The sequence below is a fragment of the Lissotriton helveticus genome, chromosome 7 (assembly GCF_964261635.1).
Source record: "Lissotriton helveticus chromosome 7, aLisHel1.1, whole genome shotgun sequence".
Classification (NCBI taxonomy): domain Eukaryota; kingdom Metazoa; phylum Chordata; class Amphibia; order Caudata; family Salamandridae; genus Lissotriton; species Lissotriton helveticus.
The window spans coordinates 1688845836-1688990014 of NC_136068.1; positions in this window are offsets into that span (position 1 = coordinate 1688845836).

Here is a 144179-nt window from a genome sequence, read left to right on the forward strand (position 1 = left end):
CCCTTACCATGGGAGAGGAAGTCCATGCTGGAGAAAGAATCTTATTTTTATTTTCAAAAAGTAAATCATGTTTCCAAACTTTCTTCTTGAAAATCAAAACAGAAAACAGTTTGAATCAGGATTCCATTCTGCTTGTGGAGCCCTGCACTAAACTGCACGAGTCATTGACAGGAATCACAATAAAGGTGGTTCCTGCCAGTGCTTTATAAATGACCACCCACTTAGTTGTCATTTATACATGTGGTGGGCGGAATCTCTGTCAGGGCAACAGAGGAGTTTACTCCCTTGCCTTGGTGGAGAAACAGGCCAGCTGAATTCTAAATTGACCTTTTAATCTCTAAAATCTTCAGCGGGTCACTGTAGAAGTTGGTGGTCAAGATGTTCTCAAGGAGGTCAGATAACCCCCAGACGAGGTCCTTCTGAAGTCATTTTTGATGGAAAAAAGCTTAGAGCAGCAGAAAACAGAATTTCACACCCAAAGTAGGTTGCTCATCGGCTTGAAACGTTTGCCACTGAAGAGTTCTATGTACATACTAAATCACTTTTTTGCAGCCTGGATTCCTCCAGCGGTGCAAGTTTGCAGGCTGCAGCTGAAGATAATTCCGCAATGAACTACAAAGTCGGAGTTTGTTTCTGAAAAACAAAAATACTAATGATGCGCACAGCTGCAGTTTGGAGACCTTTCTGAGGAAGTGGTAGTGGAGGTATTAGGTTTAACCCATGTACTAGCCAGTGATTGGGGAAATTCTCTTACCCAAACCAAAATATTTTATCACACCTCCTTTTGCAGTACTTCTTCTTTGACTTAATACTAAATTATACTGGAGCCTCTGTTTCAAATTGGCAAAACCCTGCCTTCAACTCCCAAGCCACTTCTCTATTTAGCTGAACCCTCCTCCCACTCAAAGGGTAAAACAGGGGGGTTTCTTTTTTATTGTTCATGACTCGAGCCTTGTTGTCTGGAAGGGTCCTATGAATGAATTAGAGGAGCCTTCCTTGTCATCTCAAAGTCAAAAGAGATAGTAGTTCTAAAGCTGTCTTTGGTTCTGTGAACTTGTCCTGCCCCCCTCCCAAATAGCTAATCCCTGCTAAGTGGCAAGCAGTTAACAACGACTGGCACTTCCTGGACTCAGAGGCAGGCTATATTCTTCAGAACTAGGCTGTTTAACTCTCCCAACCAATGATGTATATCCCTGTCTGAAAGTTTGATGAGTGACAGTTCTGGTTCAGGAAGCCTAAAGTGCATTTTTATTAATTCACTTTTCTGCTCAAGCTATCAATAATCTGATTTCGCAATAAAATCAAATGTTTTTTAAAACAGGAAGGAAATAACTTTGAAGCATTTTCTGGCCCTTTCCAGAGGAGAGAAAGGAAAAGTAAGATTGTAATCCCATCTAAACTTACTTAGACAAGCTTCTAGTCTGGCCTATGCAATAGTTTTTCTGTGAGGGCTCACTATCCCATTATATAGTCTTATCTATTGTTCTATATTAGCATCCTGCCATTATATAAAGTAGCTGTGTCTTATATAGCAAAGTAATTTTCCCTGCCATGTGTCACTGAAGTACATTTAAACTATGGCTCAGCCAGACCACAGTTGTGCTCCCGAAAGACATATATTCTGGTCATGTATGTGTGTATAGTAAATACATAATGCAGCCACATATGGCATTTCACTTTACACAACATAGGGGAACTTTAGGGACCATTTATGATGCAGTTAAGTGGAAGGTAAATAGGCAAAATATGGAGTTCTAAAGTACAGCACATTATTTTAAGGGGAACACTTTACTATTGTTTACCATTGATACTGTGCACCTAATGCCTAACACCAGCATAAAATGGTGCAGAAATAGTAAAGAAAAGTGTGGGATGACCATGCAGGAAAGGCAGATATGCTACATATTTCAAACACAAAACAGACTCCAGTCTGTGATATAATCCTTAACTATCGTGTGAAAGTGCTCAGACCTGAAATTGCTGTGAGTTTATATTCATACACAACTTCGTAAATATAACATTTGTCCATGCATCCAGATTCCAACCATGTTGATCATCCACATGCGCTTGTCATCATTTAGGGGCTGTAGGACCACCTGCTCTATGGCTGGTGCTGCACACACAAGACAGTAGTGCACTCTCTTGTTAATAAAGTGTTGTACTTTAAATTGCATTATGGTATAGCAATCTATTGGGTTGTTTGCTAGTTGCTCCATTCATAATGGTCGATAGCGCTGCTATTTTTGTAAGGCCTCTATACATTTGTGACGTGTAGGTTGGGTTCTGCCTGGTGTAGTTTGAAGTCATTGTGCCGTCTTCATACTGTATTGCTTGTTTTGGCTTCTTGATCCATGGTGCTATCGTAAACGTTTCACCATGGTATTTGAAATTTGGGTCGGGTCGGTGTCTGTGTCAGCCAACCCAAGAATATTCAAAGTAGTCCATTAGATGAATGTGTTTGTCTTGTTGATAGGATGGACTTTCTATAGATAAGTTGTAGTGGTTAACTACCTCTATTACTAGGACAGAGGCAAATGCCTAATTTTAAAGGCAAAATGTCTGCTTGTTGGATTTTCTGCACTTAGGGGCTGATTACGATGCCAACCGACCGATTACTATGTTCGCGGTCAGTTTGTAAACTGCACAGTCTTTCCAAATCGGTTCCAACAGGCCCTCAGAGAATCTGTGTCGGTCGGACCCACATCATACAGCGCTACGGACTGTGTTTCCGACCGAGCGATTATGATGTTGGCTTCCAACACTCTTTCCGAGTCGGCCTGTCCGTCATAAAAACGCTGTCAGAAAGTGACTTTGGGGCCCCAAGCAGTGTTCCCTTCATCCTGAAGCCTCTGGTTGTTGGCCTAGAGGGTACCTAAGCGACTCCCTGGCAAACCCTGTACTTTGTGGCAGGCACCATTGGGTGCCTTCGACAGGGTGCAGAGTTTTCTGCACACCCCCATTTCCCCATAGGAGCCTGTGTTGGTGGGTGGAACACAGGCTCCAATAGGAGTCAATAGGAATCCAAACAAACAGTGTTTGGTTGCATCGTAATTGATTGGAAGGAACCACCAACCGTGAGTCAGTCGGTCCTGATTCTGAGTCAGTGTCAAGAGGAGGATACTCCAACCAACATCATAATGAGGTCCTCCGTGCAGATTTGTGGTAGGGTCTCCGAAAGCTTTGGTTAAAATGGTAGTAAGAACCTTTTATGGCTGAGTGTGGGTATGGTTTAAGGCTATGACTTGTTCAAAATCAATATTATTTTATGTAGGGAGTAGTTGAATGTTTTAATTTTAAAGAGATGTATTAGTTCATAGCAAGTGCTACTTAATTATGGTACTTGTTTTCTATTTAATAATCGCATATATGCTCTTGCTGGTAATTTCAGCCTTTATTATCTGGTTTTCATTGTGGGTGTTGTAATATGGTGCTGGTGGCTTCTTTTCTGTTGGGGAAAAAAGGTGTTTTGTTTGTATTTTAAATGTAATTTTGTTGGTGGGTAGATGTGGCTGTGGGAAGTTAGGATTTTGCTAGTTTTTTCTGGTAACTTGTTATTTAGAAATATTTTGGATTACTTCATTTTTGTGCACTTTTTAAAAGTAATGTTACTGCTGCAGATTTTTTGGTAGATTAATAGTTTGTCCATGGTGTAGTGATTTATCTGTAGTATCTGCAATATAATAGATCAATCAATCAATCAATAGGACATTTATTCAGCGCATGGCTACCTCCAACGGAGTTGTCCTGCTGCTGACAGCGGATTCGGCTGTAAGAGAAAGGGAGGGGGACCACGGTAGGCAGAACAGCCAGGCTTTCAATGTTTTCCCTAATGCTTGTTCTAACTATATAGGTGGTCAGGCATGGAGTTATAGAGACATGTAGGTCTCCCTGAGAAAGCTTGGCCGCCAATCCTGGCTTTAGAGAAACAAGGAATCCAGAGTAATTCTTGATGATTCGATCTCAAATTCTAGCCTGGCGATATTTCTGGAGTCTCTGTTTCAGGTATCCCAGGCCCTTGTCTCTTGTGGCTATATAGGCAATGGACAGCACCTTGAACTCTATCCTCCTTTTGACACACAGCCAGTAGAGGCCCGTAGGTGAGGGGAAATGCTGTGGCAGAATGGCACTTTCCTACTGTGTCTGGCTGCAGCGCTTTGAATAATTTCCAGTCTTTTGAATAGATAAGCTGGAAGACCCATGTAAAGGCTATTGGCATAGTCTAGGTGAGACATGACCAGTCTTCCTGCAGTCCATGGGCAGGAGATGGAGAAATCACTGCAAGGCTTTCAGTTTCCAGAAGCAGGATGAGGAAACTTGGCATATCTGGGCCTTGCTGGATAGGTTTGTGTGAAATTTGAAACTGAAATTCAAGGCTGAATCTGCTGGGATTGGTGGAGGGTTTAGCTTTGACAGCCACCAGAGTTTGGAACGCAGAGGAGAGGATTGATGGAAAAACAATACCTCTGATTTATTGTTATTCAGTTTCAAGAAGCTATCCGTCATCCAAGTTGAGATGTTGAACAGACAATGCTTGAAGTTGTCAAAAGCTGTCTCAGAGTGTTTTCTAAATGAGAGCACCAGCTGAGTGTCATCCGCATCAGAAACAACTTTCACACCCCATTGCTCGACTAGCGATGCAAGGAGTGTAAGATAGACGTTTATTTATTTATTTTTTAAACTTATAAAGCGCGCAAATGCCCTGGGGTGTCTCGGCGCTGCGGATGGAGCCAGTGTGGTAGACAGCTTACTGATTAAACAGCCAGGTCTTTTTTTTTCTTCTGAAGGCCATTAGAGTTTGAGAGGCTCTGATCTCCAGCAGGAGGGAATTCCATAGTTTTGTGACCGTGACAACAAAACGTCGGTCGCCCCAAGAGACAGTTTTGGTACGCGGCACTGACAAGAGAAATCCCTTGGAGGAACGGAGTGGACTGTTGGGAGTGTGGATGGCTAGACATTTCGTTAGAAACTGGGGACCTAGTTTTCGGGAAGCATTACAGGCAATACAGAGTGCTTTCAATTTGATACGATTCCTCACCAGGAGCCAGTGGTATCGTTTAATCACATGGGCGATGGGCATGAACTTAGAAGTTCCAGACAGCATCCTGGCTGCTGCATTCTGCACAGATTGTAGTTTTTGGATGACCCTTCTCTGAGCGTTAGAGAAGAGTCCGTTGCAGAAATCCAGGGATGACATCACCCATGCACCAACCAGGGACCTGCCTGCATTGAGAGGGAGATACGGCAGTATCTTTTTAATCATTCGAATTTTAAAGAAAGAGGCTGAGAGAATTGTGTTGGCATGTTACGCAAAAGGTCAGTTTGTTGTTGAATGCTATACCTAAGTTTCTGACCTTAGAGACTGGGTTAGGTGGAGGACCGAGAGCCGCTGGCCACCAGGAGCTGGACCAAGTGGGAGACAGATTACCAAAGATCATAACCTCCGTTTTGTCGGAGTTGAGTATAAGGCAATTGCTGGCCATCCGGCTACTGATGGCCAGCATGCCCTTTTGGAAGTTTTCCGCCACCATCTCTCCGTTGTCCTTTATGGTGATCACCAGCTGTGTATCATCTGCGTATAATGTTAGGCCCATCCCATGTGCCTTGATGATTCTGGCTAAGTCCGACACGTAGATTTTAAAAAGCGTCGGACCTAAGGATGAGCCATGAGGAACACCACACGGAAGTGTCATTTGGGCGGAGTGGAAGTTGCCCAATGTTACAGTCTAGGTCCGATTAGAGAGGAACGAGGACAGCAGATCTCTTGCTTTGTACTGGATGCCCATCGCAGTGACACGGTCGATTAGAGTATTGTGATCGACCGTATCAAATGCCACAGAGAGGTCCAGCAGAATAAGAACTGCTGTCCCTCCCTGGTCAAGAATCACTCTTATTTCCTCTGATGGTTTAATTAGTGTGGTTTGAGTGCTGTGATTTTTCCGAAACCCAAATTGGGTGTCATCTAGCCGATGGTGGTCTTCTATGAATTTAGAAATTTGAAGATTCATAACTTTTTCAACCACTTTGGCCGGGTAAGGTAGACTGGCAATGGGCCAGTAGTTTTTGGTATCCTCCGGATCCAGATGGGATTTTTTCAAAGGAGGTTTTAGTATGGTGTTTATCCAGACAGTGGGATATTTCCCAGAGGAAAATGGGGCATTACAAATTTCCGTTAGTACAGGGGCTATTATTTATATAATAGGTACAAGAACAGCTGGTGTACAGTGGTCATTAGCTGAGCCGGATTTAATAGTAGTCATGATATTCATAATTTGTTACCGTGACTTTTTGAAATTGTGCTAAGACCTGAGCAGGGGGCTCTGTAACTACACAGTGAGCAGAAGAATTTCCTTGAACAGAGAAATTGGCGTAGATATTATTTACTTTGTCATAGAAGTAGTCTGCTAAAAAGTTACATAATGTTTGTGTGGGTGCGGGAACAGCTACTGACACTTGATGTGTTAGCTTGGTGACTACTTGGTAAAGTTGTTTGTCTGCGCTGTGAAATATGTGCTTTTTTCTTTAATGATCATTAGTTTATATTTCGCTAATTCACTCTTGTACAGAAGTTTTTGTTCGTTGGCATAAGATTTATGCCAGTGTCTTTCTTGATTTCTGCACTTTTGTTTTTGTTCTCTGAGAGCGGAGGTGAACCAGGGGGCCGATGGGAGGCTTCGATTTTTGGATAACGTTTTAGTTGGCACTAGCTTGTTGATAGCATTATGGAGCCAAATGTTGTAGGCTGTAGAAGCTATAGCTGGGTCGTCCGGCACCTCAGGTTGCGTGGAGGACAGATTTGTCTTGAGCTGATGGTTATCTAGGTTTTTCCAAATTTTAAATGCAAGCATTTTATTCGCTGATATCTTGATGGATGAATGGTTGTCAAGAAGTATATTAAATATAACTGCATGGTGGTTGGACCAGACGAGAGGAAGAATTTCTTTTATGAATATGTTTTTGGAGTTTGCAAAGAGGCCATCTATTGTGTGGCCAGCAACATCAGTGCTGTCTGAGACTAGCTGAGATAGGCTTACTCATTCTAGATCTGCCAGTAGGGTCTTGGTGTCCTTATCATTTATGTTTTCAAGGTGAAAGTTGAAATAGCCTAGAATGGTGAATGTGCATTCAACTGCTATGGACTCCAACATATCACTGAGAGTGATCAGAAATTCTGTCCCAGATCCCGGGGGTCTGTAAAGAAGAATAACTTTTCAAATTTGGGAGGGGGGGTCAGTAAAATGGAAAAGTATAATACTTCGCAATTTTTCAGGGGAGCATGAAGTATCTTGGTATTAAATTTGCTTCGCAAAATGATTGCTGATCCGCCCCCTTTTTTGTCTACTCTGTCCTGTCTGACAATGTTATAGCCCTCGGGTGTGGCTACTAGCAGGTCTGGTTCGGATGCCAGGTTTTGGTGATGAACAGGAGATCTATTTTATGGTCAGAAATTATGTCTGCAATCTCCTCTTTGTGTTTGCCTAATGAACGGGCATTAATAAGGGCAGCTACTATGTTGAGACCCATTTTATTATTGAGACTTTGATTGATATTAAAATCAGATTTTGAGTCTGTGATAGGTTTAAAGTGGCAATGAGTACAACTTTGTGTTTGTAGTTTGAAAGGGTCTTCTAGTTTAAGCTGAGTACAGGAACTGTTGATTGTGGGGCGCAGTTGTAGGATTTCTGTGCCTGAGTAGGATTTCATCGGGGCTAGGGGGTATGGCCTTGGGCACGGTCCAGGCGTGCACGGGCGCAGACGGGCTTGCCTTTTGCGCACCTATGGCGTGCCGCCGCCGTGCCCGCTGTGCGCGTCCGCTGCACGTGCACGCTCTCTGTGCCCTAAGTAGTGGGGATGGCACCAGAGACTGAAGCGCTAACTCCGGCATCCGCCGGAAGTAGTGCAAATATCCCAACACAGCCCTCCGAACAATCGTCATGAGCCATGTCGGACCGGGGCCAAGGGAGAGTTTGCCTGCAATGAGGTAGGTGGCACAAGCAAATTACAGAGCAACGTGCATTTTTTAAAATCAGATAATGCTGTGATATGATAAAAACCTTTGAAGCATAAGAGCAGTAGGACTCAGAGCCAAACCCCGGGGTACCCCACACACGAGGGGTTTAGATGAGGAAACATGGGGGCGGAGAAGTATTTGCTGAGACTAACCATTTAGAAATAATCTGAACCAAGCCAGTGTGGTTCCCGTCACTCCCAGATGCTCAAGTCTCTCCAACAGAACCTAAAGCGATACCGTACCGAATGCTGCAGATAAATCCAGCAGCACAAGCATTGCGGAGCTGCCCTGGTCTAAGGCTTCATGTAACATTTCAGCTACTTCAAAAAGAGCTGTCTCTGTTCTATAACCTGATCTAAAACCAGATTGGGAGCCGTGGAGGCAGTTGTTAGACTCCAGGAAGTTAGATAATCGCTTCTGGACTTCCTTTCAAGAATTTTGACGTGTGCTTGCAAAAGGGAGAGAGGCCTAAAATTTGGGAGCTCTGCTGGATCCGCGTCTTCTTTTTTAAGAATTGGCCATTTTCCAGGGGGTTGGATAAGTGCCTGTTATCAGAGAGGAGTTCCAAATAGAGTTCAGTTGCAGATTGAGCCAGGGAGCCAGCAATTTGAAGAACTTAGGCGGGCATGGATCGCTGGGCGAGCCAGATTTACATTTGTTTAATTCTAGCAGGGTTGCTTCGGGCAAAATGGGCGAAATTCAGACCAAAGACCAGGAATGGTCAAGAATGGGTTTTAGCATAGTTGATGACCCCGCCGAGGAGAAAGAGGAGTGAATAACTTGTACTTTCTCCTGAAAGAAGACAGATAAGTCCCCACAGAGGGTAGCTGGAGGAGCAATGGTACTGTCAAGAGCCTTTGGTTTGATAAAGCCTTGAAATAAATTAAAGACTTCTTTAAGATAAAGGAATTGGAGGGTTTTGTTAGTTATTAGTTATTTTATATTTTTATTTAATAATTTATAAGCTGGTTTAAATACATGTTTTAGTTACTTTAGAAGGCAGTTGTTTGTATTCTTCCACCTGTGTTTTCAGACTGGTGCTGGCAAATGTGGATGAGTATTGTTTCCTTGTAGCTTTTATTGCTTTTGGTGTAGTAAGTATTCACATTTTATGTGCCTTATCTTTTGTTAGTTTAATTTAAAATAATAAGTTTAATGGTTACTTTTCATTACGGTTTGGTTTTATTAGTTAGAGTTCATTTTAATTGAATTTTTTTCCTGTTATTGCCTTTTATGGTAAATACCTATTAGTGTTTTCTTTTATAACTTTAGACTTATATTTTTTGTCTTGTGTTATTTTTGATTGTATTATTTATGTGCATATGTACAAATATTTTTGTTTAATGTTTATATTTCAGTAATAGTAAATGTAATTTTGGATCTTTTGATCTACTGAGGTACATATTGTTTTTTGGGGAGTGTTTTAATTTTATTTTTGTGATATGAAATTGTTATAATGTTATTAGAATATTGATATTTTTGAGTTTATTTACCCACCGAGGCCATCCCACCCGCCGGACGTACGACGCCGCCACCCTCACCCCACTCAATACCGGCCGACTCCCCGACTGCCACTGAGCTGCCCCAGGACACACCCACGGACCCTTCACCTGCCAATCCTGCAAGTTCTGCTGCATCAGGACCTACACTGCACCCGCAGATGCCAAGCAGAGCACCAACTTCAACCACCTGAAGTGCATCCTGCTCAACACCCGCTCCGTTCACAGACACGCCGTGGAACTATGGAACCTACTCGACACTACAACACCAGACGTCGCCTTCGTCACGGAAACCTGGATGAACGCCTCATCAGCGCCCGACATCGCCATAGCCATCCCGGACGGATACAAGATCATCCGAAGGGACAGCATCAACCAAATAGGAGGAGGCATCGCCATCGTCCACAAGAACACCATCCGCATCATGACCAGCTCCGACGACACCCTCACAGCCGCCGAACATCTTCACTTCCAGATACACACCGACCCCAAGACCACACTCAGAGGCACACTCATTTACAGACCCCCAGGACCCCGCACACAATTCAGCGAAGACATTGCTGACTTTGTCAGCCCACACGCCCTCCCCTTCGATGACTATATCCTCCTAGGGGACCTCAACTTCCACCTGGAGAACAACAATGACAACAACACCACCACCCTGCTGGACAACCTCTCCAATCTCGGACTCAAACAACTGGTAAACACCCCCACCCACTATGCCGGACACACGCTCGACCCAATCTTCTCCTCCAGCAAGCACATCTCCTTCAACCACTCCACGGGACTCCACTGGACAGACCACAGCTGCGTCCACTTCAGCTTCAAAAAGGGCACGGCCCACCACCACCAGCAACAGGTTCCCCGCAGAAGTTGGAACAAGATTACCACCGACAAGATCACCTCATCACTGAACCAGAACCCTCCTGCCAGATCAACGGACCCCAATCAAGCAGCCAACAACCTCGCACAGTGGATCTCCAACTGCGCTGATGACCTCACACCCCTGAAAAACAATCCCAGCAAGCCAGGAAGCAAAAAAGCCTCTTGGTTCAACGACGACCTCAAGATCTCCAAGAAGAACTGCCGCACCCTCGAGAAAGCCTGGCGAAAAAACCCGACCACAGACAACATGATCGCCCTCAAGCACGCCACCCGCAAACACCACAAGCTGATTCGCACCACCAAGAAATCTGCATTCAAGGATCGACTAGACAACAATGCCCACAACAGCAAGGGCCTCTTCAGCATCATCAAAGAGCTGACCAACCCCAGCGCCGGCAACAACGACATCACTCCCTCACAAGAACTCTGCGACTCTCTCGCCTCGTTCTTCCACAGAAAGATCGCAGACATACACAACAGCTTCGGCGACCCGACCACACCCCCAACCACAGCTCCGAAGCCCCCCACCACCCTCCGCGCCTGGACCCCGACCAGCACCGAAGACACCAACGGTTCCCTCGACCCCTCACAGTCCAGCTTCCGAGCCAACCACAGCACAGAGACCGCCCTCATCGCAGCCACAGACGACATCCGGACCCTGCTCGACAACGGGGAAACAACAGCCCTCATCCTCCTGGACCTCTCCGCAGCGTTCGACACTGTCTGCCACCGCACCCTAGTACAACGCCTTAGCATCATCGGAATACAAGATAAGGCATTGGAGTGGATCACCTCGTTCCTCGCCGGAAGAACCCAGAGAGTCCGCCTCCCCCGTTCAGATCAGAGGCCACCGAAGTCATCTGCGGCGTACCACAAGGTTCATCACTCAGCCCCACCCTCTTCAACGTCTACATGAGCCCCCTTGCAGCCATCGCTCGCCAACACAACCTCAACATCATCTCCTACGCCGACGACACCCAGTTGATCCTCTCCCTCACCAAAGACCCAACCACCGCCAGAAACAACCTACACGAAGGGATGAAAGAAGTAGCAGAGTGGATGAAGAACAGCCACCTAAAACTTAACTCAGACAAGACAGAAGTCCTCATCCTGAGATCATCCGCCACTGGTTGGGACGACTCCTGGTGGCCTCCGGCCCTAGGCATCGCACCCAAACCAACAGATCATGCACGCAACCTGGGCTTCATCCTTGACTCCTCCCTCTCGATGACCAGACAAGTCAACGCCGTCTCATCATCATGTTTTAACATCCTACGCATGCTCCGAAAGATTTTCCGATGCATCCCCACCGAAATCAGGAAAACGGTCACCCAGGCACTCGTCACCAGCCGGCTAGACTACGGAAACACCCTCTACACCGGAACGACAGCCAAACTGCAAAAAAGACTCCAACGCATTCAGAACGCCTCCGCACAACTCATCCTGGACATACCTCGACACAACCACATTTCCGGACACCTGAGAGACCTGCACTGGCTCCCCGTCAGCAAGAGAATCACGTTCCGTCTCCTCACCCACGCACACAAGGCCCTCCATGACTAAGGACCTAGCTACCTTAACAACTGCCTGACCTTCTACACCCCCACCCGCCAACTGCGATCATCCAACCAAGCCCTCGCCGCGATTCCCCGCATCCGAAAAGCCACCATGGGAGGAAGATCCTTCTCCTACCTGGGGGCCAACACCTTGAATTCCCTCCCCACCCACCTCCGTCGTACCCAGGACCACCTCTCCTTCAGGAAGAAACTCAAGACCTGGTTGTTCCATCAATAGCGGACCCCCCCTCTCCTAAGCACCTTGAGACCCTCTGGGTGAGTAGCGCGCTATACTAATTTCTGATTGGATTGGATTGGATTGGATTGGATTGTGTAAGGGCAAGGGCACACACCACTGATGTGTGTAGTGGTATAGAATGTTTCTGTGTCTGTTTGCACTCACAAACAGACGGACGGCATGAGCATGCGTCTGCATCCACTCACAAAGAAATAACTAATTATTTGTAAGAAACAAAATATCATGTGTCTGAATTAATGTAAATATGTAACAGGAAATGGTGTTATTTTGACGTTTTTAAATGACACTAGAACAAACTATTTCTTTCATTTGATCAAGTACTTTATTTATACCTTTTTTTCAACTTTTTGTTAGAATTCTTTGTTGCACATTTGTAACAGAAAAAGACAATAAAGCCTATGTACAGAAAATGCTTATGTGCATTTAATAAACCAAACAAAAAATTGTGTTCTGACTGCACAATCTAAATCAACATTCTTGTGAAAAAATCATTAGTGTAAAAAATCGTCAATAAAACATCCTAATATCTTAGACGTCTGTTGCATCCAAGACCCAAATCAATTTCACAAATAGATATTGTTTCATAAATATCCTACAATATTGTGTGAATCAACATTTCAATTGCGAAAACATAGGAAAACACGGGGAAAGCATTAATGTCAAATACATGAGATTTTTCTTCCATATATAGACAAAAAAATTCATTCATAATTCCTCCATGTTCATGTCACAAATCATAGTGAAGCCAACGCGTTTCGAGTCTCTGATATCTGATATGCGGACTCTCATCAGGTCTCTTGAATTTAGGCAGCAATGTGGGTTTCTGAAATTAGGATGAATGAAATCACATATTTTAAAAGACTGAATAACTAGTGCTCTCTTTTTGGCTCATAGCTTCCTCTTAAAATCTGCAAACTGATTAGAGTACCTGGACAGTGGTGTATTTTTTGTCCGTTCAATGCTTCCTTATCTGTGTAGGAAAAGTAGCCATGTTTTAAAATGATTTGTTACTGCCATTGTGATGTGTTAAGAGGACAAGGCTACATCATCCGACTTTAGTGTGCCTAACTTTTTCTTCAGCTGAAGCTGCTGAAAAGAGAAACTCTGTGTCTTTTTATGAATTCGAATACCGGCTCTGTATAGAGAGTGACAGGCCGTTAGTCAAATGAATTCAGAACACTTTCACTAACTGGAGTGGTTGAAAAAGCTTTTAGCACTGTGGTCTTCTGTCCATATTCTGTGCCATAGCAGGATGGGTTCAATTTTCACAAGGTCGAGATATACGGAAGACCCAATTCGTCATGGCAGACAAAAGAAGAGGTACTAGCTTGAACAGATACAAGATATCATAAAAATACATTTTCCACTACTTGGATTGGCTGAGCAGCAGCAAAACCCCACACTCCTTCCCTGTATATTACCGTTGAGGAACATTTGGCCCTATAAATTTGGATAGGCTCTGATGGGGGCTTCCTACCTATTTTTTGGGAAAAGGAGGAAAGGGAAGCTGTTGTCTTTGCAAAGGCCATCCTTTTTGTTTGTATTGCTTCTGCCCATGAGTCGCTTTGATTGAACATAATACCAAGATAGGGGAAGATTTTGGTTATAGTTAACTTCTGCCTGCCCACAAACATGTTCCTTGGCCTATTTCTTCTCCCACCACAATTCATAATTGTGAGAGCGAGGGCTTGATAAACAGGCGTGGAGGCTCCAATATGGGTTTGGAAATGGGTGTATTGATAGTAGCGGGAAGTGGAAAGGGTTGGGGAGTTAGAGTTTCTTCTTCTTCTGACGTTTCCTGGGATGAGCCGGAGGAACTGGAGGCCTGCAAAGATGTTTTCTTGCACCCTGGTTCTTCTGGGCCGGGTTGGTTTTTCCGGAGGCTCATAGAAGGATATAAGCAAACAACATAGGGGAACCGTCAGAATAGAGTTCTTTACAAGTATACTGATGTTTCCTTCACCACACTGTTGTGATTTAACAGGGATAACCAAGATGCAGGATGGTACTGACTCGTTCTACCAGGAAACAGGGACGTGAGGGTAATGAACTTAAGTGCCTAGGGAAGGGAGAATCGGGTACCGTCACTAGTACATTCTCAAAGCATTCTGGAAAAACTATCGGGCTCCACCTAATGCCCCGTTGTGCTCTGCCCTCCCACTATGTCCGCTTCCGCCCCCTCCCTATGTGTCCCTGAGCCAGTTACACTCACTGGCCCAGCCGTAACTCTCCTCCGAGTTACGTCCGCCTTCCAGCCTCCTCCGGACACCACCAATCTTCCGACCAGCTTTCCTCTCCGTCTTCCGGTTCTCCAGCGACCTTCCAGTCGGGTCCCGCGTCTTCTTCCTCGGGTCCCGCGTCTTCTCTCTCAGGTCCCGCGTCTTCTCTCTCGGGTCCCGCGTCTTCTCTCTCGGGTCCCGCGTCTTCTCTCTTCCTCGCCTCCTCAGCATCTGCTCTCCTCTCTATGACCTGTCCCTGCGGGATTCTCATTGGCTCGCCTCTCACCCTTCCGGGGTATGGGGGTTGGATTTCCGGGTCACACAGGTGATCGGCAGTTCCCTGTGGAAATACGGAAGAGGTACAAGGGCGTTGTAGTCTCTTGAAGCTGGGTTGACACCATGGGCGTACCTGCATGTTCCGGGTGAGTGCGGGGTCTTCCTCACAATAATATATGTCTTTGACTTGTTAATTGAGAGACATAAGTTCTCTATAAATTCTGTAAAACTATCGAAGGCTGATTTAAGTTCTAGACATCAGTACAGCATCATCCGCATATAGAAGTGCAGGTACTGATCGGCCACCTGCTATGGGGAAATCCTGGTTATTGTCAAGGAGTGTTCGTTCCAACCCATTGATATATAAATTAAAAAGAAAACGGGCCAGTACGAAGCCTTGCCTTACACCCCTTTTGATGGGGAAGTAGTCTGTGCGCTCGCCTCCTATGTCAAAGCGCACAGTAGCTGATGCCCCACTGTACAAATACTGTAAAAAACATATAATGTGGGAATCCACTCCTAAGGCCTCCAGTATCTCCCATAATCTATCATGTTTCACCGAGTTAATGGCCACTGTGAGATCCGCAAAGGCCAGAACAGGGAGCCCTTCTTTACTCTAACGTATTTCCCCACCAGTAGTGCGAGGGTTAATCTCTGCTCAATTGTTCCCAATCCCTCACGGAAGCCGTACTGTATATCTGAAAGGACCTGTCTATCTTCTGCCCATGACTGAAGGCTCTCTAGAAGAACTCTACCAGCAACTTTTACCAATGAGTCCACCAGAGATATTGGCCGGTAGCATCCGGGGTTGTTACAATCCCCTTTTTTAAATATTGGGACTATTATAGATTCCCCCCAGGTCTGGGTTAATATAGGCCTACAGAGATTAATGTTTGATTTAAATAAATCCACAGGAACTCCATCGGGGCCCGGAGCATTACCTCTCTTACTCGCTGCGATAGCTCTCCCCACCTCCTCCAATGTTAACTTTAGGTCTGACTTTTCCCGCTTCTCATTTGAGATAACCATGCAAGTTTCATTACTGAGGTCCAGCTCAGCATAAATCTTTGAGAATTGGCTAACGTAGGATTCCTCAGGTATGGCAGATTCTATAGAGGGGTTCCCCGCTGGTTGTATAAATTGAGTTTTCACTGCTAGCCAAAATGCAGCACTATTTTTCTGTAATGCCGCATCGTGGAGGGATTCCCAAGCTTCCTCTCTCAGGGCACATTTTCTCTTGCTGAGTGCACACCTATAGTCCTGTCTAGCTTCTTAATGTTATCGATGATTATGGGTGCCTGTGTACCTCGCTCTTAAGGGTGATATACACACGCATACAGCACTTATCAAACCAGCCCTGGTCTTGGAGTTATTCTGATGTTGTACGGATAATGACTCCGTTATCCCAGCTTTTAGTGTCCGAAACTAGGTTAATAAGCTATTGGGTAACGCTGACTCACTCAAGCATGTGTCAATGGAGGTTTTATACTTGGTTACTAGTTGTTTCATGACTGCTTCAGGATCTACCTTAGACCATCGTAAGGAGTACCCATTCATTTTCTGTGGGGACAGCTGTCCTTTGTGGCCTATGTACTGGAAGGCCAATCGTTAAACTAAGGGGAAAATTATCACTCATGGAATTATCCCCTACAATGAAGGCGTATATCCTCGATGCATGATTAGATGATGCAAGGATACAATCTATGGTAGATGATAAGCCTCTCTTGTTAAATGTAGGAGGTATAGCACTTGGGTTGGGCAATAGATCATTTACAAAGCCCAACTCATTAGTGACCTTGAGGTTACTAAGCAATTCCCCTGACCTTGTGTGGCAAAAATGTGTGTTGCATAAACCTTCTTCGTCACTAAAACCACAGATTCAATTCCCCATAAATATCATGCTATCTTTAACACCATCAGAGCTGGCCTTTATGAGGTCCCTAGCAATATTTTTTTCAACATTTTCCAACTCATCTGGTGGCCTGTTATTAGAGAAATTATTCAAAACAATGCAATGGGTCAGCCTTGTGTATAATTTGATCACTTGATAATATCTGTCCCCACCCTAATTCTGTTTTGGCTAATGATAATTTATTCGATTTATATATACATAGACCTCCCATTGCTCTCCCCAGCAGCCCCTTTACTGCGGACGCGTGTAATGCTTTGAATCCATTAATATGTATTGGATCTATCACCCACGTTTTCTGCAAACAAAATATGTCAAAATCTAAAATCAAATCACACCACATTTGATTATTCACCATGTTGCACAACCCTGCGATGTTCCAAGATATAATCTTGCACAAAGTGCGGTCATAACTTGACACAGGTCCCCCTCGTTCTGACATTGTAGGGGTAGATGTTAAGTCTCCCTTGGGGAGTGTTATGTTCGTTTGGGGGTCGCACAAACCAGTTATTGGGGGTGGACTACTTGTTCGATTGACTTCCTGAGGCTGTTCCGGCTCTAATGTAATGGGTAAAGTATTAGACCGTAATTCCTCTATGTCTATGATGCTACCTTTGAGGGGAGTTGGGAGTCTTTTGTCATCTGTTGTACAATTCACTCCAGTCTGAGACATCGTGCGTCGTGGAACAATGCTATAGGGAACATATCTCTCTAGCTCTGATAGAAGGGATGTGTTTATACAGCTAACAAGGCAGTTCTCAGAAATTGGATACATTGTACGAAAGTAGTGGTTTATAATGCGTTTTTCTTGACTACCATCAACTGTGTACAAGGTATTCACATTTACGCAAAAAAACACGCATTTGACAGGAAGAGAAACATTGACGGTATTCTGCCTTTGTCCTTGATGTATTTGGAAGCTGAAAAATCAACATGCGGGGTACATCTCAGACAAGACTGCATTTGTAGGGGCGGTTTCATTGTGTGCGCGGCCCTTAATACACCAGCTGTCTCAGTTATCATTACGCAACCAGATGCAGACAGCACGCTCCATTGGAAAATGTGTTTGAGAGTTCACCATGGTGCCCTACTAGAGGCAGGAGTGGCCAACTGATCTATTTTGTATACAAAACTCGGGAGGGAATGAGCTTGGTATAGGGCTCTGTTTGAGACCTGGCTATGCGCATTGTCAGAAAGGATAGGCTTAGAAGCTGGTTTTATGAGGTGATGGCTGTTGGTGTGGTTGTAGTGGATGTGAGGGGTGAGCTGTTGTTTGTGAATGTGCAGTACTCAGAACACGAGCTGTTGTCTAAAACTGAACAAAAGAGGAGTCAGTGCAAAAGAATCTAAAGAGAGAAGGGATGGAATCTGAAGGTTCCCATCTGCAATTAACAGAAAAGAATATAACATTAACACAAGGAAGTACACAAAAAAGGTATGAATTAAAAACAAGGACAAGTGTGGGTGGATGAGGTGTGATCTTTCTGTCCAGAACCCCATTTTTCACTTGACAAAGCTGTGATACACCTGACACTAATTGTATTTATAGACAGTAATGACTTCCTGCTAACACTGCCAGCCTTGATTGTACCAGCTTACACCAGACATCCAAAATTATGATCTTGTAAAAATGAAACTCTATCTTTATTATTTTGTCAGTTCGAATATAATATAAAGGGGATTAATATGTTGCCGGTCATAAACGTGTAACAGTTAATCATATATCATCGCTCTAGTTTCTTAGAAAAGTCAAATGCTATGTAATATCATCTCCTTTATTCATGATGCCGCATGCTTCAGAAAATAGGGCAAAATTAATTTAGTATATCCCCAGGCTGCAAAACGGTACAATGGACGGAAAGGAGACACATGAGAGCATTTTAGAATTTAAAGGACAGATAAGGGCTTAGGGATTTTTGACCCGAGGAAAACTCTATCTCTGTCGCTTCATGCTTTCCCAAGTGTCACTCAAATGGAAAATCCCGGAATCCATGTCCTCCAGCTCTGGATGTATGCAATCACACTGCTGTCAAGGGGGGCGCTAGCTCCCGAGTCAATGGTTAACTTTGTGACGATGATTTCTATTGGTCCGTAGCATCTGAGGTAAATCTGAATAATTATATGGTGTGCAATTGCAACATGGATATCATCTGTGTGCACCAGAAAATGCCTTAAATAGTTCAAGGAACATATCTTGAAATGTAACATTCAATGGGTGCAAGACAAATATTGAGAATTGACCTCAAGTGGCATTGGGTAGATGTGTGGTTTGTGTTTTATGCACTTATGCTGTGGAAAATCGGTGCTGCATCACAAGCTTTCCTCCAGCATAGTGGCATATTTTTTTCAACATCATATAGAAGGCAGTAAGTGTTGCTTCATCTTCTAGCAACATTAGAGGACGTGGCATCCCACAACCCTTGACATCTTTAGTGTGGCAAGGGCAGTTTTGTTGCTTGAAAACTCAGACTGCAGCATATTAAACAAGCATTGGCATAGCCAATAGAGCTTGCCTTTGGTACCTTATAAGTGTTTAGCAATGCAACAGTTGATGTTGTTGCATGGATATCTTGCTGCATCACTAAATACTTATATGGTCCCAAAAGCGAGACCTATTGGCTATTCCAATGCTTGTTTATACTGGGGGGCGTGGCATGAAAAAGTTTGAAGATGACTGCTGTAAACTAACAGCAATGTATCTCGCAAGAAACATCTAAAGAGCAAAACCCAAATCTGCCTCTTCAACAGTAAATTGTTTTATTTTTGTTCAGACTAGCTGAGTAACTTGGAGCTAAAAGATCGCAAGCCTGCTATTAAAAACCAATGTCGTGTTAAAAACTCTGCTCGCAAGCAAAATACAGAGCCCTACAGAAAATAAAAAGTGTAAAGGGTTTGCCTGCATTACGAGACAATTTCATTTTATAATAATACTACAAGGCCATTGTTAGACTTGGGCCTTAGGGCAGGTTCACCCCTAATCTTTTTGCCTTTATTTGTGACCCTGTGTAGTGATTTTTGGGTCTTGGCGCACTTTTTCCCTGTGTCCCAGAGTGAAAGTGCGTGCGTGTAGTATGGCTGGCCTGCCCTCCCATAGGAATGCATGGGGAATGTGTGTGCCCTGGTAGTTCCTGATGTGTGGGGAGTGCAGGCTCGAGTTTAGTATGTATGAACTCGTGAGAATGAATGCTGCGCAATGGTATGTGCGGCTTGTATGTGTCTAGAAGGGAAGTGCTACTTCTGGACATTGATGTATGTGTGCAGTGAGGATAGTGGAGCGTGATTGGCTGGAGCTGGCTGGCATGCCAGGCTCCAGGAAGTCTGGATGGGTCTGCCCGGTGGTGAGTGTGAGATCAGCATGAGTGATGTGTGGGAGGAGTAGATCTGTGTCCTGGATGGGCTGGGTTTTCCCCACACAATGCTGGCTCCGCCCCCCTGTGGTTTGTCTAATGACCCTAGCCTCCCCAGTGAATGAAAGGGGTGGTTGGGCCATCAAGGGTACTCCCAAGCCAGCTGCAACTGGTTTCCCCCCACCCTGCACCTCCTAACAAAGGAATTCTCTGTATAAATATGGGGCTGTGTCCCCACAGAAATTGTTCTACTTGTGGATCCTTGCCAGAGGGGGCTGTTGCTGCTGCTGGGGCCAGGAGGACCGCCACTTGGCTTGTCTCCCTGCCTGGAGACCCAGTGTGCTGGCTCTGGCCCTGCCTTGCCCCCCTGTCTGCCTCCAGACCTTGCTGGAAGCTTTGCTGTGCTGGGGGAGCGCTCTCCCCTGTCCCCAGCGCTGGGAGCGCTTCGTTTTGCTTTTAGCGCTGATGAGCGCTTTATTTTCCCCCTAAGCGCTGGGTGCGCTTTATTTTGATTCTAGCGCTTTGGAGCGCTTTGCCAGGCCGAGCGAGTGCCTACCTCGCTTTCTATTTTTATTTGAGGCCGGTGCCCACCCGGCATTGCCCCGTTTCATTGAATTTTAGCGGCTGCCCACGCCGCATTTGCCCGGGGAATCACCGCCGCAGCCCGGAGGAAGCAGCACCCGCCTTCAGGCCCAGGCCGCGCTGGGATTGGCCCAGCCGGCCGAGCCCCTTCCGCGTCATCGCGGGGGAGGCGGAGATCGCCGGAAAGCAGGAAGCGGCCATCGCCTGTCCCCGAGGCTCCCCGAGTGGAGAGAGGAGCCCCGGGAGAAAGAGAAGAGCAGCGCAAGAGGAGCCGGCAGTGTCTGCCCCCGCAGCACCAGCGAAGTACCGGTGAGTGCGGGGACAGGGTCCTTTGTTCTTCGAGCGGCCCCGATTGGCAGCGGGCCGCTCCAACGCTGCTGCATTTCTTGGTGGAGCCCTGAGAGGCTCCTGGGGGCAAGTGGTGTGCTGAGCCCAGCGAGGCTCCAACGACCGGCCTGATTGTCCTTGAGCCCTGAGAGGCTCCTTGGCCACATTTGTTCATTGAGAGCCCGGCGAGGCTCATTGCCACAGTTAAGCCACGAGCCCAGCGAGGCTCCTCGCCCACATCGTAGTTAGAGCCCTGAGAGAGGCTCTGGGGGCATTTTAATTGTTTTAGAGCGCAGAAGCTCTACATTGCCCATTTGCTTTGCGAGCCACAGAGGCTCTAGGGGGACACAGGCAGTTAGTTGGTTGTAGCCCCGAGGCTCCCACGCTGTGTCTCCCCACCTGTGTTCTTGAGCCCTCCTGGCTCCAACGTTTGCCTACCTGCTATTCACAACTGTCCAGCACTTAGTGGACAGTTGCTACGTTTAGGCTTTTGTGTCTGTGCTGCCTGCGCAGACCTCCCTGACACTGAGACTCAGGGCATTCCGCCCCTTTCGAGGCCAGTTGGCCTGAGGGACATTTTGAGTGTTGTGCTACATGCACCCTGCGCATTGTGATTTCTTTGCTATATGATTCTTGCGCAAAAGTTCTAACCTGCACCTCTGAATGTGTTTTAATGTTACATGTGCAATTCTTGTTTATTATTACCTTTGCTAAAAGTGACCTGCTTAGGTAATTCTTTATGTGTTTATCCCCTTTGCTAAAAGTGACCTGCTTAGAGGATTGGTTGTGTCATTACCTTTGCTAAAAGTGACCTGCTTAGGTAATGCCTTGTTCTTTTATTTCCCTTTGCTAAAAGTGACCTGCTGAGAGGAATGTTGATGTTTAATTGCCTTTGCTAAATGTTACTTGCCTAGGTGATTATTTTAGGTTTCCTTCCCCCTGCGTGATTTCCCTACAGAGACTAGGGTGGCGTAGGAGGTGATAGGTTTTCCTTCCATAGGTCCTGATGATAAGGTCCTAGCTCCCTGCGTGATTTCCCTACAGAGACTAGGGTGGCGTAGTAGGTGATAGGTTTTCCTTCCATAGGTCCTAGCTCCCTGCGTGATTTCCCTACAGAGACTAGGGTGGCGTAGGAGGTATTTTCCCTTTACCAGTAGTTACTGGTTGTATGCTACATTTACTATTTCTGTGTTACAGTCATTGTATGTTGATGTGCTAAAGTGTTATACCTACAAGTATTATTTCTAACAAGTGCATACCCCTGACAGTGGTCCAGGTGGCCCTGTCCTGTACATAATCCCTTGTAAATCTTGCCCGTGCCTGTTGGCACATTGTAAAGTGTGTGTGTTATCTAATGTGTTTTTATTATTATAATACAAAGGCTATTTTTGATATAACCTTGTGTGGAGTTTCCTTTGTGGTGGGCCTTTGGTTGTTGTCGCTGGGGTGCGCGCGCAAACGCTTTACACATCGCCTCTGAGATTAGCCTTGCTGCTCGCGCCACGTTACCTAGAGGGTGAGCGGGGGTTATCTTGGTGTGTGACTCCCTAGCCCTGACCTTAGAAATGGTGATCCCTGACTGACCTCGACGCGAGTCTTGGCCGGCCAGGGTCCCGTTTCTAACATTGGTGGCAGCGGTGGGATTGGACTTGCGTTTGCGTTGTACCACAGTGGCGACAGGCCACACTTCAAAACTCTGCAATTTTAGATAACCACATTTTTGGGATTATTGTTTTTTAGGGAAGTTCAGTTTTGCTTCTCCTGAAAGGTGTCATTTGTATTTTGTCCAGTACCTTGTTCCCCGCCCTGCTCCCAGAGTTTGGTACCTGTGTCGCTAGTGGTCAGGTTGAGATAATCAGGGGTGGTAGAAACTGCCTTACCGGTCCGAGGGGAGGGTGTGTGTGAATGAGTGGTGTGTTACACTGGACAGTGGAGTGCAAGTTCTGAGATAGGAATCTTGCTGAATTTTGTTGATTGTATACTCCTGTTTAGCTCAGACCCCCAGGTTCCCTGTGTGATCTCATCTCTAGAACGTCTGCCAAAATGGAGCCTGTTTTTGATCTCAGTGATCTAGTTTGGTACAGTATGCAGGAGTTGGAAAGGTTCTGTAGAGAGAGACACATAGGGGTGGATGAGTCAGATACTGAGAACCAACTTAGGAACCACCTGGTCCAATGGTATAAGGATCAAAGGGATCTTGAGCGCAGCGAGGAAAGGGCCCAGGCCACACGCCATGAGGGTGGTGAGTCTGTGGGGAGCCCTGAAGATTCTGATGAAGAATGTGAGTTGGATGATGACAGTGGTTGGGCCCCAGCAGATGGTGAGGACCCCATAGATAGGGAGTCCCTTGCTAGGCCCAGTGTCAGTACCAGCGCCCCATCCCTTGTCCTGTCCCCAGAAGAGTGGGAAGATAGGGAGAAAGAAAGGGAGCATCAGTTAGCGATGGAACAGCTCATGTTAGAGCATGCCCAGGCTATGGCGCAGCTAGAGATCGAAAGACTCTTAGCGCAGGAGAGGATAGAGGTGGAGAGAAGGGCCATCATCCGTGAGAGAGCAGCCCTAGAGGATAGACTCTTCCCTGCGCACAGTTGTAATTGTCTGGATTCCCCAGGGAGGGTGGAGTCCAGTGGTGGCAGCTTTTTAAATGTCAGTGTAGACAGTCCCACTCCCAGTTCCCCGAGTATGGTTCCTGTTTCCCCAGAGGAGGAGAATAGGTTGAGGTTTAGGAACCTTAAGAAACCATCTCACCAGAAGTGGGGGTATTTTGTGGATGACTGTTCGGATGCAATGTGGGGTTGGCTGACGGCTAACTCGGACAATGAGGTGGACGGTGTGGTGAATATGTTCCTCAAAGAGCAGTTGCTCAGTGTTGTTTGTCCAGAGTTGCGCCAGCACCTGCTGAAGTTGAAGTGTTTTTGTCCTTGGGACCTTGCAGAGGAAGCAGAACGCTGGGACAGTGCGAGAGGTTCTTTTGAGTCACTAGTGAGTGATTCCAACAATAGTGGGTCAGGTGTCTTCCAGCCCAGTGTGGTGGAGGAGGGTGAGAGTAGCCCAGCTAGGTCCTTGGTTAGTGAGAAGGGTGTAGGGGCTGACTGCCTGTCTCAGTGGAGCGGGAGTGAGTGTGTGACCGAGAGTCCCCAGACGCCCGAAGCCCTGTCACAGAGCCTGGATGGTTTCTTTAGGGAACACCAGGAAAGGAACCTAGACTTGCCTGTTAGTTCACTTGAGGGAGATCTCCTAGTGTGTAGAGAACCTGGAGCATCTGTAAGCGGAGCTTCTATGGTCCTAGAAGCTGGCAGTACCGCTCCAGGAGGGAGAGTACAGAAGTCCTGGAGTGCCAGGCATTGGTTCCACCAAAGGTTCTAGACCGGAGGTTGGATGGCCAGGTTCAGGATCAGCCTGACCTGAAGGGTGGGACTACTGTTATCAGTGTCCTGACCAGTTCTTTCTCCAGAGGTACCGCCCCGGTTGGGAGGGAGCAGGACTCTGGAAGGGGGTGCAGAGGGTGGGAGAGCCCACCTCTGACCCCGGTACCACCTGAGGGGTTAAACCCTAGGTTGGGAGAATGTTGTTTAGAGGGGACCCCTCGCAGGAGGAGGAGGAACCCTAGGAGAAGAGGTAAGGGGAGGAGAGCCTTCCCTGAGACTCCTGGTCCGCCTGAGGTTGTAGACCCTAGGCTGGAGAACCAGTGGAAGTCTAGCCCTGTCTTACAGACAGGAAGAGTGGAGCATGGCTATTATGTGCCAGGGGTTACTACCCCCCACTTTGTGAGTATACAGGATCCAGTGGTACCTGGATGGCCTAGGGCCTGGTCCTGGCCGAGGGCAGCTGGAGAGTATCAGTGGGGTACCCCAGTTAGTCCCTATAGTAGTTTTAGAAGGAACCCTAGGGGTTCACCGTGGCGTAAAACAGGAGGGTGTCCCTGCAGTTGTGGGCCCGCGTCCTTGTTTTATCGCCCCAAGCAGGGAAGCCCATCACGGTGGTGATCGGTCTGCCCTGCGTTTTGGCTGGAAGGGGGTCGTGTTAGACTTGGGCCTTAGGGCAGGTTCACCCCTAATCTTTTTGCCTTTATTTGTGACCCTGTGTAGTGATTTTTGGGTCTTGGCGCACTTTTTCCCTGTGTCCCAGAGTGAAAGTGCGTGCGTGTAGTATGGCTGGCCTGCCCTCCCATAGGAATGCATGGGGAATGTGTGTGCCCTGGTAGTTCCTGATGTGTGGGGAGTGCAGGCTCGAGTTTAGTATGTATGAACTCGTGAGAATGAATGCTGCGCAATGGTATGTGCGGCTTGTATGTGTCTAGAAGGGAAGTGCTACTTCTGGACATTGATGTATGTGTGCAGTGAGGATAGTGGAGCGTGATTGGCTGGAGCTGGCTGGCATGCCAGGCTCCAGGAAGTCTGGATGGGTCTGCCCGGTGGTGAGTGTGAGATCAGCATGAGTGATGTGTGGGAGGAGTAGATCTGTGTCCTGGATGGGCTGGGTTTTCCCCACACAATGCTGGCTCCGCCCCCCTGTGGTTTGTCTAATGACCCTAGCCTCCCCAGTGAATGAAAGGGGTGGTTGGGCCATCAAGGGTACTCCCAAGCCAGCTGCAACTGGTTTCCCCCCACCCTGCACCTCCTAACAAAGGAATTCTCTGTATAAATATGGGGCTGTGTCCCCACAGAAATTGTTCTACTTGTGGATCCTTGCCAGAGGGGGCTGTTGCTGCTGCTGGGGCCAGGAGGACCGCCACTTGGCTTGTCTCCCTGCCTGGAGACCCAGTGTGCTGGCTCTGGCCCTGCCTTGCCCCCCTGTCTGCCTCCAGACCTTGCTGGAAGCTTTGCTGTGCTGGGGGAGCGCTCTCCCCTGTCCCCAGCGCTGGGAGCGCTTCGTTTTGCTTTTAGCGCTGATGAGCGCTTTATTTTCCCCCTAAGCGCTGGGTGCGCTTTATTTTGATTCTAGCGCTTTGGAGCGCTTTGCCAGGCCGAGCGAGTGCCTACCTCGCTTTCTATTTTTATTTGAGGCCGGTGCCCACCCGGCATTGCCCCGTTTCATTGAATTTTAGCGGCTGCCCACGCCGCATTTGCCCGGGGAATCACCGCCGCAGCCCGGAGGAAGCAGCACCCGCCTTCAGGCCCAGGCCGCGCTGGGATTGGCCCAGCCGGCCGAGCCCCTTCCGCGTCATCGCGGGGGAGGCGGAGATCGCCGGAAAGCAGGAAGCGGCCATCGCCTGTCCCCGAGGCTCCCCGAGTGGAGAGAGGAGCCCCGGGAGAAAGAGAAGAGCAGCGCAAGAGGAGCCGGCAGTGTCTGCCCCCGCAGCACCAGCGAAGTACCGGTGAGTGCGGGGACAGGGTCCTTTGTTCTTCGAGCGGCCCCGATTGGCAGCGGGCCGCTCCAACGCTGCTGCATTTCTTGGTGGAGCCCTGAGAGGCTCCTGGGGGCAAGTGGTGTGCTGAGCCCAGCGAGGCTCCAACGACCGGCCTGATTGTCCTTGAGCCCTGAGAGGCTCCTTGGCCACATTTGTTCATTGAGAGCCCGGCGAGGCTCATTGCCACAGTTAAGCCACGAGCCCAGCGAGGCTCCTCGCCCACATCGTAGTTAGAGCCCTGAGAGAGGCTCTGGGGGCATTTTAATTGTTTTAGAGCGCAGAAGCTCTACATTGCCCATTTGCTTTGCGAGCCACAGAGGCTCTAGGGGGACACAGGCAGTTAGTTGGTTGTAGCCCCGAGGCTCCCACGCTGTGTCTCCCCACCTGTGTTCTTGAGCCCTCCTGGCTCCAACGTTTGCCTACCTGCTATTCACAACTGTCCAGCACTTAGTGGACAGTTGCTACGTTTAGGCTTTTGTGTCTGTGCTGCCTGCGCAGACCTCCCTGACACTGAGACTCAGGGCATTCCGCCCCTTTCGAGGCCAGTTGGCCTGAGGGACATTTTGAGTGTTGTGCTACATGCACCCTGCGCATTGTGATTTCTTTGCTATATGATTCTTGCGCAAAAGTTCTAACCTGCACCTCTGAATGTGTTTTAATGTTACATGTGCAATTCTTGTTTATTATTACCTTTGCTAAAAGTGACCTGCTTAGGTAATTCTTTATGTGTTTATCCCCTTTGCTAAAAGTGACCTGCTTAGAGGATTGGTTGTGTCATTACCTTTGCTAAAAGTGACCTGCTTAGGTAATGCCTTGTTCTTTTATTTCCCTTTGCTAAAAGTGACCTGCTGAGAGGAATGTTGATGTTTAATTGCCTTTGCTAAATGTTACTTGCCTAGGTGATTATTTTAGGTTTCCTTCCCCCTGCGTGATTTCCCTACAGAGACTAGGGTGGCGTAGGAGGTGATAGGTTTTCCTTCCATAGGTCCTGATGATAAGGTCCTAGCTCCCTGCGTGATTTCCCTACAGAGACTAGGGTGGCGTAGTAGGTGATAGGTTTTCCTTCCATAGGTCCTAGCTCCCTGCGTGATTTCCCTACAGAGACTAGGGTGGCGTAGGAGGTATTTTCCCTTTACCAGTAGTTACTGGTTGTATGCTACATTTACTATTTCTGTGTTACAGTCATTGTATGTTGATGTGCTAAAGTGTTATACCTACAAGTATTATTTCTAACAAGTGCATACCCCTGACAGTGGTCCAGGTGGCCCTGTCCTGTACATAATCCCTTGTAAATCTTGCCCGTGCCTGTTGGCACATTGTAAAGTGTGTGTGTTATCTAATGTGTTTTTATTATTATAATACAAAGGCTATTTTTGATATAACCTTGTGTGGAGTTTCCTTTGTGGTGGGCCTTTGGTTGTTGTCGCTGGGGTGCGCGCGCAAACGCTTTACACATCGCCTCTGAGATTAGCCTTGCTGCTCGCGCCACGTTACCTAGAGGGTGAGCGGGGGTTATCTTGGTGTGTGACTCCCTAGCCCTGACCTTAGAAATGGTGATCCCTGACTGACCTCGACGCGAGTCTTGGCCGGCCAGGGTCCCGTTTCTAACAGCCATGGATACGGTTGAATCTAGCGAATCCGCTTTCAGGAACTTTCGCACTGCCATTACTGTTATCCTCCGGGGATCAGTTGACAGGTACCGCAGGCTTCTATTGAGCTCACACGTCAGGCTCCCAGCCTTCAGGAAGGAGGGACAAAATCAGGGTGTGACTGTCAAGTATTATTTGAAACCACTCCATACCGAAAGAATACGCGGCAGTCATCTTTAAAAAGACCGAATATACAGGCCACGGAAAGGCGCCAGAAAATTAAATATCACGCAGCATTGTTACTCCTCGCAAAATAATGAACATTTGGTATACGTGTTGCTCGTTTACAAAATGTGTATAACATATCAATGTCTTAAAATTAGCAACAGTGTACCAATATTTAATTAAAACTAGGATCATGCTCGTACAATTTGTGCATAGAAGCAATCCGGCACTCAATAGCATTTTAGATGCTTTCATTTTGAAAAATCGTATTACCACTCGCCTTGACATAACAATCAGCAGGCACAGCAAGAAGGTCGGCCCGATCTTGTCTTCTTTTGCTTTCTATTGCTGGCCTTGCTGGTTGGCAAGGTCAACGGACAAAGGCAGGCTCCGGAGCTGCGTATTTTTTCGCTACCGATGTCCGATATACTTTTGTACTCAAAAGGAAGGGGGAGAAAGAGGGAAAAGATGGCTAAGCTCACCCTCCAAAAGTTATGTAGACCTGCCAATCCCTGAATCTAGGGATCAAGAACCTAGCCCTTGGATGACCGGTATTCACAACACTCGCTGGAGCTGGAATAGTTAAGTGTCAGAAAGAAGAAGTTTTCTTTCTTGAGTCCCTTCACTCACTAGGGTTTCCCCACAGTGACATGCTTCATCATTGGGGCCATCCCAGTCCTCTACTGACTGAGGCATGCTACGACTTGCGGAATTACGTAGGAGCACTGAAGTGATGGACTATGTGTAGTGCAGTCAGTGGAGTGAAGTGTAGTGGGTTTAGAAGTGAGTTAAAACTACGTATCTAGTGGGCGACGATTATTTATTCTTGCTCCTAGTAGGTATGATTAAAAACGGGGTACAACACTAGGGGTCCTAATTACAATGAGTTAAATGTACCTAGTAATTTGAGTCAACATGTTTAGAGCGTTCCTCAAGCTCTTCGTCAGGACTACCCAGGGACCAGCCCTGTGTTTGCCACTCCTGGTTGTGCTTAAGTGAGGTAAAATCTAAATAATTAAATGCTGCAACAGTAAAGCATGCGTTCGTATATACGTATATTGATAGTCACGTAGTATATTAATGGGGACCTAGCTTTGCCCTATGGTTGCGTAGAGTTGTTCGTATCTCTTGAATTTGCTCATAAGATACGCTGGCTTAGTCACTTACACTGAAAACCCTGGAGGTCATAGTAGTCTACTTTTGTGACAGCTCCTACTGCCTGCTGCATATTGTCTGCAACACTGGGAACAATGAACTGCAGAAAGTTTTATAAAGCAGCAAAAGGAACATTTGAAATTGTGCACAGAGTTCCGTGCAAACTATTATTCAGTAGATTGGGGAAACAACGTGCAGTTACTTATACCCATCCGTACAGATAGAAGTGTGGAGACTGTTCTGCACACAGGATGTCAATCAGAGCAGCAAACAGAAACAAGACGGCCAGAAACCAACGAAACGAGACGAGAAGAGGAGGAGGCAGAAGGGAGAGGGGGAGAGGCGGGGGCCTGCCCCTGTTTCCCTTGCGGGAGCGAGCAGAAGGAACGATCGGTTTAAAAGTTAATTACAAACAGATGGTTTCAAAGCTCGCTCTCGCAAGTAAACCCAAAACGTGTACGCATTGCCGTTGAAAGCAATGAAAAGCATGTACGTTTTTGGCGGAAAAGGTAATTCGATTCCTAAATGTCTCCTCCTATCAGCGCATGCACGCTGCGTAGGTGAGACCTAAAAAGTGACTCCTACAGGGTACAAGAATCAGCTACTAAAGCAGAGGAAAACGGAACACGGTCTTATTTTTGAAAGATTAGTAGTATTTAAATCAGTGTGGTTGCTAAAGAATGCCTCTGGGTTGCCAGCAGCAACACAACTGTAGTGGTTGTTGCTTCTCGCTAACACTAAACGACAGTCAGCAATTATCAAATGCATGTTCGGCAATTTCTTCTACTATGTGCCAAGTCAGCCCAGATTGCACCTCTCATGCACAGTTGTGGGACTACATTTAGTTTAATACGTTTTTGAGCATTCTGGCGTGAGGAACCAAACGCGCCCCTTGTGAAAAAGCTCCAACTAGAGCTGCTTTCTTTTTTCAATTTTTGCTGATTTATATAGTGCGAACTCAACCAGAATGCATGAGCACCAGCTTCATTATACATTCATTTTTAATTGTTTTAGGCTCTGAGACAGTAAGTGATTTGCCCAAAAGCACAGGCAGCTGAGCCAACGCTGAGACAAACCTGTTCCTCCAACTCCAAAGACGGCAGCTCTGGCCGCTGCTACACCCAAACTCTGTTACCTCCCATCAATTAACTCTCCCGCTCTCTAAAGTGTAAGTTATTCAGATCACGGTAATGTCTAATTTTTCTATCTATATTTTCAACAGTACATTCCTGCTAGTATCCGATAACAGTCATTACTGCCCGTTTTTGAAAATACAATGACAACTACTTTAACTGTTACAGTTTTTTTAAATAAAGAAACATTGAAATACAAGCTTGATTTGCCCCTCTACTGACCCCTCCAATTAAATATATCTGCCCTGCTTTGTACTACAACAAATCAGTGGTCAAAGTGAATCGGAAGGATTTTGGTGTTCTGTGGCCCGCCCTGCCATTCGCTGGCCTCTTTGCTGCTTTCCTTCGTTGTGGCCTTGTTTGAGGGGATTGACTGTGGAAGAGCCTGATTGCGAGGACACACACTGCGGGAGCCCGGGACTGCGAGGACCAGCATTCCTCTGATTGCCTTCAGCTGGTGCCTCTTCCCGGGCGTGCCCCGCCACCTCTCATTCCCTTATATCTGACGCTTTCTAAGCGCATCGCGGGACGCGCGCGGGACTTAGCACGGGGCTAAGCCCGGGCAAAGGGCGGGCCCTCTGAGGCCCTCAGAGAACCGAGGTGACCGGACTGGACAATACCCCCTGGTACTTTACTTCTATAGTTTAAGCATTGGTCTAATCTTGTTGGGCTTTTATAGTCTTTGTTTTGTACCACCAGATTAGAACATTTATCATGTCTGATAAGCAGGGAGGGCTGTTAAACAAAACACTTGATGACTACTTTACCAAGGCTTCCCCAGATATTCCTTTGGAAACTGCCTTAGCAGAGCGCCGAGCTGAACGCCGTCGCTCTGTGGAAAGCATGAAAAACCGTCCACTATCACCATTAATTTTAGCTCCTGCCTGCACCAATGAAAACCTCCAGTTAGCTAACGTTATTGTACACATATCAGACAGCCAGCCACTAGAAGCCATTAATATCACACCGTCCTTAATTGCTTCTCCTGAACTGATTATAAGTGGCACCCCTCCAACTATCCATATGAGCACCCCTAATGTCACAAAGCCATCTGCCCTTTTACCAACTAAAATAACGCGTAATGGGGGAAAGAAACCCCTGCCAGTTCCAAGGGTTCATGGACCCCCCTCCTTGCAAGAGGAGGCGCAAAGGGGGGAATATACAACAACCCAAGTTAAGTCATGCTGACTTTGGGAAAAAGGCGAAGAAATTCGTTAATAACACTGATAACCCACTAATAGCTACAGTAGGGGTTACCATTACACCACCGTTATGACCCAATATGCCTACAGAGATAGAGGGCGACATGGAAGCTTCCATGATGGACAAAGCGCCCCAAGCAAATTGTGATCCTGTTACCTTAGATACTCTAGAAAGTTTAATTAAAACCTATTCTGCTTCAATTCTAGAGAGGCTGATTGAAGTGGAACTTAGACTAAGTTCAATTGAGCGGGCACTGGGAAACAAGGGTGTTGATAACATCATAGCTCCCAATATAGCAATGCATAAGACCGTCACCCAAGCTGAATCTATCCCAGTAGCTCTAGCTCTTACAGCTAATTCTACTTCGTTGGCCAACCCTTCCACTTCTATGTCTAAAGGAAACAAAACTACTGTTAATTTAATCCCTTCGCCTAAAAATTCACACAACAAACCAGACCCCATGCCGGTTACCTTAGTAAGCAAGCCGCCAAATGGTACGGTTAACACTCCCCAGGAAAGAACTACAGCAGAGGCGGGGGGCCCGAAGTCTAGCTGGGGGAGACCCAAACAGGCTCCCATTCCCGAATTACCACCAGAGGCAGTGCCCTTTGTGGTAGTTCTAACAGGGGTCCCTGTGTTACAACCTAACAAACGGGAGGGTTTTGCTCAATTAAAAAATAAGATCATGCACTGGCTAAGTCTTTACAGGCCAATAGCAAATCATGTAAATGGCAAAATTGTGCATGTTCGTCGTCTTCAATGGCTGGGAGGTAGACCCAAAAACATTGAGGGCGACGTGGTGGTTGTGAATTTTAGGGACCCCAATGCTGTACAATTCATACTAAACTGGCCGCCAGGCACTACCAGCAATTGCATAATACCTAGACCACTGACATATTTTTATCCTAGGTCAGTGGTATTCCCTTTTCAACATCAACCACCCCCGCACATAACAGCGCCCCAAACCCAGCCCAGTTGCTATCCACCATTTATACAGAGGGCTGGTAACACCCAATATACATTGCAACCGCCAATTAGACAAAATCCTAGGGACTTCTACTACCCGCCCAACCCCGTGCCCGTACCCGATCCCCTTGGCTGGAACTGTGTTCCTTATAGACCCCTCAAATTTAACAACAGAAGAATGGACCATCTGAAGCCGTTCACACCCCTAGAAACCACTAATAGATTCGATATATTTAGTGGACTAGATGATTGTGATTGATGCCATATGTCCTGTGGGAGTGGGGGAAATGTATTTGAAATTGTCAACTCGGGTGGGGAGGGGGTTGTGGGAAAAGAACTTGGTTTATTGAGAGTTGGTGGTATCACTAATGGTATCACTAATGAAACTGAACCCATGGCGATCACAGGATCCCTACCCATGGCTGTACTAACAATTGGGGATAGACATACATTAAATGGAAGTGTTATTCACCCAAATGATCTATTGCCTCCTCAGGAGGATTTGATTAGTCCAGAAGGGCCTTTAGTCGAGCAACCTGAGGTTTTCCCCAATTGCAATGAGGTGGAAAAAGTATTCTTGGAAAAGGCACTAGAAATAAGACAACCATTTAAACTTGTCTCTTGGAACATAGCAGGGGTCTTAAAAAATCTAAGGGACCCCGAATGGGCAAGTTTTATCGATTCCTTCGACTTCTGCATGTTACAAGAGACCTGGTCAGTCGAAATCAAACATAGACTAGGGTACAAATCGTATGGGATTAGCGCTATTCCATCTAAGTGCGGAAGACCCTCGGGTGGGCTGATAACCTGGGTGAAAGTTAACTTAAGGGTGAATATTGAGGTGGTGGATGCTAACTCACCTGATATACTGGTCTTAAAAATTACTGTACGAGAAGGGAAAAAACTTTTCCTAGTAAACATCTACAATAGGCCATCACCCATAACAAGAGAATCTCCAACACTCTCTTGCTTAGATACCCTCTTGAGTAATTTGGATATCAGGGAGGACCTTATTATCGTGGCCGGTGATTTTAATTGCAACTACGAGCCAGTCGTAGGACTTAGTGATATCTTTTTAGAAGAAGATGAGGCTAACAAAATCCCTGCTTTAGGCAACATTAAACCAGTTAAATGTTCTACTATGGCCCTCCAAATGATGAAAATATGTACAGAAAATTGTCTTAGGGCCTGTAATGGACGTTTACCGTCGGATAGCTTGAAGAAGCCTACCTTCTTTAGGGGGAACTACAAAAGTAACATAGATTTTGTTATTGCCTCCATACCAACTTGGGCATACCTCCTTGATATGGAGGTAATAGAAAGATTAGAAAGCGATCACTTCCCACTGGACCTAAAAATGGAGGCCTCGCTGTTAGAAGCTACAGTTTCCCTCAGGTCTCAAGAAGGAACTAGTGGTGACGACAGCGAGAGCCACATTAGCAATAATAGACGATCTCTAAAATGGCCGTTTATACTGGACAATGGTGAGATTGTCGCAGAAATATATACACTTTTCGCATGTACTTTTGGCCCATATTTAAATCACTCCCTAGACGAGGAAAACAATAGCCACTTCAAGATGTTACACCAAAAATTCTTTGATCCTTTAAAGTTGCTAGTCACCAAAATGCCCAAGAAAAGTCAGCAGAAGACACATAATTTGTCCCATAGCAAGCCCGGGTACAACAAAGCTTGTAGGGAGTCCAAAAGGGCACTTATAACTGCGATCAAATCCAAGGCACTTTTAGATATTAAAACAGCTAGGAACAATTTTAAATTGGTTCAAAAGGCAACCAAATTAGCTTGGGAAGAAGAGAAATGGGCTGATTTGCCATACGCAGCAAAATCACGTGATAATGTAGCTTTCTGGAGGCTAGTAGCGAATGGAAACCACAAAGGGAGAGTGGCCAAGGACGTCTATTTGGACGAACAGACCTGGGTAAATCACTTCACTAGCCTTTATAAAAAATATGAAGAACTCCCCACTGATATGGTTGTCCTAAGTAATGCTCTTCCAACAGATTATCTGAACTTTACGCCAGGAGAAACTGAACTGGCAATAAGCCAAATCAAACCTGGCAAAGCCCCTGGGTTAGATAAGATTCCGGGAGACTTGTATAAACACGATCTAAAAATATGGGCACCCTACATTAATTACTTGTGCAATGAGCTATCCCGAAATCTAGATTTCCCAGAGAGTTGGAAGGGAGCTGAAATTGTTTTAATTTTTAAAAAAGGAGACAGGATGGACCCCTCAAATTACCGGCCAATAAGTTTAATGGACATACTCCAGAAAATTTATGCACAACATATTTTATTTCGTGTCAATGACTGGCTGGACGAAAAGGCAATTTTGACTAGATATCAAGCGGGATTCAGACCCAAAGTAAGTACAATAGATCACATTTTCCGTTTCTGTTGCCTCTATTGGAAATATGTTAAGATCAAAAAGGGCCAGCTATATGTTGCGTTTGTTGACTTAAGGGCAGCATTCGATTTGGTGCCGCGAAAATTACTATGGGAAGCATTGAGTGTAGTAGGGATGCCAACCACCTTAATAGTGCAAATTAAAGAGCTCCATAGAGACAACTTTGCGAGAATTCGTTGGGGCCGAAACGGAGAACTAACCCCAAAAATTCCTATTGAGCGTGGTGTGCGCCAGGGGTGTGTCTTGGCCCCTACCCTCTTCTCCCTTTTCGTGAATGATATTCCATCACATTTAGAGGGATGTAAAAACGATTCCCCCAAGCTTAACGGAGAAAAGGTAACTTCCCTATTATTCACTGACGACACTATTCTGATTTCCCAGACAAAAAAAGGTCTTCAAGCTCTCCTAAATTCCTTCAGCGAGTATTGTAGCAAGAAAGGATTGGAGATAAACGGGAAAAAGACTAAGTGTATGGCCCTAAATCCAACTAAAACAGATAAAGGCTGCTTAACCCTTAATGGTTTAAAATTAGAATCGGTTCTTTACTTTGCATATTTAGGGGTGACACTGGATTCCAAATTTTCTTGGAAAGCCCAACTGGAAAAAAGCAAGATGACATTTTGTCAGAATGCAAAACCCATTCTCAGGGAACAAAGTCTGAGTACCAGCAAAGCCGTATCCCCTGCGGTTGAACTTTTTAAATTTAAGGTGCAGCCAGCAGTGCTTTATGGCTCAGAAATCTGGGGCCCTGGGTCGAAAGGCACTTTTAGTGTCCTAGATAACAATTTTTTGAGAAGTTTGGTCAGGGTTCCTAGAAGTACCCCTTTGGTGCCCCTCCAATTGGACCTAAATTTTCGAAGAACGGACCACCATATTATTTTACGCCCTCTGCTGCTATGGATAAGGCTATGGCAGGTACCAGAATTACAAGATTACAGAAATGGGCTTAAAGAAGTTATGGAGCTCGATAACTTCCAAGTAATATCGTGGGTCAAACATGTCAAAACTTGGTTTCACAACTTAGGTCTGAAACATTATTGGGAAAACCCGGACCTATTACCACCTAACTCAAAAAAAACTTGCAAAAAGGGCCTTCTGGACATACATCATAGACATGACTAAAAGTGCTTCATCTAGTGGGACACTAGTAACAAAGTTCCTCACCTTCAAAGATGAACCAATTTTCGAGACCTTTTTGGATGAAATAGAACCGCCGCTTGCAAAAACTCTATTTTTAAAATTTAGATATGGCAACCTCCAAATAGGCTCCACATTGGCTCGTTGGACCAGTGGTGCAAATATCTCAAACCAGGTGGTAGACGAACTTTGCCCCATGTGTGGAAGTCACCAAAAAGAAAACGAGCAACATATCCTCTTTTTCTGCCCATTATATGCCCAGGCCAGGAAAAGATGGACCAAACCAATATGCCTAGTGTTAGGCGTGAGATCATGTTCTCAGGCTCTGAGAATCCTTTCTACCAACACAAGCCAACCCATAATATTTAGTGTCAGTAGATTCTTGCATTGTATCTTTTTCCAAAGAAAAAAATTGGGCTATCGATTGTAAATAGGTAGAAATGTCAAAATTCCCTTTCAATTAATTAATGAGGGGTCCAATACAGAACCTTAATGCTGTTGTTTACAATTGTCTCCTATACAAATGAATTGTTCTTAATGAATGGTTTTATGTTCCACGCTGTACAGTTTTTAATATGCTTTTATTGTATGCATTTGAATTGCTTCTTTTATGGCATTTATGCCGAAATAAAGACTCTTTGAATTGAATTGAATTGAATCGGAAAAAGAAGGGTAACAGTGGGCAGAGAATCAGAGGGCGGGAATAGCCCGAGGATTGGATCAGTGGGCGGAGTCAGAGGTGTAGCCAGAATGCGTCAGGATCACAATTTTTAGTATTTGTTTGGCATTTCACTGCCCAGTTTGATTCAACCAATGGATACACATGATTATTTAAGGTTTCATATGAGTAATTGACTTACAAATACATTTACAAAGTGGGATATACTTCTAATCACAGAATGTCCCAAATCCGTTTAAATGTGGAAGCACAAGTCATTTGTGTCCGAGCCTTGGAGTTTTGACATCAGTACGTCTCTCTTTTTCCACAACAGCAGTTCAAACATAAATTCGAAATTATCCTAGTTTGCAAATGTTTTCTATATAATTATGGCTCTTGCCATATTTGCCACATAATACAAGATTAGCTGCACAATCTGATCAGTTTAACTAATAAATTGTTTGTAGCTCAAACGTATCAAAAGTTTTCAAAAATTTGACTTGTGTTGCTGCTGAGTGGTCGGCCCATTGCAAAGGTTGACTGATCACCTTTTGCACTGCTGCATTTTGCACTTTGTTACACTGGTACTTATAAGGCAACATCTTTCCAGAAACTGTTAGCACGTGTACACATGTCAAAATAATAAAATATACAATAAAATATAAAAAAATATACTGCATTATGCTGCAGCCTTTTTTTAATGCATAATTTAGTCAACACTGCGGCATACTTTTGTCCCCCATTGCGGCATAATTAATTCCAGAGACCCCACAGCAGACAGCACATGTTAAAAGTGCTTGTGAATGAAGCAGAGAGAATGGGAAGTTTGTGAACTTAGTTTGGTGAGTGTGCAAATCCTGTATTGCCAATCCCTGATGAGTTGCAGTTACTACTGCTGAAACAAGGCCAATGGAGCTACCTATGGGTGAGGCGGACTAGCCTCAAGGTCAGGGCCGTCCTTAGTTCTGGTGGGGCCATGTGCATTAATGTTTGTTAGTGCCCCCCCAATGACCACCTCCACCATGGATTCCCTCACTACCACCCTTTAACAGTGCCCCTCAAGTCTTCATAACCACACTCTCTCTCAGATGCATTTAATTTGATTTACAGCGCCACTCATACCAGTGTAGGGTGTCAGAGCACTTTACATCACACACATTACACAGAGACAATCAATATGTGTGTAAATCACTGTATAGAAAATGTTGCATAAGACTAAGGAACTACAAGGTTAGGAGTCACATGACAACCATACTAGTAGACTTTATAGGTTAATAGAAATTGGTCTGAAGAAACACAAACTCAGAATTTAAAAATGTAATACCATGGTTGGGGGTTCTCTTTAAAAATCATAATTGATTTCTATCCAAAAATCACTTTTTGCAACACTAGGGTAATCAAAGACGGGGGGGGACATAACACTCTAATTTATACCTTGCAGCTGCATGCGGCCCTTAGATGACAGTTAATAGCTCACTGTTCTATGTTAGGATTTTAACTTATAAACTGTAAGTAACAAAAAGATCTCTCTGACATAAGCAGTAAACAACTGACCTATTTACATCATGTGCACTTTGTGATTTACACGGTACATGTTCTTTGCAGCAGGCACATTGACCCTCTGAGCTACCTGTCCATGAGTCAAACCTTCCACTAGACAAGCCTCCGCTCGTTCTCTAGGAAGAACCTTAATAACCAGAGTCATCATGAAATCTTTATTGTTTCTGGAGGCAAGGAAGGAGGCAGCAAGCGATACTTGCAAACATGATGCTCCACCCAAAGTCATGAGGTAATAAAGGTGATGCCTACTGGACAATAACACACATAATTTCTGGGAACAGATACAATTGATTATCTCTTCCTAAATAAGGTTATTCTTTTTTAAATAAATCTTGAGTTTCTTTTACACTCCTTCATCTAAATGGCAATCCAAAAAGATAATTCCAGCCTATTGGTTTATGCATTTAATTTCATAAACCATTTTGTTCTCAAAAGATTGACTATGTATCATTTGTTACTATTTTTACACATATATATACACAACTCGTACATATACATATACACAATGTACAAACAAACTTATTTTTATACAAACAAACAAAAATATCCTTGAACCTTTTTCAGTGTTCTTTTGCCCTTAATTATATCAAAAGGATTGTTTTCCAATCAATAAAAAAACATTCCATATATACAGGTCACCAAAAAACAAAATAGGAGCATCCAAGGTAAAATCCTTTTAACCTCTTATTATTTTTGTACTCCTTTCAGTTCATTTTATGTATTCAGAATTTTATAACGGTGCCTTCAACAAACTGTCGACGCGTTTCAGCCTTTCAAGATTTCAGGCATCATCAGGACTTAGGGCAATCACGGTTCTGCATTTATCGAGAACTTTACCCCATCACAGGCTCTAAAATAGTCAAACTATTCTGAAACTCAGCTGGTCCTTTTGGTGCCCTCCATTGTTCCCACATGTCTGAGTTGTTTACTGCTTTCGGGCAGCAGTTCAACTCGCTGCTCGCGCCGGAGCCCAAACGGACCCTTGTTTTTTTGCCCACTGCCGGTTTTGATCATAGACAGGTACTGCTGGACCACATTTTCTGCCCAGCTCAAAGTCACTTCAGGTTCACTAATAAGGCAGTTCTCTTGACAAGCAATGGAATCTTTTTTCCGGTGGATTTTCCTGCAATTTCTAGCGAGAGGCAGCCAAAATAAAGCCTAACAAGCACTCTTCGGCTGCAATGCAAATAGGGACTGTGTGCCCGCGCTGCTCGGACTGTGTGCACGCTGCTGCTCACTCCCACCGCAATTTTCCATGGGAGTTAACTTCTATGGAGAGGTGGGACATGTAGCACCCATCAGCCAGTAACACCCTCACATTTTGAAAAGGACACCTCACAATGTAAATATAACAGATCACATACAGCACTAGCGCTGTTTAGGCTCAACCTTAAAATGAGTGACAGTAATGCCACACAATGGAGTGTAGGTCCCATTGCATATGTTTCCATCATTGCTCAGGATCCAAACTGAGTACCTGATTCATAAGGTAAACTTACACTTTTGTGTAAGTTTATGATTGGTGTCCGCATAAAAAAACATAGCACAGTCCTTGGTCACTTAAATCTGTACAGAATTCCTGTAGTGCCTTGATAGGTCACACTTCTAGTACCTGGTCAATGGTACTGATCCCTGCATGGAGCCACATTTGGCCAGAGTTGTTCCACATCATCAGGATGGTATGGATGCCAAGATTTCTTTTGCCGTTCTACACATCTGCACAAACTCGGTGCTTTTATTTTAGTGGCAACATAGTAAAAGAAGTCCGGGCCTGCCTTGCTACGTGGAAAATGGAATTCACTGTGTATCCAGAGGTGGACAGCTGTTGGTCTTCAGCAAATCAAGTATGTGTGGGCCCCATTGGAACCGCTGTAGTTTTTTATTTTTTGTTTTTATTTTTATTATTTTTCTGTCAATGCAACACAATGACAATAATGAAGGAGGAAATTGTCAATGACATTCATCAAACATGGTAATTTGAGATACAATCAATGGCATTGTCGCACAGGATGAACTCTTATTATAGAGTACATTGTTCCTGAACAGGAGGGACAATTTCGTGATTCATGCAGGGATATTTATTACCCTCAACAAGGTCAGTTAGGCGTCTATTGAACATGAAAGCACTAAACATTGGGCCAATGGCAGGTCATCACATGGGAAAGTAATATTGTCGCAATGAATCAACGTAAGTGAAAGTGGGTAATGAATCACAATACACATCACAAAAGCTCCACCAGAGCAAAGATATACATAACAGGGTCTAAGGTCTGTTTGAGTGCCCCACGTGTGGTATATGCCTGATATGTAAAGATCCTTACTGTTCCAGTGTTTCTGACTCATCTGGCAGGGACTCTGCAGATCGAGCAAGAAAGTAGCTCTGCTGATGACTCCATACATTTCTTGTTTTTTAGGCCCTGGGTAACAGTTTAGCATACAAAATCAATTGAACTTGTCAACATATCAAGTCGTCCAGCCATTCCTTGAATTTTGGCACCCGCCATCTACTCCATCTGCAAGCCACTCTACATTTCGCTAATAAGAATGCAATAGCAATACATTTGCGACAGGACTTTGGGATAAGTTTAGTAAAGCCTAACAGTGCTAGTAATGGCGTGCACTCTAGGGTAATGGGAACCATCTGGCTTAGGGCATTGAATATTTGGGCTCAATATACATTCACCCCAGGCCACTCGCAGGCCAGGTGTAAAAAATCAGCACCAGGGCTGCGACATCTATCACAACTGTCCGTAGCTCTCAAAGTGAATCGAAACATTTTGACCAGAATATAATATAAGCGTTGCAGGAATTTGTGATGTGTAATGCGGACCCTAATGCTGGCAGAGACCTGTTCTGTTTGGAGAGAACAGTATAGCCATTGATCATCAGTTATCTCCTGTCCCAGCTCCTGATTCCACTTGATACGAGAAGAGCTGAGAGGTTCCGTCTGCTGTGTGCATATAGTGTGATAAAGCACGGAGACCAAGTGTCCCTGTGATGTATGCTCGCAGTAGCATATGCAAAAGGGTAAATACTGGGGGCTCCTGAGGATAGTCTGTGGTGATAGATTGCATACCTTGGCGTAGCCTGACATAGAGAAATATATCCAGCGAGATTGGTTGTAGCCCTTGGAAAAGGCTCTCACAGGTGCGAAATGTCCGATTTTGGTAGAGGTCTCCGGATGTGGTGACTTTGGTGCGTTCACATAATTTGAGGAACCCCGTTTCTTGTAAGAGTGGCATGCGTGGATAATAGGAGAGTGGGAGGAGTGGTGAGTATAACATTGGACATTGAAGGAGAGTTAGAATGCGATGACAGGCGTCCACTGAGCAGGTGATAGTGGTAGGCTCAATGTCGCGTCTGCAGGGAGGCGTGTTCAGCATGCCATTTAAAGGAATTGGGTCCACCAACCAGTGTTCGGCTGCGATTTGTGGCATATATCTAGGGGGCTGGAGCAAGTAAAATGCATAGTGAGCCTGTGCACATACATAATAAAGTTTGAAATCTGGCACATCAAACCCTCCTTGAGCGTACAGCTGGGTGAGAACTTTCCATTTCAATCGAGGTTGTTTTCCTCCGTATATCAGCTTCGTCATTTTGGACTGGAGTGTTTGAAACAAATGTCGCCCTGGATGGTATGGGATATTTAAAAAAGATATAGTATTCGTGGCAGGACCACCATTTTGATCAAGGTCACACGTCCTGCTAAGGTCAGCGGCAAGGAGATCCATCGGGTGATATTCCTATGTATCGCAGCCACATAGTTGAGGTGCATCAACTCGTCTCTATCTCTAGTTATTACTACCCGAGATATCGTAGGTCCGAATCGCACTATTCCAGCGGGAAATTCAGGGGGAAACACGAGGCTGCAGAGGCCAGGGGGATGATTTGCGACTTTCCCCAATTTATTTGTATTCCAGAGAGTTTGCCAAATACTATGAATTCTCTAAGTAGCAGGGGTTTAAGTTATCGTGTGAATGCCTTACACACTATGTACTGTCATCAGCTTATAAGGATTTGTCGCAAGTTAAATCAGAGAGCTATATACTGGTGATGCTGCCTCAACTTTGACACCAACGGTTCAATTGCAAATGCGAAGAGTAGGGGTGAGAGCCGGCATCCCTGCCACGTGCCTCTGGATATGGGAAACATGTCAGATAGATGACCATTAATTAATACTCTTGCCTTTGGCAGCTTCTATAGCAGCGGAATCGAGGACAGGAATAAGACAGGAACCCATGCGCTGCAGTACTCCATAGAGATAATCCCATTTGACGGAGTCAAATGCTTTTGTGGCATCCAGGAAGACTGCCACCAGTGGCAGCTCCGGAGCCACATTCTGCAATATACAGGTTATGTGTGGTTGCTCTGACAGGAACGAACCTTGCATGATCTAGGAGCACCAATTGTTCCATTAAAAGGGCAAGCCTATTCGCAAGGATCTTAGCCAGTATTTTGGCATCACAATTAATTAGGGATAATGGCCTATAAGAATCACATTGCAAAGGTGACTTTCAGGTTTTAAGTAGTGATGTGATTGGAGCTTCCCTGGTTGGCCCCTGGCCTCGATGGGCTCCCCGCCGAGTTCTATAAAATGTATGTCGACCGGATGGCTCCAATACTGAAGGAATTATATGAGGAATCACTTGAAGCTGGCAGACTTTCCCCATCCATGGATTGCAGCTGCGTGGTGGCTTCTCGTATTTTATCTAGTTGGAAAGGGACACTGAGAATTCCCCTGTTTGTGTCACCCAGCCAGCTGAGTGCAATGTCACTGAGAAAGCTGTCTAATTCAAAATGATCTCTGTGTTGGGAGGTGTATATTGTCGAATAGTGTGCGGTAAATGTAGATAGTATGTCAGTGGTGTCTCGCTGTAGTATCTCACCCGGCCCCATGATCTCTAAAACACAATTGGAGAAGCGTGGACGACGTATGATTTTGGCTAGCATCATTCCTGGTCGCTCCCCCTCCCCATATTTCTGGACCCCACAATATTTCCCCTGGAATTTTGTTTCCCGGCCTGCAGCCTCAGTATATTCAGAGAGTTTCTCTCAAAATACATGTTGGATATCCTTGTACGCACCCATCCTCATTTGCTTCTCCAGATCCTTGCGCTCTGTTTCTAGTCTTCTTATTGTATTCTGTACGTCCCTTAACACACCCGAACCTTTGGGTATACCCTCGCACTGTCACCTTAAAGGCTTCCTAGATTGTTTCTACGTCATCTACAGACCCTTTATTCCTTTGGAAGAAATCTTGGATTTCATCCTCCAATTCGCTGTGAAATACCGTGTCTATAAGCATTAAGGGTGGCAGTCTCCAAGTGGGACGTGGTTTGTTATAACCAGGAGGGGCAATTGTAAGCTTGACAGGGGAATAGACCAAATATGTTCTGGCCAGGTGTTTGACATCTTCTATTAGGGGGCCTAACCCTCTATATAATAAGCAATAATCTAACCATGCCTAAGAGGCAGCCTGTGCTGTGAAATGTGTCCCTCCTGCTCATTTGGATGAGAGTATCGCCAGGCATCTAATAGTCTTATCTCCATTTTGATACCCCTGCAAAACGTGGTAGGACCTGTTGTAATGATGTGGTACAGGGTTTGACCTGTCTTCAGCAGGATTGAGAGCTACATTAAAACTCCCAACCCATATGATATGCATGGATCCTATGTCGAGTATTTTCCCCCATAGTACTGTAGAAAATCTGGGAGTGTCTAAATTTGGTCCGTATTAGCTCACCATGGTGACAGAGTCCATACCCAACCTCCCCCACACAATGGTGTATCTCCAACTGTGATCCAATAACGTACCTGCTAGAGCGAACAACGTCTGTTTTTTAATAAGTATTGCTGTGCCTCTAGTATATGAGGAATACGGTTGGTGATCTGCCCATTTCGTAGCAAAGGTAGTGGGACGTAGCGGATGAACATGCGTTTCCTGGATTAAGCAAATGTGTATATGGTGTCTATCTAAATATGCCAAGAGCCATGGATACCTGAAGTGTGTAATAAGTAATGACGTGCCTCCTGTGTACTGTATGCCACTGTCATTAGAGTACCATTTGTCTGTCTGTCATAGTTCACTGTAGCAGTTAACAACAAACTTATCTGTAGATCCATCTCCCCACCACCCCAACTCTCACACAACAGCAGCCCAATTGTACCGAAATTACATTTCCCTCCCAAAATTCAACATTTCCCAAACTGGTCAAAGCGGTCAAACCAGACCAACATTGAAGATAGGTGTGTGGGGGATCACCCATAGTGGGGGAACCGCTGGTGCAGCACATTTACCTCTTTGCTCCTGACGTTGACACCCAGCCTCAGTAGCAACAGGTGAGGCCACAGGGGTGGCGGTAGAAGGGTGCTCGGCTTTATGCCGTGGAGAAAAAGTACCATTGTCCAATTCATACCGGGAGCACATTATATATTTGATACTTGTCTCTGGATTGCTAGGCATACTAATCCAGTGTCTCTTAGCGGGTTATAAGTTCAGTTTCTTGCAGATGCGAAGAATTGCCCTCCTGCAGCGTGTAGTGGGCAACAGGGGGGTCAATTAAGAGATAGTCCCACTGGCACGGGACCATAAGTGTCAGGCAGTAACAAATGTATCCCCCCCATCTTTACGAGTCTTCTTCCAGCTCCAGGAAGCGGGACAAGGAGGGGTGATCATCGGAATTCCTTTGAGGTGAACGTCGGTTAATGATTCTGAGAAACTCTTTTACTTGATGTGGATTCAAAAATATCATGTGTTTACCTTGGTGTGTGATCCTTAGGCGCGCCAGATATAGGAGTGCAAAGTCAATTTGCGCCTTGTGAAGCTGTTGTTTCACGGTAATGAACTTGCGGCGAGCTTCCTGCACTGCAACAGTGAAGTCAAGATATATAGTAAAGTTCAATCCTTCATATGTCAGTTGCTTTTTTTAACGTGCTAGGCAAAGTGCGGTGTCTCGATCTCGATAGTTAAGGATCTGGGCAATGATAGGGTGCGGAGCACTGTCTGGAGGAGGACGAGGCCTGAGAGATCGATGAGCTCTCTCCACAATCAAATGTGGGGTGAAAGCGGTCGCTCGAAGGTGTCACGTAGGAGACGCTCAACTTATTCCTCCATGAGACCAGTGTTTGTGGTTTCCGAAATGCCTAGGAGTCGGATGTTGTTTTTACGGCTCAGGTCATCATTCTTGGAGGCTATTACTTTCAGGATTTTATCCATTTGTGTCACTTACTTTTGCATCTGAGCCACAGCATCCTCCGAGTCCGAGATCCTCCATTCTGCTTCCTTGATCTGTCGATCATGCTTGTCCACTTTCAGCACCAGGAAGTCTAGGCAACTGATCATCTTGTCCATTTTGCTGGACACGGAGGTGAGACTCTGCTGCATCGCTAGTAAAAGCATGTTTACCTCAACAGAGGTGGAGGAGTGCGCTTGAGATGAATCTTCCATATTTTGTGCTTGCTCCTCTGCATTTGAGTGTGTGACTGTCTTTTTCGCATCGAAAGTGAGTTTAGATTGTCGTCCCTTCGACTTTCCCATTTTGTAGCTTTAATATTGAGTAGGCCGTACGGCTGGATATACTGCTTGAATTTTGGCAGATATATAGTATGCAGTAGCTAGCGGCGAGAGCCCCTAGACCAAGACCAGGGAAGGCGCCACACAGGCTCATCAGCCTGTCCGAGACGTGGGAGGCAGTCCAACCAACACAGCAAATCATTCCGGGGATAACTCTTTTGTAAAGAAATGGATTCCGGAGGAAAATAATCCACAGAAACACCTTGTGTGGAGAAGGATTTATTCCATGTTGTAAAGTCTGAGAGAAAACAAGAATGGCTCAACGGCCTGACAGACCTAACTTCCACAACCCACTGTACATTTGAACAATGCCCCAGGATACAGAATGCAATAACACACGGAGCGGAGCGAGACAGTCACGAGCTGTGATAGGAATCACACTCATGACAGCCACGCTCCAGGTACCCCGCATCAAGCACCCGAGCACCTAACACACCTCCCCCTTTAAAAAAACAAAAGAAAAAAAGAATCAACAAAAAAATCACATTACTTCATAATGGAATCTTTGAACCTGGAAGGAAGGCGATGATCAAGCGTAACTCTGGTGGAAAAAAGTTTGTGGTTATTAGGCCCACAAGTGTGGTTCCTCATGTGATCACTGGGCCTGACATCAAGAAACACATTGCTATTGGAATCTTCATGTGTAGTTAGAGCACCCTAAAACAAGGATATTCTATTGAGATTCCAAACACTCCCCCCTTCAACTCTCACAGCATTTCAAAAAATGTCTATGACCCTTTTTGGCGCCGACCAAATGTGAGACAAATTACAAACTCCCTCCTTTTTTTTATATATATAAAGTCACCAATGACAACTCTTTGTTTACTCATAGTACCTACTTTTCTCTCCATGTCTTCTTTCATACACTTTCTGTAAACTTCAACTCTGTTACTGATTAACTCATAATCTACACAAGAAAAATTTTGATTCTCACCCATGTTTTTTTAACCACCAAGAAGCTAATTTGGTGCTAGGTTTACGTCCTCTTAAAAGTTCAAAAGGACTAACTAAGGTAACAGAATTGGGTGATGTCCTGTAAGCTAACAGCATGGGTTGTAGAGCATTGCACCAATTTAACTTGCCCTTTACTGATAACTGAATAGCCTCCTTCACAACTCGATTAAAGCGCACAACTTGACCATTTGCTTCTGGATGGAAAACAGCTATCTTCCTATGGGTAATGCCACACTTCTTAAAAAACAAACCCATCTCATTACTCACAAACTGGGGTCCATTATCCGTAACAACTTCTTGGGGAATACCCTCTCTGCAAAAATTATCATCAAGAAACTCTACAACACTTTGTGAAGTTACCTATTTGACCATTTTAATCTCTGACCATTTCGAGTAATAGTCTATCAAAACAATGCCAAAACTCTCTTGTTTGGGTAGAACATGAAAAGGACCAATGATGTCTAATCCTAACTTTAGCCACGGACCAGAGGGAAAATCCACAGGACGGGGTTCAGCTCGCAATACTACTGCTGATTTGTCACTAGTTGCACATTTGTCACAAGAGCGTACAAAGTGTTCAACTGACAAGTCAAAGAGTGGCCACCAAAAAATCTTTCAGATGCATCTTCTTGTAAAAGATATACCTAAATGTCCTCCATGAGCAATCTCTACAATCTTGGTTCTTAAAGTAAAAGGGGGTATAACTTTGTCACCTCTCATAATAAGACCATTCTCAATGGCCAACTCATCCTGAATTTTGGAGTAACTCATCATATCTCCTGCTACTCTTCTTTGATCTGGTGATCCATGAATGATGTCACTTCTGACTTTTTTTAATTCAGCTTCCTTTTCCATTTCTAAAACCCAACTATCTTCACTCAAGTTAGATTGTTCGCCATACAGTAAATCCATGTCACAAGTAGTAAAAGCTACTTCACACTCATCCTCATAGTTTTCTATTTCTTCCTCAATGGATAACCTGGACATGCAATCGGGGTGCATATTGACTTTACCTTGCACATACTCTATCTTATTCTAGAATGACTGCAACCTTGAAGCAAATCTAGCTAAATGTGCTGACATGGAACTCTTCCCCCTGGGACCATAAGGAAAACAAGGGGCTTATGATCGGTTTTAGTAGTGAATTTTGTACCCCATAAGAAAGTTCTGAAGTGTTCAGCACCCCACACACGCGCTAGTAGTTCTCTCACTACAACATAGTAGTTTTTCTCCGAATCTTTTACCACTCTGGACGCATATGCAACAATCCATTCCTTCACATTATCTCTCTGTAATAATATACCCCCCAAGACCTGTATTGCTGGCATCAACCATAATGATACAACTTTTCTCAGATACTAATGGTTTGAGGCATGGAGAATTACCAAAAAAACTTTTCAAATTCTCAAAGGTTTGGGACATATAATTAGACCAACAAAACTTGGCATTCTTTTTAAGAAGACATCTAAAAGGGTAAACCTTTTAGAGTAATTTGGTATGAATTTTGCATAAAACTCAGTCAAACCAAGAAAAGCGATAAGCTGTTTTTTAGAAACAGGGACAGGAGCATTAACAATGCTTTCATTATGTTTGTGTTTAGATTTGATTCCCATTCCACTGACAGTATGTCCAAGGTATTCCACCTCCAATTACTTGATTTTGCATTTATCCATATGGAGAGTGAGACCCTCCTCAGACAAAGCAGCTATGACTTTCCTCAGGTTATGATCATGTTCATCATTGTCTTTGCCATATACCAGAATGTCATCTTGGAAGGCAATAGCGCCTGTAAGGCCTTCTAAGATGTCTTTCATTAATCTCTGGAAGACACAAGCTGCACTGTCCAGACTTGGCAACATAAAACTTACAAAATGTATGACGTCCCGCAAAATCTAAAAGAGCTCTAAAGAAACCCATCAAATCAATAGTATGTCCTGTGTAACCACTAGGTGACACATCTGGTGTGAACAGAGTTCTGTTTGGCTAGTTATTATGGAAAATAGCAAGAGATATAATAGTGTACCATGCACATGAATTTACAAACAAAAATTGCAATTTTACATCATCCACAGAAATGGAGCAGGAAGGAAATTTAGAAATACCTGTGTCTCCACAAACATTAATGACAGTGTTAATTTCATTCTCAATAGCGTTGTATGAGTCATCACAATCTTCCAAACATTGTATTTAGTTGACTTTCTTGGGAAGAGACTTACAAAATTTAGAGAAATTACCTTTCCTGTTACATTTAGAGCACTTTTTCTCAATACTCTATTACTTCGACATCTGTAACAAAGCAATTGTAGATTATTTTTCTCACTAATGGGATTCCTAAATCTATAGTCAGGTTTTGTAACAAATTCATTTTTAAGAGGAAATTATTTTGTTTGTTTGTCAGATTCCTTAGCATCCTTATTGATATTAAAAACATCTCCTTTGTCATTTCCCCTTATTTCCTTGACAAATTTTTCGGAATGTTCAATAGATTTAGCTATGTCAATTGCTGAATTGTGGGATAAATCAGACGTAGTCCTTAGCCTTTCTTGGACTTTTTTGTTATTCGTCCTCATCCGAATCTGATCTCTTAGAACATGTTCATATGATATATGCTCAAAGTCATATGAAACAGCTAAAGATAAGTGCTGACAAATCTTCAATTGATTTGTCAGCATGTGGTTTGCGTGAATAAAAAATAAATCTCTCCATAACAATATTTTTCTTCTTGCCAAAATGAATGTTGAATTGTGAAGAAGCATATTGATAAACATTGATATTACCGGGGTTTGGTAATGCAGGTAATGTGGCAAATTCTTTTAAACCAAAGTCTCCTAAACAATGTTTTAAAAGGGAAAGTTTTCTTTCCGGTTCACAATCATCACCCTCTAATACTTCCACATAAGCTAAAAACACTGGTTCCCATATTTTCCATGCCATAGGAGGTACACCTGGGGCATTCAGTAATTAAGCGGGAGGTCAGATACCTGACATAGTTGACTCTAATTACAATAGAATTAATTAAATAAATTAAAGTTAAAAAAAAAACAATTGCTTATTAAGTGACAATGAAAATGCCAAGAAACAATGATGAATATTAGAGACACGTGGTGTGAGTATCACCGTAGGATTGCTTGAAGAAAAATATATGTAAATATTAATTTACTGTTCCTCAAATGGTGTGTATGCTATAAAAAGGTATAAAGATTAAATCTTCTTTCAATAGTTCAAAGGTGTGCTTGTCACCGATGTGCAAGAAACACAAAGCAGAATGAAAAACAGTGCCTTGAAACTTGCTAATGTGATAAGCATTTCTTCGATCCGGTAGATGTAAACAAAATGACTGGAGACAAAATGGTTGCCTTGCCGTAGCATGCAGCTGCCTGTTACGACGTGATGAGGTGATAAGGGGAAGCGAGCAAGTGCCTATGACGCGCAGGAACGAGAAATCAGTGACGGAACAGCTTGATGAAGACTCGCATTCAAGATTCCAGAATGCATGATGATCCACACAGGTACGTGAATTAAAAAAAAATACAATCGCTCGGTGCTTCTCAAAGTTGCCAATTCCAGGAGAAAAATCAATGATGAGTCCAAATGTTATCAGTAATCGAAGTGATCAGGGCCGGACTGGGAACCAAAACCGACCCTGGCAAAGTGCTCGCCCCCCCCCACCCCCCCCACCCACTTTGCAGCCGAGCGCTTTGCTAGGGCTGGTTTTCGATTTTGTATGCTGCAAAAACGGCCCTGTAGCAAAATCAGCCCCCAGGGATTCAAAACCGGGCCCCACCCTTGCGGCGCACCGGGGGATTGCCCGGTGCCCGCTATGGCCAGTCCGGGCCTGGAAGTGATACGTCCGCCACATCCGTTGGATCATGAACAAAGCATACACTCCAGTAAGATTAAAATATTAATAATAATTCTCCTTAAAGGAAGAGTAGTTCAAGGGCAATAGATCCGTGCCCGCTCGTCTCCAATGTAAAGAAGTGGATTCCGCAGGATAATAATCCACAGAGACCCCTTGTGTGGAGAAGGATTTATTCCATGTTGTAAAGTCTGAGAGAATACAGGAATGGCTCAATGGCCTCACAGACCTAACTTCCACAAGCCACTGTACATTTGAACAATGCCCCAGGATACAGAATGCAATAACACACAGAGCGGAGCGGTACAGTCACGAGCTGTGATAGGAATCACACTTGTGACAGCCACACTCCAGGAGCCCCGCACCGAGCACCCAGGCAGCTAACATCTTTCAATGGCAGATCAACGCCTCAGTGTTGGAGGAGGCTGAGTTCCATGGGCGCGGTGAGTGGTCAGTAGAGGCCCTTTCAGGACTAGACAGACTGAGTATTTATCGCTAGATGGTACAGTTACCTACATTGTAGTGAACAATTCAGTATATGCAGCCTCTTATTGTGACAGCGTGCAGTGCCCTGCCGTGTATGTTGCGTAGCACCTCCGTTGCAAACCGTCGCAGGGACCTAAAGTGAGGATGGATGTAGAGGTGGTGAGAGTTCAGTGCAGCGACCCCCCCAGGCCCCCAGGATTTTCGCTGTAGTTCGTCTTAAGTCTATGCAAATGTCCATTGGAATGCAGATGGTATTTATTTATTTATTTATTTATTTATTTATTTATTTATGCGTTTTTATATAGCGCGGACTTTACCCAAAGGTGTCAGAGCGCTTCACAGTAGGAACAGAACTGATACATGAGAGCATTACAAGTGAACAAATTACAAAAGCAAAAGTTACATTACATGAGGCAAAAGTGACAATCGTGAGTGAACAAAGTACAAGAGGTAGCAAACGGTGCAATACATGAGGAAAAAAGTGACATGTGTGCAGGTTACAAGAGCGTACAAAGTACAAGTGGAGGTATAATACTGCAATAAATGGAGGACACTCAAACACAAGAACAAATGTTAGATAGGCAATGGTGGCACTTGTGCAAGTATCGAAAGCAAACAAAAAGAAAGAGGTAGCAAACAGTGTGTTACAAGAGAAAAGTGACGTGTGCATGTTACAAAAGAGTACCAAACACAGGTAAAGGGTAGTACTGCAATACATAGCAGTCTATCAAACCACAAGAACACACTGGGAAGGCACTTCCATAGTCATGGAGAAAAGAAATGTTCTCAACTAAAAAGTTCTTCCTTCAGATAATAAAGGGCATGAATTAACTTTGGAAGTGTCTTTGAAGGAGGAGAACTTTGAGGTCATTTTTGAAGGCCTGGGATCATGCGCAATGCAGCAAGGAACAGCGTTTCCGATCCTGCGCGTACCACAGTGTAAGTGAGTTTGTGATTCAGATTAGCGGCCCCCTCGTTTCCTTTGAGAGGCACCCACCAATCTTATGGCCGCTTCTGTCTGCCGCACAACGTGGCTGCTGGTATGCGATGGTGTCTCTCTGCAGAAGGGCCCCTAGATGCGCTTCTAGGCGGTGGGATATTGCAGGTAAGTATGCCAAGAAGCTTTGTGGGCTTGTGTCTCAAATGGGGCCAGTAACATGCGCAATGGCAGAAATCACAGAGAGCCCTCCCAAACATCTTGTCTTAGAAATGGTGGCGCGCGTTCAGTGCACTGACCCCTCCAATCATAGCAGTCCTCGGTGAGTCTCTGCAGCGGTTCACCAGTCCGGGACGAGGCCGCAGCGTATATGCTCTTTTGCTGTAGACCAGGGGTACTTATAGTACGGCCCGCGGGCCGGTGGCGGCCCAGCAAGCCTTCCTGGCGGCCCGCAGCCTTGCACACATCATACCAGTGTTTACATTTTTTTTTTTTAAAGAGTGTCTGCAAACTAAGTTACAGCAGCGCGACTCCAAGACTCTGCTGCTCTGTGGGGGCCGGCCGGGGGATTCCTGCCATAGTTGGAGTGGAGCTGCAGGGGCGCTAAGAGGTGAACAACACAGCCTCTTTAACATGCTAATGGTCTTTGAAAGACCTGTTAATGTGCTCAGTGCGGCTATGTGTGGGTGCTCCGAAGCTGTCTCAGCCCGGGCTGACACAGAGGCATTGTGAGATGACAGAGGAAGAGGGAGGGAGAGGGAAAGAAAAGGAGACTAAGTGAGGAAGGGAAAGGGAGAACGGGTGAGGGAGTAAGAGAGGGAAGGAGGGAAAGGGAGGGTGGAAGCAGGGCTCAAGTCGAGGTACCATGCGGGTGGACGGCGTCCCCCCACTTATTTTTCCGGGAGCTCGATAACTGGAGCAAATGGAGCAGCACATTCACTATTTGGCCTCTCTGGGGTGAGATTGGAGCTCATTCAGAACGCTGCTCACGCGCTGGCTTCTCTGATGCAATCGCATCTAAGGGATGAGCGAGAGGAGGGAATGAATCTGATGGTGCAAGCCTCCTTTCGTGACATAACTTCCTGTTGTGACGTCAGCATCCCCCACTTCTTTTTTTAGGACTTGTGCCCTGGGTGGAAGGGAAAGGGAGGGTAAGGGAGGGAAAGGGAGACAGAGTGAGGGAGGGAAAAGGAGTGACTGAGGGAGTGAGGGAGGGAAAGGGAGATCGGGTGAGGGAGTGAGAGAGGGAAAGGGTAGGAGGGAAAGGGAGGGAGGAAGGGAAAGGGAGGGGGAGGGAGGGAAAGGGAGGGAAAAGGAGGGAAAGGGAGTGACAGTGAGGGAGTGAGGGAGGGAAAGGGAGACCGGGTGAGGGAGGGAAAGGGAGACAGAGCGAGGGAGTGAGGGAGGGAAAGGGAAACAGAGTGAGGGAGGGAAAGGGAGACAGAGTGAGGGAGTGAGGGAGGGAAAGGGAGACAGAGTGAGGGAGGTAAAGGGAGACAGAGCGAGAGAGGGAAAGGGAGACAGAGCGAGGGAGGGAAAGGGAGACATAGTGAGGGAGTGAGAGAGTAAAATGGATGCAGGGAAAGGGAGGGAGGGTAAGGGATGGAGGGAAAGGGAGGGAGAGAAAGGGAGTGACAGAGTGAGGGAGTGAGGGAGGGAAAGGGAGACAGAGTGAGGGAGTGAGGTAGGGAATGAGAGACATAGTGAGGTAGTGAGAGGGAAAGGGAGACAGAGCGAGGGAGTTAGAGAGGGAAAGGGAGGGAGAGAAAGGAAGGGAGGAAAAGGGAGTGACAGAGTGAGGGAGTGAGAAAGGGAAAGGCAGGGAGGGAAAGGAAGGAAGGGAAAGGGAGACAGAGTGAGGGAGGGAAAGGGAGTGACAGAGTGAGGGAGTAAGGGAAGGAAAGGGAGACAGAGCGAGGGAGGGAAAGGGAGACAGAGCGAGGGAGGGAAAGGGAGACAGAGTGAGGGAGTGAGGGAGGGAAAGGGAGACAGAGTGAGGGAGTGAGGGAGGGAAAGGGAGACAGAGTGAGGGAGGGAAAGGGAGTGACAGAGTAAGGGAGTAAGGGAGGGAAAGGGAGACAGAGCGAGGGAGGGAAATGGAGACATAGCGAGGGAGGGAAAGGGAGACAGAGTGAGGGAGTGAGGGAGGGAAAGGGAGACGGAGAGAGGGAGGGAAAGGGAAGCAGAGTGAGGGAGGGAAAGGGAGTGACAGAGTGAGGGAGTAAGGGAGGGAAAGGGAGACAGAGCGAGGGAGGGAAAGGGAGACAAAGTGAGGGAGGGATAGGGAGACAGTGAGGGAGTGAGGGAGGGAAAGGGAGACAGAGTGAGGGAGGGAAAGTGAGACAGAGTGAGGGAGTAAGGGAGGGATAGGGAGAGAGAGCGAGGGAGCGAAAGGGAGACAAAGCGAGGGAGGATAAGGGAGACAGAGTGAGGGAGTGAGAGAGTAAAATGGATGCAGGGAAAGGGAGGGAGGGTAAGGGATGGAGGGAAAGGGAGGGAGAGAAAGGGAGTGACAGAGTGAGGGAGTGAGGGAGGGAAAGGGGGACAGAGTGAGGGAGTGAGGTAGGGAAAGAGAGACAGAGTGAGGGAGTGAGAGGGAAAGGGAAAGGGAGATAGAGTGAGGGAGTGAGAGAGGGAAAGGGAGGGAGAGAAAGGAAGGGAGGGAAAGGGAGTGACAGAGTGAGGTAGTGAGGGAGGGAAAGGGAGACGGAGAGAGGGAGGGAAAGGGAGACAGAGTGAGGGAGGGAAAGGGAGTGACAGAGTGAGGGAGTAAGGGAGGGAAAGGGAGACAGAGCGAGGGAGGGAAAGGGAGACAGAGCGAGGGAGGGAAAGGGAGACAGTGAGGGAGTGAGGGAGTGAGGGAGGGAAAGGGAGACAGAGTGAGGGAGTGAGGGAGGGAAAGGGAGACAGAGTGAAGGAGTAAGGGAGGGAAAGGAAGACAGAGCGAGGGAGGGAAAGGGAGACAGAGTGAGGGAGTGAGAGAGTAAAATGGATGCAGGGAAAGGGAGGGAGGGTAAGGGATGGAGGGAAAGGGAGGGAGAGAAAGGGAGTGACAGAGTGAGGGAGTGAGAGAGGGAAAGGGAGACAGAGGGAGGGAGACAGAGGGAGTGGGACAGAGGGAGGGGGGCAGAGTAAGGGAGAGTGAGAGAGGAGGGAGAGGGAGGGAGGGAGGGAGTTAGACAGAGAAGGAAAGAGAGCGAGAGAGAGAGATGTGTGTATGCTGGGTCTTGTGGCTCAGTGGATGAAGGTGTCCACTGCAGGGACCAGTGATCAACCTCATGGTCAGTTTTTTTTGTTGCTCTAGCCCCGCCCCCTCCCCCACTGACCCCGCCCCCACTGGTGCGGCCCTCGGACACAAACCACAGTGTAAATTTGGCCCCCGAGAGAAAGTTTGTGAGTACCCATGCTATAGGCTGATGCCCTGTACATGCGGGCGGCACGCTGTAAGTGCCGATGTTGTTTCTATACGGGGGGATGGTTGTTTTCGCCCCCGTTTGCTAAGGCGTTCACCCACCTTTAATTAGTGCTTTTGACAGCTCAGCATTTCTGCAACCATCGCACATATGTACTGGCACGGGCCGGCGTCTGTTGATTCTTGATCCCAGTAGGGCCCGCAGAGTTTTGGTGCCTGTCTGCTCCCCAGAGTCGTGGCCCAGTACCTCACGTGAGACCGGGAGCTTGAGTCACAGCACCTGCCGCATTCAGCACTGCCCAATTCTCCGCCGGTCCCCCGCTGCGGCGTCAGCTATGTTCTGCTGGAGGTTCTCGGGCTGCTGTCTGGCTGAAACTTGCACCGAAGTTAGTAAGCACCTTACAATACAGCTGCCATGCTTTGTGGGCACTTTCTTCTGTGGAAAGTAGGATAAATTTTGGATCTTGAAGCCGAGCTGCTAGAGCCTCACAGAGGAGTGGCCATTCCGGTTGTGCGCCAGCTAGCTGCGCCCTAGACAAGCTGTAGTTGCTTGTAAATAAGGGGATTCAGGTTATGCAGGAATCCTCTGTTGATAGGGACAACAAGATATTTTAGTGTTGCTCTAGCTGTTGTCATGAGTAAAACTTCGCACATTTCGCAGTTCACTTTGTAAGCTTGAGTTTCTGGAAGTCATTTATCAGAGACAAAATACAGCTGTGGAGAGGAGAGACCAGCCCTACTGACTAGGATGTCATGAGCATATGGGAGAGCTTTAGATTTGCTGGTAGGGTACTGATTCCTTATCACTACCAGAGTGGCTCTACAACTAGAAGAAATAGTAGGGGGAGACATATCTGCCTAGTGCCTTGTTCTATAGGGAACTGGTCTGTCCGGAAAACCCAGAATTTAACTCAAGTCCTTGTACCGATGTAAAGAAGACTTTGATGATAAAATCACAGCCCAACCTGGTCCTCTCTGGAATCTTGAACAGATAGCTCTGTCAACTTTGGCAAATGTTTTTGCTGCAATTATTGAAAGGGTGATAGGTGATAGGTTCATCCTTAATGATCCATACAGGTGATAGAGGGTACGTAGATGATGTCTAGAATAGATCCAAGCAATTAACCTTTACCGAGTCTCATGCAGCTGGATTAGGGTCACTTTTCTCAGTTGGTTAGCCAATATTTTGGCAACGATTTTAATTTTCACAGTAAAAAGTGAGATTGTTTTATTGTTGATGGAATGCATTAAGTAGATCTTTCTGTAGTTTAGGAAGCAATGAAATCCATGCACCATTTCAGGATGCATACATTCTCTACCTGTCTGAAAGTGGCAAAAACCATTTTTGTTACAGACATTACATTCATTTTTACCTATCTCTCCCAGGGGATATGTTGTAGGGTAAAACCATACCAGCTTGGATTTCATTCATTGTTATCTTGTTTTCCAATTGGTGCCTAACATCTTCAGAGAGATTGGAAACATTTGTGGTCCATAGGAAGTGTTCTACATCCTCAAAGGAGGGGCACTTTGTTCGATGGAGATTCCTAATGAAGGAGAACAAGGTTTTCACAATGTTGGGATAATGTGTACAGAGCGATCCATGAGGTTGGTATACAGGCCAGAATGGCAGACTGGATTTCCCTCTGTCTAGAATGTGTTGCTGGCAGTCTTCCAGGCTTAACTCCCTGCTTGTAGTGTCGCCATTTTATCCCAATTAAGATGTATGGAGTTTCAGATGTGAAAAGAGCATTTAGGAACCCTCCTCTCCTTCAGCGTCTTAACCTTAGTTATGCCGAGGGGTGTCTTGAATATTAATGTGTGAGGTTTTTATTTTCTTGCAGGATCTGAGTCCTCTATCATCATGTCCCTCATTAGCTTTTCCCTGGGACCAATTAGAGCTGAGTCGATCTAGTCTTCACTGTCTATAAGCAATCATCAACATGACAGTAGGCTCTCTTTTCAAGTGGACTCTTCTATTTGGAAATCCCCATTCACCACACCTTAAGCAGACGCGAGACTCGCACAAGGACAAGCTAAACAAGCATTGTCATAGCCAATAGGTCTCGCTCTCAGGAACTTACAAGTATTTTGTTACGCAGCACAATATCCTTGGTGCAACAACATCAAGTGTTGCATGGCTAAATAATTAAAGGTCCAAAAGGCGAGACCAATGCTTGTTTTCAGTGCTTTTCTTTTACAAAGTATGTACTGGGAACCATTATTTTAGATAATTCTTTTGGAGGCAATGTCTGTGTGCAAGTGTGCTGTGTTTTGCCTATTCTAGCCGATGAGTCCTATTTCACCCATGGAGGCCTACACAACTTATAGAAAGGGGAGGCAGGTTGGCAGGGGTTCAATGGAGAACAATCAAAAATGCAGAGAGGAGGGACAGGAGATAGAATGATAAAAATTGAGTGGAAAAATTACAATTAGGAATTACAAAAGGTACAGAGAGAAGGCGGAAGAGATGGGTATGAAAAGCAGGTTGTTCGAGTAAGAAGTCGGCATAGGATGAGGGGTCTGCTAGAAGAAGAGGCAGTTACAACAAGAAGGAAAGATTTTTTATTAGAAAAAAGCTGAGATGAAAAGAAGAAGAAGGAAAAAAGAAGAAACAGGTAGCATTTCAAGAGAGCATACAGAGGCACTCGAGGCGGCAATTGAAGGCATCCCAAATATGCAAAGAAGGAGGGTCTGAGAGACTTCTGAGTGGCCGGAGGATGCAGCTCAGCCCCAGGTTCGAATATTTTCATTGATTAACCATCAAGGTCTCAAAACAAGGAACAAGCAAAATAAATATTCTGGATGGCAAACCGTTCCAGTGCCAGGCAATAAATAACATCAGCCCATGTGGCAAAGCTTACAAAGGTCAGACAGAAAGAAAATTAAAAACACGACTAAATGAACATAAAAGCAACATTAGAACCAAGCAAATGAAATCCACGGTAGCGAGACACTTCATTGAAGCAAATCATCATATCAGCCAATCGAAAGTCTGTGTGTTAGAAACAGTGGAAAAAGAAGAAGGCAAAAACTATTGTGACACTCTACTACAGAGAGAGAACTATTGATATATCATATGAATAATCTGAAAACGAATGGGATGAATGAGAAAATTGAATTTCAGTGTTATTTATTTTATGTTATGTTATATGTTTATTTATAGCGCACGCTGTTAGTCGAAACTGTCCTGGCGCGATGAAAAGGTCATGGTGTCAGCTAGAGCAAGGGAAAGCTTACATAGTCTGCATAAATAAGTGAGTTTTTAGCAATTTTTTAAAGCTAGCAAGATTTGACGAGTGTCTTAAGGCCTCAGGTAGGTAGTTCCACAGTTGAGCTGCACGAACCGTCAGAGACTGCCCCCCCAGTTGAACTTTCTTGAATCTGGGAATAACCACATGTCTGAGGGAGGCAGATCGCAGCTGGCGGGTCGGCTGGTAGAAAGCAAATCTGTGCTTAAGATAGGAGGGGCAAGGGCCATGTAGGGCTTTGAATACAAGGACCAGGGCCTTAAAGCACACTCTTTGGGTCACTGGTAGCCAGTGGAGCTCTCTAAGTAGTTTGCGAACGCTGAGTCTCCTAGGGATATTAAACAGGAGCCTCACCGTCGCGTTCTGGACTACCTGTAATTTATGAGAGAACATGGTACATGACAACTACACCTACCAGTATTGTGAAGGGTTTAATGTTTGAAAACCTAGAACGACTGAAATGGCATTTATTTGGACTCGGATATTCATTAATCATATGATTTTCACTCCTTGTTAATTTTAGTATTATGCAATCTTTTGGTCTGCATTTTCCAATAGTTACACTGACATACACTAGTTGCCATGTATCACATTGAACAATGTTCATTAGAGCGGAACATTTTTCAAATTTTACAAATCTTTATTGAGATGCAGATTGTGAACTAACAGCGCGCAAGCCCATTCGGGATCACAGTCCTCTTTCCTTGTTTAACACAAAAGCGTAATTCGTCACACACCTTTTTTTAAACTAACGCGCGATCACTCGTCACCGAACATCACATTGAGGGAAGACTGAGACCACACATTTAGAACATCGGTAAGAACATTGTGAGAATTCCAGTAAGCATGAGATCGAAAGCAGTGTAAAACGTAGAAATGAGAGAACTGGAGGATTCAGCTTTGTATATAACGGATAAAGATTAGCGTCATGTATAAGGGAAAATCCCTGCGCGTAAATGACGCTGCAGGTTAAGAATACCACTTAAAAGTACCATGAGGCACCCCGTAGTCACAATTATATTGTCGCAGCTTTTTTCACACATATGCACAAAGCATGAATGTACGTTTTCACTCACACGCGATAGTGATACTAAACAGACAAAAGTATATTGATAGGAGAAACAATGTTGTTTATCTCCGCGGTATATCCTCTATGATTAATTGGAACACATTTCAATTTTGTAGATACTCCCCAGATAAAGGCCAGACTTGGCCGAAATGTATTGGGATGATGTTTAAAACGTTTACTTAAATAAAATGCATTATGGGAAATGAAGTTTACCAATGAAAAAAATAAAAGAATGAGATTGTGAATAAAACAATTCATACAAGATTGGATTCTTGAAAAAACTTTATGGAGAAACTGATGTTTTTTGATAAAATAAGAAAGCTGCATTGAACAGCCCTATAGCCTGTGCCCCGGGGGTCATATCCTAAGGATTTGGGAATGCAACCACAGTGATTCATAAGCACGACCTTCTACAGCGGGCGATACCCAGGAGCACGGCACATATGATAAACCTCCAGAACAAATTCATAGCTGTGCATGCTCCAAAATAAAATGGAATAACCATTGTCCCTGTACCCGGCACGTGGCACGAATATAAGCAACATGTCATACGACGAAATTTCAAACTTGACAGAATCTCGGGCGGAGACATTTGCCTTTGCCAATTAAGAAATATCGAGGATATATGCATTAATGCAAGAGGAGACCACCGAGTATACGACTAACCGCATCAAAGAATAGAATATTAGGCAATTATTGTACTTATCGAGCAAAGAAAGAAATCAGCGACTACACGCTACCACGATGATAAGATATCACAAGGCGCAAGAAATTCCGAGGGGCCTGAGTATTCCTTTAAAACCATCACTTTGCAAAAATGTACAGAAATTTAAGGACAAGTGGCACGCAATATTAAACAAGTGCTCCCTAGATTTGATTCTTTTAATAGTTGAGGAGCTTTCCAATATATTAATAGAACTAGGCAAAGAGATATAGGCAGTCAAAATGGAGGTTGATAAATCAATGACCCCTGAAAAATTAACAAAAACTGTTGAAGATATCAACAAACAACTCCAAAAACGTACCCAAGAAGTGAATGAGAGGAAAATCCGGAAATATCGTCGAGATTCGATTGATTATATAAGTTGGGGAAGTCTACACGTGGGTGGTGATTGTCGCCAAAAGCAGACAGAATAGACCGTACACTTCCAATACACATCATCTTCGGAAAATTAAACGATAGACTCATCTAGATTCATAGAGAAGTCGACCACAATGGTGGGATCACAACTCCCGACGACAAGTGGAGCACCTTTTTTAGAGGTAGGTCGCGACCAACTGGACGACCCAGGCAGGGAAAACAACAAAGAAAAAGGGAAAGAACAACCTCAAACGAGGAATATAATGTCAAAGAAGGACAAGGGCAAGAGATGAACACATTAGACAACCTCCTGATCAGTGAATCGGATTATCACTTTAGTGAATTTGAACTACAAACGTTACAAAAATGAACATCATTTGTGCCAATAACAACATCTAACTTATTGGAACTCAACATCAGCTTGTTTAAATTGATGAGAAAGCTTAGAATTCAAATTGTTTTTGAAAATGTCGTTATGGAACACTCAGGAGAAGAAGATGATCTTTTGAAGGGGTTAAGACCAAGAAGCACTTATATGGCCCCAGTGAGCCATAAAAGCCTCGACCTGTTAGAACAATTAGTAAAACAGGACATGACAAAACACAATTTTAACAAACAACAAAGACACAAATACCTCACTGCCAAAGAGTTTGGAGCCCTAAAATCTATTGCGAACAATATCTTAGTAACCTACCAAAAGGCAGATAAGGGTGAGCCCTGGTAATATTGAATACCTCTTTTTACATGGAGCAGGTAGAAACACATTTGCTAGATCAAAATACCTACATGAAACTCGAAACCAACCCACCAGACCAATTCCAAACAACTCTCGAAACCATAGTTTCTAAAGCAGTGGATGAGGGCATCATAAATGAAAAAGTAAAGAAGTATGTGATTCAAACACATCCAAAAAGCCCAACCTTTTATATGGTGCCAAAAATCCATAAGGACCCGGTGAGACCACCATGTCGACCTATTGTGTCAACTTGTGGAATCCTGCATGAACCAGTGTGTAAATTCCTAGGCCGTTATTTGCAAGCATGTGTTGGAAAAATAAAATCGTTTCTTAAGGACACAACGGATTTTCTGAATAAACTCAATCAAGTCGTGTTAACAGGAGAAGAGCATATAGAACTGTGCACCATAGACGTGAAATCCTTATATACATCTATCCCACATCAACAGTGGATAGAAGCAGTAGAAAACGCCCTACTACACACAGAATATGAGGAAGGAATGAAAGTGTTCCTGATGGAACTTTTGGAGTTTACCTTACTACACTGCTATTTTAAATGGCAAGAGCATTAGTGCCAACAAAAGATGTGTACGTCTATAGAAAATTGCGCAGCACCTACATACACTAATATCTTTATGAATTACTACGAAGAGAAACACATTTTAAACGTACAACCATGGAAGAACCGAATACAAATATATCTGCGATTCATAGATGATATATTCATCATATGGAAAGGCACATCTGAATTGTTGGAGGAACAAATATCCTGACTGAACCAAATAGACGACAGGATACAGTTTACTTTTGAGATACAAGAAGACACAATTAACTTCTTGGATGTAAGAATCACTAAGACACCCACAAGCTCTGAATCAAATCTATATAGGAAGGAAACAGACAGGAACAATACTTTAGCTTATGAAAGCTTTCATCCAAAACCCTTAAAACAACACCTTCCATATGCGCAATTATTGAGATAGTCTCAGACACAGCGAAAGAAACAGAACAGACAGACAATATGCTACAAAGATTCAGGAAAAGAGGATACCTAGATCACATACTTGCTCAAGCAAAAAAACGCAGTAACAGCAAAACTAGGCAAGAACTGTTGCAACAACAAGTAAAAAGCAAAGAGGGTCGCATCACGTGCGTATGTAAATACTCTACTATGAGCCATGTTTTCAAGAGATGTTATTGAAACTGGAACAACATTTTAAGAACATATTCGAGCAGGAACGAATTTTTGGCTACACCAGAGGAAAAAATGTAGGTAAAATAATAAGATACCCACTTATTAGAACCCCACAAACCACCTACAAAGGCACCATACCATGCTGTAACTGCAATATTTGCAACAATGCCATCAAAGGAACCCATATTAATCACCCTATGAAGGTATACAAAATCAAACTACGGGTAAACGCTAAGTGTGATACGTCTAATGTAATTTATATGCTTAAATGCCTGTGCGGCAAAGCTTACATAGGATAGACAGAAAGAAAATTAAAAACATGCCTAAATGAACATAAAAACAACATTAGAACCAAGCAAATTAAATCCACAGTAGCGAGCCACTTCATTGAAGCAAATCATCATATCAGCCAATTGAAAGTCTGCATGTTAGAAACAGTGGAAAAACTATTGTGACACTCTACTACAGAAAGAGAACTATTGGATATATCATATGAATACTCTGAAACCGAATGGGATGAATGAGAGAATTGAATTTCAGTGTTATTTATGAGAGAACATGGTACATGACAACTACACCTACCAGAATCGTGAAGGGTTTAATGTTTGAAAACCTAGAAGGACTTAATTGCCATTTGCATGGACTCAGATATTCAACAATAGTATGATTTCACTCCTTGAATACTTGTTTGTTGATTTCAGTATTATGCTAAGTTATAGCCTGTATTTTCTAATAGTTACACTGACATACACTATTTGCCATGTATCCCATTGAACAATGTTCATTAGAGCGGAACATTTTACAAATTTTACAAATCTTTATTGAGATGCAGATTGTAAACTAACAGTGTGCAAGCCCGTTCGCGATCACAGTCCTCTTTCCTTGTTTAACACAAGACGCAAAAGCGTAATTCGTCACACACCTTTTTTTAAACTAACGCGCGATCACTCGTCACCGAACATCACATTGAGGGAAGACGGAGACCAGCACATTTAGAACATCGGTAAGAACATTGTGAGAATTCCCATAAGCATGAGATTGAAAGCAGCGTAAAACGAAGAAATTAGATTACTGGAGGATTCAGCTTTGTATATAATGGATAAAGATTAGCGTCATGTATAAGGAAAAATCCCGGCACTTATGTTTTTTGATTAAGTAAGAAAGCTGCATTGAACAGCCCTATAGCTTGTGCCCTGGGGGTCATATCCTAAGGATTTGGGAATGCAACCAAAGTAAACATAAATTGGCACACATACATTATTAGCAACTCAAAAAAGAAGCATTGGCCGTGAAAGTGATCGCGTTCACGATGCACGATGCACTTAATGGCCCGTGACGGAGAAAAGACAAATGGCGGAGGCACGCATAACAGCAAGGTTGAGGCCAGCAAAAGTCTGTGGTAGCACTTTCAAAACTCACTTACTAAATGTATCGCAGAGCACCGCATGCGCAGGCTCAGGCAAGACCTAAAAATGACAGTGAGTGATCAGACAGTGCCCGTCTCTTTTATATATTTATTTAGTTGCAGTTCTATGTAGTATGGAAGTACTGTAGCTCTTTACACGAGTACCAGGTACATTACACAAGGTATTTTGTTTAGGCAGGAGGATATTACTTGATTTGCCCAGAATCACAGGATGTTGAGCCCACACAGAGACTCGAACGGGGTTCCCCCGTACCTTTGAATGTAGCTCTTGCTTGATCCTCATCGCAAGTCCAGGTTTTTCAAACTGGGAAATATATTTACATTCAGAAGGAGAACTATGATGACTGAAGGGTGGTCAGGACAGCATAGGAAACTGGAAGATGGGCGGAAGAAAAATGGCAGAGGGCTGGGAACGGACAGGGAGTCATTGGCTGCAGCTGTCCCAATTACAATAGAGAGACCAGTTCAATATCTATGTTTGAGGCTTTAGAGTGAGGTTAGGATGGCATGCACAAGTACCTGTGAGTTTGTCACAATACAAAACATCCTTTGAATGGCGGAGAATCATTGGGAGCATACATACCTCCATTTTTCTGTGCCCGAATATCGATGATAGTGAGGGTAGTAAAACCCTAGGTTAACCCAAGAAGAAGGGGATATGTGGTGAGTATCAATCAAGAAGTTGTGAGTCTTGGGTGGGAGGGAGGGAGTACAAGGAATGTGAAAGTCCTACACACAAATTATAGCTGAATTTCCATAAGCATGTCATTGGTCAGTATTTTCATTTCAAACACCACATTTGAGTTCAGAACAGTGTCAGTGTGGGCTAACAGTACCATTCCTTAAGCCTTTCAACTGTGATCTGGGCTTGTCTATGTCTCTACTCAGAGAATTCACCCCTAGAAGCAGGCTTTCATGGCTACAGTGTCTTTAGTGGGAGCCATGAGATTGAGAGTCTTGGGTACAATGCTATTTAGTGTGAGCAATAGGAATACAAGCCTGAACAACTCGTTTTTGCAGTATTCCCACTTTCAGAGTATCTAATGCATTTCAATAAGCCTTCCATATCATCTGGCACAGTGTATTTAGAAATCTTGGCATTTAGCATGGTAATCATAGTGACTGGGTCTAAGAGATATTAGTAAACAAGTGGGATACTTTTAACCCCTTCACTGCGGCGGCTATTCCGCCGCAGTGCTAAGGGGGCGGGGTGGCCGCGCGGCGGCCGCATGCTGGTGACGGAACCGCTCCGTCACCAGCGTCGGTTGAGCTATGCTGGTGACGGAGCGGTTCCGTCATGGCCCGCCCCGCTCAATAGAACCCTCAGCGCAGGCGCGGAATTCGCGCCGCGCATGAGCATTCTATCGAGCGGGGCGGGCCATGACGGAACCGCTCCGTCATCAGCATAGCTCAACCGACGCTGGTGACGGAGCGGTTCCGTCATCAGCGTGCAAGGGGTTAATTAAACTCAAAATTACCATAATGTGACAGGTGGCTACAACCGGAGGTGCTTCCCTGGTAGTGATGTCACTTCCACCCCATGTGACCAGAAAGAGATGTCCCCTGTGATTCCTGACACAGAAGACCCACTGATGTCACCCATGGCTCCTAACCTGGAAGCAACATCATCAAAACCCATCCCATTATTCAATACACAACGAATGGCATAGATGATGACCATCAGGGTCCCAAAAGTCCCTAACTGACAATGCTGTTTAACACCAACGTGCAGTGTAGTGCATAGAAAGAGACATGGGTGGTGGCGGACAGCATGTTTAAAAAAAAAAAAAAAAGATTGTGATCACTAATTTGTAATCTGGGCACAAAATGTATCATGAAAGGCAGCATAGCAATTATGATCAATTGCCTTTTTGAAAGTAAAGAGAAATGACAATATGAAGGATTGTCTTTTTGTGTGTGTGCATGTGCATATTTTATGTGTGCGCATGTGTGTGAATTTCGCTTGCCAATATGCATGTGTGTTTAACGTACGCATATGCATATGTGTATTTGCGTCAGTGATTAATTTGTAAAAAAAAAATGCTTGGGCTCTTGTCAGGAGGCAGCTTGTACCAGACCATTTCTCCTGTACGGCTGCCTAAAACAGACCCAACTACTAACCAGCAAGTGGGAGAGGATGTGGCTAATGGCCAGAGCTGCCGAATACGGAGCTGGAGAACCAAGTTCTAGTCTCGGCATTGGATCATCATCTTGCGATTCAGGCCAATTCAATCAATCTCACTGTGCCTTCCAAATTGGGTATGTCCTTAACTGGTGCTCTTGAAGCTAGAGAGCACGTGTCGATAATTAAGTGCCGGTGCTGAGCACCGGAAACCACTGGCTCAGCACTGCTTTGCGTGCACATATGTGTGTGTGCGCATGCATATGCATTTGTGTGTGTAGCAATGTAGGCCTTCGAGGATATTTGTCTGTTAGTAAATTTATTTGTACATATAGGGTGTGAGGGTGGCGAGTGTCTGTCTGCATCTGTCTTTTTAATATTCACTGTCGCAACCCAGTCTTGAATGAAGCTTGATAATCTCTGTATGTAAAAGCCACGTTCCCCGATTGAGCGTCAAATATCAAAACTGACAAAGAGTTAAAGTGGCTCTTAGAAATTGCTACATACTCGGGCTTAACATACTGAGTATTAACGAAAGAGTTATTGTCACCCTTGACCAGAACAAAGGGGTGTATCTGTCATGACCCTTCGTGATGTATAACATGGCTGTACACGTAGAGAGTATAAAAACCAGCATTAACATCCAGACATGATGGATCTAATGGTGCAGAGTTGCACTGTTTCTAAAACCCTACTTAACTTGGTGGTGCACATACATTGTGCATCATGGCGGGGGCTTCTAATACAAACATTGCTTCTGATGTTATCTAAAAACAGCTGAATATCCTAGTATGTGTCAATGCTAGCTAGGGCTTTGTTGATGATGGCGATCACCGCTAGGATGCTTGGGTAATACCTAAAAGGAAATCCAACATGACATTTATCTACCACTTGTTGCCACTTAATTGTAATCTTAGCCTCAGCTCTATCTAAGGTATTCCAGGTTTGGGGGTATAGCTATTCTGTGAGCGCAACTTCACAATTTGTTTTTAAATGCACTGGTTTTGCCACCCTAAAGATAGAGAACCAAATGATGGAGAACATATATGGTGAAGCATTTGATGGTAAGATGATATGAAAGGAGGAGCTCTCCATATTGTTAGTTCTTCAAGAGCTTTTAATTCTTAGCCTCCAATCAACAGTTACATTTCTCCGTCATCCCAGCCATTTTATGAAAGCTTACTTCTTTGCACCGTTTCCTTTGCATTTGTAAACTTTTTCTACCATGTAGGCCAACGTAGATCATCCAGGAATTTTTGCAACTCCTCACTGTAAAACCCCCTGAAACAGTTTTGCTTTCATAACCTTGATAGTGATAGATATGTCTTCTTTAAGCTCAACCTTTCCACTATATATATATATATATATATATATTCCTCTGCTCCAAAACACCAGCCGGTAGCACACTCGAGCGGGTGCACAGCAACGGGGGTGTGCCCGTTAATAATGTCCAAGCTCCAAACATCCAAGGGTGTTAACCCAAAAGGAAGATAGCACTCTCAGGGGTCGTTCCACAGATGATTTATTACGGGAACAGTACAGCAACGACGCGTTTCGCCATAGGGCTTTTTCAAATTGTGCAAAGAGCCGCGGCGCCTGTCTGCTTTTAAAAACGTCATTGTTTTAGCTAAAAGCAAGGAAGGACTATGTTACATATTTACACATGGCCGCCATCTTAACATGCAGTAACTTATATAGGAACAATGCAAGTTTACAATGGTACGCCTTATTATAAACGTTATATACGTATAGACAAAGAGAGAATTCAATATTCCCAAAATTCATGCACCCATGATGGGTTATAATAGTCCTCACTTCACATGCTACAATCATACCCTGAATGGGATAGACTTAAGCAAAGTCTTTATATCAAAGACCTTTTATCTCGCCCTGGATGGGCCGAATCAAACAAGTTTAAAAACCTTATCACAAAATGTATCTTACAAAATGGATGTGTCAAAAAACATGAGGAATTTACAAAATTCCAAACACAGCAAATAACAGCAAATAAATCTCGAGAAACATGTCCTAGTAAATTACCCTAGATGTACTGCTAGCTCTTCATGCATATTGAGACCTTTAGGATTTTTACTCTGCATATCTATAATATACCTGGATTCCAGACGTCTGAGTTTTAATAATCTATCACCCCCTCTGATGTTGGCAGGCACACTATCCAGGCAAACATATGACAACAGATCCCTATTGCTCCCATGTTTACTGTGAAAATGCCTAGCTACGGGGTAAGATTCATCATTCTTAGCGATTGCCCGCATATGCTCCAAAATGCGCAACTTTACTGCATTGGTCGTGCTGCCGATGTAATTCAAGCCGCACGGACAAGTGAGACAGTAAATTGCATAAGGCGTAGAGCATGTTAAAAAATTCATGATGCGTTTAGGAATCGCCAAACCAGGTATTTTATAGGTGAGTGTTCGCTTGCTGAATTTGCAAGCCTTGCAGCGGCCACATGGGTAAAACCCATTGAGGACAGGTAGTTTAGGGGTTTCTCCAGGACGGAGAAAGTGACTTGAAACCAGATGGTCCCTCAGGGACCTCGCTTTCCTGAAGGTGACTAAGGGGTTGGTCGGTAGATCAGCTTTTATGATGGTGTCAGAAAGGAGAATATTCCAATTCTTTTTAAAGATTTTCTTGATGAGACCCGCATTATCAGAGTAAGTAGTGATTAACCGGAACGCACCATTCTTAGATTTCACACTTACTTTGGGTTTCAACAATTCTGATCTTTTCATCCTCTTCACTCTGTCATAGGCTCGTGCGAGTACCACATCATTATACCCCCTTATTTTAAATCTGGTCATGCTAGCATCCGCTGCCTTTTCAAAGTCTTCATCCTTGGAATTATTCCTTCTGAGCCTCAATAGTTCCCCATAAGGAATACTGTCAATTAATTGACGGGGATGACCGCTGGTAGTGATAGAGCGCGCGAGGCCACCCGACCAATAGTTTTCGCCGTTTCCGGCTTCAGGGCCCATATACTTTCAAATCAACCATATACATCGATCGGGTGACTTCACGAGCTCTACCAGGTTGATGTGTGTGTGTTCCCTGCTAATAATTTTCAGTGCACCCGACTTACCATCCACCGATGCGGGTATCTAATGACCACAATGAATCAGGGAGCTAGCTGTAAAGGAAAGGCAGCAAAATGCAAACCCAAACAATAACATTCAAATACTGTTTAAATGACCACGGACAACTGGAAGTTTTAAAATGTTTATCTAAATTCAATATTTTCTTGCAGGAGGTACAGTAAAATAAGGCAATCAATAACCAAGATAACGTAAATTATATAGGCATAAAGAAATAATGACAGGGTAATCATTCAAATGTAATATGAAATGCAGATGGAAAATACTATAAAATCTCAGAAATGTTTAAGCATGGACAGTTTATGCATGAATAACTATGGGAGGGCCTATAAAGAGTAACACGCTTCACTTAAGGTGAATGGGCCTTTGAACAATCTAGGCAATGAAGTTCTAGACCATATCATAAAATTACAGACTGCAATGCAAAATATAATTTCTAACCAGTGAGAAGACATAGGAACAAAACCTTATGGAAAAATATGTAATTGACTTTCAATAGTTGCGGAAAGGCATGGAAAATATAACATATGCAATGATGAACTTTATTAAAGCAAAAGTCAGAAATTCAGAAGGTGCAAGATTTAAAAGAGTTTTCAGAGCAATATTTACCTAGAAAGGTGTGGAAACCAAACCCTGGCCACGGGTCAGTTAAGGACAGGAAACCCTCAAGGAAGGATACCCCTCAAAGGACAGCAGGTGCAGAATGGACACCCAGGATAGGACAGGATACCCTCGGAATAGGAATCAGGACAGGACCCTCAGGACAGGACAGCAAACCCTCAGGACAGGACCCTCTTCAGGACAGGACCGGAACCCACAGTTCGGAAGCAACGCCTGCGCTCCACCCGCTCTGCAGCTATCGATCAAGACCCCGATTGGGTCAGCGAACTCCCAGCTAAGTGCTTGCCAGCACTTTAAGGCTCAGTAGAACCTCAGTCTATGGTCAAATTCGGACAGAGTGCTTCGCAGCGCTCTGTATCTTCAGTCACCTATTGAGTGCGTTGGGTCAGTGACAGGTCAGCTAAACCAGACAAGTCGGACGGTTCACTAGGTGAACCCAGGGTAGATATACAGTTTGGGGTCAGTGTACCACCCCCCAATGTTGCAAAGTGTCAGAATCCTTCAATTTGGATTGGTCCTAAGGTAGGATTTGGGTAGCACACCAATCACGACATAGAGTCTCAAGCCTTCATTTGCATAATAGGGTACCGCCTAACTAGATTGGGGTTCTCATGAGAACTGGTGCAGAAATACAATGGCAACTTTAACATTGTTGCTCTGTGAGCACATGTGATTGGTTCAGCCGAGTTTTCGGGTCGTTCTCAGGAGCATCTTGCTCATCACTGCCAACTGGCTGAGTTCCATCATTCAAGGTCTGCTCCGCCTTGGCAGGTCGCGCAGGCGCAGAAGGACCTCCAAAATGGTTCTCGGCACAGACAAACCCCATTCCCCGCGGTACATAAAAAGTAAGCGAAAAACAAATTAATACATAATAATGTCATTATGAAAATACATCACAGGATTTGTACTTTTGACTCATCATCAAGAAATAAAACTATTGCATTAAAATGTTAGCTACATTGACACAGTCACAAGAGCAGTGGCACGAGCAGTACCACATGATAAGCACAGCTATGAATTACGCATGCGCATAACTTTCCCTCCACTTCTGCAGACGCGTCAGGACACGTGAGTGTGGCTGACGCATGCGCAGTAACTAAATACAAGCGGCGGCCATTTTAGGTGACTTGGGTAAATTATTTTAGTAAAACACATGTGCAAGCTTCACTATCTATGTTCAAACTTAACATAAACGTTAGTAAAACATACATTTGTTACCTTATTACACATAAACGAGGTTCTTGACTTCGGCAAGCCGCAAAATATGCGAAGCTTTGCTTCATCAATCCCCTCTTTGATGATATTTACTATCATCACAAATTATAATGGAACCAGATGCCAACTTTCTCTCACACTTTATAAAGTTCTATTTCTTCCAGCAACCGTTCTAACTTTTCTCTCTCAGTCTTAGCAGGGTGAGAAGTCTTCACCTTTTTGTATATCTGATCATTCACTTCCTCTAATTCAATCTCATCCACACTTCGTTTCACTCCTCTTGCATTTACCTTGTGCTTTTTGGTGCGCTTGCGGTATTTACAGCATAAGAAAATGGAAAGTATAATGAGACCTATAATACCAATTGGCATCAGAATTTTGAACAATAAGCTTTTTCCTATGCTAGCAAGCCAATGACCTACATTTGAGAGACCATCTACCAGTCTCTTCCAGGCACTATCAACCTCGAGTGGTTTGAGTTCCTTTGCCAAATTAGTAATGTTTTTCACATACCTTTTGATCTGTACACTTTTATCCGGAATATAAGTGCAACAATGTTGCGCCTTCAACATCCGGCAAACTCCGCCCTCTTTCGCTAATAAGGTGTCAAGAGCAAGTCGATTCTGCAAAACCATTGATCTGATCGCAACCATTTCAGTATTGACCAGCAGAAATCCATGAGCTGTTTCAGTAGACAGCACATCTACTATAGTAGACAATTTGCAAATTCTGTGAGTGTTCAGAACCACTCCCACTCCAGGTATCAGTGCACTGAAAATACTACCCATAATTTCACCTATACTTTCTCTTTTACTACGCACTAAGCCATTAGTATCTTCATTGCTTCCAGCTTTCCCATTCACATGGTATATTTTCGGGAAGACAATGCCAAAGTAGCAGCTTCCATACCAGTGATCCGGCAATTTGAAATAAGCCTTGTCCCCACAAATATAATAAATTCCAGGAAACACAGGCTCTGACCCATTTTTGAAACCCCAACCTCCAATTACCTTGTAATTATGTTCGCATTCACTGGAACCAATGAAAACATTATTATAATAGCTAGTCTTCTCGCGGTGAAGACATAGCTTGCCTTTCTTTTCAAAATCCAGCAACAGAGCAGGACCCGCTCCACCAGATGAGGTGCCTTCCATGTTCTCTGCCCACTTTGGCCTTTTCTGACTTTCGTCATTAGCCTTCTTTTGAATTTTAATTCTTCTTTTCTCTGCCATGTTCAGGAACATTTTTTCCTGCTCACGCAAAGAACAAGTCAAGTTATCTCTGTGTGCGTCTGCTATGTCAATGTTACCTATAGTCAGAAAGTAGTCTCCCATATATCTTATGGTGTCACTTTTGGTATGTACAGGATTCAAGTTCCCACGTATAGGAAGTTCAGAAAAGATCACGTCATTGTTAGAGTAATAATACTGTAACGGTCCCCTTTTGTAAAATAAACTAGCTAAAATGCTACAGGAGATTCCATATGTCAATGGCAGGTGATGGTATGTCACGCCTTCAGCCACAGAAGTAGGTAGCTTCATGCAGACATAGCAATCTTCAATTTCCATAGTCTCTACATAGTGTATTAATAAGTTTGCGAAAACATTTAAGTGTGTCTTGTTCTTAACTCCATGATAATGTAGTCCTCCCTCATCTGATGCTTCTAAGTTCTGTTTTGTTTGTCTCAGGGCTCTTTCATGTCGTGCTACACTCTGTGTTGTTAGCTCCTCACTGTCAGTATTTACAACTTCAGTAGGGACAATGTTAGTATCTTTACTTACAGCAAAGGGAATGAAAATTGTTAATCCTATCCAGATAACTATCAGTACTACTACACTACATATACACACCTTGCAACACGTCTTAAAACGGCTGCAACTAGGTCTACCATTCACTGTTGAATCAGACATTTTGGCTCAGAAGGAGTTTCTCGAACCCCTCTTTTTGGCTTTACACAATTAGCTTACTTTGTGCAAATTCACGGTGGTTCGTCTTCTTCTTCAGCTGAGTACTCAGGGACGGGCTCTCCGTCGCTCACGTCAGTTATATCAAGATCTTCAAGTTCTTCCAAAACCAGTGTCCATTCAGGAGACTTGTACTTTTTGTTTTGTCTTTTTATTCGTTCACTCCTTCTTTTGGAAGAGTCTTCTTCTTGCTCTGCTATCCGAGCACTTCTTCTTGCTTCTGCACGTTTTTCTTCCACTGTCTTTATCCTTAGTCTCAATCTTTTTACAAACCTAGGCTCAAGGTTGTTTCTTTTCTTTAGTCTCTTAGTCGGTACTTGGACTTCACTTTCTTCTCTTATTCTCTTGTTCTCTTTATCTTGTGGTAATTCTTCTCCACTTTCTTCTTCTACTTCCCCTATCTGGCTAGTTCCAGGGCTAGCATCAAATTCTTCTGCCTGGTTGCTAATCTGGCCTTGTTCAGGAATATTTTGTTTTTGGCTTTCGATTGTCTTTGTTTCTGTTTCTGTTTCCTGAACCCGTTCTTCTAACCCTCTCTGATCCTGTTCAAGCACTTCGATCTCTTGATTTTCTTCTGCTCGAACTATCACTCCATTTCTAGTCTCTCCTTTATCTGCATCAGGTGTTAGCGGTGGTGTATCGAACACCTGCTCTGTCCCTGTCTGACCTTCTCCTTCCTCAGTTTTGATGTGAATCTCAAGCGGCTGAGGTTCTTCGCCTGTGCCTTGCTTTTCCTGACTAGTCCACTCTCTACCTTCACTAAGTCGCTCTCTTGTTCTGATAGGATCTTCGGTCAGATCAATCATCGGTATCCATTCTTCTGGCCATATGCTTGGCAGCTCGTCTTCAGCTACTCCTGGCTCAGTTTCCTGGACCTCTTCAGCAGGCTGGATTCTTGGCAGTTCGTAGTCAACTACTCCTGGGCCAACGTCTGCTGTTCCTGCAACCTGACTGGTGCTGGGCTGCTCGTTGTCAGTTGCTTCTGGTCTGGCTCCTTCAGGGTCCTCTGCTGGTTGCCCTTCTTCTTCAAATCCTCTGTCTGGTAATACCTTCTGGGTGTGTCCAGCGTGGATCCACTGGGGAACACCTGCGACCTTCACTGCAGTGGTTGTTACCAGGATTACTTGGCGTTTCTTTCCCCACCTTGGTGCCAGACAGCTTGATCGAGTGTGCTTCTTTATTTTGACCCAATCTCCTGGAACCAAGCTGTGGAGAGGAGTCGTTGGATTGAGGATGCCGTCGTCTCCAATCTGGCGAGAGATAGAACGCACTTGATCACCCAATCTTCTGCAGTATTCAAGCACCAAATCATCAGTAATATTCAACAGTTTGCTTCCTGGCACCCATGCTTGTCTCATCACTCTTCCCATAATGATTTCATGGGGACTTAGGCCTGTCTTGCGGTCAGGAACACTTCTCAGTCCCATCAGGACCAGGGGCAGGGCCTTCACCCAGGTCATGCCAGTAGCATTTGTCAGCTTTGCTAGTCTGTTTTTGATAGTTCCATTTACTTGTTCCACTATTCCAGAAGCCTCTGGGTGGTATGCACAATGCAATTTTTGCCTTATTCCGAAGGCCTTACATAATTCAGCCAGTATCTCATTCTGGAAATGTCCACCCTTATCTGATTCAATAATGTATGGTATGCCGAATCTAGGTATCAGTTCTTTTAGTAAACACTTCGCTACTGTCAGAGCGTCACTTTTGGGAGTAGGGTAAGCTTCTACCCATTTTGAAAATACACAAACAATGACAAGGACATATCGCTTTCCTTCACAACGGGGCATGGTGATGAAATCAATCTGTATTTTTATAAAGGGACCCCCTGATCTCCCAATCTTGCTCAGTTCAACCATTGTCCTCTTGCCTGGGTTCATCTGTTGACATGACAGGCACCTCTGGCAGAGGGACTCTGCTACCTTCCTGAACTTTTTACTGTACCAAGTCTGTTGAAATACCAGAATCATGGCATCCCTACCAATGTGTGATCCTTCGTGTATTAATCTTGCCATTGCGCCAAGCAAGTGTCGGGGTAACACAGGCATACCAGTTGGGCCCAAAATCACACCATCCACACGCCTCGGTCTACACCCATCCTCCTTCCATTTCTCTCTTTCTTGCCAAGGAGCCGATTCCTGCCACTCTCTCACTTCATCCCATGTAGGCACTTCTTCAAACACCTGAAGCTGGCAGCTGGTTCCTGGCCCCCCTCGTTTTGGATTTACAATATACCGATCTTTGGCACACCATTGGGCCACTCGATCAGCATAATCGTTTCCCAGTGATACTTTGTCCATGCTCTTTTTATGAGCAGCACATTTTACCACTGCCAGTTCTTTGGGCAACTGGATTGCCTCTAACAGGTCATGAACAACCTTTGCATTCCGAATGGGAGTACCTGAGGAAGTCATGAATTCCCTCTGCAGCCACAATTGGCCAAAGTCATGCACAACTCCATAACAGTACTGACTGTCAGTATACACTGTTATGCGTAAGTCCTTCCCAATTTTGCAAGCTTTTATCATAGCTATTAATTCGGCTACTTGTGCAGACTTGATGTTATATAGGTAACCTGCTTCTTCAATTTTTGTGAAAGAGACTACTGCATAAGCAGCACTCAAGCCTCCGAGTTCATGTCTTAGACAGGAACCATCCACAAATAGTTCTTTATCATGTTCAGGCAATGGCACTTCTTTTATGTCTGGGCGTGGTTTAGTACTGAACTCTGTCAGGTCAATACAATCATGTTCATCATCATCCCCACCTTCTATTTCCAAGGGGTCGGGGAGTAAAGTGGCAGGGTTCAGAATACCGCACCTAACAATGCTTACATTTGCTGCACCCACAAGAATCCTCTCGTATTTAGTCAGCCGACTAGGGGTGAGATACTGTGTTTTAGTTCTGGTCAATAGAATTACCACTCCATGTGAAACATACACGGTCACAGGATGTCCCATGACAATGGACTCACTCTGTTCCAAACTTGCACAGGTAGCAGCTACTGCTTTCAGACAGCCTGGTAACCCAGCAGCTACTGGGTCCAAAGTGGCAGAGAAATAGGCCACAGGCCTTCTGGTCGTGCCATGTTCTTGAGTCAGGACTGACAATGCACAATTATCGCGAGTGTCACAGAATAGGGCAAACTCTTTGGAATAATCTGGCATTCCCAACGCAGGGGCTGTACACAGACAGTTTTTCAGTCTTGTGAAAGCCATTAGGCTTTCATCGTCCCACTCTACAACATCTGGCATTCCTCTCGTGGTCATTTTTATCAAGGGCCTGGCTAATGCTGCAAATCCCAGAATCCACTGCCTGCAGTACCCTAATACACCCAGGAACATTCTGACATCTTTTTGAGTACGGGGCAACTGCATCTTTTGAATTATTCTCACTCTTTCTGATGTGACTTTTCTGACACCCTTTTCTATTTGGTGTCCCAGATATTTCACTGATTTCGCACAGAACTGTAGTTTGTCAGGGGCCACTTTATGCCCTTTCTCACACAGATGATTTAAGAGGGCAATGGTGTCAACTACACAGTCCCTATGACTTTTAGACGCCAGTAGAAGGTCGTCTATGTACTGCACTAACACAGAGTTCCCAGGTAAGATCAAAGTCTCTAGACATTTTTTCAAGATCTGATTAAAGATAGAGGGGCTCTCTGTATACCCTTGAGGGACCCGGTTCCAACAATACACGTGACCTTCGAAGGCAAATGAGAAAAGAAATTTGCTGTCGGGGTGCAGGGGTATCGAAAAGAATGCATGACATAAATCAATCACAGTGAACCATTCAGCATCCCAAGGAATCTGGTACAATATCACTGCAGGGTTCGGGACAATAGGGCAGCAAGGAACTACAATTTTGTTAACCTTTCTCAGGTCCTGCACTACCCTATACTTGCCACTAGGCTTTTTGATGCCCATAATCGGTGAGTTGCATGGGCTGCTCATCACTTCCTGTATGATGTCTCCTTCTAATAATTTTTGTATTTCCAGAGTGACACCTGCTTTCACTTCAGCATTCATTCGGTAGGGCCTAGTGTTAGGATATACTGCATTGTCCTTGATGGCTATCTGTATGGGGTCCACATCTTTCATCAACCCCACATCTTTTCCAGTGAAATCCCACACCTCTGGCTTTACGGCTTCCTGGAGTTCTTGGGGCAAGTCCTGCAGGGTCAATCTTTTAATTTCTGAGTCAGGTCTAAGTAACAATAATTTATAAATGCCATCTTCATCTGGGGTCTGTATTTCAACACCTTTTGGTGTGCAAAAGATGGTACAGTTCATTTTGCACAGCAAATCACGACCCAGTAGATTCACTGGACTGGTGTCACAGACGACAAATCTATGCATCTGTTTAAAATTTCCAATTGAAATCTCCATTGGTTCGGTAACAGGAGTACTAATCAATTGATTAGATACACCCACTACTTGGATATTTTCTCCCGAGAGGGGTAGGTTTGGAACGTCCACTGTTCTTACAGTAGAACGGGTAGCGCCAGTTTCCAACAGAAAGGTGACATCATTTCCGTCAACCTTTCCTTCAATATATGGTCCAGACTGGTCTACCGGCAAGGAAGCGCCAAGTACGCACTCCTCGTCCTCCCCTCTCAGGCCCCGTCAGTCCTGATCATTACAAAGGAAGGTATCATTTAGCAGATACTGCGAAGTTGCTGTATTTCTGTTCTCCCCGCTTTCCCAAACCTCTATCTCTTCATCTTCTGCCTGTCTTCCCCTGTATACCTGCTTGGGTGCTCGAGGCACCTGGACTGTTTTTACCTGGGGTTGAGTCTTTCTTGGTCTTTCTTTCTGCGTCTGTGGAGTTAAATCAGGAGTTTTTTCATTAGCATCTACTAATTGGGGACACTCGTTTCGCCAGTGTCCAATTTCGCCGCACTGATGGCAGGGAAATTTCTTCATAGCCTCTTCCCTGCTAAATTTGGCCGGGGCTTTCCTCCACCCCCTCCCCCAGGACTTTTGTTCTCAGCATTCTTAACCATGTTACTCAATTGTTTTTCCTGCTGTTCTGCGAGCTTCACCTGAGCCCACATCACCTTTTCCTTAAGGGCCTTTTTCTTCTCTGCCATCTCGTCCTCGCAGTACTTAGCGTACCGCAGGACCTCATCCATTTTCTTAGTATGCCAACAGATTTTATTATCTTTTATCCACTGACAAATTTCAGGTCTTAAACCATTTACAAACCTGTAAATAAAGTGCGTCATGTCCTTCAAATCGATGTTATCAATACCACTGTATGTTTTAAATACCTGCAATAACCTCTCATAGAAGGAGTGCACTGTCTCGTCCCTTTCCTGAGTTGTTCTATCTATTTTTGTCCAATCAGTTTCTTTTGCGGGCACCTTTTCTTTCAAATGCTGAATTACCTGCTCATATTTTCGCATGACATCCTTTGATGGCTCCCCAGTTTCCTTGTTTCTGGGGTACTCCTCACTGGGCCAGTCTATGGCTATTTTACACTGGGTCCATAAATCTACTGGAACCACAATGTCGAAAAACCCATCCAGGTCTTTCCACAGACATTTCTGTACCTTCACGAACCTCTCCACCTGCCTGTACCAGTCAACTGGTTTCTCTCGTAATTTTGGAAAATCGTTCGTGAAGGACACAATATCCTGCCTAGACCAGGGGACATGCACATATTTCCCTCCTGGAACTTCGCGCATGGGGCATAACTGCTCAGGTTTTTCTACCTCCCTTAAAGCAAACTCAGGAGTCACTTGTCGGGAGCGAACCTCTTCCCTCTTTTTCGCCCACCTGCTTCTCCATCTTTCCACATCTCCCCATTTCTGCAGTACCCCCATTAATTCTTTAATCTGCAACTTCTTCCCTGCCACATTCAGGTGTTCTATATCCTTGTCTGAGAAGTCTGCTCTGTACGGTTTCTGTAAGGGCTTGGATTTTGAGATATCTACCCCCATACTAACTGCTGTTTCGGTCAGTTTTTCGTGGAGCACTCTGGTGTTCCTTGTAAAGCTTTTACATATGAACGACAACTCTTCTTCAGAGTAGGTATTCAATCGATCCAACCCCACATTTCCTGCCATTAATTCTTCTATTTCGACCCTCAGCTTGTAGAGGTCTAAAGGTTTTGTTTGCGGAGTCTGTTTCTCTAATTCATGACTCCAACTCTCAATTTCATCCGGAGTTACCAGAGAGACATTCCTAGTACCTGTTGCTGTCTCTAATTTAATTTCTTTTGTATTAAAAGGGTTATGCCTCTGCTGTATTCCCTTTCCAGTCTGTTTGTTGGGCAATTCCAAGAACGCAACTTCAGACTCGCACTCACTGGACTGATCATCTATGATGATCGGTTCCTGTCTCGGGGTTGCCATGACTGGGTTCATAACTGGAGTAATCGGATTTCCCTGACCATTTCCGTATAACGGGACCACCAGTCCAATAGTTACTGGAATAGTCAATGCCTCAGGACTGGTATTTAACTGGGAAATTTTCTGAATTATTTCTGTCCTTTGTCTAGCTAGAGCCTCTTGCTCCCTTTCCACTAGTACCCTTCTTAAAGTTGTGTCATGTAATATCTGTGGGGTCAACGGAGGAGTAAAACTCGGGGCAGTAGGATGCGTTTCACTTGGTCCTCCCCCATAATTTGGTTTTGGGAATAAAGTTCCAGTATTAAAGGACCTACGCTCTTCCCCATATGGAGGTTGAACAAAAGGCAGTCCTGAATTCGATGGTTTCTCTTCGCTTTCATACAAGGGTCTGGGAAAAAAGATTTTCGTACGTGAATATTTTTCTTCCTGGCTCGCGGGCACTTTGGGATATATATCCCTTGTTTCCGTCGGTTCGGGTTTTTCATGATAGGGCAATACTTGACCACCCCCTCCCAGTCCCAGGGACCTGTCTTCTTCCTTTAGGAAGTGGCGTCGGGGAACATCTCCTACACTGGAAGGTCGGGTTCCCTCATTGTAAGGTGGCGGACTTCTGGTACAGATGTCATCTATTAGTTCATCATCTGATTCCCCCAGGGCCCCCCAATGCTTACATTTTTCAGTACTTTTCTCACCCGCTCCAATGTTATGACATGCCGGCATCATGGGAAACAGACCCTCAACAATCATGCTCTGCCTCCACTGTTTCATCCTTTTGTCCCTGGACTCCTGTTTCTGCCTGGGGTACCACTTGGTCAAACCCTTGTCCATTCGGGGTCTTTCTCTTTCAAAAGCCTCAATCTTCCATTCCTCTAATGCCTCATACTGCGTTAGTCTCGGTCTGGGATGCAATTCGTTCATCCGAGTCCTTAAATTAAATAGGATCCTACCATTGAAAGTACCATCTAACGGGAAAGCCAATACTCCGTCATCTTTTGTGTATTTCACCCAATTCTCCAACCACACACAGGTATTGTACCCTCGGTCAAACATCATGAATGAGGCAGGAGTATTAGGCGATGGGACAAGAACACCTTCCCTAGATTTAATCGGTTTGTCCGTTTTAAAATAATTTTTCACCTTACTTATAAGGGACATTTTTCTCTTTGTTCCGTACATAATATCGTATCTATTAGTCTTCCACTGATCCCTTTCAAACCCTAGGTGCCTTGGATCAGGTCGAGTTCCTGTAGTCTGCGAGTGCCACATACGACTTCTGCGCTAAACTTTGTTTACAAACTACCTCCAATCAGAACGCGCTTCAGAAATTCGTGCAACCAATGGGTGCGCGACACTAAATAAGCTCCGCCAATGGGTGCGCGGCCCCTTCGTGAGATAGTTCCCACGCTCCGGCGCTCACCCCTCCTTTACAATTCCAGCTCCGCTACCCGCCCGCTGCTTCTACCAATCCCAGCGCGGCACAGAGTGACGTCAGAGGCGCTTCGCGACTGACTCCCTCCCTTCACAAGGTAACGGAAACTTTCTTTCTTTTAAAGTGCTCAGTGCTTGGTTATTTTACAACAAATACACATTCGCCACAGTGCTCAAGTGTCTAGACAGAGAAAGAATTGTTTTACTGCAAGTAAACTACTTCCATTTACTTTTCACTCGCTGCGGGCAGATCTCTTCCGCCTACCCTTCACTCTAGCATCGGTGAACCTGTTATTCCCCTAAACTCATCCACTTCTTTCCGGGATATATTCCGAGTTTTAAGGTTTCTCAGCGGACCCCTCTGCTTTCACGCTAGCTCCGAGGAACCTGCTACTCTTCCGATGTGACCCTTACTAGGTTACGCCACTATGGGAATTTTGCCAATGAACCCCGTTACTGTCATTTATTCACACATGTATTCAGAAAACCCTAGTTAGTGCTTCCCGGTTATCCTAACCTGCACCTAACTTTCCTCGAACCTGTGACCTCAGGACAATGGATTCTATTCACCACTTGCCCTTTCAATTCCCCGGGGAGTTCGGACAACATGAAACTAAACGATTGACAAATGCATGGATTAGTACATATAACAATATAAGAACAAGAATAATAAAAATGCAAAAATTCATGAGTTTCAGCAGCGTATTCACAAGAGAATGATCAGGTCTCTTAGAACAGCCGCTCTTCTAGCAGCATCAGTATAATAGCAGCTTCCGACTCAACTAGTCCAACTAATCCCTGCCTTACTCTCAACTAGTCCCTAACCATCCTCTAGCTACCAGAAAACTGATAGAGCGCGCGAGGCCACCCGACCAATAGTTTTCGCCGTTTCCGGCTTCAGGGCCCATATACTTTCAAATCAACCATATACATCGATCGGGTGACTTCACGAGCTCTACCAGGTTGATGTGTGTGTGTTCCCTGCTAATAATTTTCAGTGCACCCGACTTACCATCCACCGATGCGGGTATCTAATGACCACAATGAATCAGGGAGCTAGCTGTAAAGGAAAGGCAGCAAAATGCAAACCCAAACAATAACATTCAAATACTGTTTAAATGACCACGGACAACTGGAAGTTTTAAAATGTTTATCTAAATTCAATATTTTCTTGCAGGAGGTACAGTAAAATAAGGCAATCAATAACCAAGATAACGTAAATTATATAGGCATAAAGAAATAATGACAGGGTAATCATTCAAATGTAATATGAAATGCAGATGGAAAATACTATAAAATCTCAGAAATGTTTAAGCATGGACAGTTTATGCATGAATAACTATGGGAGGGCCTATAAAGAGTAACACGCTTCACTTAAGGTGAATGGGCCTTTGAACAATCTAGGCAATGAAGTTCTAGACCATATCATAAAATTACAGACTGCAATGCAAAATATAATTTCTAACCAGTGAGAAGACATAGGAACAAAACCTTATGGAAAAATATGTAATTGACTTTCAATAGTTGCGGAAAGGCATGGAAAATATAACATATGCAATGATGAACTTTATTAAAGCAAAAGTCAGAAATTCAGAAGGTGCAAGATTTAAAAGAGTTTTCAGAGCAATATTTACCTAGAAAGGTGTGGAAACCAAACCCTGGCCACGGGTCAGTTAAGGACAGGAAACCCTCAAGGAAGGATACCCCTCAAAGGACAGCAGGTGCAGAATGGACACCCAGGATAGGACAGGATACCCTCGGAATAGGAATCAGGACAGGACCCTCAGGACAGGACAGCAAACCCTCAGGACAGGACCCTCTTCAGGACAGGACCGGAACCCACAGTTCGGAAGCAACGCCTGCGCTCCACCCGCTCTGCAGCTATCGATCAAGACCCCGATTGGGTCAGCGAACTCCCAGCTAAGTGCTTGCCAGCACTTTAAGGCTCAGTAGAACCTCAGTCTATGGTCAAATTCGGACAGAGTGCTTCGCAGCGCTCTGTATCTTCAGTCACCTATTGAGTGCGTTGGGTCAGTGACAGGTCAGCTAAACCAGACAAGTCGGACGGTTCACTAGGTGAACCCAGGGTAGATATACAGTTTGGGGTCAGTGTACCACCCCCCAATGTTGCAAAGTGTCAGAATCCTTCAATTTGGATTGGTCCTAAGGTAGGATTTGGGTAGCACACCAATCACGACATAGAGTCTCAAGCCTTCATTTGCATAATAGGGTACCGCCTAACTAGATTGGGGTTCTCATGAGAACTGGTGCAGAAATACAATGGCAACTTTAACATTGTTGCTCTGTGAGCACATGTGATTGGTTCAGCCGAGTTTTCGGGTCGTTCTCAGGAGCATCTTGCTCATCACTGCCAACTGGCTGAGTTCCATCATTCAAGGTCTGCTCCGCCTTGGCAGGTCGCGCAGGCGCAGAAGGACCTCCAAAATGGTTCTCGGCACAGACAAACCCCATTCCCCGCGGTACATAAAAAGTAAGCGAAAAACAAATTAATACATAATAATGTCATTATGAAAATACATCACAGGATTTGTACTTTTGACTCATTATCAAGAAATAAAACTATTGCATTAAAATGTTAGCTACATTGACACAGTCACAAGAGCAGTGGCACGAGCAGTACCACATGATAAGCACAGCTATGAATTATGCATGCGCATAACTTTCCCTCCACTTCTGCAGACGCGTCAGGACACGTGAGTGTGGCTGACGCATGCGCAGTAACTAAATACAAGCGGCGGCCATTTTAGGTGACTTGGGTAAATTATTTTAGTAAAACACATGTGCAAGCTTCACTATCTATGTTCAAACTTAACATAAACGTTAGTAAAACATACATTTGTTACCTTATTACACATAAACGAGGTTCTTGACTTCGGCAAGCCGCAAAATATGCGAAGCTTTGCTTCATCAGTAGCGCAGAGTGTGGAATTCCCAGCAGTTTCTTTTCTATAAAGTTTAGTTTGCATTTTACCATCATCGTCAATGTAAACTGTAAGATCTAAATAGTTTACTGAAGTGCAACTTATCTGCCCAGAGAACCTAAGATTTACATTGTTATTGTTGAGAACATCAACATAAGTGCCAGCTAACGCTATGGTGGAATCTAGGATGATGAACAAATCGTCGATATAACGATGCCATCCTATAATACGATTATTCCACTCTTGATTGGCACTGCTCCAGGCCACCTGCTCCTCCCACCACCCTACGAAAAGGTTCGCAAAGCTAGGAGCGGAGCAGGCGCCCATCGCTACTCCAGACACTTGCCTATACAGCTGTTTTCCAAATAAAAATATATTATTGTTAAGGCTAAATGTCATAAACTCCAGTAACATCTTATTATGTTCATAAAAACGTGCTGGCCGTTTCTCTAGAAAACTGGCCATAGCTGTCAGGCCATCCCCATGAGCGATACACGTATACAAACTAGTGATGTCAAGGACCATCATACAATAGCTGGTTTTCCACTTCAACTCATTAATGCAATTTAGAAAATGCTTTGTGTCTCTTAGATAGGACTTCAAGGACATAACCAAGGGAGAGAGAAAAGAATCCACAAAAATAGAAAGATTTTCTGTGACACTCCCATTGGAAGCTACAATGGGACGGCCCGGTGGATTAAGCATATTTTTGTGGACCTTGGGTAGGTAGTAAAATGTGGGGATCACAGGGCTAAGACATCGCAAAAACAGGTGTTCATCAGTATTAAGCATATTCAAATGATACCATTTTAATATCATGTCATGGTATACATTGACACTCAGATTATAGACTTTCTCGTTTACAGTCATATAAGTGTTTGTATCACCCAATAGGCGTAAGGCCTCCGTTTCATATTGGGTGGTGGTCAGCAGGACAATGTTTCCCCCTTTGTCCGAGGGCTTACATACTATCCCAGCATCCTCGCTCAAAGTTTTTAAAGCCACCTGTTGATGTTTAGTAAAGTTTCCTTTTCCTGGTAGGAATTTTTTTGTGTTTCTTAGTCTTGCGAGATCCCTCAATACAGCTTCCGAGAAGGTGTCTATGGCATCAGCTGCCATCATCGGCATAAAGGTAGACGCTGGTTTGAAACCACTAGCTCCTCCCTTCTGTTGTACATCACAGATTTCCAACATCTGGGTATTGGTTACATCACCATCCCCCCCTGTGTTGATTTCCTGATGCAGACCCTCCATAGTTCTTAAACCTCCCAATTCACTACATCTCAATTCTGTAGGTTTAACGTGAGTTGTTAACACAGTTGGTTCACAATGTGGTTTCTGCTTAAAGAATTTATGCAGTTTCAGTTTTCTTGTGAACTTGAAAACATCGATTCTCGTCTGCGCAAATTCAAAGTTTCTGCGAGGGCAATAGGATAACCCTAATTTTAATATGGATTCCTCTTCTTTATTCAACACTTTGTTAGTTAGGTTGATGATGGTCAAATTGTCTGAATCCACACTCAATTCTTCTTTTTGTAGAAGGGTTTCTTGCTGCGTGTGACCGGTGGGGATCCTAGTGGGTTTCTTCCCACCACCCCCCCGCCGCGTTTTCCTCTTGCCCCTCGGTTGTCCGGAGGCTTTCCCCGGCCTCCCTCTAACTGTTGTTTGCGCATAACTTTGTACTCTACATGAAAAGGAGAGACGTCATCAGCACCATCTTCGCTTGCCGCTTCTTCAGCGGTAGCGTCTGATTCCGATGTTGCAGATTCTACCATTGCTGGTCCACTGACCTTTGTTCTCAATTGTCGCCTAGTATGATCATACTTCTTAGCGAAGGTCAGGACTCTTCCTGTTTGGTAATCGTTCTCATCCCTCTCAAATTTTTCTTCTTTGCGCTGTTTTATTTTTTGTTCGTATTTTTTTAGACGCTTTTTCATTTGTTCACGTTTTTCTTCCAAGTTTACTTGGTCTTCCTCCTTCGTTAATTCGTTCTCAAGATCTTTGATCTGTGCCAGGGCCTTTTCTCTATCACTCCAAGCAAAGCGTACCAGTATTACTAAGCTCCCTTTGCATGATGCCGCTGTATGTTCAGCCCAAGCATCAAGCAGCTGTGGATCAGGGTTCTCGTACGCCGGGATAGTGTATATCCTCAGGCCTCTAGGCACACGGTCCACATCGATGTAGTTCTGTAGAGATGTGGCTTCCCACCATTTCCTGACTTCACGTTCGTATAAACGTTCCAGTGCAGTCAGTTTGGTGTTCAATGTAGTGTTAGACCCATTGCCTTGTCCTGTGCTTGTTTTCTGAGCCCCATCCATTTTTTTCCTGTTTTTAAACATGCCACGTTCGGCTTCGCGCCTCTCAGCCTCGTCAAACATGATGTTGGTAGCGCAGCCGCAACTACCACAATGTCTAATGCCGTTTATCCCCCTTCGCTCTGAGTTAATGCCAAAATTCAAAGTCTATGAAATATAGTCTTTGGTTGCGCTCACCGCGCCTTACCCGAAAATGCCAGGATACCGTTCAGACTCTGTATCCCACCGGGTTACGGCAAGGCGGGAACTCTTCAAAAGGCAACTCGGTGCAACCGATATAATTAATTCCTCTGCTCCAAAACACCAGCCGGTAGCACACTCGAGCGGGTGCACAGCAACGGGGGTGTGCCCGTTAATAATGTCCAAGCTCCAAACATCCAAGGGTGTTAACCCAAAAGGAAGATAGCACTCTCAGGGGTCGTTCCACAGATGATTTATTACGGGAACAGTACAGCAACGACGCGTTTCGCCATAGGGCTTTTTCAAATTGTGCAAAGAGCCGCGGCGCCTGTCTGCTTTTAAAAACGTCATTGTTTTATCTAAAAGCAAGGAAGGACTATGTTACATATTTTTACATGGCCGCCATCTTAACATGCAGTAACTTATATAGGAACAATGCAAGTTTACAATGGTACGCCTTATTATAAACGTTATATACGTATAGACAAAGAGAGAATTCAATATTCCCAAAATTCATGCACCCATGATGGGTTATAATAGTCCTCACTTCACATGCTACAATCATACCCTGAATGGAATGGGATAGACTTAAGCAAAGTCTTTATATCAAAGACCTTTTATCTCGCCCTAATGCCTTACGCCCATTGGGTGATACAAACACTTATATGACTGTAAACGAGAAAGTCTATAATCTGAGTGTCAATGTATACCATGACATGATATTAAAATGGTATCATTTGAATATGCTTAATACTGATGAACACCTGTTTTTGCGATGTCTTAGCCCTGTGATCCCCACATTTTACTACCTACCCAAGGTCCACAAAAATATGCTTAATCCACCGGGCCGTCCCATTGTAGCTTCCAATGGGAGTGTCACAGAAAATCTTTCTATTTATGTGGATTCTTTTCTCTCTCCCTTGGTTATGTCCTTGAAGTCCTATCTAAGAGACACAAAGCATTATCTAAATTGCATTAATGAGTTGAAGTGGAAAACCAGCTATTGTATGATGGTCCTTGACATCACTAGTTTGTATACGTGTATCGCTCATGGGGATGGCCTGACAGCTATGGCCAGTTTTCTAGAGAAACGGCCAGCACGTTTTTATGAACATAATAAGATGTTACTGGAGTTTATGACATTTAGCCTTAACAATAATATATTTTTATTTGGAAAACAGCTGTATAGGCAAGTGTCTGGAGTAGCGATGGGCGCCTGCTCCGCTCCTAGCTTTGCGAACCTTTTCGTAGGGTGGTGGGAGGAGCAGGTGGCCTGGAGCAGTGCCAATCAAGAGTGGAATAATCGTATTATAGGATGGCATCGTTATATCGACGATTTGTTCATCATCCTAGATTCCACCATAGCGTTAGCTGGCACTTATGTTGATGTTCTCAACAATAACAATGTAAATCTTAGGTTCTCTGGGCAGATAAGTTGCACTTCAGTAAACTATTTAGATCTTACAGTTTACATTGACGATGATGGTAAAATGCAAACTAAACTTTATAGAAAAGAAACTGCTGGGAATTCCACACTCTGCGCTACCAGCGGTCATCCCCGTCAATTAATTGACAGTATTCCTTATGGGGAACTATTGAGGCTCAGAAGGAATAATTCCAAGGATGAAGACTTTGAAAAGGCAGCGGATGCTAGCATGACCAGATTTAAAATAAGGGGGTATAATGATGTGGTACTCGCACGAGCCTATGACAGAGTGAAGAGGATGAAAAGATCAGAATTGTTGAAACCCTAAGTAAGTGTGAAATCTAAGAATGGTGCGTTCCGGTTAATCACTACTTACTCTGATAATGCGGGTCTCATCAAGAAAATCTTTAAAAAGAATTGGAATATTCTCCTTTCTGACACCATCATAAAAGCTGATCTACCGACCAACCCCTTAGTCACCTTCAGGAAAGCGAGGTCCCTGAGGGACCATCTGGTTTCAAGTCACTTTCTCCGTCCTGGAGAAACCCCTAAACTACCTGTCCTCAATGGGTTTTACCCATGTGGCCGCTGCAAGGCTTGCAAATTCAGCAAGCGAACACTCACCTATAAAATACCTGGTTTGGCGATTCCTAAACGCATCATGAATTTTTTAACATGCTCTACGCCTTATGCAATTTACTGTCTCACTTGTCCGTGCGGCTTGAATTACATCGGCAGCACGACCAATGCAGTAAAGTTGCGCATTTTGGAGCATATGCGGGCAATCGCTAAGAATGATGAATCTTACCCCGTAGCTAGGCATTTTCACAGTAAACATGGGAGCAATAGGGATCTGTTGTCATATGTTTGCCTGGATAGTGTGCCTGCCAACATCAGAGGGGGTGATAGATTATTAAAACTCAGACGTCTGGAATCCAGGTATATTATAGATATGCAGAGTAAAAATCCTAAAGGTCTCAATATGCATGAAGAGCTAGCAGTACATCTAGGGTAATTTACTAGGACATGTTTCTCGAGATTTATTTGCTGTTATTTGCTGTGTTTGGAATTTTGTAAATTCCTCATGTTTTTTTGACACATCCATTTTGTAAGATACATTTTGTGATAAGGTTTTTAAACTTGTTTGATTCGGCCCATCCAGGGCGAGATAAAAGGTCTTTGATATAAAGACTTTGCTTAAGTCTATCCCATTCAGGGTATGATTGTAGCATGTGAAGTGAGGACTATTATAACCCATCATGGGTGCATGAATTTTGGGAATATTGAATTCTCTCTTTGTCTATACGTATATAACGTTTATAATAAGGCGTACCATTGTAAACTTGCATTGTTCCTATATAAGTTACTGCATGTTAAGATGGCGGCCATGTGTAAATATGTAACATAGTCCTTCCTTGCTTTTAGCTAAAACAATGACGTTTTTAAAAGCAGACAGGCGCCGCGGCTCTTTGCACAATTTGAAAAAGCCCTATGGCGAAACGCGTCGTTGCTGTACTGTTCCCGTAATAAATCATCTGTGGAACGACCCCTGAGAGTGCTATCTTCCTTTTGGGTTAACACCCTTGGATGTTTGGAGCTTGGATATATATATATATATATATATATATATATATCAAAGCTCCAAGGTTCCCACCTGTTGGATACGCACTCTGACATCCACTGCAGCAACCTTCATGAGGTAAAAGCCGGATCGGCGAGCGGATCCAGTTTACAGCATGCCTGTGCATGTATATATATTTCACCGCTAAAGGTCTGTTGATAACCTTTCATAAATAATAGACTTCTAACATGATCACTTTCTTTCGGAAGGGTTTCTTTGTCCTCGAAGTAAATCGATTACAGTACACTAGCCCCCAAACAACTTAAGCATTCTGCCGGTTACTGGATCAGGTGTGGTCTTGATAGCCCTATGGTAACTACTGTTATAAACATCCACAAATGACTGTAATCCATCCACATAACGGAACGTGTTGTAAGCTGTGAAATACATCCATATTTTAGAATTTAAAGTTCTATTAAAATGCTCTATTATTGCTGATTTCACTTCAGTGTACATGACAAAATGATGAATTAAGTGCTGTTCTAATAATCTCTGCTTTTTCAAAAATTATTTTCTAGCCTCTGTGTGTAGTCTTTGAGGCGTTTGGGCTTTTATTTTTAATATGTCCTGAAAGGATAGAGTAACACTTGGACCTGTCAGATATGTCAGTCAATATGTATTGTGCAATTTCTGAGGGCTAATTAGATCAACCTGACACAGATAGTCCATAATCTCCATGACAGTTAGTTTTCTCCTAAACCGCTTCTATGTGGGTTCATGTAGAGAATATGTATCTTCCCCAGATAGCCTCTACCTAAGTTCTCTCAACAGGCTCCCTTTCAGCCCTGACCATTCCGATCAGTGCTTCAGCACTTCCAAAACTCCAAACTCCTTTTTCGTCATAATAAAGCTACCTCAAGAGCAATCCATAACATGAAAGACAGTTATTTTGTTTAAGATCATTTTAATAAAAATAATTAAGAAGATGATCATCAAAACACATGGTTTTACATTTTAAAATTTTTTAAATTGCAGATAGGAGGGATGTTTTAGTACTCTCTCTGACTATCTCCATGCCTATCACTTTGTATTCAGAGTAGGACATCTTGTGTATTTATCAGTGCACTGTTGATAGATGCGTTGACTTAAAGTCACCAGTTTTACTAGTTTTGGGGCTATAATATTAGAGGCATAAAATAGGCTGTCTCTCTTTCCTAGTCTATAACGTTTTCTGCATAGTACACTTATTCATACTCATTTTCAGAAAAAACGGTATGTATCACTTATTGAAATAGTCAACAAAGAAATGTTCTACGGAATATGGCACTGCGATCAGTGGTCATAAAGTCAATCCATTTATATAGTATTTGTACAAATGCCAATGTCTATCCATTGCCAGGAACCATGTATTTATGTTTTTACTGTCAATACATATTAGGCTACTACTCTGTTGAGTATCTGGTACAACAAAAAAACTTCAAATATTACAAAAGTGCCGGTTACACTTCTGCTATTCTTTCTTTAAGAAGTAGATATAGCAATTTTGCAGGGCATATGTCTCCAGGCCATATATATAAGTCAGACTTTAGATATTCACTTCAAGAAATCTTTATTTCGGCAATGTACCATAAAAGTATTACAAAAACACATGAAAGCAGTAGCAGTAGATGACAATTTCAATTGATTATAACAAAAATTGTTTCCATAGCATTTTCCAGATGGGCATATGTAGGCAAAATTCATACAGATAAAAAAGCCGCATTAAAAAAGGGAACAATAAATAATTTGATAAAAAACGATAAAAGTTTTCTAAAAGGACAGTGTTAATCCTATTAGCTGCCAATCAATACTCAATCTCCAGTGATTAAAAATCTTCGCTTGTGCCACATTGCTACTAGAAATTGCAAAACAGCGAATACAATGGGTCTAGTTGTGTCAGATTTTAGCACTCTAAAGGCTTGCATACAATGCAAAAAACCCACATTTTTACACAAGGGTACGAGCCAGTACTTCCTGGGCTTGTAATATGCTGGACAAAAGAAGAGAACGTGCAGATCAGTTTCAGTGTCACTATTACAACCAGTACAAAAGGGGGTGGTGATGGACGGAGCATCTGAACCAATCAAACACTCACACCCAGTCAAAAGATCTGGGTTTAAACCATCACCGTTCTTTAGCCCACTCTGCCACCCCAGTTCAGACATGGCTATATGCAAATCAGTCTGACCCTGTGCCTCATGGGAACAGTCCAGCCCGAACTGCCAAGCCATGCCTTCCCTGGACCGGAAACAAGCTTCCGAGGACCGGTTTCTGGCATTGCAGCCTTCTTCAGCCCGGCTTGCTTGAATCCAGTGGCAAAGTGAGCAAGGGACTCACATCTTAGCATACCCTGCCACACTTATGGCGGCCAAAAGCGGTACAAAAGAGGGTGGTGATGGACGGAGCATCTGAACCAATCAAACACTCACACCCAGTCAAAAGATCTGGGTTTAATCCATCACCGTTCTTTAGCCCACTCTGCCACCCCAGTTCAGACATGGCTATATGCAAATCAGTCTGACCCTGTGCCTCATGGGAATAGTCCAGCCCGAACTGCCAAGCCATGCCTTCCCTGGACCGGAAACAAGCTTCTGAGGACCGGTTTCTTGCATTGCAGCCTTCTTCAGCCCGGCTTGCTTGAATCCAGTGGCAAAGTGAGCAAGTGACTCACGTCTGAGCTTACCCTGCCACACTTATGGTGGCCAAAAGCGGTACAAAAGGGGGTCGTGATGGACAGAGCATCTGAACCAATCAAACACTCACACCCAGTCAAAAGATCTGGGTTTAATCCATCACCGTTCTTTAGCCCACTCTGCCACCCCAGTTCAGACATGGCTATATGAAAATCAGTCTGACCCTGTTCCTCATGGGAACAGTCTAGCCCGAACTGCCAAGCCATGCCTTCCCTGGACTGGAAACAAGCTTCCGAGGACTGGTTTCTGGCATTGCAGCCTTCTTCAGCCTGGCTTGCTTGAATCCAGTGGCAAAGTGAGCAAGGGACTCACGTTTGAGCATACCCTGCCACATTTATGCAGCCAAAAGCGGTACAAAAGGGGGTGGTGTTGGAGGGAGCACCTGAACCAATCAAAAACTCACACCCAGTCAAAAGATCTGGGTTTAATCCATCACCGTTCTTTAGCCCACTCTGCCACCCCAGTTCAGACATGGCTATATGTAAATCAGTCTGACCCTGTGCCTCATGGGAACAGTCCAGCCCGAACTGCCAAGCCATGCCTTCCCTGGACCGGAAACAAGCTTCCGAGGACTGGTTTCTGGCATTGCAGCCTTCTTCAGCCCGGCTTGCTTGAATCCAGTGGCATAGTGAGCAAGGGACTCACGTCTGAGCATACCCTGCCACACTTATGGCGGCCAACAGCGGTACAAAAGAGGGTGGTAATGGACTGAGCATCTGAACCAATCAAACACACACACCCAGTCAAAAGATCTGGGTTTAATCCATCACCGTTCTTTAGCTCACTCTGCCACCCCAGTTCAGACATGGCTATATGCAAATCAGTCTGACCGTGTGCCTCATGGGAACAGTCCAGCCCGAACTGCCAAGCCATGCCTTCCCTGGACCGGAAACAAGCTTCCGAGGACCGTTTTCTGGCATTGCAGCCTTCTTCTGCCCGGCCTCCATGAATCCAGTGGCAAAGTGAGCAAGGGACTCACGTCTGAGCATATACCCTGCCACACTTATGGCGGCCAAAAGCGGTACAAAAGGGGGTGGTGATGGACGGAGCATCTGAACCAATCAAACACTCACACCCAGTCAAAAGATCTGAGTTTAATCCATCACCGTTCTTTAGCCCACTCTGCCACCCCAGTTCATACATGGCTATATGCAAATCAGTCTGACCCTGAGCCTCATGGGAACAGTCCAGCCCGAATTGCCAAGCCATGCCTTTCCGGGACCGGAAACAAGCTTCCGAGGACCGGTTTCTGGCATTGCAGCCTTCTTCATGCCGGCTTGCTTGAATCCAGTGGCAAAGTGAGCAAGGGACTCACGTCTGAGCATACCCTGCCACTCTTATGGCGGCCAAAAGCGGTACAAAATGGGGTGGTGATGGACGGAGCATCTGAACCAATCAAACACTCACACCCAGTCAAAAGATCTGGGTTTAATCCATCACCGTTCTTTAGCCCACTCTGCCACCCCAGTTCAGACATGGCTATATGCAAATCAGTCTGACCCTGTGCCTCATGGGAACAGTCCAGCCCGAACTGCCAAGCCATGCCTTCCCTGGACCGGGAATAGGGACTATCTCTGCACCCAGCCAAGTACAGGACACCGCCATGCCTCTCAGGAACCGCATTAAAAAGGATCTGGAAGTTTCGGCTCCTGCTTAAAGAGATCACCCGGGAGTTTGTCCTGGCCTGGGGCTTTGCCTGTGGCGAGTTTGGAAATATCATTGCAAACTTCCGCCACTGTGAACTCAATCACCTCAGAATGTGGAGTAGAAACTAACTGAGTGAATGCATTTTCAGTGTCATCTAGTAGCCCCTCAGTGGAATACAGAGCTCAATAGTGGCCTTCCCAGTCCTTCCGCTGCTATGTTAGGTTCAATGGCTACTATCGGCCCTCTGCAGCCATTGTTAATTATGGACCAGAATTTCCAGAGATCTTTGTTTGCTAGCGCAGAGGATGGACTGGACCACCTATCGTGGTCCCACTCTTCCTTCACACATTTGGTCAGCCATTTGTAGTGTGCTCTCCTAGCTTTAATTACAGTTTTGTTATTATTTTTAATAGCCTGAACTAGCTCTGATTTGGCCTTCCTACAAGCTGCATTATACCAAGAACATTGTCGGACCCTTTTTGCCTTAGGGCATTGTGATTGCTCTCAGCTCTTGTGGTGACCATAAAGTCCATAACCTTTGGCCATAACCGTTTTTTAGCCAAGATATAATCAAGACGGGACATATGTCGAGGTTTATTAAAGGTACATTTGGCTGGGGTGTCCGAGGGGGTGCGGCCGTTACATGCTCGCAAAGAATGGTTTAAGGTTAAGGCCATGATCTGTATGGCTAGCAGAGACCATGCCCTGGGGGATGAGACCTGCGTTGGGGGTATAGTCCAGTAGTCTTCCTCGGCCAATAGGACATCTTCCTTCATACCCTCTAGGGGCTCAAAATGGCGATTCAGGTCGCCCCCCACCAGAAGGTGGGTGTCGCTCGGAATTGTTAAAATGAAGTTTGACAAATCCTCAATAGTACTAGACTCGCTGCCTAGACTTACAGGGCGAGAGTAGACATTGATTAGGGCAAGCTTAAGGGCATTGGGCCATGCAAGGATTACACATTGGACGTCTTTGAATGGGTATTTAATGACTTAACAGTGCAGCCCAGATGAGTACCGACCCAGATGGTAAGACCTCCTGACAGGCGGCCTCTCCCCCCCCCATACAGCCGGCACGTAGAATGAAGCAAAGCCCACGCGGTGTTGCTCTGTTCGAGACCAGGTCTCTTGGAAGAGGCATACATCATTTTCGTCCACGAAGGATCCCCATTCGGGGCAGGTCAGTTTGTTGGGCAGACCGTAATATTCCATGATTATATTTTAAGTGTGTCCGTCCTATGGCCCAGGTCCCTGCACTTGGGTGACTCCGTATTACCACCATCAATCGAGCTCATTCTAATTAATGAGGGATGCTGTGAATTGGCTTCTACCGGTATATTAGCTGCAGGCTCCTTTCTTCTACCAGTGGGTAGTGGGCTGTTTGTTTGAGTAGCTAGAGTCAGGGTATTTACCATACTTCTTCCAACAATCTTTCCCCCTATGGTGCCTACAGATTTTCCTAATAATTTGTTTCCTCCATTGACCCTTGCTTTCTCCGTTACTGCCCCAGATGTACCCCCTTGATTATACTGCAGTCAATCCACCATATCCAGGAAACTGTATCTGTATTGTAGGGGGATAGCCAATGGTGCAAGAGGTTCTCCAAACGTGCCCTTGTGTTTCCCACCCCCTGTTAGGGGCCCCACAGGATTCCAGACTTGTTCAGTATCTGGCCTGTGGCGCAGGGGACCAGGGGGATAAAAATACGACAAGGGGAGAGACTGTATGGCTGACACATAATTGAACTATGTCCACTCACAGATATGGGAGACAATCCGTGTATCCCTAAAATTTACCAAAACACAGTCTCCCGTGAGATTCTTTACCCTGTGTCCCACCCATGATACCCTGCGTACAAGCAAAATTTCACTACTTATATGCGGGGGGAGTGGTCTGTTTTTGTTGAGCCAATCTGTGACTTTATTTTTTAAAGATAAGTGGGATTTTTCGCTGCCATTCATCTGTTCAAGTACCCCAGCTAAAACCACTACATACGGACTGGACTCAGGGGGTAGATCAATTCTAATTGGACGTGTTTTACCACTTCGCTGTTGGTGTGTGGATAGTTTATTGTCCTGCCTGGATGTGGTTGGATTTTGAGGATGCTGTTTCTGGCCATGAATGGCAGCATTCCCTATCTGCACTGATTTGGTCACTATCAAACACCCAACCCATCTAACTTTGGTCTAATACAGCAGACATGGCTACGTCCCCGATGTTTAAGTCAGGTGGAGCAGGCGATATACGCTTGTCACTGATATTAGATGGTCTAGTTAGTACCCCGAGATTCCGATCAGATACATTAGTGAGGGATAGTAGATTGGCTTCAATAGCAGCCAATCTCTGGGTGAGGGGTAACAGACACTCAGCAATTATAGACCCCACTTTGTCCCAAAAAGCATTATTCATACAGGACACCGGACCATGTTGTATATCAGGAGCCGTCAGCACTGCTGATGGTGTGTCAGACTCCAGCTCTTGAAAGAGTCCCACCTTTTGACGTTCGTCCTCATCCCTCCTCAGCCCAGGACCTGATCTTACTAAACAGGATCCTCCCTAAAATCTTCAATGTACTGTCGATCAGGGAGATCGGTCGATAGCAGCTAGGGTTGGATCGGTCACCTTTTTTAAACATAGGAACAATAATGCTGGTTGACCATGTGCTCAAAATTGTAGCAGAACTCTGGTTTATGTTTGAGATCTAAAGGAAGCCCATCAAGACCAGGAGCCTTGTTACCTCGGCTTTGATGAATGACATTCTCAACTTCTGACATGGATATCTGAATCGGCGAAACAACTTGATGGTTAAGAGGAGCTGAATAAATCTTAGAAAAGTGGGTTTCCCATGCTTCACTAGGGGGAACATCCTTTTCAACGCGGATGTTACTCCACAGTGCTTTTATGACGCGTCCTTTACAACGCAAGTCGTAACCACGACTTTCGCTGGAGGGCGCTAAAGGATAAAGATTAGTATATTTACTATTCCAACACCTTCCCTACTATACACGGGTGTTAGAATAGTAAATTATACTATTCACTATCCGCGCCCAACAACGCAAGTCGTTGTAACGACTTGCGTTGTGAAAGACGCGTTGTAAAGGCACGCGTTGAAAAGGTACGCGTTGTACCATCATACATCCTTCACTAGTTATATTACAGCTTAGGGGAGTGAGTGTAAGGCCCATATATCTCATGTCTTTAACTGCTACCCAGAAATCATTCCCATTATTGAGTCTGGCAGCACTTGCAAGGTTATCCCATCACTCTTTTAAAATCTCATCTCTTCGTTGCCTAGATATTTGTTTATATTTGGTGCCTGAGACCTAACAAGAATTGCGTTCCTTGGCTTTGTTGTAAGACGCTTGTGGAGCTCTCTATTTACTCGTGAGCAGGCATTATTAAGCTATCTTGGTCTTTGGTTGGATTCCACTGCATGCCTAGAAATCAATTGTTTTATACCTCCACACAGATGACTGAAGGCGTTGATTACCTCAGGGTTGGGGTCAGTTAATGATAAGCAGGTGTCCATAAGTAAAGGGTGTGCATTTATTGTTCTGGAGAATAAATCGTTGTTTTCAACACCTCGCCAAATCATGCGCAAATTATCAGTAGAGGATGCTAGATTACTGGCCCCACACTCTTTGGCAAATTCGGTCTAGGGACGAATCTAATTATTGTTGCAATGGGGTTGTGATCGCCCTGAACAGTTGGTATGACCTCAGCCTTTAATAGGCAGTCTTCTAATGAAGAAGATATAAAAACATAATCCATAGCGGAAGCGCAATCTGGCCCTCTGTATTTTGTCACAATGCTCTTATCATTAAGGGATATGGCCGCGATTTCCATAAGATTTGTTAAATTGTGGTTAAACAAATGATCCAACAATACTAGCCCCCTATTACATGGGGGCACATAGGCCAAGGATTCTGTGACTAATTCTTTTTCCCTAGAGATACTGGCATTAAAATCACCACCTAGGCAAATACCAGCTAAATTATGGTGTGCCTTTTGAATTTGTAAGCTAGAAATGAAATTGTAATTGAAACAATTAATAAAATTCATATTCGGTGAAGCATGAAAATCATTATTATAAAAGTTAATAAGATAAATTGAAGTGCCCGTGTGTAAATCATGACTTGGAAATTATCATTATCAGTGACAAGAGCCTTAGCACTACCACCTGAGGAGATGTTGACCTGAGTTGAAAGTCGCCAGATGGGTGGCCTACCTTGGGAACAGGGACAATGGTATTAAAACATTCAAACCCTTCTAGGTGTAAGTCCTGTGTAGTCTTGCAACGTGACTATGTCATTTTTTTAAACTATATTTATCAAATCTTTGGAATTTATTTTAGCTACTAAGCCAGCAGCATTCCAGCTCAGTATGCATACATTTGGGTCAGTATCAGGGGTAACTGAAATATCATGTCCTGAGGACTTTAGCGTGATTGGAATAGTGATGGTCTCATCTGGTGTTAAGGTGGATGACAGCCAATCCTGACTAACTAAGCCAAACTTGGCAGAAAACCTGTTGTACGTCATTTGGAAAAAAGCATCATGGGTATTTGGCCCCGGGGTTGGTTTATAGAAAAAAAACAATGGCAGTGACCAGATAAGAGTTGGGATGGAAGTATTAAGTTCCTTTGTCATCAGTATTGATTTTACCAATAAAGGTTGTTGAAAATTAATGACAATGCAATCTCCCTCGATGTTCTTCAGGGAGGAGCCAACACACCGACCCTGCATATCAATATGGTGTCACAAATGTTTGCCAACTAAAACTGAAAACTTACTATCCCCAGCGAATGCCATGCAAGCAGAATATTCGGCACTCTCACCTTGCGCACTACCCCCTGGGATAGCTCTATTTGCAGTATTCGCAGAGGCAGCACAAGGAGCTGAGAACGTATGTGGGGATGTGGGGTTAGAGCTACTAATGTGTCCAGTATTGGATGGGTTATCCTTAGCAGAAATATATTTAAGTAAGAGACATTCCTTAACTTTACTGCAAGCGTCACAGGCACCAGTAGAGGAAATAGATGTTAATGCCAGTGCTTGCGACTGCTGTCTTGGGTTAAGCGCACTAGCGGTCTGCAAGTTGGGGTCCGCCCCTCGTTGGGCAGTAGGTATGGGGATAATAATTTGTGAGCTTAGTCTGTTTGACAATGACTCCAAGGGATCTACACGTTTCCAAAGTGCACTAACGTTCTTATCCACGAGTTCTTTAATACACTCACATACAGTGTCCACAATAATGTCAATTGAGGTGTCACAAAGTCTGTAGCAAATGGAAGAGGCTGCTGTGGTCTAGGTACATGTGGAATGATTTAATGCCTCAACTGATGTAAAGTCGGCAGTGGCCTCATCAGTCTCCATATTCAAGGAGAATGGGGGACCCTGTATCCACGACCTCAGGGCTGTGTGGAGATGGTTATCACAAGAGGGTTGTTTACTCTTAGAACTAGTAGGTTTAGCCAATTGTCTTTTTCTTTTAGCCTCTGCAGTTACTGGGATCGGGGGTGCGTCCGTGTACATTATGCTTTCTCCACTACAGGCTACCATAGATAGATCCTCATTGCCCTCCTTATTACAACCAGGACTTGGAATCGGTGAATGGCAGCTATCACTAGTCTGCGTACTAGGCATCGGCGAAGCGCCGGCACAATCGCGTAGGGCCACCCCTCCCGAAGGGCCAGACTGTGGTGCCACCATTCCCAGAGACAGATGCTTCTCGGTTAGCTCAATCTTGTTAACGACAATGTTAACTGCCCTTTCCAACATACTATCTATGCTAGTAGAGGGTCTAGAGGTTGATATACAAGTGTGTTTCCTCATGGTGTTTATGTTACAGCACTTAATACCATTAAATGTATGTGGCTTACCTCGGCAAAGCTTATAAGATGACGTCTGAAAGAGGGGTGGCCCATGCCGGTTGGCCTGACTCTATGACACTGGTAGGTTTGTCTCTGCTACAGCAAATCCTGTCCTCTCTGCCAAGGTATCCGGCCTCGTCAAGACCTTATCAGCTACAGCCTTGTCCCCTCGGAGATTTTCAAACAAAATAAAGTGACAAAGTCCGCAGATAGGTTGGATTCTGCACTGCGACTCTGTCAAACGGCTCCCCGACAATGGCTTCTCCACTTCAGACACTGCCAGCTGCCTGACCTGGTGGATATGTACCTTCTCAGGAGCTTTTTGACAAAAAAAGTCCAGGTCCGGAGGTAAACCGAGACCCATCTCAATCTATTTCATGTATGAGAGTGGTCAGCCTTAACTTTAACTTTTTTCCAGTGTCAAGCAAACAGATCCCCAAGGTTCTTGCTTTCATCATTTAAGCACTATTTTACACTAAAACCTAAAATAATATAACTCTGGTTCTACTGATTTGGTTTAAATCATGTTGCTGTTAATTTTTGGGGAAAATATATACTATATTCCTAAATTGGTCTGGGATTTTTCTGGTGTTGAGTTGTGACTAAATTACTGTTTGTGTGCAGCAAATACTTTACAGAGTGTCTCTAAATTAAACCTGACTGCTTAGGTTGTTACATGAGTGAGGCATTCACCCTCCTCAACCAATACCCCTATTTCTTCTTACACAGCTGATCTGTCTTCTTCCTATTTCTGCAAAGATGTATCACTGACCAATGTTCTAATTTTTTTGTAAAAATCTCAAGTTGGACCTCTGCCCGGATAGTTTGCACACAGTCTATGATTGATTCCACCTCTAACTCTCTGCTTCTGTCTCGTCTGAGTCATTATTCAAATATATATTTCTTCAGTCAATTTGTCAGTCAAATTCGTGACTCTGCCCATCTCTCCGCCCCTTGTCTTTTCGTTTTGCTTTGCCCACTGCCCCCTTCCCCACTGCAGCCCCCTTCTCCCTCGTACTCGCTTTCTCTCCCCTCCTCCCTTCTCTTTCACTTCTCTTTCTGCTTCTGTCTCACGTCTGTCTCATTATCCACATTTGTTTCCTTGTTCAGTCAATTACTTTGTTGCGACTTTGCCAGTCTCTCCGCAACTTGTCTTTTCTATTTGCTTTGCCTGCATCTGCACTTCCCCACTGCAGACCCCCTTCTCTCCCATTCCCTCTGTCTCTCCCCTCTTCTCTTAGGCTTATCTCTCTACTTCCATCTCATGTCTGTGTACTCACATTTATTTTTCTTTTCGGAACCCACCAGTGACGAAAGCGCTACCTGGCACATCACTCAAAAGGGCAAAATCCTTGAGCTAGAATAAAAAGGAGAAATAAGACATTACAATCACAATTGACAAGAAATAAAACAATTACCATTATAACACGCAATGCCACTACCCAAATGGCCAATCTGCCACCAAGGGGGACATACAAATAAATAATACCTGATGACCCACCACATTAGGGCAACCCTTACTCAAGGGGCCATCACCAAACATACATATATATATATCCTTACTGCTATTTGATTGTCTGCCCTCCCCCTTCCTGGGGTGGATGGTCCTGAAAATAGGGCTGATCTACACCCAGGGGTAATTAATAATTAAAAAGTAATTTAATTTTTTTTTAGCGCCAATAGGGGCAACGATTACCCAAGGGTTCACCCTCAGGGGGCAGAAAACAGGCACAAGTATCCCCCTAAAAAATTGAGGGTTGATCATTGCCCAAAGGATCGCCCCCATGCACAAACATTATAAATCCTAGGTGCTAGTGGTATTTTCCTGGGGCGGCAGTAAACAGCAGACATAAAATGTCCCCCTTCAAAATGACCCTTACCTAAAGGGTTGCTTGTGCCTAGTGTTTTTTTTACCACCCCCCAGGGGCAGATGAGCCTTCCAAAGAGGCCAATTGTCACAAGTATAACCAAAATAATTAGGGGGCAATCACTGCCCAAGAGGTCGCTCCCATACACTAAAAAAAAGAAAAAATCCTTGGTTTGAAGGTTTTTATTAACTGTGCGATTAATTAAAATCTTTACAGTAAAGAATAAAAAGTACAGAAAACAGTAATTCTAAAACTTCTTTGCATTATTTAAAACAAAAGATGTACGCCTGTACTGGTTAAAAGAATGGTATAAAAGCAAACAAAATAGAGGGAAAAAAAGAAAAAAAGGGTACACCTCCCCCAGTCTTAGTCCCATTTGATTGGCCTTTCCCAGCATTGAAAGCGTAGGAATGAGTCTTTGCTTTCTTTCATAGGAGGACGTGCAAGTGGCACTATCAATAATGCTACGTGACAGGTACACTTCAACTCTGATCCATGGCATTTGGGGTGACCTTCCCAGATGATAAAATATTATCGTTGTAGGTTTTTAGTGCTGGTCTGATTTGGTGAACAAATTTGGCCAATCTCGCTAGTGTCATAGTAGTAGTGGTTGACAAACACAGGGCTGATGCTTCCGAGCAGGTTGTTATACTCCGATTAAGGCAGATCGGGCGCAGCAGTCGCCGGCGTTCGTTTTTGAAATGAGGGCAGCAGCAGAGAAGGTGCAGCCAGGATTCCCTTTTGTACGCACATAGCCTACAGGATATGGAATCCCCTCTTTGGGCCCAAGCGGGGTTGAAATCTACTATCCCGAGCGTGATCAGCCTCATATATAGAATTTTCTTCGGGCCTGCGTTGTAATAGCCTCGCTTAGATAAGGTTGTGCTTTGCCCACAGTGTATGAGTTATTTAGGGGTTCCAAATTGGAGCTTCGGCGAAGGGATTCGTAATCAAGTTCAAAGGAGATTTCATGGACTTGTTTATTAATGCCCCGCTACCAAACATTCAGCGGGATGTCCTGACGCGCGAGATTTTCTTCCATTAATTTAAGAGATTTAGTTGCATTTCCCAGCCAGGTGTGCCAAGTCGATACTGGGTCTTCAAATATGCAGTCAAGTGCTGTTTCAAGGAGTTAGCAGGCGCCTTTAGTATCCTTAGGTACAGCTTGATAAGCTCCCCCTGGCCGATCACGTCTGGCCTTACTAGGCCAAGCTCCAGTCTCAGCCTGGTTCTTCTTGCAGACCTTGGTATTTGTAGCACCGACTTGTAGGCCTTAACTTGGGCGGAGTTGAGAAGGGCATCCAGCTTCCCAGGGAAGGCCAGGCGTACGTAGGAGATTGTGGGAAGTAGCTTTGCTCCTAAGGCTATCAGGATTGGACTTGCAGAGGGGCTGATAAGGTTCTGGCTTAGTTGTCTTAGCAAATGTATTACATTGTTGGCTTTGGAACCCAGCTGATTAAGATGGACGTTTGCTTTGGCCCGTTCCGAGAACCAAACCCCCAGGTAGTTATAAGAGGCAACGGAGTATATTTTAGCATTTCCCAAATGCCACAGTGCTTGCCGTTTCTGGGGGTAGGATCCGAAGATGATGACCTTAGTTTTCCCTTTGTTGATTGTCAGGCTGTTGGCGATGTTGAAGCTGTTTAGGGCAATTAGAGCTCTTTGTAGGCCTATCGTCATATGATCCATTATGGCTGTATCATCGGCGTACTGTAAGACTGGTAGCTTCAGTCTTCCTAATCTGGGGGCTACTAGACTGGCACCTTTTAGGGCCTCACCCAGATCCGCAGTATATAGGTTGAATAGGATGGGGGCCAGCACGTACCCTTGTTTCAGCCCGTTTGCTGTGGCAATTTAGCGAGTGACAGTACGAATGCTTGTTTTCACCCGCACCCAGGTGGCCTCATATAATGACATGATTGCCTTCAAAAGTCTCGATGGTATCCCCCACTTTTCTAATTTCCACCATAGGCGTTTTCTGTCCACTTTGTCAAAAGCTGTACTGTAATCCACAAAGCAGCAGAATAGTGGGGGGTGGTTCTTCAAGGTTGCCTTGGCTGATAGATGTGCTAACGCCAGGACGTTATCCATGGTAGATGCCTTGGAACTGAAGCCAGTCTGATACGTAGGTATTATGTTTTCCTCTTCTGCCCATTTTTCTAGGTCACAGAGTAGTAGGGTGTGCATATGCCTTGGCCTCCAAGTCGAGCAGGGCGATGAGTCTGTTGTTCGAGGGCTCTGTGCGGTCACCTTTTTTAAAGATTGGAAATAGTATGGAGCCCCTCCAAGAGTCGGGGATTGTAGCCGTCAGGTAGGTGAAATTGAAGAGCGGGGTTAAGAGTGTCGCCCAGTACTCTGATGCCTGTTTAAAGACCGGCGCTGGTATCCCGTTGGGCCCGGCGCACCGTCATTCCTCATTCGCTTGATGGTGTTGGTGACCTGTTTGATGTTTGTCCAGGTTGATGTGGTTTCATCAACGTCGGCCGGGGAGCTGCTGCCCCTTGGGATGTTGCCTGGGCTTGAGATGGCTGCTTCTGCCTGGAGGCGAGACTGGAGGGAGTCCTCGGTTGGCTCCGCCTTGTCCGTTGACGAGAATTTATTACTGGGGACTGTTTCGTATAGCCATTTCACATGTTGATCCAGTCTTTTTCAGCTACCCCATTTTCTCTCGTTGGCCCTCGATTGCTCAGCTGATTGATGAATCTCCAGAGTCGTGCATGGTTCTTTTGTTTGAGGAGGGAGAAAACTTTTAGCCATTTGCTTTCCATATCTATTTTTTTAAGTTCCCATAGCTTCTTCCTTAGGGAGGCCCTCAGTTCCGATATTGATGGGCCTACTGTTTGGGAGCCCCCTCTTTACTTTGCTGCGCAAGCCTTGCGCAGGAGTCATTTGAGTTCCCGAACCTCCTTGGGGCAGGCGTTCCGATTCTTGGGAGGCACTTTTATCATTGAGTTTTGTGGTTTAGAATTACCAAGTTTGTTTTGTATATCCACAATGATTTGCTCCCATCCTGTTATGGGGGAATCAGATACAAGCTAACTCCCTTGTGGTTTCTGGCCCCGCCATGATTGAAGTTCCCCTCTGTCTTATCTGTCCACTTGATTCTCCGCAGGACAGTGTGTGTCTCCTCCCCACTTGACTCCCCAATAGGTTGGTAGATGGTGGCGGCCGGTATGACCAGCTGGAATGAATCTCTTAATGGCCTGTGGTCCCTATCCTGCTGGTTCACTACTTCAAAGTCAGACATTCTGTCCGCCAGTACTCCACTTCAATCAAGATGTAGTCGATTCTGGACACATTCCGAAAAGTGTACTGTGGCTGCCAAGCATTCGAACTAGATTTTTTTCTGTGCATGAGTTGATGTCAATTTGTAGCTGAGGAAAAGGTCGCCCTTCCTGATCCTTGTGGAGTGGTTTCCGAGTTGTCTAGATCTTTTAGGTTGAAGTCCCCTGCTAAAATGACCTCATGTGTTTTCTATTTATTTAGCAAGTCCTCCAGTTTTAATGCCAGTGCCTCCAGATGGTCTTTCGTTAGGGTCTGTGTGGGAATAATGTAGCAGTTTAATACGAGCAGATGGATTAGTTGTTGGGTGAGACTCGGACCCCTTATCTGTAGTGCTTGTAGACCGGGTAGGTTTACGTTGATGGAGGTAGCAACGAGGGCACACTCATGTTTTATGAAAATTGATAGTCCACTTGCTGGGCGACCGAAGATGTTCTTTTTCGTTGCTGGCGCTTGGAATTCGTAGTACCCGGTCAGGGGGGTGGGGGTCAGGGCCCAAGTTTCTTGGAGACAAATTAGGTCTCCACCTTCCAAGAACTGCTTCAGATTTTCATTATTTGCAGATTTTACTAATCCCTGCTATATTCCAGGAGATTACAGTCAGTTGTGACTTCGCAGTGGTACCAATCCTAGCGACCCCGCTTGGGGGCAGACTTTTGTAGCGGCTAGCAGTGCTGTGTCCTCCTGCTTCCGAGACCCTTTTGCACTGGGGTGGGGGAGATGTTATGTATTACTCGTTGATTATTTTCGCATAGGATTCTGATTCCTGTGGGCGCCCTTTGGCCCGTCTGGCTTCTGTTTGGGGGACTCATGCTGGTTGTCCCTTTTAGAAGAGATCGGGTGGACTTTCTCACGCTATCTGGGACCCGGACAAGTGGATATTTTGGGGGCGATGATATCTGAACTTCAATGCCCCATTCCGCGAGTAGGATGGAGTTTTGCGCGATGGCTTGCTGTGTTTCTTTATTCTTCAATTGCACCACGGTGGAGTCTCCATGTGTGTCCCCTTTCAGGGTCACGAATTTCACCCATTCAATGTCCCCTGATTGTGTCTTGTCCATGGTATCCAGATGTTTGAAGAGACGTAGGAGGTTGCTCCGGTTTAGGATATCATGACGTCCTGTGCTGAAAAATCTTGGAGTGAGAACCACCTCATAGACGGCTGCAGGTGCGCTCAAATATTGCTCCCCGGCTCCCTTTTTTGTCGCTGCGTCTGCTGGAATAGGCACGGACCTGTAGCTGCCTGGGAGGTTTAAGGGCATGCCTCCTTGCGGCCTCTTGGTTTGGACGGTGTTATTCATAGTTTGGTGCTGAGGGCTTGTTTGAGGTTTGTGCAGATTGGCTGCATGTGGCACGGATGTCGACGGAGTTGGCTGTAGGGGCCGACTTGGGGCTAATAGGCGTGTTCCTGCCATTGGCTGCTTTCCTGTTGGGGTAGTTTGCTTTACTGGTGGCTTTTCACCCTTTGAGCTAGGGGAGCTTAATGATGTGGTTTGTTTATGTTGCTCTCCCTTTGGTGGGAGGACCGGGGGAGTCCTTTTGCCCCAGTTTTTATCTGTGAATATTGGATAGAACTGGGTTGCTTTTACTTTTGTCCCCTCCTTCGAAGGTGGATGCTTGAGCTTCAATAGCTGTGGTTGTCTCACTTTTAGCTTTAACTTTCTCTGTTGCTTTTTTAGCTTCTTTTTTGCTCTCCTGGTCAGTGGGGGATTCTGCATGTCTGTTGTGCCTGACAAGTCTTCGGGCCTGCCTGTTCCGATGTCATCGATGTCCCTGTAATTTGGGCTTTCGACCGTTGTGGGTTCTGGTGAGCTGCTGACTGACTGGATGGTTGTGTGCTCTATGCATTTTGCCGTTGTTAGCTGTGTCGCTCTTCCCCATTGGGGCCAGTGGTGACTGTGTTGCCTTTGGGGTGTAAATGTTGTGCTTTGCCCGCTCTTCTTTATTGTTTGAAATTGGTACCACAGATTGCCCTTTCGCTATTTCCATTATTTCTGCTAGTACCTCTGGCAAAGAAGCCCACTTCTCGATGAGGACTGAGCAGCGACAAGAACAGGCCCCCCCGTTGGAGGGCATGTTCGGAGGGATCCTATTAGCCAGGGCCTCCACCTTGAAGCTTATGTCTGCTAATCGTCCAGCTATTGCCTGTAGGAGATCTATCTGTAGTTCCATCTCAGTGGATTGCCACAGAAGAGATTTATTGGTGGCACTATTTATCTCCAACTGAGATGGGTTATCTGTTGTCGTATCTGCACTGCTATTGTGGGCAGGATTTTCAGCTTTCGTTTTGTGGGTCCAGGGAGATTCTTGGGGCCACGATGGAATAGGGGTTAGGTCAAGGGTTCTTTCGATCTTTTGTTCGAGGGTATAAAGAAAGGAGCTCCCCAACGGCTGGCAGCACTGGAACAGGAGAGTCCGGTTGGGGGAGCGTTAAGTTAAGATTCTTAAACTCATGTTCATGATCATACTGGGAGGTGTTCTGGGAAGATGAATCGGAGGCTTTTGACTGGTGGATTTGCGATGTTGTAGTTGCGGTAGGGCCATTTTCAGTGGGAACTATTACTGTTGTGTTGACTCTTATAGTGTCCTGTGTGTCATCTATGGACTGGGGGGAGAGCTGACCCATTGTTGTCCTACATTTAAATTTGGATTTGGATGGCCATAGGCTATACTGCCCTGTACACTGGCCTGTTCCTGGGCGGCCCTAAATTCCTTGCAGAAGGACGTCGCAGCTTCAAAAATACAATTGGAGTTGGACGATCGTCCACTGTAAGTGTGTGTGCTGCTGTTTTGGTCCGTGGCTGAAATATCAGAGGTAGTAGTATGGCTGGGGCCGTGGTTGCTGTCTTGGCAATCCCTTTTCTTAAAGAAGTTCGTGATTGTTCCTCTTTGGTCTGCCTCTTGTGGCCTTTCGCTTGGGCTGACAGTTAGTGATTTACTCCTTGTCATCCGAATCGTCTTGCTGGTTGGTAATTGAGTCGTGGGGCTTTTTTCCGGAGACGTCACATGGCGGCCCTTCTTTTTGAGTCCCATGACCTGATGACCTCCTGGTGATTAATTTATCGCTGGTGAGCAGCGTTTCTCCGTGCCTTCGCTGTGGTATGACCTTGCCTTGCCACGAAGGGAAAACAGCTGAGGCGGCGTGTGATCGTGGAGGTGAGAGGTAGGAGGTGGGAGATAGGCGATATGTGGTAGGAGATAAGAGTGACTGCTGCTGTTACTGCTTGGCGACCGTAGCTTGGCTGCCAAGGGCGGTATCTGCTTACATTGTGTTTTAACCTGGCCGGTTCAGCGTATAAAGACAGGGCGCTGACCATGAAGGGCTGAGGTAGCTCTGGGGGAGACTTGGATGCCACTGATGTTGCCGTTTAGCGATTGCATCGTGGCGCCCTTTTTTTATTATTTTTTATTTTTGCTGTTTCCCATTAGGGCTTTGAGCAGTCTTTTGAAAAAATATTGAATATAACCAGTCTGTTTGAGTGTTCATCGGTTGCAGCACTGTTAAACTGTTGAGCTACAGTTGTGGTAATAAGGACGGGTTGCTGGGTGGTGGATGTAGTTGTGGCTGTGGCAATGGCAATTGTCTTACCTACCAGGCTGGGCGCAGATTGAAGGTTGGAGGTTAAAGGTTGACGATTAACGGACTCCCTGTACAGTCGTTCTGGGCCTAGTTTTGGGTCTGGTTTTCACCTGCGCCGTTCGCTCCTTCACTTCTTGCACCTTGAGCATGGGGGGGACCAGCCGCTACCTGCTACCGCCTCCGTGCCCCCTCCACCGTGGGCGGTAGACTGAGGATAGACTGAGGTAAAGTGAGGCGGGGGCTAAAGTGGGGGCAATGCAGGCTGGGGTGCGACGGGCTTCCAACCAATGGTTACTGCCGGTCGACTCTCATAACAGCTCTCACAGCAGCTCTCACCTCTCACCCCCCCAACTGGTCTGGCAGGTCAAGCGGCTCTCCGTGCTCGCCCGCTAACTGCAGCTCTATAAGGGAGAGGCGAGAGGGAGGTGGGAGGTGAAGGGCGGTCGCCTCCAAAACGCTGAAACGCTGCGGCTCCCCACCCCGCTGCGACTGCCACTGCCACTGCTCTCACCTCCTGCGGGCGTAGCGGCTCCACAGTGGCTCTCCACACTCTCCGTGCTCTCCGTGCTCACGCCGCTCTTTTCTTTCAGGAGATGAGGAGAGGTGGAACGCCGAGGTGAAACGCCAAAACAGCGCCGAGACACAGCTCAGCCAGAGCTCAGCTCCGCTTCGCCGTCACCACCGTCTCTCTAGCTTCCCTCTCCCACTCTGGCTCTGCTCTGCTCTGTACGACTGAAAAATCCTTGGGTCTAGTGGGGTTTTCTGCCTCCCCTGTGAACAAAAGGGCCCAAGAAATGGGCAGATCTGTCCCCGGGGGGGCAGAAAACAGCAGACGTAAAATAGCCCCTTTGAAACTGACCATTTCCCAAGGGTTTGCTTCCATTTACAAAAATAAATCCCTGGTGCCTAGTGGGGGTATTCTTGCTGAACGATCGTGATCCCATGAGCTATCGCACAGGTGTAATGCACTGCAAAGAGACATCAGGTGAGAGGAAAAACTCTTTCTGATTCCTCAGTTCATGGAAGAAACCCCACACCCCCGGCATGAAAAACCTACTTTTCTCTCCGGAACCCTGGAAGCAAATACCTTCCAGCGCGTCCGCGGGCTCCTGATGATGCCGGCATGCGGTTGTCATGAGATTGCCGAGGGAGGGTCGGGGTGGGAGCAGAAACTCCTCTGCTACCGTCCCTGTTTGGGGGTAGATGGACTGCCCATGGGAGGAGCACCAGCACTTTCCCCATGGGTGGGTGCCATGACGGAACTGTTCTGCCATGAGCACATGCCCACCGTGGCTCATGACAGAAACTCTTCCATCATGAGCATGGAAGGGGTTAAGATAATCTGCAGATGTTAAGTTGGTAGCATTTCCCCTGAAAAAAAATAAAGATACAATTAGACAAACAGATTTTTTAAAAAGAGGCTTTGGCCATCTGCTGCAAAACATGCCTTCAAGCATGTTACCCTTGTAGATTCAAAATGAGAAAAATATATCTTTCAATAATGCATCCCACATTTGAACTTTGTACAGCAGATTGCACAACATTATAATTATTACGCTGTTGAGTCAAAGCACATGTCCCAGGCCTGAGTTACTCAAATGGTCAAGTACAAAATGTGTAGAGTCAAAGCAGTTTGAGAAACTAAAAGACAAATTCTTCACAAGTAATAGGATCTACAAAATAACTCAATGCTCCGAACCACCCATCTCTGCTTCTACTCCTAGTTTCTCTGTGTGGTCCTACCTGAAACCTGTCTTGCACATTTACTTTAACACAAACCATTGAGGTGGTCAGCAAATACTGCGTTGTACAGTGTCAAAACCTGTTTGGTAGTGAAATATAAAGTGCATTACCTGTGCATTTATGTAATCAATAGTACAAGTTTTCATTTATGCAGGTTATTGTTCTGTCTTCTAATAAATAGCCTTCAGTTATCCCCACAATGTTTCAATTTACAGCTTGTTGGACCTGGCCCTCTCCTCAGGGTTACCCCCAAACTATTTTCCTTCACGCCTGCTGTTTTTCAGATTTTCTATTTTTTTGTGTAATTAGGATGTGTTGCACCTTACCACTGCTAACCAATGTTAGATTGCTTGTGCTCCATCCCTAAATCATGGTATAATTAGCTTACATTTGATTGGCACATTTAATTTACTTGTATGTCTCTAGTATTTGATACTACATCTACCCATGGCCTCTATATTAAATACTGCTAGTGGGGTTGCAGCACGCATTGTGCATTCCACTAAAGTGGCACTTTAAAACATGCCTCAGGATTGCCACTACAGCCTGCAGAGCAGTTTTAAGACTGCAATTTAGACCTGGCAATACAAATCTTTTGCCAGACCTAAATCTTACTTATAATTACATATAGATCTCCCCTAAGGTGGCCCCTAAAGTCCATAGTGCCATATATTTAAAACATAGGGCATGTGAAATGTACCCGTCCTAAATTCTTTTTTTCACTACTCTAGGGCCTGCCTACCTCGGCCATGTAATAAGTGCTAGCTTTGGATTGGGAACAGGTACAAATGTCATGCTTGGTCTTAAACAAATTTTAATTGAAAATATCTTTAACCCCTTCACTGCTAGGCCTTCCTCCCGCGTGCTAACTAGCCTTTTTTTCTGCTATTTGGGGTAGTTTGCGCTTAGGCCCTGTAACCTTTTGACCACATAAGGTATTCACACCAAATGTGCATCCTTTTCTTCCAATATCATGGGGATTCTAAAGGTACCTAGGGTTTGTAGATTCCCTAGAGGGGACCCAGAAATTAGCAGAAATACCTCTAAATTTTGGATTTATTGGGAAAATTAGAAAAAAGTGCTGCAAATGAAAGCATCAGATTTTTCCCTGCAAATGGTAGCAACAAAGGGTTTTGTAGGGCTGAAATAATAATTTTCCCAGATTTCAGGCAATGACAGACTTTTGACAGAAAACCAACATTTGTTACACAGATTTTGCATTTTACTGGGACATAGCCTATTTTTACTTTTTTTGTGCTTTCAACCTTCTTCCTGTTAGTGGTAGAAATGGATATGGAATCAATAATGGATCCTGGAAAGCTATATATTTTAGGAAAGTATACAGGATTCTACATTCAGCAAGGGGTCCTTTGTGTAGCTCCTTCAAGGTATCGTTATAGAAACTAACAGTTGAAAATAGGAAAAAAACAAAATGAGTTGAAAAAAATAGGCATTTGTGCCAACGTTTTCACCTGTAACTTTTTCTAATTATAACCAATATTTGAAAGCAATATACTGTTACATCCGCCAGACGTTTCTGGTTGTGGGGATATATATAACTTATAGGTTCACCAAGAGCCCGATGAACCCAGAGCCAATAACTGAGCAGCATCTTGCAATGTTTTTTTTATTATGTACCGGGTATATAGCAATTAATTTGGGAAAATATCTGTAGTGAAAAATCAGGATGAAAGACACCTATGTATTTATGAAATTGAAATACAATATAGAGTTTAGAAACAGTAGCTATTTGCACATTTCTAAAATTGTGATCACCCGTGCTAGCATGGGAATTATAGGACATTTTTGAAAGTGACTTCTTTTTTACACATTGTCTATCTATTGAAAGGCAGAAATGCATAGAAAGTCAATAGGTAATAACAGTTGCTCTACAATTCTGTGTTCCTGTAAGTCTTCAGATACAACTGGTACCTCACTTGTGTGGGTAGGCCCTGTCCCCGTGACAGGAAACTGCCCAAAACGCATTGTGGAAACACTTCATTTTTACTGTGAAACTGACCTTTTTCAAGAAAGTGCCTAACTGTAGATTTTGAACCCTAGCCCTGCTGGCACCTATGGAAACCTAGCAAACCTATACATTTATTTAAACCTAGATACCCAGGGAACACCAGATGGGTTGACATGTCTGGCTCTCACCATGTTCTGTTACCCTGAAACCCTTGCAAAACTCAAACTTTGTGAAAAAAACATTTTCCTCACATTTCTGTGGTGTAAAGTTGTGGAATCTACTTGGATCCATACATTTTCTAGCACCCAGCAATCCCCCAGGTCTCCTGATAAAAATGGTACCTCATTCGGGTGGGCGGGTCAAGTACCCGTGACAGGCAAGGGCCCAAAACCTATTGAGGAGACATCAAAATTACCGATCACAAAACAAACAACCTGGTTTTGCAAGGGAGTCACCTGGGTTTTTCGGCAGCCATCTTAGGAAACTACTAAATCAATACATTCTTTAAAACTAGACACCCAGGGGAGTCCAGCGAGGTATGACTTGTGTGGATCCCCCAGAGTATTTGTACTCAGAACGCCCTGAAAGCCTCAAATTTAGCTGAAAAAAACACATTTTCCACATATAGTTGTATGGAATCACCGTGCTGGCACAATTGTCCTACTCCACAGCGTTCCCCTCAGTCTCCCACGTAAAATGATACCTCACCTGTGTGGTTGTCCAATTTAGAAATTGCTAAAAACGTATTTAAAAGAAAATGTAGCGCTTAGATCTTGGTGCTATACCCTTAATCCCTGTGTTGCCCCACCCATACAAGTGAAGCATCATTTTACTCTGGAGACTGAGGGGAACACTGTGTGTTAGGACGTTTGTGCTGGCACTATGGTTTTTCTTGGGAGACTTTGGAGAATGCGGGTGGGTGGAATTTTCTGGATCCATGCAGATTCCAGAACTTTCTACCACAGAAATCTGAATGTGATGGAAATGTGCTTTTTTTAATAAAGTTTGAGCTTTGCAAGGGATTCTTGGTAACAGAACATGATGAGAGCCTGACAAGTCACCCCATGCTGTATTTCCCTGGATGTCTAGTTTTCCAAAAATTTATAGGTTTGCTAGGTTTCCGTTTGTGCCGGCAGAGCTAGGGTTCAAAATCTACAGCTAGGCACTTTGCAAAAAAGGGACACGTTTGACTAAAAATAAAGTCTGTCCACGTTGGGCTAGTGGCCAAAATCAACAGGTAGGCGCATTGCTAAATACAAGTCCATGCCTAGTGGGCTTGCTGCCACCTTGAGGGGGAATCTGGGTGGGGGGGTTGCCCTGATATGCCGCCAATGGGGTGAGAAACACTGGGGGAGAAGTGTGGCTCAGGGGTTAGAGGCAGCAGACCCGGAAGCTGAGATCGGTCCTGGACCAGGGTTCAATTCCCCGCCTCGGCGGGTCTTGGGCTAAAAATTCCACGGACTCGATAATTCTCGCCCGTTGCCTTCTCCACTCTCGGGTTCACACTCTGCGACTCTGGGCAATAGCTTGCTTAATCTCCACAACGGCCCCTCGCGGTGGGATGCCTGACTTTCACCTTGTGGATACCCTGATATCTCACAGGGGAATACCAGGACGGGTTCCCTAAGCAAGCGCCGGGGAAACCCTTTGTGGTAGCAGTGCGCTATATAAGCTCAACTACATCTACATTTACATATGGCTATTTGTGTGGGGGGTGGGGTCATTGGTATGCCCATTCTAGGAAGCCCTACTCATAAAAAAGCCAGCGTAATCACTGGCGCCTGGTGGGCTAGGGGCTACTTTCACCATCTGCCTCCTGGGAGCAGAAAGAAAGTGGCATTTTTGGGGGGTAAGGGCATTGGCAGGCCCTTTCTGGGCAGCCCCCACCCCTTACTTTGGAAGAAGAAAAATCCCTAGTGCCTAGTGGGCTTTCTGCCTCCCAGCGGAAGAGATAAGGGGCTATTGCCCCATCTGCCTCCTGGGGGGGGCAGAAAGACTGTACCATGTGGTAACTGCAATCTGCCCAGGGGGGCAGATTGGGGGCTACTGCCCCATATACTCTCCAGAAAGACTGTCTCCGGCCACAATTTATGGGGGGAGCAAAGGCCCTTGCCCAAGCGGCCCGCTAGTGGGTTTATCCCTGCTTGGGGATCACCCTCCTGGGGTAATCCCTAAGCGGGTATCCACTGGAAAGGGGTGACACTTCCCTTTCCAACTATACCTCTCTTTTTCAGTGCTCGGGGGGCTGAGATCCCACAAGCAACAAAACTGTGAAACTGAAACTAAGTTTCATTTTCTTTTTCATTGTAATGACGACAGTGCACCATACACGCAATCGTCATTACACATCAAGCACAAACCATGCTTTGGGAGGTTGGGGAAGCTCTTCCTCACCACCTAAAGCAACAAAAAAAAGGAAAATCTCTCTACTGTTTACAGCCGAGGGATTTTTTTAAAGGGTGCTCATGACAGAATGGTTCCATCATGAGCACACTGGCACTTATGCTCATGACAGAATCAGTCCATCATGAGCATAGAAGTGGTTAATGGTAAAGCCAGATTTTAAATCTGAAAATAAAATATTTAGAAAGTTATTATTTTCTTGGCCTAATTCTTTAGTGACTGCTTCTAGTGAACTAGGTCACATGCCCATGTTGGTAGGCCTTGTGTATTCCTCCCAGACAGTGAGACAAAGGGAGACTAGCTTTTGACAAGATGGGACATATGGTTGAATCGGATCTCTTCCCTGCCCCACTCACAAATGGAAGGGCTACCTCCAGCATACACAAAAAGGGTCCTAACACTAGTCTTGTGTGACCCTAGTCTTCTTGGAGCCTTGGCAGGGGAAGGAAAGCACTTTCCTGAACCAGATCTGGGGGTATCTTAGAAGATGACTCCACTTGAAAAGCTGGCACTAGGTATAAATATTGGACCCTTGAAACAACTCTTCAATATGCTCCTGGGCCTGTGGATGACTTCAGAGGGACTGCCTTGGCCTGTAGATGATTGCCCTGCTGCTTGAGGTCTGCCTTGTACCTCAAAGGACTGCCTTCCTGCTACCGGAGGATTGCCCTGCTGCATCAGGCTTGTCTTACTCCCTGGAGAACTGACCTGCTGCTTGAACCAGGACTACCAGAATTACTTCAAGGGCTGGATGGCTGGCCTCCAGTGTGGGCTACAGGGACATTATAAGTTCCAGAGATGTTGAACCCCTTAATCTGGCCTCTGTAGGTGTTCTAATCCCTCAAGTGGTGCCTCTCCAGTCCTGGACCCTCGGCTGTGCTGTAAGGTGCTACTCCTGCCTAATGCCAAATGTTGGGACTTAGAAAAATGTCACCAAAAAGTGGTCTGAGAACCAACAGAAGACAGGGGCCTACCTGCCTGTGAATCAGCCCAAAGTACATTGCCGGTTGGCCTGACTCTATGACACTGGTAGGTTTGTGTCTGCTACAGCAAATCCTGTCCTCTCTGCCAAGGTATCCGGCCTCGTCAAGACCTTATCAGCTACAGCCTTGTCCCCTCAGAGATTTTCAAACAAAAAAAAAGGGACAAAGTCCGAAGATAGGTTGGATTCTGCACTGTGACTCTGTCAAACGGCTCCCCAACAATGGCTTCTCCTCTTCGGACACTGCCAGCTGCCTGACCTGGTGGATATGTACCTTCTCAGGAGCTTTTTGACAAAAAAAAAGTCCAAGTCCGGAGGTAAACCGAGACCCATCTCAATCTATTTCATGTATGAGAGCGGTCAGCCTTAACCTTGACTTTTTTCCAGTCTCAAGCAAACAGATCACCAAGGTTCTTGCTTTCATCATTTAAGCACTATTTTACACTAAAACCTAAAAAAATATAACTCTGCTTCTACTGATTTGGATTAAATCGTGTTGCTGTAATTTTTTTGGGAAAATGTATACTATATTCCTAAATTGGTCTGGGATTTTTCTGGTGTTGTGTTGTGACTAAATTACTGTTTGTGTGCAGCAAATACTTTACAGAGTGTCTCTAAATTAAGCCTGACTGCTTAGGTTGTTACATGAGTGAGGCATTCACCCGCCTCAACCAATAACCCTATTTCTTCTTACACAGCTGATCTGTCTTCTTCCTATTTCTGCAAAGATGTATCACTGACCAATGTTCTAATTCTTTTTTAAAATCTCAAGTTGGACCTCTGCCCGGATAGTTTGCACACTGTCTATGATTGATTCCACCTCTAACTCTCTGCTTCCGTCTCGTCTGGGTCATTATTCAAATATATTTTTCTTGTCAGTCAAATTGGTGACTCTGCCCATCTCTCCGCCCCTTGTCTTTTCTTTTTGCTTTGCCCACGGCCCTCTTCCCTGCTGCAGCCCTCCCCTCCTCTCTTCTCTTTCACTTCTCTTTCTGCTTCTGTCTCACGTCTGTCTCATTATCCACATTTATTTCCCTTTTCAGTCAATTACTTTGTTGCGACTCTGCCAGGTTCTCCGCAACTAGTCTTTTATATTTGCTTTGCCTGCATATCCACTTCCCCACTGCAGACCCCCTTCTCTCCCATTCCCTCTGTGTCTCCCCTCTTCTCTTAGACTTATCTGTCTACTTCCATCTCATGTCTGTGTAATTATTCACATTTATTTTCCTGTTTGGTCTATTTCTATCTCTTTCCATCCCAGGATTACTGTTACTTCACTATTTTGGTCAAGCCTTGCGGCAGCGCACATGCCCTGCTCACTCTGCGAGACACCTGTAGTAGAATATGGGAGAACTGTAGCGCTCACTCTCCCCCAATATTTTTCATTGGCTTTTGTCATTGTCTTTCATAAATACTGCCTTCGGATTTGTTAATAGGCTTGTTAGTCCTTTCTTAGTACAGCCTTGTCTTCATTTGTAACCTCCAATTACTACTGGCATTTTTAATTTGGTTGTTATACGGGACCTGTTAATTTATCTCTAAGCACTATTTACTTCATTGAGTTTCAATTACTGCAGGCCGAACATGCGCTGCTTCAGCTGAAACCACTTGTGTTTCTTTAAGCAGCACGGCCACCCCGGTATCACGCTGCATGCTTTAAATCACTTTAACCCGCATTATCTTATGTCTGTTTCAATCCCCCCAAGTAAAATGGAATTCGAAATTATTAGCAAATTAAGTCATGTGAATTCCAGGTAGCACATAATCCTGTGCTAATGGGCTGAACCTACATGTGCTACATGTCATCTGCAAAGAACCCACCTTACGGGTTGTTTTCAAAAGCATGTTTTATTAACAACAACACCACCACCAATGCCACCTCTACCAAAACCACCACCACCAATACCACCAAAACCACCACCACCAATACTACCACCACCCCCAATACCACCAATCACACCACCAATACCACCACCACCAATACCACTGAAACCAATACCACCATCTACACCACCACCAATACTACCACCACCACCAATACCACTACCATCAATACCACCTCCGCCACCACCAACACCAATACTATCAACACCCTTAACACCAATGCCACCACCTATAGCATCACTAACAATACCACCACCACCAATACCATCAATACCATCACCACCAATACCACCCAAACCAATACCACCACCACCAAAACCAATACCACCACCAATACCACTACCACCAATTCTAATACCACCACCACCAATACCACTCCCAAACCCAATACCACCACTCCAATACCACCACTTAGACTACCACCACCAATACCACCACCAATACCACCACCACCAATACCAACACCACCAATGCAACCACCACCAGTACTACCACCACCACCACTGCCAATATCAACACCAATATCACCAATATCATCAATACCACTACCACTAATTCTAATACTACCACCACCAATACCACTACCACCCCCAATACCACCACTCCAATACCACCACCAATACTACCACCACTACCAACACCACCAATACCACTACCACCCCCAATACCACCACTCTAATACCACCACCAATACTACCACCACCAATACCACCACCACCAATACCACCACCACCACCAACACCACCACCAACACCAACAATACCACCACCATCAATACCAACACCACCAATACATCCACCGCCAATACCACCACCATCGCCAATACCAGCACCCATACCACCACCACCAATACCACCACCATTACCACCACCGCCACCACTACCACCAATACCACCACCACCCACACTGATACCAACACCACCACTAATGCCACAACCAATAATACCACCACCACTGCCAATATCAACACCAATACCACCAATATCACCAATACTACCACCACCATACCAACACCACAAATACTAATACCACCACCAGTAATTTGGTTGTTACAAGGGACTTGTTAATTAGTCTGTAAGCACTATTTACTTTATTGCGTTTCGCTTACTGCTGGCTGTACATGCACTGCTTCAGCTGAAACTGCTTGTGTTTTTTAAGCAGCACGGCTGCCCCGTAACATGATGGCTGCTCCTTTCAACCACTTTAACCCTGCATAATCTCATTTCTGTTTCAACCCACCAAAGTAAAATGGATTTAGAAATGATTAGCAAATTAAGTTATGTGAATTCCAGGGAGCACTTAATCCTGTGCTAATGGGCTGAAGCTGACAACAGAACCTCTGTGTTCCTTGTCATCTGCACTGAAGCCACTTGATGGGTTGTTTTCAAAAGCCTATTTTATTAACAACACCACCACCTCCAATGCCACGTCCACCAATACCACCACCAATACCACCAAGACCAAAATCACCACCACCACCACCAAAACCACCACCACCAATACGACCACCATCAACACCACCACCACCACCGCCAATACCACCACCATCAATACCATCATCGCCACCAATACTATCAATACCGCAACTACCAATACCACCCCCTCCAGTACCACCATCACCGATGCAGCCACCACCAATGCCACAACCATCAATATCACCACCTCCACCACCATCAATATCACCAATACCACCATCACCAATACCACCATCACCAATACCACCACCGCCAATACCATCACCATCAATACCATCACCTCCACCACCAATACCACCACCACCACCAATACCATCAAAACCAAAAAAAACACCAATACCAACACCACCAAAAATGCAACCACTACCAATACCATCAATACCACAAATATCACCACCAATACCACCACCACCAATACCACAACCACCCCCAATACCACCACCACCAATATCACCAACCCAATACCACTACCCCAATACCAATACCACTGCCAATTCCCCCACCACAAATAACAATATCACCCCCACCAATACCAATACCACCACCAGTAGCGACACCACCAATACCAAAACCACCACCAATACCAATGCCACACCATCAATACCACCACTATCACCACCAATACCACCACCACCACCAATACCATTACCACCACCAGTCCCACCACCATCACCAATTCCACCATTATCACCTTGATGTCATGTCTGTTTCAATCCCCCAAATAAAATAGAATTAGAAGTGTTTAGCAAATTGCGTTGTGTGGATTCCAGGTAGCACATATCCTGTGCTAATGGGCAGAAGCTACATGTGCTACATGTCATCTGCAAAGAACCCACCTGACGGGTTCTTTTCAAAAGCCTGTTTTATTAACAACACCACCACCACCAATGCCACCTCTACCAATACCACCACCACCAATACCTCCAAAACCACCACCAATACTACCACCACCACCACCAATAGCACCACCAATACCACCACCACCAACACCGCTGAAACCAATACAACCACTTACACCACCACCAATACCAATACCACCACCAATACTACCACCACCATTTCCACCACCACCAATACCAACACCACCAATACAATCACCACCAATACAACCACCACTAATACCACCACCATCACCAATACCAGCACCAATACCACCACCACCAATACTAATACCACCACACCACCAATACCAATACCAATACCACCAATTCCAATACAACCACTAATACCCAATACCAATGCCACCACCACCATCGCCACCACTACCACCAATACCACCACCACTAATGCCACTACCAATACCACCACTGCCAATATCACCACCAATAACATAACAGCTGCTTTCAACCACTTTAATCCTGCATAATCTCATTTTTGTTTCAACCCCCCCGTACCAACAAAACCACCACCAATACTACCACCACCACCAATAGCACCACCAATACCACCACCACCAATACCACCACCTACACCACCACCAATACCAATACCACCACCAATACTACCACCACCAATTCCACCACCACCAATACCACCACCACCAATACCAACACCACCAATACAACCACCACCAATACAACCACCACCAATACCACCACCACCGCCAATACCAGCACCAATACCACCACCACCAATATTAATACCACAACACCATCAATACCAATACCACCACCACCAATACCAATACAACCACTAATACCCAATACCAATGCCACCACCACCATCGCCACCACTACCACCAATACCACCACCACCACTAATGCCACTACCAATACCACCACCACCACTGCCAATATCACCACCAATACCACAAATATCACCAATACTACCAACACCATACCAACACCACAAATACTAATACCACCACCAGTAAACTGCTTGTGTTTTTTTAAACAGCACGGCCACCCCGTAACATAACAGCTGCTTTCAACCACTTTAATCCTGCATAATCTCATTTTTGTTTCAACCCCCCAAAGTAAAATGGATTTAGAAATGATTAGCAAATTAAGTCATGTGAATTCCAGGGAGCACATAATCCTGTGCTAATGGGCTGAAGCTGACAAGAGTAACTCTGTGTTACATGTCATCTGCACCGAAGCCATTTGATGGGTTGTTTTCAAAAGTCTGTTTTATTAACACCACCACCACCTCCAATGCCAAGTCCACCAATACCACCACCACCACCAATAGCACCACAACCAAAATCTCCACCACCACCAATACCACCACCACCAAAACCACCACCACCAACACGACCACCATCAAAACCACCACTACCACCACCACCAATACCATCATCGCCACCAATACTATCAATACCGCAACTACCAATACCACCACCACCAATACCACCACCTCCAGTACCACCACCACCAATGCCGCCACCACAAATACCACCACCATCAATATTACCACCTCCACCACCACCAATATCACCACCACCATCACCAATACCACCGCCGCCAATACCATCACCATCAATACCATCACCTCCAATACCACGACCACCAATACCATCAAAACCAATAACACCACCAATATCATCACCACCAATACCACCACCACTAATACCACCTCTACCAATACCATAATACCACCACCACCAATACCACACCAACCAATACCACCACCAATAATAGCACCAACCCAATACCACTATCCCAATACCAATACCACTGCCAATTCCCCCTCCACAAATACCAATACCACCACCAATACCACCCCCACCAATACGAATACCACCACCAGTAGCGACACCACCAATACCAAAATCACCACCAATACCAATGCCAAACAATCAATACCACCACCATCAATATCACCACTATCACCACCACCACCAATATCACCACCAATACCATTACCACCACCAATACCACCACCATCACCAATTCCACCATCATCACCATTATCTCATGTCTGCTTCAATCCCCCAAGTAAAATGGATTTAGAAGTGATTAGCAAATTACGTCATGTGAATTTCAGGTAGCACACATTCCTATGCTAATGGGCTGAATCTACATGTGCTACATGTCATCTGCAAAACAAACGTGTCGTTTTCAAAAGCCTGTTTTATTAACAACACCACCACCACGAATGCCACCTCTATGAATACCACCAATACCTATACTATCCTCACCACCAATACCACCATCACCAATAGCTCCAAAACTGATCCCACCCCCTGCACCACCACAACCACCACCACCGCCAATACCACCACCATCAATACCACTTCCGCCACTACCACCAATACCACCAACAGCAATACCATCAACACCCTTAACACCACCCCACCAATGCCACCACCTATACCATCACTAACAATACCACCACCACCAAATACCACCACAGCCAATACCACACCCACCAATACCACCAAAACCAATACAACCACCACCAATACCACTACCACGAATACTACTACTACTACCACCACCAATACCTGTTACGGGGAGGGTTTTTGGTTAGTTTAACTTGAGCCGGGGTGCTTAGGGATGCCCATACTAAAATGAAGGAAACAAACATGTGAGATGCAAAAACCAAGCCAAAAGGTTCAAACAATTCATTAGAAGGTGCAGCTTCAAAGAAATGGTAATTGGATAAGAATAAAATCTCTTTGTTTTCACAGATAGTAACATTATCAGAAGGCATTGTTTTTATATGACTTTCAATGGATTTCAGAAAACAATCAAATCTTTAGAAGAGAAACATCTCAGAAAAATGCAATATGATACGAGTCGTTCAAAACCTCAAAGAGACATTTGTAAATACAGTATGGAATACACAGCTTTAATCAAGAAATAATTCTCTCAACATGCAAACCAGATTTTAGCTGAGATGCTAAAAAGACACACGTTTAAACATGAGAAAAACTGCTTTGCAATTGCAATGTAAGTGTTGAATTCCAAATAAGAAAACACCAGTTTGAAGACAAAATAGCAGATATAGCAAATAAATGGCAAGTTCAATTGTATCTTTAAATAAACAAACCAAGAGCTCTTGGGGAGTACCCACATAGTCAGTGACCTACAACACAAGACAAAGTGGGTAGTCTGAGGAGTGACCGATGGGTCTCACTCTTATATCTCTAAAAGCAGAAATTAAATGCAGAACTTGTCAGTTGTACTGACGTCAATAAAACCCACGGGGCGTACATTTATGAGAAATAAGGTGGTCACTTACAATAAAGTGGAACTTCACCAGGCCAAGGGTCCGTATCTCACATTAAGTGCACGTCTTATGTTACATAAGGCTAGCGAGAAAATGGCAATAATATAGTAAAATAATAGGTAGAACAACGCCCTAATTTCCATGGCGATCCAGATCCCTGTTCCCTGCGGTGAGAAGTTCTCTATTCTCATGATCAGTTGTTCCCTTTATGGTCAGAACTTCTGTGTTCTTGCGGTGTGAGAAAGAGGAACGATCATTGGGCGCACAGAGAAAGTTGACCACACGATGAGAGCGGGGGCGAGGGCCAGGGTGCCTCGCTGAGCAGACGTCTTATGATGAGACACTTTGGGGCCTAGCAAGAAACAGAACAGCTGGGACAGTTTGGTCAACTTAACATATAGGCAGGTAGGGCCTCATCAGGGTCTCATGCCTCAGTCATGGGCAGAGTGGGCCTGGGTTACTATATGATAAAATAGACCCTGCTTCATTCCCTCCACTTGTTCATTCTTGAGCAAAACTCTTTCAGCATACGTTTCAGGCCCTCCTCCTAGTAGGTGTATCTTTGGGGTGTCATTCACATTGGAACATTGGCACATTTGGGAGATTTGTTTTCCTGTGTCTTCCTTAACTCTATATACTCTACTTCAGGCCTGTCAGCTAGTTCTGCCAGGGGGAAATGGGGGAGCAGTAAGTACTTAATAGTTGATGTCGGGAGGGGTCTGCTACAAGTATGAGCCCATCGTTGTTAGCTCAACTATCTCTAATAGTGCTAATTGAACCCTATTCCCTGGTCCACTGACCCTACGTATAGACTTCCTGTATATCCCTATCTTGGCATTGTGCATCCCTACTACTTTAGTACTGAATCTTTTCACACAATGACATTTATCTGCAGGATGCAACAAAAAGAGCAACAGCAAAAAAACTTTTTAGAACAGCCACAAAGGTATCCAGTCAAAGTTCAACCAATCAGTGGCTGTCTGCTATGGCACCTCCTCCAGCAATCCATTATATTTCTATCTTGTTCAAGTCGTTGATGGCTTTGGTGATAGAGCTATTTTCTTCATTGTTGGTAATGTGCAGCACAACTCCTTATCCAAAGGCATACCCTCCTCTTGATATTTCGAAGCCAGAGTGTGTTTGCTTTGATCTGGAACACCTCAATGATGGTGTTGGAAAAAAGAGCTGGACCCTGTTTAATAGGCAAACCTCCTTTGATAGGTCTTTGAAAGCTGTCCACCCTTAGTACTCCGCATACTGCCAATGTCGGTGGAGCAAGATAACAGACCCAGAGATGGGCATCGACTTAGGAGATATTTGCTACTGGAACTATCATGGAGATTATGTGAAATGTTTAAGTGAGCACAGACTGCTCCCTCGTGACGGCTGTTGTTGTTTTTTAACAACTGTATTTTTATAGCACATACTTCACAGCTTAGTATCTTCCTCACAGTACCTCTCAAATATACAAAATATGTGTCATCAGAAAGCTTTAAGTGATTCCATCAATTAAACCAAATCCCGGCTTCAGCACCCTCTACATTTGCAGTTTGACCAGTTGCGCACATTTGCATTTCTTTGAGACAGGCAGGCACCCTAACAAGAAGGCTTGTTTAGCTGTCTGCCCCTCCCTCCGTTTCACAACACATGAGACACCCTGCCTGACATTTCCGCTCAAGGAATTAGCGGTCCCGGGACAGATGTCTTTTCACAAAAAGAAAGGGAACAGTTTTTCTAAACTTAAAAATGGATGTTCACATCGTGCCTCTCGGTTCCCCCCCAATTCAACCACTAAATATTCCAGGGCACAAGCAATTAGTCTCATACATCGCAATTCAACTGTACATTCAGTCAGTTATCTAATTTCTATACTGCCTGCTCCCACATGCTAACTACCTGTACCTCCTCGCCATGGCCAGACTGGAAACCGAAACCGGCCCCTGCAAACGGCTCGGCCGCCCCCATAATGGTGCTAGTTGGAAGCATCACTCCCATATCACCCCTGCCGTTTTTGTCACAGGGGCTGATTTTGCAACTATGCTGCTAAACGGAACCCCAGTAACAAAAAAAAAACAACCCTGGGGGAATGCCCGGTGCCAGCTACGGCCAGTGCGGCCCTGCTCCTTGCGATGTGCACTGGTCCACCTCTTGTGTCCTCTGAACTCTTTGGGCACTCCTCCAACTCATCCATCTCTCTTACACCTCTTTCTCTCTCTCGTAGTATCTCTCACACCTCTTTCTGACTCTAACTCAGTCTTCCCAACTCTCTCATTTTGGTTCACTTCAGATCTTCAAGAACGTTTTTTTCCCCCTGCCTTTTCAAGATTTCTGTCCCTCAAAACCAAAATCTTCTCCTCTTCTGGGGTGCCTTCTGTATATGCAGGCACACTCTTTTTATGCATCTGTGGCCTGCTTTCCCCTTCTTTCCTTCTTTCTGCTCCTCTCTATGGGATTTATTCATAATTTCCTGAACAAACTATGTATCCCTTTCTATCTTCCCTTCTGTCTAGTCTGTGCAGCTCTCCTCCCCTTCTATTCATTATGCCACATAATCCCACTATACAAATACAGTACCACACAATTCCAACCCACACATTTCCACAACTAACAATTTCAATTCTACCCACAGAAGTCCAGCCAACTACATCCTTCCACTGCACTCAAAACCAAAACACATAGGTAAAATGCAAGAACTATTGCATTGTAAATACTCGTTTTTTGTTCTTCTTTCTAAACTCTCCCATAAAAAGTTCCCTAGGGCTGATACATTAATCAAGCTCTTTTTAATTTCCATGTGGCTCATTTAGCCTCTTTACTTCAATCCATGTAGTATGTCCTTTTATGGTCACAAACCATACAGTTAACAAAATCACAGTTTGAGCAGCCTCATGAGCCTCTTCTACTGTACAAACCCACTTTACGAGTCTGACTCCCAAGTTGGGGTGGGACTCTTTATATCATTTCTCCTCTATGATTGAAAGTGGAAGTGACCACTGCCTGCTCCCCTGAAGTTTACAAAAAAGTTTTTTTTAGAAAGCAGCCCTGGCTCCTAGTAAACCTGAGTTGCTTATAAAAACAGTTTGCTGTTTTGGAATGCAATCCCAGGGATAGTGGTTGCTGTCTCTTTCAGGCCACCATTAACCGTGATTCGGGGGCGCACATTTCAACCTGCCTAATGAATTAAGTACATATGTCTGATAACAAAATCTGGTTTGAGTCCCAAAAAGTCAGAGCAGATTTTGCAATCACTTTTTGGTAAACCTTTCTTAGTACTTCTGTCCCTTAGTTTTTTACACATGTCAGTGATAAATCATTTATTCTCAGGTTTATCACCAACCGAGTTGAGATCATTTCTCAGCGTTAAAACTCTGGGGCATATTATCAAGGACCGGTGTTAAAATTATCGCTGTTTTATCGGCAGGAAACTGCTCATAAAACGGCGATAATGGACTTGATAATACGCCCTTGTTAATTCCCATAGAAGCCCATGTTCTTGTGTTAACATGGGCTTCTATGGGAATTAACAAGGGCGTATTATCAAGCCCATTATCGCCGTTTTATCTACCTACAAAAGGTGAACATTACAATGATAGACCATGATTTTACTTTTCGGCCAGGTTGCCTAGTAACCATATAGGACCCAAAACACAATGAGTCCCATATATTTCCAGGGGTTGTATGACAGAACGATGCATGCATTTACAATGGGTCTGTTTGGTATATAGTTGGCAGAGGTTTGCAGCCCTCTCCAAGTATGGGCCACAATTCTTGTTAGGGTAACTAAGATACACAATGTAAGTCAGCCTGTGCTCACCCTTTTAGCTTCAATTTAACTTTATTGTATGATTATTTAAAATCCCTTACAAAAACGGAACAAGTAGATGCAAATTAGAAAAGGTAAAGATAAGATAAATAAAATCTTAAAAGGGGAGTTAAAATGCAGGGAAGCTATAATGTATTTGTACATAAGTAACTGTGTGCAAGAAAAGGTCCTTTTGAACTTAAAACACATGAAGGATTTGACATGCAGGGGGTATACAGAACTACATCACCACGGAGGGCACAGTCTACTAAATATCCTGTTACTAGTATAAGTTAGTGTAGACAGTAATAGTATTAAAAGTGCAATGCTGAGCAATTGCGAGTGCTGGTGATCTATGAAACATTAACTGTCAATTCTAGTTCGTGTCAGATCCATCTGGACTAGGGTGTTGTAAATGTGCCTCAAGGCCACCTTGCATGTTCTTACTCCATATTGAATGAACATGGTTCTTTGGTACAAACGCCTTGGGGACAGTAAATGACATGTTCCGTGGCTTCTCTGTGGTATTGGCACAAACAACATCCAGACCCACTTAACAACCAGTTTTTCCAGTGAGCTCTGTAGTCTTGTATTGGCAATGTTAAGAGCCTCACCATCATGGCATTTTGTAGGGATTGCCTTCCGAGTCCTGCTTTCAGATAGGGCTGGCATGTGGTAGTTTCATAAGAGTTAATAAGACATCCTGCACCTTGAACAGGTCTGATCCATTCAAGGTCTTGTTGCCTCGAGATGTCCTTGCCACACTTTTTTAGCAAGTTGTTTAAACTAAACTTCTGTTAATGGTATATGTGTAAAGAGATCAACTGATGGTCCCAATGTTTTTTGGCCATCAAGAAATAGGTCGCCCACGACTGTTATTATCTGTAAAGACCACCTGTAGCGATGCCCTGATTGTGCCCGGACATGCAGTAATCACATTGTGTTGAAATTTGAATATGTCTTTGTTGCATTCAATGTCCATTGCTGTGATGTTGAACTCTAGTCGGACCAGTGAACGCCTAGTCGAATATGAGAGCTTCAAAACTTTTCTATAAGCCATTATGTATAGGCCCTCCAATGTTTTGGTCAGCAAACCAGGGAAGGCAAGATGGCCATAGCTGAGTGTAGACATTAGCTTGGTTTGCATTACTCGTCGGATACCCTCCGTCGAGTGGCTTACAAGTTTATGGTGTAATTTGCACAAGCCATATGTTAGCTTGGCTGTTTTTGCCTACAGTGCTTTAGCCTGCAGTGTTGTCTGCAGGTACCTGCAAATTCTACTCCCGAGTAGGTGTACTTAGTGGTCGTGGCCCAGCTGCCATACCAATGATAGTTTTTTAACTTGTGGCCGAAGATCAACACTTTTGTCTTTGATGCATTACCCTTAAGTTTATTTCCCATGGTGTAGTTATGTAGCGTCTTTAATGCCCTTTTCATGCCTAGTCTTGTTTGTTCCAATAATACAAGATCGTCCGTATACTGCATAATTGGCAGTCTGAGGTGGCCCAATTTTGGAAGATAGATGTTAGTTTTTAAAAGTGCTTCTCCTAGGTCTGCGGTGTATATGTTGAACAGGGTGGGTCGGTCACACAGCCCTGTTTTAACCCCCTGTTCGTGAAGATCTTGGCAGTTGCACATGTGCTAGTTAGCTTGTCACAGAGCAGTCAGGAATAACTTGAGAGGCAATGCTTAACGTATTTGTGCAACACTTAAATTACAGTAACACAGTGTAAACACCACAAAAAGACTCCACACTAGTTCATATTTAGGAGTAAAATAAGGGCAAAATTACAAACATCTAATAAGTCAGACTTTAGTTATGATTTTTTTAAAGAATAAACTGCAATTTAGTGCTTAAAAGCCAATATCACTTAGGGGTTACTTGAGGTCGCGCTGGTCTGGGGTAAATCCAGAGTTCAGGCAGTCCAATGAGGGGCAGGCCAGCTACAAAGACAATGCAGGGCCCACTAAAAAAGTACCTTAGATGGGGCAAGTGTCAGCAGCGAAGACTCAATGCGACTGTTTCATTTCACACAGTAGGGTAGATGGTTTTCATCGAGCTTCGCAGTAGGGTCCTCCATCGTTGTCGAACCCCTTACGATGCATGTTTTGCATCATTGTCAAGCCTAGAAGTCGGGTCCCATGTCACTGTCAAACGCCTTATGATGCAGGCGCTGCCTCGTCGTCGAGCCTTAACTAACGACACAACTGCCAATACTGGACTGACTTGATTTCTACTGACCAAAGATCTGTTATGAACAAAACATATCAGTCTAATGTAACATTTGTTACAGATTTATTTAAATCATTTTTGCATAGAATATTTTTCATTTTTTCAAAAACGTTTTTTGTGCATATACAAAATATACAAATTATGTACAAATAGATACAAATTGAACGAACAGATTCTGAATAACTATACGACACATCCACACTGACTCTATCTCACTACATACAAACCACTCTCATTCAAGAAACAAACAACATATACCTCTGAGATATAGGCCAGTGTCAAAGTAAACATTACGTTAAACCTAATGATTAGGTATGATCTGTTTTGTCTTTTTTTGTCATTTTATAAATTTAAGAATGCAGAAATCCATTCACTATTATGTCTTCACTAGATTCTTTGGATTTTTATTGCTGACACTGGACCCACAGGGTCGACGCGTTTCGAGCCCACTATTGCGGGGTTCTCCTCAGGACCAAAACGGTTTCTTGATTCGCTTATGTGAGGTGTCTCCAAAGGACAGATGTGGAGTACTTCAAAAAGATCTTCCAATCCTGTGGAAATTACTTTGGTTGCCCGGTCCTAGCGTTGTTCTCGCTTAGCCAGGCTTTTTGACAAAGTGTGGGGAGGTGTGTCCTTGCTTCGGCAGTCCGATTGCCAAAGGCGTTCTTGAGTGCTTTTGTCTTTTGTGTGTCCTCCTCTCTGGAAAATTCAGCGAGTTGCCGGGTGGCCGAGAGACCTTACTTCCGTCAAGCCTTGCAGTCGGGTTCCTTGTTGCCGTCAAACCACTTCTGATGCAGGCACTGTGCTGTTGAACCTTACAGTCGAGTCCCTTGTCATCATTGAGCTAAGCAGGAATGTCCTCTAATTGAAGCTGAGCTGGCTTTGAAGGGCACAGCGTTGGTTCTGATTGCCGCAAAGTTGTCACTGTGTCAATTGACCCCACTTTCAAGTTCCAGGACTGGATTGGCACCTCTTGGTAGGGCATGACTTATAGTTGGCAGGGTCAGCAGCTAATGCAGAGTTGAAGGACGTCTTTGATGGCCCTGAGACTTCAAAATAGGAGGCAAGCCATCAAGCCCTTGGAGTCACTTCAGTTTTTGGAGGATGTACAGATGCATGTCCAGTCCTTCTCACTCCCAGTCAACACGCAGAAGGAAGCAGGCCAACACAGCAAAACAGGTATCAAAGTGGTAGTCCCTCCTACAGCACAACAATCAGCAGGCAGCAGGCCAATACAGTAAAGCATTTAGCAGAGTGGCAGACTCTCCTAAAGCACATCACAACTTCTTCCAGACAGAATGTCCTTCGATCCAGAAGTGTGCTGAATTAATGGTGTCAAGGGTCATGCACTTATACCCAATTTGGCCTTTGAAGTAGGGGGACTTCAAATAGATGCTTTGAAGTGCACAGGGCCCTGCCTTTCCTGATCTGGTCCCACACATTCTGTACAGGAGGGTATGCAACCCTTTGTGTGGGGACAGGCACAGCTCTGTTCAGCTGCTAGAGTCACCTCCTCCCTCTTAGCCTTCCTCAGGATGACCCATCAACATGCAGATTTCTCCTCAGTTAGAACTACTCTACCTATGTGTGTGGTTGTCTAGAGGGAATTCAGGAATTCAGCTTTCACCCACCCCAGATGTGTATTCCAGAGATAGGCATAAGTCATCAAAAGGTTTAAGTAAAACATGTCAACTTTCTAAAAGTGGTATTTTGTAAACTGCAATTTAAAAACCAACTGCACCATAAGTTCTATTTTTATCAAATGTGATTTTCCTATCATGTCCTATTGGGAAACTGAACTTATAAAAGGTTATAAGGCAGTTTGAATGTTAACCTATGGGAGAGAAAAAATTGTCCAAACAGACAATCCGGATAAGTTCATTCATTTAGGGCCAGATGTACGACCATTTCTGCATGCGCAAACAGGTTTGCAAACCCGTTTATGCATGCAAAAACAGCATGGGGCATGTACAAACCCTATTTTGCGAGTCACAAATTTTTGCGACTTGCAAAATAGGTTTTTGCAACTCGCTATTAGAAAGGGGCATTCCCTTCCTAATAGCGAGCAAAACCCTCTGTATGAATTTTTGCGTCTGCAATTGCAGGCGCAAAACACTCACAAATTACCAGCCTCTTTAAGAGGGTGGTAATGCACTCACAAAAGTTAAAGGTTTCCCAGGGGACCCCTTTTTTGCAAATGCAGGGGAAAATATTTTTGAAGGGCAGGCAGTGGTCCTAGGGACCACCGCCTGCCCTTAAAAATGAAACGGAAAGGTTTCAATATTTTTTTTTAATGCATCCTGTTTTCCTTTGAGGAAAACGGGATGCATTAAAAAAACTACTTTATTTAAAAGCAGTCCCAGGCATGGTGGTTTGCTGAGTCCAGCAGGCCACCATACCTGGGAGGGACTGCCATTCCCAATGGGGTCGCAAATTGCGAGAGGCTCATTAATATTCATGAGCCTCTCAATTTGTGACCCGATTGGGAATCGCTAACAGTGTGAAATACACTGTTGTACTTTGGAAATAGCGCCTCGCAAATAACTCACAATTTGCGAGGCGCTATTTCCACGGTCGTAAATCTGGCCCCAAATGTATCCTACCGCAATACAATTACATTAATCCACAAGAAATAGATATATATCACATTTCTCTGGAGGGAAGAGTAAACACAAAAATGCATCACAAAAAGAAAAGCAAACTAGATAAAAAAACTTTCAGATTGTATTGGAAGTCAATACTTTATATGCATTATTTCCATATAAATGGTGCTCCATTCAGTACAACAAAGTGCTCAGAATGAGTGCGCATATAAAGAACATAAAAGAGAAGGGAAAACCCATAACATAATCAATCTTTTCTGAAAATGAGCCTGCCTTGTATCCATTCAAACTGTTTGATTCTGTTTCACTCTTAACAGGTATGCGCTTGAGTCAATGTTGCCTCCCTATGGACAGCATATTCAATCCAGGATTTAGAAGCAGGGAATTGTCGAAATTTCAGCCCAAAAAAAGGGACAGAAGGCCAGTTAGGAATTTAAACATAGGTCGTCATAAGGACAGGGCAAACACTAAGAAGGAAAAGGAATGTATGCCTCACTAAAATACTAAGGGGCATATTACCAAGCAATGGCGATAATTATCGCTATTGCTTGGTTAGAGACAAAAATTTACCGCTGAGCCGCGGCGATTTTTATCGCAGATAAACCTTGGTATTACCAAGATTTATCGCAAATGCGATAAAAAATGGCCGCAATGCATGAATATCGCTGAAAAGTCAGCGATATTCATGCATTACCGAGCTAATGCTCTTAGCCATGTTATCCACCTCCCATTGGATAACATAGCTAAGAACTGCTCAGGGCAGGTGTTAGCTTTTGGAGATATTCGCTTTTAGCGCGAATATCTCCAAAAGTTGGTAATAGGAGATAGCGATGTTAGCGACTGTTTCCAGTCGCTAACATCTTGGCACGCCCACTTTGCATGTCATTAGTGATAAATATCACTGACATGCAAAGTGGGGCCCAAGATGGTCGCTATCTCCCACTAGCTGTCCCTAACTGGTGTTAGCGACAGCTAGGTAATAGGGAGATCATTTTATCTCCGCTTTCTTGGCTTTTAAAGCCAAAAAAGCGGAGATAAACCCCCTTGATAATATGCCTCAAAATTATTAAAAGTTTGTGTAAGGAAAAAGACTCAGGGCCATATTATCAAGTAATTGCGATAATGATCGCAAAGCGCGCCTAGCTCGTTTTTGTCTATCGCTGATTTACATCACCATGTTAGCGACGTATTAGCAATGTTTTACTAACAGGCGTTGTTCAAACAAGTGATAGACGGCGATAAGGATCATTAGCGCGTGAAATCAAGCGTTGATTTCACATCTCTAATGAAAAGCTTGTAAATATGGGAGTGTGGCCATAATCTGTCAATCCACCTCCCATTAAAAAGATAGCTAAGTCAAGATTTTACCTGACATTAGATTCCTGCAATAACCACTGTTAGCGCAGCTATTTTTATTGCATCGCCTGTTCGGGTCCAGCTTGCTAATAGCGCAATGTTGTCTTTGTGACTATTTTGCTGTTGTTTTCTGAAGGAACGCCTACTTTGCATCTCATTAGTGAGGCGAGGACTAGAATATTCACTGCAAGAATTTCTTATCTGGCTTAATCTCGGAGATGATAACCTTAAATTCACGGAACACCACAGTAATGACAAAGTGAGCTTTTTAAATTTAAATATCAAAAATGTAGATGGCAAACTTAGGGGGTCATTATGATGGCGGATTTTCCACATACTCCGGGCCGGCGGAAGCCACCGCCGGCCCGGAGTATGCGGGAAATCCGCCGAGGAGGCCTGAAAGACCCACCGCCAAATTAGGATGGCTGGTGGGTCTCACAATCTGTCCGCCGCTTTTCCGCCGCGGTCGGAAGGCGACCACGGCGGAAAAGCACTAACATGGCTGGCGGTGTCTATCAGACACCGCCAGCCATATTAGGATGTAGGGAAAGTAATGCTTTTCCGCGGCGGCTTTTCCGCCGTGGAAAAGCATACGGACAATCACTTTGGGGGCCCGTTGCGGGCCCCCTGGGTGAAGGTTGCATGGGGGGTGCACATGGGGGGTACCAATGGTACCCCCCTGCCTTTGCGTGCATGAAGCGGCAGGCACCGCGCAGTGCCTGCCGCTTTGTGCATGCAAATGCACAGCGTTCGTTTTTTACATTGCGGCGGGTGCTGCTTCAAGCAGCACCCGCCGCAATGTAAAACATACAGGATGTGACCGCCAGGGTGGCGGTCATATCCTAATTGCCATGGAGGGACCGCCGCTGCCCATGCGGACGGTCCCTCCTACTCAGGGGTGGCGGACGGACGCAAGTCCGTCCGCCATCCTAATCGGCCCCTTAATGTGGAATTATACTCCAAACCCACTGACAAGAATACTCTTCTTCATTATTCTAGTTATCATCCGAAATCGCAAAAGGACAATATACCTTTCGGGCAGTTCCTTCGACTTCGAGGGAACTGTTCCAGTTTGAATGATTTTTATAAACATTCGGACGTCCTTAAGCTAAAATTAAAAGATAGGGGTTACTCCAAGAAAATTAGAAATCACTCATTTAAGAGAGCTAGATTTTACGATAGGGACAGCATGTTAGACAACATTCAAACTAAGCCTAAAAAGAATAACAACGTAAATGGTAAAATTGTCTTTGTTAGTCAATTTTCCAGTATTAGTAATAAAATCAAAAACATAATTAATTCTAACTGGATGCTCCTTAATGATAATGAAACAACAAGATTAGAACGCCCTATCTTTGCGTTTAAACGAAATGATAATTTAAGGAACAATCTGGTCCACACATACAGAGAGGCTGGCGGACATAAACAACTAGATCTAGAAGGCAATAAAGCCACAGGAAACTATAAATGTGGTTTCTGCAGCTGTTGCGATCAATGTATTGAAGGGAAAATGTTGTCCTTTAATAAACATACTATTATAGCTAAAAATTTGAACAACTGCAGGAGCAAGAATTTAGTTTATTTATTAATATTTCCATGCGGTCTTGGGTATGTGGGCGAGAAGGGCCGTGACTTTAGACTCGTCTCACCGAACATAAATCAGCCTTCAAAAATTAAAAAAAAGCTACGCTCCTTTGGTGGACCACTTTCAGTCATTTAATCACCCTTCTGAGGACCTTAGAGGGTTCATTTTAGAAAGAATTAGAGGAAGCAAACGAGGTGATGACATTGCAACTAAACGTAAATATAGGGAACAGTGGTTTATATCCATCCTTAATACTGTAAGGAATGGATTAAAGGAGGAGGAGGGAACGCCTCATCAGATAGAACAAAATAAGATCAAATAGAATATATGTGCCCGAAGAAATAGATTAGGATTAAGTCTGAATAGAGTATGATTAAGTCTGTTTAGGCATGTCGGATTTTTGGGTCCTAATGTTGGTAGGGGCTTCTTCCCTGAGATAGGCGTCCGGCCGACCTATCCCTGGTTTTGGCCATTATCTTCGTTTCAACCTAATATCTTCAGGTTGCATAATGCGCCTTGCAAAATATTTTGATCAGAAAATATTTTTGTTAAATATGTTTTTAATTTTAATAGGAAATTGACGATTCAGTCACATTTATTGATCCCTATGAGCTCCTTTGGAAGGGAGCATTAAAGAATATCATGGGTCTATAAAATCTTTGTACAAAAAAGTTAGAACTTATTTTAATAATGATGGGCCGTGTACTTTGAATATCTAAGGCCGTCTTTATTCATGAGTTTTTTCCACTCAGATCATTTCGAATTAACTTGTGGACTTTTTATAACGATGACGGTGTCATGGCATAAGTACACTATTATAACAAGTTCTCACCCAGATACTACGGTAAGAATAAGTTGCCGGTTATATATATACTTTGAGGGTGCAACATTTCCCTTTAGAATTAAAGCAAGATTCTGGAAATATCAGCAGTGTCTTCGCTCCCGTAGACACACGAGTGCGCATTTTTTACAACCATTACGTTTACTGATTAGTAAACACTGTCGCTTTGGCGCATACCATTACGTCCTCCGCGGAGATCGGACGCGGGAGACGTGCACTTCAGATGCGCTCCATTAAAGCCTAATTGGTTGGATGTAAAACGAGCCGCGTGGAGAATGTGTTCTTTCTTCCTGAAACCCCGAGAAGAACACACGTCTCGTAATCACCCTGCATGACGCCATGTTTTTATCATTTGCCGCCGGAAGATGTTAAGGTGAGTGCGTCCTTGTTTCTTTCTCAACCCTCTTTTCACTCTCTTTGCCTGTTTGCCTCCGTTATTATTCATGCGCGCGACACTACAACCATCTTCCTGTCCCAGGGCGAAGCTATTCTGTAAACACAGTCAGGAATGGGAGGTGCTAGTCTTCCCCTGTCCTCCTCCCGCTGTCCGTGTGTGCCCGTTCCCGCCCCCCCTCCCGCTGTCCATGTGTGCCCGTTCCCGCTCCCGCTGTCCGTGTTTGCCCGTGTCCCCCCCTCCAGCTGTCCTTGTTTGCCCATTCCCGCCCCTCCTCCCGCTGTCCGTGTTTTCCCGTTCCCGCACCCCCCCTCCCGTTGTTCTTGTTTCCATATACACAGGTAGTTGCTCATGGAGCGCCTCCGTGTAGACCCGGGTCTTGAGCAGCTCCCGCAGGTCGGCCTTCAGCCACGCTACCTTGAAGCCGGCATCTAGGCACTTGTCGAGCAGGCTGCCCAGCAACACATTGTACCTCACGCTGCCCCGATTGCGCAGCCGTTCCCGGCAGCATGGGCAGCGGGAGAGCCCTTCGTAGCCCCCCAGGCACAATTTGCAGAAGGAGTGTCCTCAAGACAGCGTTACCGGCTCCCAGAGGACGCCCCGGCATGAGGGGCAGCAGAGGAGGTCCATGGCAGGACGTGCCCTGGCAGCGTGAGGAACGTCACAAGGGTCAGAGCCGCATCAGTGGCATCGGAGCTCGCTATCAGTCGAGGCACATGGCACCGTGCCACCTAACGAAGAGCACAACTGTCCAAGGGAGGAACAGATGCCCAGTGACATCAGGGGGGTCTCTTACTCTGTCAACACGTCCCTCCGAGGGCTGGGTCCCTTCACTAAACTCTGGAAAAGAAAGCCCAGTCTGTAGGCGCTATATACATGACTTCGTTTCCACTCACCAACTCAATAAACCACCCTACCGCCAACTTTACTTGCAGTTTCTTAAGACTCGAGTCACCCTCCCAATGCAACCAGGAGAGAACAAAGGGGCTGCTGTAGCATCTGCCCTGCCGGCTCCAGGCCCTTTCAACGCGGCCTCACACACCAGTGACAGCTAAAATGGTCCAAGCTGGATACCTGGTCTCCTCCAGGCGCTCACCCGGAATGACGCATTAGAGACCCCAGGGACCAACAAGGGAAATACCCTAAGAAGGTGGCATCATTTATGTTGTTGCTTCGTGAGCGAAAGGTGGGGAAGGGTATATTTACAGATGAGCCATTACCAAGGTAAAGGTGAGGAGTCTGCTGTGGGGGAGGGGCGATGGGGCAGGGGACCCCGGTTCCTGAGGTGGCCGGTTGGGGGTTCCCTGACTAGCCTATTCCCTCCAATCCCAGGCCCTCCTCTGCCTCTCACCACCCCTCCTACCTCGGCAAAGACCCCCGTGCCCACCATGAAGGTCTAAAGTGGGGCTCCGGTTGGGTTTCGAGGAATGAGGCTGGAGCCTGGATGGGCTCTCGGACCCGCTGCCCTCAGGAAGACTCGAGAGTTAAGCTCCAGGGAGTGCTTCCTGTTCCAGCCTAAGGACGGATTTCACTCTCACTCCCACACCAGTGTCCAGCACCCACTGCTCTCTGCCCCCTGTAAAGCCCAGACACAGGTGCTCCTCAGCACCCTCCTTGGTGTGCTTGCATACACCATTACACAGAGGCGTGTGATGGGGAACAAAAGGCAGGCATGCTGAAGACATCCTGGGATCAGCCGAGTGTACCCCACCCCGCCCAGATGACTCTGGGGTTCCTGCTGGCTGAACCCTGACGGGGCGAAAGGGACCAGCCCGGCAATCCTTCAATACCAAACCTCCCTACCCACCCTGCAGTTTGCATTCCAAGCAGGGTATATAGCGCCCATTTAAGTTAAATGATAACATACCAAACAAAACTCGAGCATCACTTTTGTTGCCGCAAAAAAGAGAACAGCAGTGGCATTTGTCATCTTTTTAAATCCCGAAAGCGGGAGGTCTGTCACAAACGTGTGGGTGTGGGGGGTGAGAGGGGGGCTGTGTGTGGGTGTGTGTGTGGGGAGGGTCTGTGTGGGGGGGCTCTGTGTGGGGGGCTCTCTGTGGGTGTGTATGTGTGGCATTTGCGAGAGATTAAGCAATTGGCATTGTAAATGACAGTGCCATTTATTTATCTGTTTTCAAAACCAACACATAAATAAAAATGTTGTCATTTACAACGCCAATAACTCAAACTTTTGCAAATGCGAAACCGTTGCATTGTAAATGCTTGTTTCTCTTTGGCTTTAGTAAGGTTCGCCGTATCTGTGAACCGACGCGGAGTTGTGGGATATCCCCATCCTGGTGAGCAAATGTAGAACACGGACGGCACCAGGTCGGTCACCTAATTCCATATCAGGTAGGCGTGTTAATGTACTGCAGTCTGCAGACTGACAGCATAGATTAATAACCGGGAGGAAGACTTACACAGGTCTTTTTTTCTACCATTTAGATCAAACTTCATGCTGATATTGTTTTCATCACAATTGGTTAACTCGTCTTCGATCTGCATACTGATGAGTTAAGCGAAACATTGGACCTAGCAATAATTAGGCAGTAAACCCATTAAGGTATGCTAGAAGTTTTTAAATGCATAGACCTAGCACCCTTTTTGATGAAACTATCGGTGGGTCTAAAATTGAATTATTTTTCCTATAGAGTCAGTACCAGTCACGCACATATAGCGTGAGGCTCATACCCACACCTGGGATTTTAAGCAGGAGATTGTTTTTTACTATCATTTTGGAAAAAGATTTGTATCGTTTGGACAATCATTTCCAGGTATATATCTCTATCTGTATTGCAAATCATGATACTTCTCGGCTTATGTGCTTTTTGATCTGGTGAGCAAAAATAGTATATAAGGAAGTGGGAGGACTGTTCAAGTGAACCAGATTGCATCTGTTCCTTACCACTATCAAATGAAAATGTATACTCACATCTTTGCATTCTATATTATATTATGTCCCCATGTACGGCTATTTAAATATGTATGTTAGCCGAACACATATTGAGAGATGTATGCAAGCTGGTTTGAAAATGTTGCAGGAAGAGTTGTTAGATTGGATCATGGTGTCTTAGGTCAAAATGTAACCATCATTGTGTATATTTTTAATGTGAAATGTGTAAAACACTGGTCAGATTTCGATTGTAAAATGGTCATATTAATTTGTTAGATTATTGTTTTTTATATTGTATTACAGGAGAAATTGAGTGTTATATAGAATGTTATTTTGATACTTGTTTTTATTGTTTTTTAGTTTACTCATTAAAAAAGAGACAATATATCCCTTTTGTCTTGACAAAGGTGATGCCCATCAAGCTTCAACACCGAAACGCGTCAACGCCCTTTTGTCTTAAATCCGAGGAACTATTAGGGTGCCATCATTTGACATCTATGTGTGACACTGTTTTTGATTCTAATCAGATTAATAATTGAAATAATAATCTTTTATGTTTATGTATATGATGCATTTTTCTTTTCTCCGATGTAAAACACATTGCTATTGACCTAGTGGCGTGTAATTACATAAGAATGATTTTAATTTAGTGTTTTTATTACTTGTATCAATAAATTTGTATTAGAATTATAATTTCTCCTATTTTACATTCTTAATTGCTTATGTTTTACGTTTGACCTATGTTAGAGGTTTTTTGACCATTTGACAATAGTTTGTATGAGGTGTGTCTGTATTTGAGTCATCAAGATAATTTTGCCAAGGGTCCCCCCTTTTTGCAACTTGTACTGATACCCAGTCCCTTGGTTGGTGGGTCACTCCCAACATAATTTCGGAAAAGGAATGTATACTAAATTATTAAAAGTTTGTGTAAGGAAAAACACTTAGGGCCGTATTATCAAGTAATTGCGATAATGATCGCAAAGCGCTCGTCTATCACTGATTTACATCACCATGTTAGCGACGTATTAGCAATGTTTTACTAACAGGCGATGTTCAAACCAGTGATAGACGGTGATAAGGATCATTAGCGCGTGAAATCAAGCAATGATTTCACATCGCTAATGAAAAGCTTGTAATTATGGGAGTGTGGACATATTCTGTCAATCCACCATTAAAAAGATAGCTAAGTCAAGATTTTACCTGACATTAGATTCCTGCAAAAACCACTGTTAGCGCAGCTATTTTTATTGCATCGCGTGTCCGGGTCCGGCTTGCTAATAGCGCGATGTTGTCTTTGCGACTATTTTGCTGTTGTTTGCTGAAGGAACGCCTACTTTGCATCTCATTAGTGAGGCGAGGTGTTAGTAAAACTGCTGCTAACATGCGCTAATGCATGTTAGCGGCGCATTGATGATATGGAGATAAATACATTGCCGCTTTTCGGCTGAAAACAGCCGCTAAAGTAGCGATGTTGGGCTTGATAATATGCCCCTCATTCCCTTAAGTATTTAAAAGTCACCTGGGGTCATACAACCTCCAGTATGTACTGATAAAGGAATTCTAATGAAGGCCAACCAAGTTCTCATCTTAAGGGAAAACTCTCCTATCTACAAAAAACGACATGACATCATTTTAAATAGAGGAATCATAGTATAACCTGATGTGAAAGCGCTCATAGCAAATCTCCTCACCTTACATACTGAGTCTCCAAAGGACTGGAAAGCAACCTTAAGTGCATGCATTTTAGCCTGCACTAAAAGAAAAAGTACAAATACAAGCACATACTTGACTGTGTGTTTGTGCTAAATAGCAAAAGGAATGCCTTTTAATGAACTTGCAGGAAGAATTACTCACCAAACAGAAACCATTTATAAATAATGTATATATGCTATTGACTTTAAATACAATCAGAAAGTTTTGCATCTAGTTTGCTTTTTTTATGTGATGAATTTTTTGTTTTCTCTTCCCTTCTGAGAAATGAGTTATGTATATTTCTTGTGTATTGATATAATTGTGCTGTGAAAAGATGTGCTAATTCTTACTTGCCTGGATTGTCCGTTTTGCCATTTCTGCATTTAAGTACACACACCCTGCTCTCCTGGGTTGCTAAAGTCTACCTGAAGGGCGATTTACATGTAATAAAAAGGAAGGTCTGGGCCTGGCAAGTAGGGGATCATTTCAGGTCGTAATGGCAGGTTACAACTGCAAGAACAGGCTCTGCAATGGGAGGCCTGAGACATGTTTAAAGGGCTACTGAAGTGGGTGGAACAATCAGTGCTGCAGGCTCACTAGTAGATTTAGTTTGCAGGACCTGTGCACCTGTAGTGCACTTTAGGGAATCATAGGTAAATAAAATATACCAATTATGGGTAATCCAATGTTACCACGTTTAGAGTACAGAGCTCATGCACTTTAGCACGGGTTTGCAGTGGTAAAGTGCCCAGAAATTGGCCTGGGCAAATCTCATGGAGTTTCACTCTACAGAATTCTTCAGAGTTGCTGAAAAATTCCATCAAATTCGGTGGAGTCCTGTGAGCAGGCAGAATATTGCTCACCCATCCAGAATGATGTCGCTTTTTCTGCTCAGGGACACTGGTGGCCAAAAACTAGGGGTGGGGTGGAAATTCCCCCGCCAGTGGAGTTGACAGAGTTTTTTCTACTCTGGGCTCCACTTGGAGGGTGGAGTTTGTCAAAAAAAACACTGCCATTAGCAAGTGGAGTGGAGTTTCCCAGTGCAAGCATCTCACCTACACATGATTAAAAGAGGGGTTCGAAACGCGTCAACCGTTTTTTCTTTTGAACAGTGTACACAAAAATGATATGTCAATTGTTTGTAAAAATGATGTAGTTAGTTTTCTTCTTTTAGGCTGTGACATTTGAGATGTTTAAAAAAAATCAAACATTTATGATAAATGAAAGGAAAAAGTTTTCTATGAAAAAATCAAAAGAACAAGAAATTATGATTTTGGGGTACTTTCCCTGTTTTTTTTGTCACCCTTTTTGAAATAATATAGTGAACAGACATCAGTATTGGCAAACTTCATGTTGTTGTTTTTTCACCTACTCATGATCAGCACATAGAGAGGCATGGCATTCTGCAAGTGCCATGTGAGGTGTCATGATGGTCTAGCCCTGAACTCTGCCTGAGACAGAAACAACCGATACACGTAGGAAAAATGTGGCTGAAGGCCCAGGCTGTAGAGTGGAGTCGAATTGAGCAGGGTTTGGGCCCTGTGCCTCACTGGCCACCGCTGAAGTGGGTGAAGTGAGTTGCCAGTGCCTGTGGGCCCGATTCACAGAACTAACTTAAGACAAAATCCTAAACTTACTACCATATTGGTATTCACAGAAGGCACTTACTCATTTTGGTATTCACAGAAGGCACTTACTCATTTCGGTATTCACAGAAGTTAGGAGTCCTAACTTTAGGACTCCTAAATGCCTACTGTGAATACCGAAAGTCTTAAAATTAGGATTTTTCTGAATTTAGTAGTAGTAAAGATAGGACTCCTAAATGCCTTCTGTGAATACTGAAAGTCTTAAAATTAGGATTTTCTCAACTTTACTACTACCAAAATGAGAAAAATCCTAATTACTATGTAGTGGCGTGTTGAAAAAATATAACAGAAAATCGATTACCGGGGCTATCGTGGAACGACATTCAGTACGACGGAACAAAAAGCCAAACATTTGCGGGTACAGTTTAACTTACTTGGTGATCGTAGAGAAAATAGTCTCTCGTCAGGTCATAGGATAAATCCTCATTGTACGAAAGTGAATATATCGCCTTTTAAGTACAGAGGGGCAGATTTACAAGCCCCTTGCACCAACTTTTGTGACGCAGCGGTGGTGCAAACAATGTGCCATGGTGCGGGGTATTTACAACGTGACGCATCTCCCAGATGTGTCACGTTGTAAAGCGCGGCGCCAGAAGGAGGAGTTCCATCGCATGTGGGGGTGCACTCCGGCGCAGGAACACCTCCCAAAAGTGGCTGAGTGAAATCTACAAGATTTCACTCAGTCACTTTTGGGCTGATGCTGCATCAAAACCCTGCACCTGCTTAAAGCAGGTGTAAGGATTGACGCAGCATTGTGGAGATAGAGCCCCCCCAGAGCACTACTGGAGCTGTGTCGCGCTTGCGACGCAACTCCAGCAATGCGCCGATTTTACGGCACCAATGCGTCACGCATCTGTGCCGTTTTTGCCCCCTGTTGCGCCGCATTATAAATGCTCGAAAACTGAACAATTCTGATCTGTTCTACTAAATAAAACCAAAGACAGAGCACAGCACATACAAGTAAACAGCTGAATATCCACAATCAGCAAAATTGTTTACTATGTAAAAAAATTGGTCAATGTATAATTGGTTCTGCAAACAATCTTCATCATAGTCGTTCAGTTGATCTAACAGTAGTACAGCTACAGCCAACATGTGTTTCGTCGCTTCATTTGCGACTTTTTCAAGGCTCCAAACGTATATATGTTCTGGAAGTAAAGGAAATAGTACTTGTCTTGAGAATGGAAATTCTTAGGTAATCCGAATTCTAATTGACCAAATCACTCTTAAAATTATGGTCAGATATGCAGCAACCTCTTCCAGTACGTATTTACATATCAAGGTAATGACATCTGGTATCCAGAACGGTATAGTAGTATAAGTTAGCTAACCACACTTCGGATTTTGAACGGGTATACGTTCCGGAGACCTTCAACTCTGTGCGGCCCGGTATACCAGTACACCACTCTGGATACCTGAAGAATATGCCGTGACATTCAATTATGCATCGGAAGAGGTCGCCGCACACTTGACCTTACTTATAAGAGCCCGATATACTACTATACTATTCTAGATACCAGATGTCATTACCTTGATATGTAACTACGTACTGGAAGAGGTTGCTCGTGGCTCCTGCCCTTTCACAGCAAAGTGTGGTTTGGATTTTGAAAGAGAGACCAGGGAAACCTGCTCTCTATTTCCAAATGCAAACCCGAGCTGCATGTCATGCCAGGGTCGTCGGCTCATTGAACTGCAGTGCTTAATTTGTGCCAGTGCTTGCCGGTGCTTAGCAATGGATTTTAAGCCCACCCCGTTCCTCCTTCACTGCGTTGAATTGTAAAGTGTTGCCTCCCGAGTGGGACCAATGCAGAGCATTGTCCCCACAATTTACTCCCCCAGCTTATTGTGCTGCTGCAGCACTTAGTCGACTAAACAAGCAAGCAGCGTGTAGCGCAGTAGAAGGCCTCGTTTTAAACCAAATTTCAGCAAGTAATAATTTTGTTTTTTTAACATGCATCAACTGTAGAACTAATTTTTGGGTATTTTGAAATTAAAGCATTTTCGGAAAATTAGCGGGGCAAGGTTGGGGATGG